Below are 107,382 nucleotides of genomic sequence, written 5' to 3' on the forward strand. Positions count from 1 at the left end.
AGATTGTGTTTATCTCAAACGCATTCTTTCAAAAATATGAATTCTGTTTGTCATTTGCATGTGAGGTTCATTTTCTACACAGACAAAGCTATGTGTTTTGTGAATCCACAATTTTATTAACACTAAATTAAGGATAAATATATTCAAAATCGTTAATAATGTTTTAACGTTCACAAGCAAACTTTGCAACCAAATTGAATGGTGCTTCGTCTCGCCAGGTCATCAGTTGATCAATTTGACAAAATAACTTTGAATGTATCTCCCCGTCGGGGAATCGAACTCCGGTCTTCCGCGTGACAGGCGGGGATACTTACCACTATACTAACGAGGACTACGTGATGTCATGCAAGAGCTGGTAGAATAACACGGAAAGGTTGTGTTTATCTCAAACGCATTCTTTTAAAAATATGAATTCTGTTTGTCATTTGCATGTGAGGTTCATTTTTTACACAGACAAAGCTATGTGTTTTGTGAATCCACAATTTTATTAACACTAAAAGGATAAATATATTCAAAATCGTTAATAAAGTTTTAACGTTTTACAAGCAAACTTTGCAACAAAGTTGAATGGTGCTTCGTCACGCCAGGTTATCAATTGATCAATTTGACAAAACAACTTTGAATGTATCTCCCCGTCGGGGAATCGAACCCCGGTCTCCAGCGTGACAGGCGGAGATACTTACCACTATACTAACGAGGACTACGTGATTTCATGCAGGAGCTAGTGTAATAACACGGAAAGGTTGTGTTTATCTCAAACGCATTCTTTTAAAAATATGAATTCTGTTCGTCTTTTGGATGTGAGGTTCATTTTCAAGGTAAAATTTGATACAGCTTAGACTTGATAAAAGCATGGATTTTTTTACTTGTTGTTGCGCAAATACAGTCGAATTATTCGCCAGGTTATCAATTAATCAACTTGACAAAATGACTTTTGAATGTATCTCCCCGTCGGGGAATCGAACCCGGTCTCCCGCGTGACAGGCGGGGATACTTACCACTATACTCACGAGGACTACGTGATGTCATGAACAGAGCTAGTGGAATAACACGTAAAGGTTGTGTTTATCTCAAACGCATTCTTTCTAAAATATGAATTCTGTTTGTTTTTTGGATGTGAGGTTCATTTTCTACACAAACAAAACAATGTGTTTTGTGAATCCACAATTTTATTAACTCTAAATTAAGGATAAATATATTCAAATTCGTTAATAAAGTTTTAACGTTCACAAGCAAACTTTGCAACCAAATTGAATGGTGCTTCGTCTCGCCAGATTATAAATTAATCAATTTGACCGTCGGGGAATCGAACCCCGGTCTCCCGCGTGACAGGCGGGGATACTTACCACTATACTAACGATAGGCCTACCATATTTTCATCGCCTAAAAAGAGGACACGTTTCGCCAGCAAGTAAATTTTACGCTTGAAGAATTTTCTGCAGGTTTTTAGATCATTACAGTATAGCCCTACGCAGCAAAAGTTATCAAAAAAAAAACACGAAAACAGATTGACTTAACGTTTAACTTATTTTTTCTTATTTCTAGTGCTTCCTTAAGACAACAAATGGTTTTATATTTTTAAGAGTAAGCTAAGCAAAAAATGAAAAAAGACCTAATTTTTAGACAATGTCAGTCAGACAGTAATGATCGCAAAAATCTGCAAAATGTGACAAATCAGGCACGACCTCCAGATCAAGCCTTAAGTTTTCTTCAACTAGGAATGGTAACTGGTCAGCCTTAACGAAGTGCTAAATTATTTGCAAGAAATGTGACTAAAACTGTAGGCTGCACATTACCGTTACGATGCTAAAAACGGCGTGACCTAAAAAGCTGTTCGTTTCCTTGCAAAGCTGTAGGCCTATCCATGCCACGATTTCTTTTGCTGTAGGTTAGGTGTTAGCCTATACACATTGCACTTTTAGACATTCGTTTCGATTTGTTCAAGTACGGTAGCCTACCAAACTGAGTTGGTACGGTAATCAACAACGTCTACCAGCGTTGTACGCACGGGCGCCGATCCCTATAGGACAGTGGGGACATGTCCCCACCATCTTTTTACATGTCCCCACCATCTTTTTACATGTCCCCATCATCTTTTTACATTATTTTTGTAACGTAAAAGGGAAAATATTACCCGAATGTCACAATTTTACCAGTCAAACGTTTAAAATATATTGAAAGGAGGGGACAACATTTTTGTTTTATGCGAGGAAGCCCCAACCGTAGTAGAAATGTTTTATTAGGTAGAGAAACCCTGGTGTAACTCGTAAATTGTATTTAATTTGGTTACGCCAGGGCCACACAGTGCAGAGTTTTAGAATTACTTTGAAAGAGTCGTACAAGCATGTAGTGCAGTAAGTGTAGCTTGTATTACTTTTGTATAAGAAAAAATCTATTTTTTCAGTTATTATTACATTGAGGTTAAGAGCTGCTGAAATGTCTTTACCGGTTTGGCAAAAAATTGTATATAGGAAAATCAGCAGTTGGAAGGCTGGCAGGCACCTTTTTTTCAATTGAAAAAACTCTTACCCTACCCAATTTTTAAAAGACTTGTCACGTTCCAAATCGTCTTCAGTATGGACATGGCCATGGTCAACCTCCTAAACTTCAAAATCGATCGGTCAGAGTATTTTGTAGTCATTGACAGCTCGCAGCAAAATCTTACTGACTATTTCAAGTCGACCGATCTTGAGCACTACAAAATTCTACAAGAATCACTCTTTAGTGGAAAGCTACAATCACATTTGGTAGACGATTATCTTCAGTTCTTTGACACAGAGTCCCTTGCACAAGATTTTCGAATGATATTCAAGAAGATACCATCCGCTGTTCGGCAAATGTTTCCGCAAGTGAAACTTTTGCTCATATCACCAGCCCGCTCGTGTTCAGCTGAACGCTCATTTTCAACTTTGCGACGTATCAAAACTTTGTTACGATCTACCATGACACAGAAACGGCCAAATCATGCAATGGTCTGCTATGTGCACAATAAAGTTTTGAATTCGATCAACCTTCATTACAAGCCAAGGATCAACCAAGGACTTCGTTTTTAATTCGCCGGAGATTCGTTGCCGAGTTGCAGTGTTTGGACTTCTGCTGTCCAATGCTGACACTGACAATTAAAATACATCGCATTAGACTTGTAGCCTATCTACTGTAGGCCTATTTGTTTGTTTGTTGAACAGACCCCAATCTTTCAGCTCGCTTCGCTCGTCTGCCCTTTCTTTCCTAGTAAATGTCCCCACCAATCTTAGAGAGCGATCGGCGCCCATGGTTGTACGGTATCAATATAAAACGTATGCAGGTAAAAGATTATTTTTTGTGAAAGTGTGAGCATGGCCTTTGAAATGTCATTTAATATGTTACAGTGAACCAGGCAATGAATGTTCAACAACAGTTCCATAAAATAATTATTTAAACTACCATTCAACGTTTTATAGGCAGAGAAAACTTTTTCTCGAACCGTAGAAAATGTAATTATCAGATCACCGCTTCAATGCGTGATGGAAATCTACAGATAAATCTGCATCAGGCATTGCAGAGTGCAAAAAACAGTGTTGCAGAACGCGTTTTCGAATATTAAATTCTCATCAGTGCAACTACGTTTATGAACGCAATAACAACGGTTAAATTTAAACTCAATACAAAACATTACAAACATTATAAGGACATATTCTCAGTGTTCAATTGAATATTAATAAATCCAGAGACATCAGAAAATCACTTCCCGCATGCAATTCCAGACCGACATTACTCGCTTAAGGTTTTTTTTTTTGTTAAAACAAACTTAATGTTCAAAGCAAAAAAGCCATCACAATGAACATCTACCGAAGTATACTAATTTACAGTACTTTAGATAAGCACTGAAAATTAATAGACGGTACTGTTATTAATATCAATTCAATATGATTTCAGTGATTATAATACAATGTAATACAGTAGCGTATCCAATTAATTAGCGACGACCTTCTAAAGTACACGTTAATTCGAACAGAAATAACAATTTATCAAAAGTCTCAGTCATTTTAGAAGATTTCACCACCGGTTACAGGACCATCGTTGCTTGTTTTCTTGACAGAGTCAACTCTGATTGATCATATACGCCTTGGAGAGTAGCTAGTTGAGAAAATTCAGATAATATGAAACCAAGGAATTTTCAGAAATAATTATTTAAACTACCATTCAACGTTTTATAGGCAGAGAAAACTTTTTCTCGAACCGTAGAAAATGTAATTATCAGATCACCGCTTCAATGCGTGATGGAAATCTACAGATAAATCTGCATCAGGCATTGCAGAGTGCAAAAAACAGTGTTGCAGAACGCGTTTTCGAATATTAAATTCTCATCAGTGCAACTACGTTTATGAACGCAATAACAACGGTTAAATTTAAACTCAATACAAAACATTACAAACATTATAAGGACATATTCTCAGTGTTCAATTGAATATTAATAAATCCAGAGACATCAGAAAATCACTTCCCGCATGCAATTCCAGACCGACATTACTCGCTTAAGGTTTTTTTTTGTTAAAACAAACTTAATGTTCAAAGCAAAAAAGCCATCACAATGAACATCTACCGAAGTATACTAATTTACAGTACTTTAGATAAGCACTGAAAATTAATAGACGGTACTGTTATTAATATCAATTCAATATGATTTCAGTGATTATAATACAATGTAATACAGTAGCGTATCCAATTAATTAGCGACGACCTTCTAAAGTACACGTTAATTCGAACAGAAATAACAATTTATCAAAAGTCTCAGTCATTTTAGAAGATTTCACCACCGGTTACAGGACCATCGTTGCTTGTTTTCTTGACAGAGTCAACTCTGATTGATCATATACGCCTTGGAGAGTAGCTAGTTGAGAAAATTCAGATAATATGAAACCAAGGAATTTTCAGAAATAATTATTTAAACTACCATTCAACGTTTTATAGGCAGAGAAAACTTTTTCTCGAACCGTAGAAAATGTAATTATCAGATCACCGCTTCAATGCGTGATGGAAATCTACAGATAAATCTGCATCAGGCATTGCAGAGTGCAAAAAACAGTGTTGCAGAACGCGTTTTCGAATATTAAATTCTCATCAGTGCAACTACGTTTATGAACGCAATAACAACGGTTAAATTTAAACTCAATACAAAACATTACAAACATTATAAGGACATATTCTCAGAATTTATAAATCAGCATGTTATAGGCTACATTGGTAATAGAAAATGTTTAGAAAACTAATAGCCTACAAGCCGTCATTGAAACGTCATCAAGCAATATAATCCCGTTGAAAATATAAGCAAGAAAACCCAAATTGTCAAAAAAGAGGACATTTGAGCATTTTTTAGTGTCCTCGGAGGACAATTCATTCTTCTTGAAAAAAGAGGACAAATCCTCTTAAAAGAGGACATATGGTAGCCCTAACTAACGAGGACTACGTGATGTCATGCAAGAGCTGGTACAATAAAACGGAAATGTTGTGTTTATCTCAAACGCATTCTTGCAAAAATATGAATTCTGTTTGTCATTTGCATGTGAGGTTCATTTTCTACACAAACAAAGCTATGTGTTTTGTGAATCCACAATTTAATTAACACTAAATTAAGGATAAATATATTCAAAATTGTTAATAATGTTTTAACGTTTCACAAGCAAACTTTGCAACCAAATTGAATGGTGCTTCGTCTCGCCAGGTTATCAATTGATTAATTGATCAATTTGACAAAATAACTTTGAATGTATCTCCCCTTCGGGGAATCGAACCCCGGTCTCCCGCGTGACAGGCGGGGATACTTACCACTATAATAACGAGGACTACGTGATGTCATGCAAGAGCTGGTAGAATAAAACGGAAAGGTTGTGTTTATCTCAAACGCATTCTTTTAAAAATATGAATTCTGTTTGTCATTTGCATGTGAGGTTTATTTTCTACACAGACAAAACAATGTGTTTTGTGAATCCACAATTTTATTAACACTAAATTAAGGATAAATATATTCAAAATCGTTAATAATGTTTTAACGTTTTACAAGCAAACTTTGCAACCAAATTGAATGGTGCTTCGTCACGCCAGGTTATCAATTGATCAATTTGACAAAACAAGTTTGAATGTATCTCCCCGTCGGGGAATCGTACCCCATTCTCCCGCGTGACAGGCGGGGATACTTACCACTATACTAACGAGGACTACGTGATGTCATGCAGGAGCTAGTGGAATAACACGGAAAGGTTGTGTTTATTTCAAACGCATTCTTTTAAAAATTTGAATTATGTTTGCATTTGCATGTGAGGTTCATTTTTTACACAGACAAAACTATGTGTCTTGTTAATCCACAATTTTATTAACACTAAATTAAGGATAAATATAAACAAATTCGTTAATAAAGTTCACAAGCAAACTTTGCAACCAATCAATTCTCAATTGCAATTTAAGATCAATTTTGATACAGCTCAGACTTGATAAAAGCATGGATTTTTTTACTTGTCTTTCTGTGGTCGTTTCGCAAATACAGTTGAATTATTGACATAAGTGCGTTTGGTGTGTGGTATTATCGTGAACAGATGTTGAAACGTGCCCACTGAATCGAAACAATGGTCCTTCGTCTCGCCAGGTTATAAATTAATCAACTTGCCAAAATGAATTTTGAATGTATCTCCCCGTCGGGGAATCGAACCCCATTCTCCCGCGTGAAAGGCGGGGATACTTACCACTATACTAACGAGGACTAAGTGATGTCATGCAGGAGCTAGTGTAATAACACGGAAAGGTTGGGTTTATTTCAAACGCATTCTTTCAGAAATATGAATTCTGTTCGTCTTTTGGATGTGAGGTTCATTTTCAAGGTAAAATTTGATACAGCTTAGACTTGATAAAAGCATGGATTTTTTTACTTGTTTTTCAGTGGTTGTTTCGCAAATACAGTCGAATTATTCGCCAGGTTATCAATTAATCAATTTGACAAAATGACTTTTGAATGTATCTCCCCGTCGGGGAATCGAACCCGGTCTCCTGCGTGACAGGCGGAGATACTTACCACTATACTCACGAGGACTACGTGATGTCATGAACAGAGCTAGTGGAATAACACGGAAAGGCTGTGTTTATCTCAAACGCATTCTTTTGTAAATAAGAATTCTGTTTGTTTTTTGGATGTGAGGTTCATTTTCTACACAAACAAAACAATGTGTTTTGTGAATCCACAATTTTATTAACTCTAAATTAAGGATAAATATATTCAAATTCGTTAATAAAGTTTTAACGTTCACAAGCAAACTTTGCAACCAAATTGAATGGTGCTTCGTCTCGCCAGGTTATAAATTAATCAATTTGACAAACTAATTTTGAATGTATCTCCTCGTCGGGGAATCGAACCCTGGTCTCCGCGTGACAGGCGGGGATACTTACCACTATACTAACGAGGACTACGTGATGTCATGTAGGAGCTAGTGGAATAACACGGAAAGGTTGTGTTTATTTCAAACGCATTCTTTTAAAAATATGTATTATGTTTGTCATTTGCATGTGAGGTTCATTTTTTACACAGACAAAACTATGTGTTTTGTTAATCCACAATTTTATTAACACTAAATTAAGGATAAATATAATCAAATTCGTTAATAAAGTTCACAAGCAAACTTTGCAATCAATCAATTCTCAATTGCAATTTAAGGTCAATTTTGATACAGCTCAGACTTGATAAAAGCATGGATTTTTTTACTTGTCTTTCTGTGGTCGTTTCGCAAATACAGTTGAATTATTGACATAAGTGCGTTTGGTGTGTGGTATTATCGTGAACAGATGTTGAAACGTGCCCACTGAATCGAAACAATGGTCCTTCGTCACGCCAGGTTATAAATTAATCAACTTGCCAAAATGAATTTTGAATGTATCTCCCCGTCGGGGAATCGAACCCCATTCTCCCGCATGACAGGCGGAGATACTTACCACTATACTAACGAGGACTACGTGATGTGATGTTACACGGAAAGGTTGTGTTTATCTCAAACGCATTCTTTCAGAAATATGAATTCTGTTCGTCTTTTGGATGTGAGGTTCATTTTCAAGGTAAAATTTGATACAGCTTAAACTTGATAAAAGCATGGATTTTATTACTTGTTTTTCAGTGGTTGTTGCGCAAATACAGTCGAATTATTCGCCAGGTTATCAATTAATCAACTTACCAAAATGACTTTTGAATATATCTCCCCGTCGGGGAATCGAACCCGGTCTCCCGCGTGACAAGCGGAGATACTTACCACTGTACTCACGAGGACTACGTGATGTCATGAACAGAGCTAGTGGAATAACACGGAATGGTTGTGTTTATCTAAAACGCATTCTTTTAAAAATATGAATTCTGTTTTTTTTTGGATGTGAGGTTGATTTTTTACACAAACAAAACAATGTGTTTTGTGAATCCACAATTTTATTAACTCTAAATTAAGGATAAATATATTCAAATTCGTTAATAAAGTTTTAACGTTCACAAGCAAATTTTGCAACCAAATTGAATGGTGCTTCGTCACGCCAGGTTATAAATTAATCAATTTGACAAAATAACTTTGAATGTATCTCCCCGTCGGGGAATCGAACCCCGGTCTCCCGCGTGACAGGTGGGGATACTTACCACTATACTAACGAGGACTACGTGATGTCATGCAAGAGCTGGTAGAATAAAACGGAAATGTTGTGTTTATCTCAAACGCATTCTTTCAAAAATATGAATTCTGTTTGTCATTTGCATGTGAGGTTCATTTTCTTCACAGACAAAGCTATGTGTTTTGTGAATCAACAATTTTATTAACACTAAATTAAGGATAAATATATTCAAAATCGTTAATAATGTTTTAACGTTTTACAAGCAAACTTTGCAACCAAGTTGAATGGTGCTTCGTCACGCCAGGTTATCAATTGATCAATTTGACAAAATAACTTTGAATGTATCTCCCCGTCTGGGAATCGAACCCCGGTCTCCCGCGTGACAGGCGGGGATACTTACCACTATACTAACGAGGACTAGGTGATGTCATGCAAGAGCTGGTAGAATAAAACGGAAATGTTGTGTTTATCTCAAACGCATTTATTTAAAAATATGAATTCTGTTTGTCATTTGCATGTGAGGTTCATTTTTTACACAGACAAAGCTATGTGTTTTGTGAATCCACAATTTTATTAACACTAAAAGGATAAATATATTCAAAATCGTTAATAATGTTTTAACGTTTTACAAGCAAACTTTGCAACCAAGTTGAATGGTACTTCGTCACGCCAGGTTATCAATTGATCAATTTGACAAAACAACTTTGAATGTATCTCTCCGTCGGGGAATCGAACCCCGGTCTCCCGCGTGACAGGCGGAGATACTTACCACTATACTAACGAGGACTACGTGATTTCTTGCATGAGCTAGTGTAATAACACGGAAAGGTTGTGTTTATCTCAAACGCATTCTTTTAGAAATATGAATTCTGTTCGTCTTTTGGATGTGAGGTTCATTTTCAAGGTAAAATTTGATACAGCTTAGACTTGATAAAAGCATGGATTTTTTTACTTGTTGTTTTGCAAATACAGTCGAATTATTCGCCAGGTTATCAATTAATCAACTTGACAAAATGACTTTTGAATGTATCTCCCCGTCGGGGAATCGAACCCGGTCTCCCGCGTGACAGGCGGAGATACTTACCACTATACTCACGAGGACTACGTGATGTCATGAACAGAGCTAGTGGAATAACACGGAAAGGTTGTGTTTATCTCAAACGCATTCTTTCTAAAATATGAATTCTGTTTGTTTTTTGGATGTGAAGTTCATTTTCTACACAAACAAAACAATGTGTTTTGTGAATCCACAATTTTATTAACACTAAATTAAGGATAAATATATTCAAATTCGTTAATAAAGTTTTAAAGTTCACAAGCAAACTTTGCAACCAAATTGAATGGTGCTTCGTTTCGCCAGGTTATCAATTGATCAATTTGACAAAATAACTTTGAATGTATCTCCCCGTCGGGGAATCAAACCCCGGTCTCCCGTGTGACAAGTGGGGATACTTACCACTATACTAACGAGGACTACGTGATGTCATGCAAGAGCTAGTGGAATAACACGGAAAGGTTGTGTTTATCTCAAACGCATTCTTTCAAAAATATGAATTCTGTTTGTCATTTGCATGTGAGGTTCATTTTCTACACAGACAAAACTATGTGTTTTGTGAATCCACAATTTTATTAACACTAAATTAAGGATAAATATAATCAAATTCGTTAATAAAGTTCACAAGCAAACTTTGCAACCAATCAATTCTCAATTGCAATTTAAGGTCAATTTTGATACAGCTCAGACTTGATAAAAGCATGGATTTTTTTACTTGTCTTTCTGTGGTCGTTTCGCAAATACAATTGAATCATTGACATAAGTGCGTTTGGTGTGTGGTATTATCGTGAACAGATGTTGAAACGTGCCCACTGAATCGAAACAATGGTCCTTCGTATCGCCAGGTTATAAATTAATCAACTTGCCAAAATGAATTTTGAATGTATCTCCCGGTCGGGGAATCGAACCACGGTCTCCCGCGTGACAGGCGGGGAATCGACAGGTCTCCCGCGTGACAGGCGGGGATACTTACCACTATACTAACGAGGACTACGTGATGTCTTGCAGGAGCTGGTGTAGTAACACGGAAAGGTTGTGTTTATCTCACACGCATTCTTTTAGAAATATGATTTCTGTTTGTCTTTTGGATGTGAGGTTCATTTTCAAGGTAACATTTGATACAGCTTAGACTTGATAAAAGCATGGTTTTTTTTACTTGTTTTTCAGTGGTTGTTTCGCAAATACACTCGAATTATTCGCCAAGTTATCAATTAATCAACTTGATAAAATGACTTTTGAATGTATCTTCCCGTCGGGGAATCGAACCCGGTCTCCCGCGTGACAGGCGGAGATACTTACCACTATACTCACGAGGACTACGTGATGTCATGAACAGAGCTAGTGGAATAACACGGAAAGGTTGTGTTTATCTCAAACGCATTCTTTCTAAAATATGAATTCTGTTTGTTTTTTGCATGTGAGGTTGATTTTCTACACAAACAAAACAATGTGTTTTGTGAATCCACAATTTTATTAACTCTAAATTAAGGATAAATATATTCAAATTCGTTAATAAAGTTTTAACGTTCACAAGCAATTTTTGCAACCAAATTGAATGGTGCTTCGTCTTGCCAGGTTATAAATTAATCAATTTGACAAAATAACTTTGAATGTATCTCCCCGTCGGGGAATCGAACCCCGGTCTCCCGCGTGACAGGCTGGGATACTTACCACTATACTAACGAGGACTACGTGATGTCATGCAAGAGCTGGTAGAATAAAACGGAAAGGTTGTGTTTATCTCAAACGCATTCTTTTAAAAATATGAATTCTGTTTGTCATTTGCATGTGAGGTTCATTTTTTACACAGACAAAGCTATGTGTTTTGTGAATCCACAATTTTATTAACACTAAAAGGATAAATATATTCAAAATCGTTAATAATGTTTTAACGTTTTACAAGCAAACTTTGCAACCAAGTTGAATGGTACTTCGTCACCCCAGGTTATCAATTGATCAATTTGACAAAACAACTTTGAATGTATCTCTCCGTCGGGGAATCGAACCCCGGTCTCCCGCGTGACAGGCGGAGATACTTACCACTACACTAACGAGGACTACGTGATTTCTTGCATGAGCTAGTGTAATAACACGGAAAGGTTGTGTTTATCTCAAACGCATTCTTTTAGAAATATGAATTCTGTTCGTCTTTTGGATGTGAGGTTCATTTTCAAGGTAAAATTTGATACAGCTTAGACTTGATAAAAGCATGGATTTTTTTACTTGTTGTTTTGCAAATACAGTCGAATTATTCGCCAGGTTATCAATTAATCAACTTGACAAAATGACTTTTGAATGTATCTCCCCGTCGGGGAATCGAACCCGGTCTCCCGCGTGACAGGCGGAGATACTTACCACTATACTCACGAGGACTACGTGATGTCATGAACAGAGCTAGTGGAATAACACGGAAAAGTTGTGTTTATCTCAAACGCATTCTTTCTAAAATATGAATTCTGTTTGTTTTTTGGATGTGAAGTTCATTTTCTACACAAACAAAACAATGTGTTTTGTGAATCCACAATTTTATTAACTCTAAATTAAGGATAAATATATTCAAATTCGATAATAATGTTTTAAAGTTCACAAGCAAACTTTGCAACCAAATTGAATGGTGCTTCGTCTCGCCAGGTTATCAATTGATCAATTTGACAAAATAACTTTGAATGTATCTCCCCGTCGGGGAATCAAACCCCGGTCTCCCGCGTGACAAGCGGGGATACTTACCACTATACTAACGAGGACTACGTGATGTCATGCAAGAGCTAGTGGAATAACACGGAATGGTTGTGTTTATCTCAAACGCATTCTTTCAAAAATATGAATTCTGTTTGTCATTTGCATGTGAGGTTCATTTTCTACACAGACAAAACTATGTGTTTTGTGAATCCACAATTTTATTAACACTAAATTAAGGATAAATATAATCAGAGATGGGCATGATCTTGATCTTGAAGATCACAAGTGATCTTGAAGATCACAAGTGATCTTGAAGATCAAGATCGTGATCTTGATCTTGATCTTCAAGATCACTTTTTTTTTGGTGATCTTGATCTTGATCTAAGATCACTTTTTTTTGTGTGATCTTGATCTTGAAGAACAATAAGATCAAGATCACTTTAAAATTGAAGTTTACTTAGTAGATAGAGGCAATTTTTTAGACTCGTACTGCACAAAGTAGTTAGTGGTAACTACTAACATTAAGCCACTGTTAATATGATATGTGTCCAACAAAAGACGATTTAAAGTCTCCATCTAATCTGGTCAGTGTTGCCATTTCAAAATTGAAAAAGTTTTCTGTGTTGGTCAGAATAAAGAAGTCAACTTCCGTGTACTTTATGTTGACGTATAATAAAAAATGATTTAATTTTGTTCACAATTTCCATGTGTGAATTAAAAGAAATATTTGCTTTCTTTGACCCAATTTTAGATGCTTCAAAAGTCTAGAATGGCGGTGTTAAAAAATCTGGACTCTAGCCGACTTTGGTCATGCAAAGTGGTTTATTGCAGCAAATCAACCAGACCAAGACTTGTTTAGGGTCTGAGTATGGAGCGGTTTGTCTGATCGCAAACCTCTGAACTTTTTTGATAGCAGACAACAGTATCAAGACTATCAAGGTTGCAAGATGGATAAATGGTGCAATAAACATTGACATATTACAGTGAAAGCTAAAACTACTTAGTAAGCCTGACACGTATTAAAACTCCCACATGAACCAGACAAAAATTTGGTAAAAATTTATGCAGTTTAAAGTTTATTTATTTTCATTTATTATAAATAAAAAGTATACAAACAATTTCAAATTTTGCGACTTTTTCAGTAACTTACTACTGTAATATTAACCTCGGCCTTGGGTGTGACGTTGCGATTCTACGCAAACTGCGTCAACAATTGATAGGCCTGATAGCAACAGTCACTAACTTATTACAATTCTTAGGCCAGCGATCGAGTAGTTAAAAGTAAAAGTTAGCAATACCAACTATATACCTTTACCCAGGCCAGGTTGCTTATAGTGATTATTTTTTACTACATCATTTATCAAAAACTTCATTTTTTTCAAGTACACAAAAAGTGATCTTGAAAGTGATCTTGATCTTCAAGATCACGATCTTGATCTTGATCTTCAAGATCACGATCTTGATCTTGATCTTCAAGATCACATAGTTTGGTGATCTTGATCTTGATCTTCAAGATCACCTATTCTTGGTGATCTTGATCTTGATCTTCAAGATCACCAATACTGGTGATCTTGCCCATCTCTGAATATAATCAAATTCGTTAATAAAGTTCACAAGCAAACTTTGCAACCAATCAATTCTCAATTGCAATTTAAGGTCAATTTTGATACAGCTCAGACTTGATAAAAGCATGGATTTTTTTACTTGTCTTTCTGTGGTCGTTTCGCAAATACAATTGAATCATTGACATAAGTGCGTTTGGTGTGTGGTATTATCGTGAACAGATGTTGAAACGTGCCCACTGAATCGAAACAATGGTCCTTCGTATCGCCAGGTTATAAATTAATCAACTTGCCAAAATGAATTTTGAATGTATCTCCCCGTCGGGGAATCGAACCACGGTTTCCCGCGTGACAGGCGGGGATACTTACCACTATACTAACGAGGACTACGTGATGTCTTGCAGGAGCTGGTGTAGTAACACGGAAAGGTTGTGTTTATCTCTCACGCATTCTTTTAGAAATATGATTTCTGTTTGTCTTTTGGATGTGAGGTTCATTTTCAAGGTAACATTTGATACAGCTTAGACTTGATAAAAGCATGTTTTTTTTACTTGTTTTTCAGTGGTTGTTTCGCAAATACAGTCGAATTATTCGCCAAGTTATCAATTAATCAACTTGACAAAATGACTTTTGAATGTATCTTCCCGTCGGGGAATCGAACCCGATCTCCCGCGTGACAGGCGGAGATACTTACCACTATACTCACGAGGACTACGTGATGTCATGAACAGAGCTAGTGGAATAACACGGAAAGGTTGTGTTTATCTCAAACGCATTCTTTCTAAAATATGAATTCTGTATGTTTTTTGGATGTGTGGTTCATTTTATACACAAACAAAACAATGTGTTTTGTGAATCCACAATTTTATTAACTCTAAATTAAGGATAAATATATTCAAATTCGTTAATAAAGTTTTAACTTTCACAAGCAAACTTTGCAACCAAATTGAATGGTGCTTCGTCTTGACAGGTTATGAATTAATCAATTTGACAAAATAACTTTGAATGTATCACCCCGTCGGGAAATCGAACCCCGGTACCTGCGTGACAGGCGGGGATACTTACCACTATAGGCTACTAACGAGGACTACGTGATGTCATGCAAGAGCTTTTAGAATAAAATGGAAAGGTTGTGTTTATCTCAAACGCATTCTTTCAAAAGTATGAATTCTGTTTGTCATTTGCATGTGAGGTTCACTTTCTACACAGACAAAACTATGTGTTTTGTGAATCCACAATTTTATTAACTATAAATTAAGGATAAATATATTCAAATTCCTTAATATAAAGTTCTAAAGTTCACAAGCAATCTTTGCAACCAATCAATTCTCAATTGCAATTTAAGGTCAATTTTGATACAGCTCAGACTTGATAAAAGCATGGATTTTTTTACTTGTCTTTCTGTGGTCGTTTCGCAAATACAGTTGAATTATTGACATAAGTGCTTTGAGTGTGTGGTATTATCGTGAACAGATGTTGAAACGTGCCCACTGAATCGAAGCAATGGTGCTTCGTCTCGCCAGGTTATAAATTAATCAACTTGCCAAAATGACTTTTGAATGTATCTCCCCGTCGGGGAATCGAACCCCGGTATCCCGCGTGACAGGCGGGGATACTTACCACCATATTAACGAGGACTACGTGATGTCATGCAAGAGCTGGTAGACTAACACGGAAAGGTTGTGTTTATCTCAAACGCATTCTTTCAAATATATGAATTCTGTTTGTCATTTGCATGTGAGGTTCATTTTCTACACAGACAAAGCTATGTGTTTTGTGAATCCACAATTTTATTAACTCTAAATTAAGGATAAATATATTCAAAATCGTTAATAATGTTTTAACGTTTCACAAGCAAACTTTGCAACCAAATTGAATGGTGCTTCGTCTCGCCAGGTTATCAAGTGATCAATTTGACAAAATAACTTTGAATGTATCTCCCCTTCGGGTAATCGTACCCCATTCTCCCGCGTGACAGGCGGGGATACTTACCACTATACTAACGAGGACTACGTGATGTCATGCAAGAGCTGGTGGCATAACACGGAAAGGTTGTGTTAATCTCAAACGCATTCTTTTAAAAATATGTATTATATTTGTCATTTGCATGTGAGGTTCATTTTCTACACAGACAAAACTATGTGTTTTGTTAATCCACAATTTTATTAACACTAAATTAAGGATAAATATAATCAAATTCGTTAATAAAGTTCACAAGCAAACTTTGCAACCAATCAATTCTCAATTGCAAGTTAAGATCAATTTTGATACAGCTCAGACTTGATAAAAGCATAAAATTTTTTACTTGTCTTTCTGTGGTCGTTTCGCAAATAGGCCTACAGTTGAATTATTGACATAAGTGCGTTTGGTGTGTGGTATTATCGTGAACAGATGTTGAAACGTGCCCACTGAATCGAAACAATGGTCCTTCATCTGGCCAGGTTATAAACTAATCAACTTAACAAATTGACTTTTAAATGTATCTCCCCGTCGGGGAATCGAACCCCGGTCTCGCGTGACATGCGGGGATACTTACCACTATACTAACGAGGACTACGTGATGTCATGCAGGAGCTAGTGTAATAACACGGAAAGGTTGTGTTTATCTCAAACGCATTCTTTCAGAAATATGAATTCTGTTCGTCTTTTGGATGTGAGGTTCATTTTCAAGGTAAAATTTGATACAGCTTAAACTTTATAAAAGCATGGATTTTTTTACTTGTTTTTCAGTGGTTGTTTCGCAAATACAGTCGATTTATTCGCCAGGTTATCAATTAATCAACTTGCCAAAATGACTTTTGAATGTATCTCCCCGTCGGGGAATCGAACCCCATTCTCCCGCGTGGCAGGCGGAGATACTTACCACCATACTCACGAAGACTACGTGATGTCATGAACAGAGCTAGTGGAATAACACGGAAAGGTTGTGTTTATCTCAAACGCATTCTTTCAAAAATATGAATTCTGTTTGTCATTTGCATGTGAGGTTCATTTTCTACACAAACAAAACTATGTGTTTTTTGAATCCACAATTTTATTAACACTAAATTAAGGATAAATATATTCAAATTCGTTAATAAAGTTTTAACGTTCACAAGCAAACTTTGCAATCAATCAATTTTCGATTGCCAGTTAAGGTCAATTTTGTTACAGCTCAGACTTGATAAAAGCATGGATTTTTTTACTTGCCTTTCTGTGGTCGTTTCGCAAATAAAGTTGAATTATTGACATAAGTGCGTTTGGTGTGTGGTATTATCGTGAACAGATGTTGAAACGTGCCCACTAAATCGAAACAATGGTCCTTCGTCTCGCCAGGTTATAAATTAATCAACTTGAAAAAATGACTTTTGAATGTATCTCCCCGTCGGGCAATCGAACCCGGTCTCCCGCGTGATAGGCGGGGATACTTACCACTATACTAACGAGGACTACGTGATGTCATGCAGGAGCTAGTGGAATAACACGGAAAGGTTGTGTTTATCTCAAACACATTCTTTCAAAAATATGTATTATCACTGGGGAACAATTTTGAAAATTTTTTTTGTTGTCTTTGATTTTACACTTGATTTAATCTAATTCCGGTGTGCTGATTTCAAAAATGCCGCCAGTTTTCATCTATCACGTTAAGATTTTGCTCTACATCATACACCCAAAATATGCAACTTTGCACGACTTTAGCCGTATTGCTTTTCCATACGTAGTAGGAATGCACAAGCTAATCATATAGTAAGTTATATACAAGAAGGGTCAGCTTAATTATTTAGCAAAACAGGCACAGGCATCGATTTAGGTCGATGCTATTTCCCCACTTTTGGTAGGAGGATGCAATTATCCAACGATGCAGTCATCATTTTTGAAGTTAGGATCTTTCCATTTTCAATCATGTTTGTACTAGCACTACATGTTTGTTTGTTAGAATACTATCTTGTCTGCGACTGTGTCTGTTGTTTTTCGTCCTCAGTGTCTAAATAACCCGGATTCATTTTGTTATATTTGCAGTAGTTTTACTATTCCTAGCCAAAGAAAATACTTCAGTGCATTTGTCAAACAAGCCTACTTTGCACATTTTGAAATAAAACTTGGTGATCAAGATAAGTCTTAGGCACCCCACAAGGTATGCAAGCAGTGTATCGAGAGTTTGGGGATATGCTAATGTAGAACAAGGGAGCACGTGACAAATTGCAATTCGGCATACCCATGGTTTGGCGAGAGCCTAAACATCATTACACAGACTGTTACTTTTGCTTGGTGCAAACTTCAGGGTATAAAAAGAAAAACAAACGTAAAATTGAGTACCCAAGTCTTCCAGCAGCTATAGCCTACGTCCAGTGCCTCATTCAGCTGAAATCCCAGTTCCAGTTATCGTTCAAACACCTACGCTCGAAGAGTTGGATCATGATGAATGTCTTAGTGATGGCAGGCCTAATGATGAAGATGTTGCAATTGAAGATGATTCAGAACGTGTAGTATTCCATTGTAGCGGACGCTGCTTTCAGCATATCCACCCATACACAGCCATCAATGGGATGGCAACATTCCTGGTCGAAGTCGGCAAGGAATGATAGGACACGAGGTCGATTACGCTGCTATATTGCTTGCTAACTCCAACTCAGAAGATCAATGCTTGCTCACAACGTAATTGTTTATAGTTTTAATCTTCGATCCAGCAACACAGAAAGTAAAGGAAAACACCAGAATCATTAAATCTCCACCACCAACAACTGGATACGAAAAGTTGTCGCTGCTACATTATTAACAATAAACTGATCCAAACGTCATCCTGGCAGTGCCAAAAAACATAGAAACAGTAGCAACAACGTAACTGATATATTGCTTTAGAATTACCAAGACTGATTTCTTGATACTGGTTTTAAGTTCTGATTTTAGATATTGCATTCAACTGATTTTCATATTGAAAGAACCGACTTTTCATATTGAACAAACACTCAACAAACTGATTCCATATTAAACCAACTCTGATTTTCATATCGCAAAACTGAACAAACTCTGATAACTCTGGTAACTCTGATTTAGAATCATGAGCTGAACTTCTTTAAGAAGGTTCTAGTGTGGGATTGCGAGTTTTACATACGATCACACAACGCAACACGACTGCAAATCTACATAACGATGAACCAAGGTAGGAATTCGGCATAGTGAAGTTGATTGCTGAAGTTGAATTCCCGATTACTGGATTGAATTCCCGAGACGTGCGGTTATGCGCTCAAGGCGGAGCCTTCTGGACAAATCTAGTGACGTGTACGTGTGACGTCAGAGACGACAGAGCTCTCTAGCGCTACACCATCAACATGAGTTGAATGATTTGGCACGAGATTTGGAACTAGGAAAAAAAGCTTCGGAACTCTTAGCATCCAGACTAAATGAGAAGAATTTACTTGGGAAAGGAGCGAAGGTATCACTTTCGATCGAAAGAAAGTGCGTTTTTACCGTACTTTCGAAGTGATAGTAGCTTTGTGACCGAGACGTGACCTTAAACCTGGTGATCCTAATATTCTAAATGAGCCACTTGTTGACAGAGAGAAAATTATTTTCCCACCTCTGCATATAAAGCTCGGCCTGACGAAGCAATTCGTTAAAGCGTGGTCAACCGAAAGTAGCTGTTTCAATTACCTTGTTTTGGCTTTTCCTGGCCTGTCAAGTGTCAATACAAAAAATTAAGGCTGGTGTATTTGATTGTCCACAAATTCGCAACTCATCAAAGATGAACGTTTCAGTGGTTCAATGTCAGAATTGGAAAAAAATGCGTGGTTATCATTTAAAAACTTTGTCAAGGGATTTCTTGGGATTACACGGGCAGAGAATTATATCGAAATTATTCAGAAGCTATTCGAAAGCTACTAAGAACTCGGCTGCAACATGAGCATCAAGATGCATTTTTTGCATAGTCGTCTTGCTAATTTCCCGGAAAACCTTGGTGCGGTCAGCGATGAGCAAGGAGAAAGATTCCACCAAGATTTGAAGGTGATGGTGGAAAGATATCAGGGAAGATTGGATTTAGATATGCTGGCTGACTATTGCTGGAGTAATAAGCGAGACTGCTCATAGCTTGAACATTCCAGGAAAAGCTACAAATGTAAATTTTTGCACTAAAACTCGCACTTTATTTGTCCTGCAGAAGCAATATTCGTTTTAAGGAACAGAATATAGCTGTATGAATGTTTATTTGAAAACCATGGAGTTACTTTCGGTTGCTTGTAGTTCTTAAAACGTTTTATACAATAAACGCAGATGTCTTAAATGTTGTCCTTTTCTGGGTTACGAGACAAAGTGGTGGGTGCCTAGCTCAAAAACTTGACGTGATAGAGATAAACTGATATAATTTATGGATTCAGCGCTCAAAAGTTAGTTAAAAACAATTGTAAGATCGAAGTCAACAAAAATTGTGTTCCCTTGTGTTATGTTTGTCATTTGGATGTGAGGTTTATTTTCTACACAGACAAAACTATGTGTTTCGTGAATACACAATTTTATTAACACTAAATTAAGGATAAATATTGGGATGGACGACAAGTGGCTTCTCGTGCCCCATCCTGTGAGTAACATCTGCATCCAAGCAGATGCCAAACGAAACTTGTCAATAAAGAGCCTCCACCCGGACGGCACAGCTGCAAGGGGCAATGGACAAGTTCAGACGCTCCACCATTCTGCAGCTCAACATAGAAGGCTACACAACAAGCAAGATCAAAGTTGTGGAGCAGATTGCCCATACCAACCGGGCACTCGTCATCCTCCTCCAATAGAGACCCACTGCACCTCTGCAGATAGGCTAGCTATTCCCAACTACACGCTAGCCGGGTCTACCTTAAGCAGGAAGCACGGCTTTGCCACGTTGGTGCATGAGAGCCTGAAGTGGACCTTTGTCGACCAATCTTCAACTGATGCTGAGATTGAGTGGGTGTGCATTTGCATCTCAGACTACAACATCGTCAACATCTACAAGCCCCCACACTCGCGAATGTTGCCACCATCCCTTCCAACGTTCCCCTCCCCCAGTCTCTACACTGGCGATTTCAACTGCCAGCACATCGACTGGGGCTACAGCAACACAAGCAGCGACGGAGAATTGCTGGCTGACTGGGCCTCTACTAGGGACAGTAGATTACAGGCATGCGTAACTACATCCGCTTTTCGCTTATCCGCAACACTAGAAGGGTTACGTTTTTTTGTAATTTACAAAATAATGTACTTTTTATGGGTTATATAAGAAGAGTGAAGTGGGTTTTACGGTGATTTAAGGTTTTTAGTTGAAAGCAAGCCAGCAGCAAAGCGTAAAAAAATGTCAAATTGGCAATTGACCATTCTAATGTTGGCGGAACAACGGAGTTGCGCGTCCCGTAATCTACTGTCCCTAGCCTTTACAAACCATCTTGTCCTCCTATTCAATTCAAAGGAACCAGCCAGTTTCCACTCCGGTCGCTGGGGAACAGAGACAAACCCTGACTTGGCCTTCGCGAGTGTCGACAGCTCTCTTCCAGACAGACGTGTGCTTGAGAAGTTCCCGCGGTCCCAACACCGGCCATCCCTCATCATCGCCCCAAAAATTGTGGCTCCTGTCCCGAGTTCACCGGTGAAGCAATGGAACTTCAAAAAAGTCGATTGGAATCAATACAGCCTCGTGACCAATGAGTCTGCTGCAAAGTTACCATCGACTGAAACATGCAACGCAGACGAGGCATACCAGGACTTCTGCAATGCCATAATAACTGCGGCAAAGGCCACAATACCACGGGCCATCAAACCAGCTCCACACCATGCTGGGACTCTGAGTGTGAAGCTCTCTATCGCTCCTACCTAGGCGCCACAAGTGGTGCTGCTTCTGCAGCACCGCCGCCACCAAACTGCTTGAGCGGCTGGACACAAAGAAGCTTGAGCGATGGAACGAAGCTGTCCAAACCATCGACTTCTCACACTCAAGCCGCAAAGCATGGAGCATCATCAACAACCTCACTGGGCGCTCAGCAAACTCCCCTCGTCAGTGCCCCGTTTCTGCTAATGCCATCGCTTCCCAGCTAGTGCAGAACGAGGTCTACAGGACAAAAGACCGCAAGGCATCCCGCCTTGTTGCCAAGGAAGTATCTGCCCTGTGGCGTGTGGAAGCAACGCGGGAAGAGACAATCTCTGGATACTTCACTACGAAGGAAATCGCCACCGCCCTCCGCCTAGTGAAACCACACAAATCTCCAGGGCCGGATAAGATCTGCCCTGAGCTTGTGCTCCATGCTGGCCATGCCTCAAAGTCTTGGTTACGTAGATTCCTCTCTTTCTGCTTGCACCACCTCACAATCCCAAAAATCTGGAGAAGAGCTTTAGTAGTTGCGATCCCTAAGCCTCACAAGCCACCAGAGGACCCAAGGAGTTATCGTGCGATATCCCTTCTCTATGTTTCTTTCAAGATCCTCGAAAGACTGATCTATGCCCGCGTCAACCCAATCATCGACACGCTGCTTCCAAAAGAGCAAGCTGGGTTTCGGCGCGGAAAATCCACCATAGATCAGGTCACACTCTTAACCCAAGACATCGAGGATTGTTTTGAGGCAAAAAAGAAGGCCGGCGCTGTCTTTCTAGATCTCACAGCTGCCTGTGACACCGTATGGCATCACAGCCTTACTTGCAAGCTGCTTCGCCTGCTTTCTGACCGACATATGGTTCATATGATTGTGGAATTCGTCAGGAATCGAAGCTTCACCCTCACCACCGGTAGCACACGGAGAAGCAGACTGAGACGCCTAAAAAACGGCGTCCCACAGGGATCGGTCCTGGCTCCACTTCTTTTCAACATCTACACCCGCGGCCTGCCAACTGTGGTCTCCGCAAAATACGCTTATGCGGACGACCTGGCGGTTCTCCACTCCACAAAATCGTGGGAAAATCTAGAAGACATTTTGAGCCAGGACATGAAAACTCTCTCAGCCTATCTCCAGAACTGGCGACTGAAACTCAGCGAAACCAAAACTGGCGCAGCAACTTTCCACCTCCACAATCGGGAAGCTGATCGTGAGCTACACGTCCAGAACAGCGGAAGATCTCTGTGCTTCTGCCCTGAGCCAAGATATCTTGGGGTGACACTAGACAGATCGCTCACATACCGCCACCATTTGGTGTCACTGCGCAAGAAGCTCACATCCCGCGCTGCGCTGCTCAGGCGCCTGACAGGTTCTAGCTGGGGGGCGAGGGATGATACTTTGCGTATAGCAGCCTTGGCCCTTGTCTATTCTTCAGCGGAGTACTGTGCACCTGTCTGGTGCCGCAGTGCTCATTGCTATATCATCGACACTGCCATAAACAGCACCCTGGGCACAGTGACCGGATGCCTGCGTCCCACACCATTGGACAATCTCCTCATTCTCGCTGGCATCCAACCTGCTGAGCTTCGTCGCGAAAAAGCCACTCTGTCCCTTGGTCGACGGGCACTGGAGCCTAACCACCTTCTCCACAACAAGATCTCTGCCTTCCCAAGCGAGCACCCCCATCGACTGAAATCAAGACACCCATTCGTGCCAGCCGCCCAACTTCTAATCAACGAAGCTGATGTACAAGACATCTCTGCGGCTACTTGGGCGGACCATAAATGGAGTTTTGAATGGAAGTCAAGCGCCACCAGACTCTATTCGTTCATCCCTGTCGCCGACAAGCGCCTCATCGGCCTGACACTATCAAGACAGGCATGGGTGCGCCTCAACCGTCTCCGTACGAGCGTCGGGATTTTCCGCTCAACCATGCACCAATGGGGAATGGCTTCTTCCTCCTCTTGGGAATGTGATGCCGAGGAACAGACCGCATACCACATCATCAATGACTGTTCCATCTTCAAGCCACCTAACGGAGTGGAAGGTCTGCTTGTCATGGATGATGAAACCAAAGACTGGCTGCTCTCTAGTAGCCTTCCCGTGTAGTCCGAGAACATCGTGAATCTGGGGTGGTAAATGGATAGACCCTCGGCCCCAGATGCTCACACGACGATGACGAAGGATAAATACATTCAAATTCGTTAATAAAGTTTTAACCTTCACAAGCAAACTTTGCAACCAATCAATTTTCAATTGCAAATTAAGGTCAATTGTGATACAGCTCAGACTTGATAAAAGCATGGATTTTTTTACTTGTCATTGGGGGCACCTTGTTAGTGCAAGGGGCACCTTGTTAGTGGGGGCACCTTGACGTAGATAACCGCATGGTTTTTTCGGTGCCTCCATGGTGTAGTTTCCATATAAAAAAAAGCTATTTTTTATATCTCCTGATGTGTATATTGAAAATGAATGTGGAGCTATGCCGAAAATAAGCTTGATTGATTGATTGATTGTCTTTCTGTGGTCGTTTCGCAAATATAATCGAATTATTGAAATAAATGCGTTTGGTGTGTGGTATTATCGTGAACAGATGTTGAAACGTGCCCACTGAATCGAAGCAATGGTGCTTCGTCTCGCCAGGTTATAAACTAATCAACTTGCCAAAATGAATTTTGAATGTATCTCCTGTCGGGGAATCGAACCCCGGTCTCCCGCGTGACAGGCAGAAATACTTACCACTATACTAACGAGGACTACGTGAAGTCATGCAAGCGGTGGTGGAATAGCACTGAGAGATTGTGTTTATCTCAAACACATTATTCCAAAAATATGAATTCTGTTGGTCTCAATAAATGCTTTTTGGTGTGCAAAAATCATGAACAGATGTTAAAATATAGTTTCCGGAGAGAGTTAGCTTTTTTTGCACCAAAGACAGACAAGACATAACAATACCAAAGGGATGATCATTACAACAATATATTTTACATATTTACAAATATTTTAACAGTCAAACGTTTTCGGCTTAACTTAAGCCCTCATCATGAATCTGAAAATTTTTATAAAATTGCTTTAAATTATGTAAAATATATTGTTGTATTGACCAAATACAATATAGCACTTTTTTAAAGAGCAAGAACATTCCAATTAGCTTAAAACGAAAAATCATGGACACAGTAATACTGTCAACATTAACATACGGAGCAGAAACATGGTCACTCACAAAACAACAAACAAGAAAACTGGCAGCAGCGCAAAGGAACATGGAAAGAATAATATTAAACATAAATAGAAAAGACAAGATTAGAAATGAAGTCATCAGAAACAAAACTTGCATCAAAGATGTCATAGAAACAGCAACAAACCTAAAGTGGCAATGAGCGGCACATGCAGCAAGAATGACAGACAACAGATAGGCCAAGATAACCACAGAATGGACACCAAGATATGCAAGAAAAACTAGAGGGAGACCAAAAAGAAGATGGCGAGATGACATAGAAGAAAAGATTGTCACCACCTGGATGAGAACAGCTAATGAAAGAATGGTGTGGAAACACAATATGTGAAGGCCATCTGCCAGCAGTGCCATGACCGGCTGATGATAATGATGATGATATTGTTGTAATGCTCAACCCAGTGGGATTGCTGGGTCTTGCCTGTCTTAGTTGTTAAAAGTTTTCCACCACATTGGAGAAGTGATGCGTCATGGCTGCCAATTAATTGATGACCTTGCCAAAATGACTTTTGAATTCATCTCCCCGTCGAGGAATCGAACCCCGGTCTCCGCGTGACAGGCGGGGATACTTACCACTATACTAACGAGGACTACGTGATGTCATGCAGGAGCTAGTGGGATAACACGGAAAGGTTGTGTTTATATCAAACGCATTCTTTCAAAAGTATGAATTCTGTTTGTCTGAAACTTTGGTGTATGGAAATCATGAACAGGTTTTAAAATAATCAAAAAATAAAGAGCCCAAAATGTAGATACTAAACTCATGTTCAGCAAACAAACGTTTCGAAAACTATACTGTCTTCATCTTCAGTGTTATAAATGTAAGCAATCCTTGATGCCGCATAGATTTAAATTGAATTGCGGCTGACGTCACAAAGACTCATCAACAAGCTATTATGAAAGTAAATCCGGGCATCAATTAATTAAATTAATTAAATTAAGGCATCAGGGATTGCTTACATTTATAACACTGAAGATGAAGACAGTATAGTTTTCGAAACGTTTGTTTGCTGAACATGAGTTTAGTATCTACATTTTGCTCTCTTTATTTTTTGATTAGATTAACCAGGCGTTCCAACCATTTTGCTCCTAGGTTTTAAAATGTTTCCACTAAATTTGATAAGTTATGAATCTTGGCTGCCAATCAATTAATGAACTTGCCAAAATGACTATCGAATGCATCTCCCCGTCGGGGAATCGAACCTCGTTCTCCCGCGATTACTTCCATTACCACTATACTATAACGAGGACTACGTGATGTCGTGCTGGATGTAGTGAAATAACAGAACAGGTACATTTTCTACACAAACAAAACTATGTGTTTTGTGAATCCACAATTTTATTATCACTTAATTAAGGATAAATATATTCAAATTCGTTATTAAAGTTTTAACGTTCACAAGCAAAGTTTGCAACCAATTAATATCCATTTGCATGTTAAATGCAGGTCATTTTTAATACAGATTAAACTTGGAAAAATTATGAATTTTCATATTGTCTTCCTTACTTTTTCTTACTCAATGATGCGTCTTGCCAGGTTATAAACTCATAAATTTGCCAAAAATACTGTCGATTGCATAAACTCTCCGTCGTGGAATCGAACCCCGGTTTCCCGCGTGATATGCAATTGTTTCTAGACGGGCATATGTCACGCATGATCATGGAATGTGCCCTATGTTTCGTCCTCACCCGCAAAAACTTTCAAAACTATGTTGATTGTTTGTTTCCACTGCTCTGTATCAATCTCATTTTGGAGTTTTTTCATTTGTCCAGAGTTCAGGTGAGTTGCCACTTGCCAGTGTTTCAAGTGATATATTTCGACGTAGATAAAACGTCGAAATAAAAGAAGACTATCACCTGACACATCTTGTGATGATTTAGCTTAGGGGAAGTGCTGACACACTGTGAACAACATCCCGAGTAATTGTTTGTTTTATTCCATTGAAGTTATGCTCACCTGTAGGCTATGTTGCCGCATTGTTCGTTTTGCGTTGACACTTTGCCTTTACCAACACGCATGACTGCGTCCCACAACTCTTGACAGCAGCTTGTCTTCTTCTTGAGCATACATCCAACCTAACCTGACTTTGATGACAAAAAGTCCATTCAATGTCTTAGTTTACGAGCCCCGGAACCGAACCATCTCGTCCACTCTGGCCCACGTTTTAAGCTAGCACCCGGAATAGTGATAGAGTTCGAATAAAATAAGACTCCAATCCTTCTCTAGCTTTGACACCTCCATCAATGCACAAATGTGCAATGACATGTTAATCCTCTTGCCAGTGAGGCACCACGGTTTGCGTATTTATAAAAGTTACTTCAGCGCGGCATCATTAGACACAATTAACCAATCACAGGCTGCCAATCACACTTTTTTCAAGTAGATTTATTCCACAGACCATCAAAAAAACTTTAATCTACCATCCTCCGACCACGAAACGGAATAACAAGTCTGCATATCTTGGATGATGATTTCAAAATCTGGCTGCCCTGATGCAGCGTCGTATTGTAGCTACCAAAAGTTACCGATTATGGAGAGGTGAAGGGATCAATCTTCTTCTCAAGCTGGTCAAGAGAGAATAACTAATGTAAGAAAAAGATTGATTCTGATGGTATAACATGGGATGTTTAGTTGAAAGTAGGGAGGCTATTTTCTATCAAACTTTGCTCCCTCCAAACTGTAAAACTAATCAAATTAAATTGACCATTTATTTGCATAAAGTAGCTTACATCAACAGACTGGTTAGGAAAATAGATTTGTGTGCTTTTCCACAAAGCCGTTTTTATCATCAGTTAAAGACATGCGAAAGATAAAAGTTGTAAGAGCATATGTGAATGCAACAAAACGTGCAGGCTTTGTTAACGACTTCCTTTAAAGCGATTGATCCAAGCTTTGTCAATTGTTATCTATGTACAGAGTGTTAGCATTGTTTCCGTATGTTCAGGAAACTTACTTTCAGAGTCCCTCATCTCAGATGAACAGCCGACAGTGCCGCTCACATACTTTCAAGAATAGCGTTGCCTTGAATAACTGAAAGTGGTGTTTTAGATGAACATAATACTTGTGGTAGCCTAAATAGTGATAATTTGATGATTTATTAACTTAATTTATTTTTTGTTCAGTTTTGTCTTTTCAATGCTTTTGTAAACCTGGATGGAATTCTATAATTAGCCAAACGTGTTTTGGAAAATGAAACTAATTTGAAGCCTGCTTGCTAATATGGGTCTATTCCGTTGATTTTTTTCATGAAAAAATAATAATAATTCAAGTGTATTTTTGTTTTCGGTTTGATAAACCATTTTTTATTTAATCAATTAAAAAAAGAAATAAAAGAAATATAACAGTTGCAGTTATGTTGAGAAAAATTAATTGTCAGGACAGAGAAAACACATTGTTAAGAAATTAGACAATACTCAATAGAAACTTTTCTAGTTTAATTTTCTAAAGTTGGAGAAAAGAGATATTCTGATGAACTGCTGTAATCTTTTTTGATATTTTTAAATAGTTTTTGTGGCAATGAGGCTTAGCTCCACTAAAATTTCAATTGTTGTTACAGGCACGGGCATTAAGAGGGACAGGTTGAAATTTCCGATTGTTGTTGAAGTGCTTTCTGTAAGTTACTTCATCTACTATAATATGCTCCTGAATGAAGATTTTCTTGAAATGCATTGCTCTAGCGCCCACGCCGATAGTAGTGAATCTTCTGCTTCCTCACAGTCGAGCGTTTTTCAACACAGCCATCGGGGTGGACACTTACTTTCTGATTCCTGACTTAACTTTAACTCTGTTGTAAAGACAATGTAAAGCATACATCACAACATGACCAACATTTACTGACATTGACCAACATAATATTTGTGCAAACTATGGAATGTGTAATCCAGAGCACTGTAGCAACCATTTTCCCACTACCGACCAGTTAAAGCTACGCATTATTTTTCGGTCCAACCTCCAATTAAACGCATGTGTTTGCATGTACAATTTGCACATATAGGTTACAACTCACTCAATTATCGCAACGCTGGTTCTGTGAAGACCCTGAGGTTGTTTTATAGCAATAAGCCGCTCACAATTTGGGATTATGATAGTCAATGACACTCGCAGTGAGTTTATATAGCCCAGCCTATTTTGTAATTTTGTCTTGATTGTTGTTTTTAAAGAAAACTTTATAAACTTCTTGTTTGTTTAGTTTGAATATTTCTAGCAGCAAACGTTTACAATTAAAGAAAACTTAAATTGATATTTTAGCACTAGCACGGTTGATGATTTTTTTTTAATTGTTGGAGCAAGTGGTTTTGTACAGCCTAATACAACAAATTCCTCATGGACCAGCCCGGGCCGCGGCCCGGTGGTTTCCGACCCCTCGAAAGGTTCTACCCCTGCACAGAGTTGAACCATCATTATTAGATCTACTGAGTTGGGAGTTGGATGTTCATGTATGAAGCAACATAGCGACAACCATTAGGCTGCTGCGTAGTCGCATTGCAGAGTGATAAGAGCTCTAGTTCGACGTTTGAAAGGCCGAAGGTTTGACACCGCTCAAGAGCATGTGGTTGTGTATTTGGCAGGGACACTTCATGGCCTGCCTGAAGGTGGACACAAAAATTGTCTTCCTTGGTTTTTAGATCACTTAATCTAAACCTTCAACTACTAGGTGTAAGTCGGGGATAAGAAACACATACGTGACAACCCAACTGAAAAGTCGATTCTTTTATATCAATTCAACATCAGCAGATCTTGACATAGTAACTTATTTTTATTTCCTACTTTTCTGCTTTACTCCAAAATTGAAACTAGCTAACCACCATGACTTCATCATCCTTAAGTTTTTTCAAATTGACCTTCACTGACAAGGTTTCTCTCAGTCGGTTTTCGTTGTGTTTGCACGCATTGCACGCATTGTGTTAGCACGCATTGCACGCAACCACAACATTGATCCAACTAACTTTGCATTGATCACACCAATTTAATGATTGCTTGTACATTTTGCCGTTTAAAAGCTAAGGTTTCAAATTATCTGACATGACACAAAGCGACGAATCAGATGAGAAACCTCTTCTGGAAAAAACTGAAAGAGTTGAATATGGAAGTAGTACCCTAACTAGGTAAGTAGATACAAGCTTTATTTTATTTATCCGCGATAAGTTTTGTATTTGTGCATCACTTTAAAACACAATTTTGGTAGAGAGGTGACTTTCTTTAACCATAGGCAGATAACAACAAGCAACCACACGGCATTTAACATTATACAATTAGAGTGAACATAAAACTATAAACTACGAACGTTTTCGGCCATACTCAAGTTAGTCCTTCTCAAGTAACTTACTTGGTTTTATCTGTCCACTTTAAAACACTGAAACAATATGTATTTTAAGTAGGCCCTGCAAAGTAAAATCTAGTGTAGCATATTATATTGAAATATACTGAAAGAAAAAAAGACCATGAATCGGTGAATCTGATCTGAAGTCGCAAGAAAATATCGAAACGGTAACCAAGTCGTTCATGTCCAAGTGAATGTTCCTTTTCTTAATCTGCCCTCACTGCTTTTACAGCTCAAATGAACCGACAACATTGAATGAAAAAACACCGCCAAGCATATCTTTGTTTACTCTGGTATGTTAATTTGTGATTAGATTAATTAAGTTTTGTGCTCCGCATTTAGTCTGGGACACAAGGTAATTAAAGTATCAGAAGCAATTCTTTCTGTCTAATTTAACCAAACTGACTTTATACAATAAGGAGCAGGCTACTAACAATTTTTAATGGGTGGTTAAAACTCTCTTGCAACATGTTGGTAAGTTTGTTTAAATTGAATTTTATGTTTGCATAGGATAAAACTAAATAAAGCTTGAACACTGTAAAACGTACATCGACTTTGTACTTTAGAATTAAAACAAGTAACCTACTTTTATTTAGCCAGTTGGTTATTTGCAGATAATGGTTAATAACCAAGGTTTTTATTTTACGCAGTTTCGATATGCTGATTCGTGGGACCTGGTTTTGATTTTCTTCGGAACATTGGCTGCTATTGGGGATGGAATTCTCATTCCTCTTTTGGCCATCTTTTTCGGCCAGCTGGCAGGCTCCTTCACAATCTATGGGCGATATAAACAATGCAATTTAGATTATTACACTTGTTTCAACAACAACCTAACTACTTTCAACAAATCGTGAGTGAAGCAACGCAGAGTAGCCTACTGTAGAGTAGAATAAAAAGTTGACCAATTAGAATAGATAGGCTACAAATCAAAAGTGACAAGATAGGTCAATAAAGAGGTAGGCACTTTAACGTATTCTACTGCGCCAAAGCAGTAACACAATCATGCGTGACATAGTCATTCGCTTACGATTCTTACATACGATTTACATATTTACGAATCTTACATACGATTCTTCGCGAATCAGCTGATTGCAGTCATGTGACTTAGCACGTGACAATATGAGCGCCCTTCTCGAAAGTTTTTTGATACAAACTAAACTAAGTGAATGAATCGCCGTCATCAGCGTAGCCTAGTGGATTGGAGTTTGGCCAAGAGACATACTGTATTCATTTCGATTGCTTGGGTTCGATTCTCACCTCCTATCTTTCCTATCTTTGCTATTTTTTCTAAACTAATTGCAAAAAGAATTTTTGGCTGCAATCAAGTGGTTTCAAACATCAGTGATGTCATATGTCACGCAAGATTGCGTTATTGCTTTGGCGCAGTGGAATACGTTAAAGTGCCTACCCAATAAAGACGGTGTTTCGACCACTTTTCATGTAACCAAAGGCCAATTGCATAAAATAACCCAAAGTCGGCTACACAGCCAAGTGGTAAGAGCATTGGTTACACCGCTCAAGAGCATGTGGATGTGTCTTCGGCAGGACACTAAAAGACATGCCTGAAAGTGGACACGAAGAGTGGCTTTGTTTCCTTCTCTTTTGTTTAATCCAAATCTTCAACCATCAGGAGTAAGCTTGGATACGACCACTCAAAGTCATACTATTTGTTATAAAACCTTGCAGAAGGCCTATTGTCTGGTTGGAAAATCTTTATAATGTAATTTCTAAATCATATTTTTACTTGGATTAAAGTTGATATTATTGGTAATTGAGCTTGCGTTTCGTGACTTGCCATAGGCCAGTGGTTCTTAACCAGGGTTCGATCGAACCCCTGAAGTTCGACGAAGCTATTTCAGGGGTTCGGCGCGAACGTCCTCTGAAACATTAACACACGGCCTACTGGATGGTATATCTGCGAATATTTTTTGGAAAATATTGTCTAGCCGAAACTTGATAGCGGCTTACGTGTTGACAAATAAACATTGTGTGTTTGACGCATGATGTATAATGATCCCATCTGCTTAAGCCAGTAATTACTGAGCATTTGCAGACGTTGCAAAATTCATTTCAAAACTACTTTCCTGAACAAACGCAATATCCAGCATCAGCATGGATACATTAATCATTTGCTGATGATACTACAACAGCAGATATAAACAGTCCATACTTGGATGACATTACCGAGCTTCAAGAAAGCGAGGCCCAAAAAGGAACTTCAACACAACAAATCTTCAGACGTTTTGGTGCCAACAAATGGAAAGATCTTGTTATTACAAAAGTTGCTCTTGAAGTTCTCATGCCATTCGTAACCACTTATTAATGTGAGCATGCGTTTTCTACTCTGGTGGATGTTAAAGCAAAAAACGAAACCGGCTTGCATGCGAAAATGACATGAGAATTGTTGCTGTTTCCGAGACAAAGCCTCGAATCTCACTACTGGTCTCAGAAAAACAACAACAGAAGTCTCATTGATACAGTAATGTATTGTACTATTAAATGTGGCAGATTTTTGTTTTTGTGACTCAGCGAAAATTTGGGGTTCAACCAAAGCTTGCAGATTAGCGTAAGGATTCGGCAGGTTAGTAAAAGTTAAGAACCACTGTCATAGGCTATAAGAACATTATGTTGTGTGATATTTTACAATGGATTGCAGGGTTTGGAATTTCGTAATTCAACCTGAGCTAGATGATTTTGAATCCAATGGATACGAAGCGGTTAAATATATTTTTGCGGTTGCTGCCATAGGATTTGTCGTCGGTTTCATTCACACGTTTGCTTACACTCAGCTATCGCTCAAGTAGGTTAACTATACTTAGGTACTTATCTTTTTATTTAAGGTATTCTCATTGGCAGTTATAAGACATGCATCAAAACGTAAATCCATACAAAACATTTTTGAAGACCTTCTGTAGAGTTATTCATCAAACCATCAATATATCCTACTAGATGAGATACTAGAAGACAATACTTTGTGTCCGGTTGGCCTGAAATGTGTATCACAAAAGACACTCAAACATGTTCTGTGATGCAAATATGTGTCAGTAGCTTAAAAATTAAATAATATTCAAACTCATACAATTTTGGAAAGCACGGTGTTTAATGCTATAAATTTCTGCTGCATTCGACTACAGAGAAACAATAGTGAAATTGTATCGTTCTTCTGTTTACCTGTAAAAACTAGCTCTAGGGATTCCTTATTAAAACTGTAAAATAAGAACTTTGCGGATAGAAACAAACAAAGTACGTTTAATTTCATTTAAAACAGTAGGTCATTGTACTTCAACAAGATATTTATTTTGAAGGGTGCCATATTTGGGACCCCTCAACGTTTCATGTTTAGCCTACGTCACAGATGAAAGTACTGATAATCTCCATTTGAACTATCTTATGCCTTATTAACTTTAATAACTTTATACATTATGCTTCAGACAATCTCAAAGACTTCGAGTTGCACTGTTCAAGTCCATTCTACGCCAAGAAATTGCTTATCACGACGCTAAATCCGCGGGCTTGCTCAACACCAGGCTCGTAAGGTAAAATGCAATCATAAATCTTGGTACGATGTAATTACAAACATGGTCAAGCCGCATACCTCCACTTCTTCAAGTAGTCCAATCTCCATCTGAGAAACAACTGGGTCATGGCCTCACTAGACTTGCTTCATCAAAGCGCAGCCTCTTGCTCACAGATGTAGGACAACTGTTCACTGGTGAAAAAGAGATACTGGAGGAAGCGAACCAATCAAGTGCAAGCAGATAAACAAAATGTCAACATTCAAAACCAGCACCACAAATTTCAACAATCAGTAACAGTACGGTACGGTAGATAAATTAACAACCCTTGCAGAAAAACTACATCTCAATGCGGTCAGTATTCAGGAACACAGAATTTACCACCCTTGTAGCCTACTAGAATATTTTATAAAACTGTTGGCAAAGGCTGGCAGCTTGTTTTAACTTTTCCGATCAAGAATAGGAAAATAAACAATTGAAGGAATTGGGATAGGCTACTGCTAAGTCGGAGGCTCTCAAAATCTCAAGACCATATACATACAATGTAGCCTAACCAGTGGGATGGCATGACCATTTTTTTGGATAGTAATTTTTTCTGCAAACTTTACTGTAGTATACTTGCAATTCAAAAAGCGCTGGGTGCAGTTCAATCAAGTCACCTCCACTATTTTTTTCTTTTCTTTTACATACAAGTAGACTGTATGCAGTTTACCAAAAAGCGGACACCGAAACAAATGGTCACGCTACTGAATGTAATATATCCTTAAATTCAAGACTTTTTCAAGTGACATTCAATGGAAACCCAGCAAAGATTATTTAGCTCAACCAACATTAACAGAATTGTCACATTGTGAAGAAAAGGGCGTTCTTCCCGGCTGTCAGCACAAAGCTGAGCACTCACGAGTAGCCTACAGCGAGCAGTTGAAACACGTGTCTATCGCTGTTAATTCTTGCTACAATCGGCTGCCGAGAAACATTTGAATTGTCACAGCTCGACCAATGATTCTCCAAAAGAAAAACAAATTTCAGCCCATGATGTCACAACAGTTGGTGGCGATTTCAATGCAAAATCTTCTCCAGATAAAATAAATGGTTATGCTTAGTATTTGGAAATGAAAAAATAGTGCTATATAGACTGTAAATCTTAACACATCATTATCCCACATAATTCAGGCCATCGAATGTTTATTGCAACGTTTTTTTCCTGAATACGCTCGAATGACAATGACGTGGATGATAATGAAAATACTGTCAAATGATGTAGCCGCTACATAATTTTCATGCTACATTGTAGCGTGAAAATTTAAGCTACTATTGTTGTCGTTTCTATGAAACAGAAAGTTTTTGGTCAACCAAATGGAAGGACTTGGACCAAGTTTTCGTCAGGTCATCAATTTTGCGGAGGCCAGTTATTCCGTTGGGTGGAGAATACATGGGACAGCCAAAGATGATGTGATTGGCTGTTTTCTCCGTCGCACCACACTGACAGGCAGCAGAGGCTCTCATGCCCCAACGTACAAGCATTGAAACTACTTTAAGTTTAGTTCACGCACTTTAAAAGTTCAAAACTAGTTCAATTCTACACACAGCCTTGTAGCTCTAATCGTGATGTTTCTCAAAAAAGACTTGAGCTATTTTTGTTTGATTTGGTTTTGCTAATAACCTACTCGGTGTTTTGTGGGAAAAAGCAAAAATTAAAAGTTTAAAGCGTATAGACATCTCAAATTAATCCTGAATCGCAAACGTTAACTCTTCAACTGAAACTTAATTCTGAAACGGTTAAACGTCTAAGACGTGAAAGATTAATCAGAAACTGAATATCTATCTACCAAGGTTAAAGCCGGTCTGAGCTAATTATCCCAACCTAAACGTAAGCTACAGTGCTGCAAGTGGTAGGTGCACAGCGATGAAAAGCCACCCACAACCAAGCAGCTCATCAAGCAAAAACTAACCAAAAATGCTGTTGCTAGGTTTGAACCTTTCTCAGTCAAAAAATAAAGATTACCATAATAAATCAAAAATGAAAGTTTTGGTACAAATAGTTAAATAAACTTCTGTTTGCAGAAGCATAGTTTTATCGGAGTTAGTAAATTTAATAAATGAAGGATATTATTATTATTTTTATACTTATCATATACTAAATATGATAATCACAGAAGGTCAATAGTAAAACAAATCATCATCTTCTCATTAGTTTTTTGTTTGTCATGTTTTGTCATGTAGTTTATTGTTTGTCATGTAAACAAACGCCTTGTTTACACATGAATTTCACGGCTATTGCCAGTGAGTCCGAGAATACAGGAAACACCGCATAATTTTCGGAGTCCGATTGGTTTCTTTTAAGGTGTCTTGTATGGTAAGTCTGAGCCTCTATTCGATTTGGCACCCAAAAACGGCTCTGTTCACGGCTGGTTAACCCTAACCCATATCATACAATGTTTATACTTAATAATTTTTTCTTTATGTTTTAGTGATATACTTACAATTAAGGACGGAATTGGTACAAATCTATCCTTGGCCATTCAACAATTAGTTCGGGGAATTTCTGGGATGACAATAGCTTTGATCTACTCCTGGCAACTTGGCTTAATTGGACTCAGCCTAACACCATTGATCGTTTTGTCGCAAGTTTCTCTGATGAAAGTGAGACACCCAACTTTTTAATGAAATTGTGTAGCCTATAATACCTACCTTATATATATAGTATAAAAACTGGCTTGATGTATGATGTAATGACAATTATAGAATTTTATAGCAAAATACATTCTGTTGTATTTAACCAAGGTTATATTACAATTTATGAGTAAAATCTTTGTGTCAAAAACTACCATTATTATGCCTTGATGATGTTAAAGAAAACAGATCCCGACTTTAAATTGTTTAAGTTAAACTCATTGTCACAATCAATGTGCGAGGTCTCGCGACGGGCTGTTTGTATCTTGACTGAACGCGCTGTTTTAATTATGGAATTCTAGTTCGATGTGTTATTATCGGTTATGACCTGAAGTAACCTTTGATTGCGAATCTTTGTTATGTAACGTAGTTCTGGACCATTCTGTAAGATGCAAACCTCGAACATTCTGTTGTTTTCTCAATCACCAAATATCGTTTGTCATGATGTCACAAGGATGTTTACCAATGGATCTCTGATTGCGAAATCATTATTTTCTAGAATCATTTTCCCTACGTGACAATCTAGAAGCTTCTGTTGTTTACATTTAAATGCAACTTGATAGAACAATGGTTCTTTATGATGTAACCTTACATAACTTTCTCGAAGTTACTAGACCGAACAACCCTGTATAAATAGTGGTGTAATTTGCGTAATGATTATTATGATGAATTGAGTGGATTATTATGAATTGATTATGAGAGTTGTGTTATGAGTTGTGGTTTGGTAAAAGGTGCAGAAATTATTGTTGATTGAGATTTGAAGTAATTGAATACAAGTAGATGAGAATTGGTGCTGATATAAATTGTGTTCGAAATTAGAGTTATTTGAGAAGCCGTTCGTTAAAGTCCTTCAAGAAGTTAGATTATCATTTCACTAGTAGAACTATTCGGCATTTAATTGAGTGCTTTTCGGTTATACCCATTAAACTACGTCATTGAACCTTTCCAAGTCTTTTTCCTGGTAAAAGATAGAAAGAAATCGTGACATTCTGGGGGCTCGTCCGGGATATAACCGATAAACCGAAGAATACCGAAGGATTTATTGAAAGAATTAAATCTATAACAAGCTATCAAAATGGCGGATACTGTCAAACATGAGATGATCGAAAACTTAGGGAGCATGGCTGAACGAATGGGGCTGAGTGGCAATGAGAAGTCTCAGTTTGTGATGAAGGAGTATCACAAGATAATGGACCAAAAATCTCAGCAAGAAGCTGACGAAAGAGAAGAAAGAAGATCTGCTCGTGAAATAAGGAAAGCAGAACTTGAAGCTGAAGAGAAACGAGCACAACGTGAAGCAGAAGCTGAAGAGAAACGAGCACAACTTGAAGCTGAAGAAAAGCGGGCACAACGCGAAGCTGAAGCTGAAGAGAAACGGGCGCAGCGGGAAGCAGAAGCTGAAGAAAGAAGAACGCAATATGAATTGGAAAAGTTAAGACTTGATTTAGAAAAACAAAAACTGGACATTGGTGAGAGATCTAATTCTAGTAACGATAATGTTCGAGATGTTATTGTGGCGCAAGTTAGACGTCCAGATTTGCCATCATTTGTTGAGGAAAAGGATGAGTTGGATAGTTATTTGTTAAGATTTGAAAGATATGCTACAATAGCCAACTTGGAGAAGTCGACGTGGGCTACCCAGCTAAGCATGTTATTATCGGGACAAGCTCTTGATGTATATTCAAGACTTTCGCAAGAAAAAGAAGCCATGAACTATGACAGATTGAAGTTAGCTCTGTTAAAGCGATACAATTTCACCGAGCATGGATACCGTCAAAGATTCCGTGAGGCAAAGCCTGAACGACACGAAAGCCCAGGTCAATTTATTGAACGTTTAAGAAACCTTTTGTTAAAATGGTCCCGAACTTTCGGGGGCTGAACAATCGCTAGATGGATTGGCAAACCTTATAGTTAAGGAACAATTCACAGATTCAGGTTCCAAAGATCTTTCAGTTTATTTAATGGAGAGAAGTCCAAAGACTCTTCTAGAAGATATAGCCAGTGTGGCGGAACAGTATTTAGTTGCTCATGATGAGAATTTGTTGACTGAAGAGACGTTGTCATGCGATAATGACGAAGGACAAACAAATAATTTTGAAGGAGGTGCTGTTCCAAGAGAAGTACGTTGTTTTAACTGTAATGGCTTAGGTCATAAGGCTGTTAACTGCAGGAGTAAAACTAACAGAAATCATCAAGATGCAAGGAAGTGGTGCAATCGTTGCAATAGACAAGGACACGAAGCGAAGGAATGCAAGAACAAGTCGTTTTCTCTTTCCAATCAGTCTGGAAAGAATGGCAAAAACACAGAGGTTTATCGAGGCGGTTGTGCGTTAATGATTCGTGAACCCACGCTTGAGAATGAGAGACCGGATGAAGATAGTCAGTCGAAGAAAACGGGAAAGAAGACAAAAAAAGATTCTTACGAAGAAATAATACCTGAAGATTACCTACCAGTAATGAATGGAACAGTGGGAAACAAAAAGGTAAAAGTTTTACGTGATTCTGGTTCTACGGGTATAATGTTGAGGAGAGATTTAGTAAAAGACAGTCAGTTAACGGGAAAAACTGGCATTGTGATGTCGATAAATAACACTTCAATCCAAGGACCGTTAGCGAAGATATATATCGAAACTCCGTATTGTAGTGGGACTGTGAAAGCGTTATGTTTACAAAACCCTTTAGTTGATCTTATAATCGGAAATGTTACTGAGAGAGATTCTGAAGTTACTTGTTATTCTTGTGGCAAGAATGGTCACTTTGCTCGGGATTGTTCTGCAGATAATCAGAGACGATCTCACAATCGCGGATACTACGAACGCAAAGAACCGAGGAGAAGAGGCAGGCGACGACCATTTGGAGTTTGCTATAGATGCGGTAGACGCGGACACTTCGCCAGGGAATGCGTTGCTGACGGCGGACATTCGGAAAACAGACGTTGCCGTAACAACCATTGCTACCGATGTGGGAAGATTGCACACATAGCCAGGAGCTGCTCTTTTGACGAAAAGGCTTGCTACAACTGTCACAGAGAGGGTCATCTGGCCAAGGAATGTCCAGAGAGGAAGTGTTTCCGATGTGAGAAGATGGGTCATCTCGCTCGCCGGTGCACTGAAGACATTGAGGACGTTGGAAACTTTCACAGGAAACGTGATAATTATTATTTTGAAAAACGCTGTCGTTGGTAGATCATGCAACGATGGGCTAATGAGAATTGATTTATTGAGTAATTAATTGTTTTGTGGTGTGTTTTGTATTGATTGTGTTGTTATATTGTTTGCAACAATATTCTAAGGGGGGGGGGGGGCGTATGTCACAATCAATGTACGAGGTCTCGCGACGGGCTGTTTGTATCTTGACTGAACGCGCTGTTTTAATTATGGAATTCTATTGCGATGTGTTATTATCGGTTATGACCTGAAGTAACCTTTGATTGCGAATCTTTGTTATGTAACGTAGTTCTGGACCATTCTGTAAGATGCGAACCTCGAACATTCTGTTGTTTTCTCAATCACCAAATATCGTTTGTCATGATGTCACAAGGATGTTTACCAATGGATCTCTGATTGCGAAATCATTATTTTCTAGAATCATTTTCCCTACGTGACAATCTAGAAGCTTCTGTTGTTTACATTTAAATGCAACTTGATAGAACAATGGTTCTTTATGATGTAACCTTACATAACTTTCTCGAAGTTACTAGACCGAACAACCCTGTATAAATAGTGGTGTAATTTGCGTAATGATTATTATGATGAATTGAGTGGATTATTATGAATTGATTATGAGAGTTGTGTTATGAGTTGTGGTTTGGTAAAAGGTGCAGAAATTATTGTTGATTGAGATTTGAAGTAATTGAATACAAGTAGATGAGAATTGGTGCTGATATAAATTGTGTTCGAAATTAGAGTTATTTGAGAAGCCGTTCGTTAAAGTCCTTCAAGAAGTTAGATTATCATTTCACTAGTAGAACTATTCGGCATTTAATTGAGTGCTTTTCGGTTATACCCATTAAACTACGTCATTGAACCTTTCCAAGTCTTTTTCCTGGTAAAAGATAGAAAGAAATCGTGACATTCTGGGGGCTCGTCCGGGATATAACCGATAAACCGAAGAATACCGAAGGATTTATTGAAAGAATTAAATCTATAACAAGCTATCAAAATGGCGGATACTGTCAAACATGAGATGATCGAAAACTTAGGGAGCATGGCTGAACGAATGGGGCTGAGTGGCAATGAGAAGTCTCAGTTTGTGATGAAGGAGTATCACAAGATAATGGACCAAAAATCTCAGCAAGAAGCTGACGAAAGAGAAGAAAGAAGATCTGCTCGTGAAATAAGGAAAGCAGAACTTGAAGCTGAAGAGAAACGAGCACAACGTGAAGCAGAAGCTGAAGAGAAACGAGCACAACTTGAAGCTGAAGAAAAGCGGGCACAACGCGAAGCTGAAGCTGAAGAGAAACGGGCGCAGCGGGAAGCAGAAGCTGAAGAAAGAAGAACGCAATATGAATTGGAAAAGTTAAGACTTGATTTAGAAAAACAAAAACTGGACATTGGTGAGAGATCTAATTCTAGTAACGATAATGTTCGAGATGTTATTGTGGCGCAAGTTAGACGTCCAGATTTGCCATCATTTGTTGAGGAAAAGGATGAGTTGGATAGTTATTTGTTAAGATTTGAAAGATATGCTACAATAGCCAACTTGGAGAAGTCGACGTGGGCTACCCAGCTAAGCATGTTATTATCGGGACAAGCTCTTGATGTATATTCAAGACTTTCGCAAGAAAAAGAAGCCATGAACTATGACAGATTGAAGTTAGCTCTGTTAAAGCGATACAATTTCACCGAGCATGGATACCGTCAAAGATTCCGTGAGGCAAAGCCTGAACGACACGAAAGCCCAGGTCAATTTATTGAACGTTTAAGAAACCTTTTGTTAAAATGGTCCCGAACTTTCGGGGGCTGAACAATTGCTAGATGGATTGGCAAACCTTATAGTTAAGGAACAATTCACAGATTCAGGTTCCAAAGATCTTTCAGTTTATTTAATGGAGAGAAGTCCAAAGACTCTTCTAGAAGATATAGCCAGTGTGGCGGAACAGTATTTAGTTGCTCATGATGAGAATTTGTTGACTGAAGAGACGTTGTCATGCGATAATGACGAAGGACAAACAAATAATTTTGAAGGAGGTGCTGTTCCAAGAGAAGTACGTTGTTTTAACTGTAATGGCTTAGGTCATAAGGCTGTTAACTGCAGGAGTAAAACTAACAGAAATCATCAAGATGCAAGGAAGTGGTGCAATCGTTGCAATAGACAAGGACACGAAGCGAAGGAATGCAAGAACAAGTCGTTTTCTCTTTCCAATCAGTCTGGAAAGAATGGCAAAAACACAGAGGTTTATCGAGGCGGTTGTGCGTTAATGATTCGTGAACCCACGCTTGAGAATGAGAGACCGGATGAAGATAGTCAGTCGAAGAAAACGGGAAAGAAGACAAAAAAAGATTCTTACGAAGAAATAATACCTGAAGATTACCTACCAGTAATGAATGGAACAGTGGGAAACAAAAAGGTAAAAGTTTTACGTGATTCTGGTTCTACGGGTATAATGTTGAGGAGAGATTTAGTAAAAGACAGTCAGTTAACGGGAAAAACTGGCATTGTGATGTCGATAAATAACACTTCAATCCAAGGACCGTTAGCGAAGATATATATCGAAACTCCGTATTGTAGTGGGACTGTGAAAGCGTTATGTTTACAAAACCCTTTAGTTGATCTTATAATCGGAAATGTTACTGAGAGAGATTCTGAAGTTACTTGTTATTCTTGTGGCAAGAATGGTCACTTTGCTCGGGATTGTTCTGCAGATAATCAGAGACGATCTCACAATCGCGGATACTACGAACGCAAAGAACCGAGGAGAAGAGGCAGGCGACGACCATTTGGAGTTTGCTATAGATGCGGTAGACGCGGACACTTCGCCAGGGAATGCGTTGCTGACGGCGGACATTCGGAAAACAGACGTTGCCGTAACAACCATTGCTACCGATGTGGGAAGATTGCACACATAGCCAGGAGCTGCTCTTTTGACGAAAAGGCTTGCTACAACTGTCACAGAGAGGGTCATCTGGCCAAGGAATGTCCAGAGAGGAAGTGTTTCCGATGTGAGAAGATGGGTCATCTCGCTCGCCGGTGCACTGAAGACATTGAGGACGTTGGAAACTTTCACAGGAAACGTGATAATTATTATTTTGAAAAACGCTGTCGTTGGTAGATCATGCAACGATGGGCTAATGAGAATTGATTTATTGAGTAATTAATTGTTTTGTGGTGTGTTTTGTATTGATTGTGTTGTTATATTGTTTGCAACAATATTCTAAGGGGGGGGGGGGGGGGGCGTATGTCACAATCAATGTACGAGGTCTCGCGACGGGCTGTTTGTATCTTGACTGAACGCGCTGTTTTAATTATGGAATTCTATTGCGATGTGTTATTATCGGTTATGACCTGAAGTAACCTTTGATTGCGAATCTTTGTTATGTAACGTAGTTCTGGACCATTCTGTAAGATGCGAACCTCGAACATTCTGTTGTTTTCTCAATCACCAAATATCGTTTGTCATGATGTCACAAGGATGTTTACCAATGGATCTCTGATTGCGAAATCATTATTTTCTAGAATCATTTTCCCTACGTGACAATCTAGAAGCTTCTGTTGTTTACATTTAAATGCAACTTGATAGAACAATGGTTCTTTATGATGTAACCTTACATAACTTTCTCGAAGTTACTAGACCGAACAACCCTGTATAAATAGTGGTGTAATTTGCGTAATGATTATTATGATGAATTGAGTGGATTATTATGAATTGATTATGAGAGTTGTGTTATGAGTTGTGGGTTGGTAAAAGGTGCAGAAATTATTGTTGATTGAGATTTGAAGTAATTGAATACAAGTAGATGAGAATTGGTGCTGATATAAATTGTGTTCGAAATTAGAGTTATTTGAGAAGCCGTTCGTTAAAGTCCTTCAAGAAGTTAGATTATCATTTCACTAGTAGAACTATTCGGCATTTAATTGAGTGCTTTTCGGTTATACCCATTAAACTACGTCATTGAACCTTTCCAAGTCTTTTTCCTGGTAAAAGATAGAAAGAAATCGTGACACTCATGTTCACCAATATTTTACGTTTGCAAAGTGACTTGATTCACAGTACTTTCCCTTGTGAATTCCACCGGTTATCGTTACAGCTTTTGTAGACGGTTTGTATTCATGAGAGTACTACCCTATCAAGTTACTTTCATAGCACAAGTAACAGGGAAACGGGTTCCATTTTTATTGGTTCCCATCAGTCAGAACAAACCGAGTTTTAACATCACTACAAGCTTTCCGAATCGCTTGTTAGATCAAAGCAGGTTGTTGTTGTTGCAGGGTTCATAGTGTATAAGTTCTTGAAAGGTACCGTACATAGGCTAGTACTGTAGTACATAGGCCAACTGTAAAACTAGCTATAGAAATCATAAGGTTAGATCAGTGTGTGTACAGTACAATCATTGACAAACTAGTATAAAGTTTACTTAAACCCCAAAGGTTTTAAATATGACCAACTAAGGAAAATGACACGATGCCATTAAATTACTGTAGAATTACTTATTTCAGGTTTCCTCCGCCAGCGTAAAGAAAGAACAAAAAGCCTACGCTAAAGCAGGTTCAATTGCAGAAGAAGCCTTGTCATCAATAAAGACGGTAACTGCTTTTGGAGGTCAGGAGAAAGAGATACTAAGGTAAGACAGATGCGATGTAGCATTTGTTCACGTTATAGCAATAGCTGTTCTAAAGTAAACTTGTATACAGTATAAATATACTGTACACTACTTTAATATTCTCAATTCAATAAAATAGTTACTTTATCAATAAAAATATTCAAAGATTTTTTTACGTAATTCAAATACGCATAAGGCATGTTACTAAGGACATTAAAAGATCATATGCTTTGTACTCTCCTACATTTTTCAGATATTCAGAAAACTTGACGTCTGCCAAACCAGTTGAACTGAAACGAGGATTCTGGCAAGGACTTTTCCTGGGAATAATTTACAGTACAATGATGGCAGTATATAGCTTGGTGTTTTGGTACGGAACCAACTTGATCATAGACACAGACATACCAATCGCGAATGTCGCGACAACATTCACTGGAGTTACGTTATCTTCCTCAGCTGTCGGTCGAGTAAGTCTTTTATTTTGTTAAGCATTAACCTTCTAACTGTCGCACACATTTCTCTTTCAGTTCACCGCTTGTATGCTTTTCACTTATGTTTCAGCAGCTCCATTGCCCTCTCTGGGATTTGTAGTTACCATTTTTTTGACCTTACTTCGCTTTTTTTTTTCAATGATATGGCTTTTGTCGTGTGCAATTATGTCTAAAAATCCATGTCCTTTGCTTAGTTTACTGGACTTTAAATCTTTGTAGTAGGCTACCGACAGCCTAAGTAGGCTACTGCAAGTGTTTAAACTTTTAGAAGGAAAGACAAACATTTTCAGATCAAGACAGAAGAAGCGAAACTTCTATCCAATGAAAGAAAAAAATTGACCTTTTCCTCACTAGTCCAGTGAATGTTTTTTCACCGAATCAGTTTCATTTCTTATAATGTTCTTTTAGTATTAAACTTTGTTGAAAAGAGTGTAGTAGATTGACGAAAACTATCTCTAGAAAAACATTTCGATTTTTGTCTGCCATGTTAACGAAACGTGGTGGGCATAGTAGGGATCGTACGTTTTCTGGTTGAAACTTAGATTTTCATTACACAGGCAAGCAGTTTCTTCGATTTCACAATTGATGCAAAAGCTGCCGGCTCGAAAGTATTTCAGTCTATTGATCGAAAGCCAGACATTGATGTTTTCTCTGAAGATGGCGCCGATCCAAACCCAAAAAGTGGAGATATTGTGTTTGAAAACGTCAGCTTCAAATATCCAACACGTCCTGATGCAACGGTATGTAAATATGCATCTCTAAACCAGCGGTTCTCAACCGGGGGTCCGTGAAAGTTTTCGAATTTGAAGCATGATTGATAAATTACGACATTTAAAAATTTGTTGTGCTCCAGGCTATTAGTGTATTAGGCAGCAGTGGCCGAGTGGTTAGCGCGTTGGCTCGCAGTCGAGAGCCTGCATGTTCGACTCCAGCCAACCGCACTTGCTGTTGTTTCTCTGGGCAAGAAAATTTACGATAATTGCCTCTACCCAGTGATCGATTTCGAGTAATGGGTAGTAGGCCTACCAAATTTAAGTCATAAGTAGAGTAGACAACCGGAAACAGACATTGGCGTCGGCTGCAGCGTGGGTCAGGTGTACGTCGGAAGGCGTACACCGATGCATAGCGCTCAAGTCCGCTTTCCCGCAATGCAGGATAAAGATATGAAAACAAACAACAAACAAACAGTGATTTTCAAACTGTGCGTCGCGACACTCTAGTGCGTAGTTTGAAATTTTAAAAGGCGTCGCATCAAGGTTCGGTTTTTGTAACTAAATAACTTTTATCTAAGAGATAATCTTTTTATAAGACTATGTATGTTCTTGTTCAAATTAATACTTTTATTCATTTAAAATAGCAGATTAAACACTTAATTTAGAAATGCAGATGTTATTGAGCACTAAGCAGCGTAACTCACAAGTTTGCCATCACTGTGATGACAACGAAATATTGACTACAAATGAAAAAAGGGAAGAACTCGTTGTCAACCAAAAGATCACAAAAACTCTACTAATTTTCGAAAAAAAATTATAGAAAAACATTAATTCAGGATATACATTACCGATTGTTGATCCTGTCTCCCAACAACAACGTACAGCTCATGACATAACATAATCTGACACTGAGTTCTAACTTGTGCTGTCATGGATTCCTCCAGCCAATTTACGGAGAGACAAAATGGTGCACCAGCTTACACAGCGAACTCTATTGGATGGGAATCGTCTCTTGAATCAATTGGTTCCAAAGGAACAACTTAAGTTAGAGCCTCCACGTCTCAAATCTCGCAAACCTTTTTCTCGCCAGGCTACAAATCTCTGTGATTCTAAATTTGACCTTCAAAGAATCTGGAGTAAGCGTTGGGATAAGACGTCAAGGCCAGAGTAGTTGACAGTACATCTAAGCACCTCACTCCAATCAGGATCAAAGATAGCCTACCCCGCAAATATTGGGTAACGCTCAATCGTCTTCTTCCTGGAGTTGGACGTTTTAATTATAATATGTTCCAGTTGGGTCTTGTTGAATCGTCACCCTGTGTATGTGAATCAGCCTCCCAAACCACACAACCCATCATTCATCACTGCCCGATTTACGGACCTCAAAATGGAAATGCCAATCTTACAGCGCTTGATAGCAACACAGTCCAATGGTTACCGTGCCTGCTGAATGAAATAACGTGATTGCTAACACCTCATACGCAAGAAGATGAAATAACTTCGTCAATGTCATCAATCGTCAGAAGTGCTTTGGGAGTGATGCAAATCCTTCCAAGTGTGACACTTCGGAACATAAAACATTTCTTTCCATTAGGAGACGCGAAATACTAAAATGTCAGATAAATTTTGTTGTGGGTCCGCAACCACTTTGAGGCACCAAAAAGGGTCCGCCTAGACAAAAAGTTTGAAAACCAAACCACTTCAAAGAATAGTTACTTGAACTACAGATTTACTTGAAAACTTGTAGCCTACTTTTACCGAGTGGTCGTTTTTACTTTTGTAACTTTTTTGGGTTCAGACCTAAAATGTTTGGAAGACACGTGGGTTGGAAATCAGTTTTTAAAGTGATCATTTTGCCCCCTTTCTGGAGCAAGATGATCTCACCCTAAACCAGCCTTCAAAGGAAGGCAACGGTACGAGTCAAAATTCTTTCTGGTTCTTACACGTAAAGAAACCTTGGAAAGATTGATGACGTAGTTTATGGGGATGTCAAACGGTAAACAGTCAAAAAATGGTCGAATAGTTCTACTTGTGAGACAATAGATGAAAATTATTGAACTGGCTAATGGTGCACCACTTTCACCACATAAAGAAATCAAAGTCTGAACAGTAAACGTCTTCGCCAATTTCAAAATAAATATACACTACTTCTTGCAACAACTACTTTACAATTGGCAATAACTTCCACTTTTAGAATCTATTCAATATCGGGTAGATCTTTATAATCATTTTCAATATACTTTTCGTTACAACTTCTAATTCCCATAATACACATTTCTAATTATAATTGTAATCAAATTACGAAGCTATGTACAGCAGGCTTTCTTGGACTAGAAGCTTCCAAAGACTAAAGTAGTATTATTTCACAAGAACTTATTCTTCTGGTCAAATCATATGGAATAATTCATCTATTCTAGAACATGAATGCACCCTGCCACCCGAGCTACGCATATTGATTGTGACATGCGCCATCCTTTAGAATATGATTGAAAACAATAAAACAACACAATCAATACAAAACAATATCATCATCTCATAGGATACATAAACACGAAATCAAATTGTCAGCAAATAACTCATTAGTTTGGCATGTTCTATTTACGAAAGCATTTCTCAAAACAGCTGCCCACGCCACCTGCGATACTTTTCACAGTTCTCAATGTCTTCAGTGCAGTGGCGAGCTAGATGATCTTCTTACATAGGAAACACTTCCTCTCCGGACAGTCCTTGACCAGATGGCTTTCTCTGTGACAGTTGTAACAAGTCTCTTTTTCAAACTAGCAGTTCCTTGCTATATGTCAAATCTCCCCACATCAGTAGCAGTGGTTGTCACGGCAACGCTTGCTCTCCAAATGTCCATTGTCAGCAACGCATCCCCTTGCGAAGTGCCGGCGTCTGCAGCATCGATAGCAAGCTCTCGATGATCGTAGCTTGTATTTTTTTCTTTATTTTTCACATTCGTAGTGTACGCGGTCATAAGATCGTACCTGTTGCAAATCATCTGCAAAACAATCTCGAGCAAAGTGACTATTCTTGACCCAAGAATAACAAGTAACTTTGGAATTTGTTTCAGAAACATCACCAGTTATAAGATCAGCTAAAAATTTATTTAAAACACAACGCTTTTTACGTAACACAACATTGCGTAACAAAAGGTTACTATAGGTAAGTATTTGACGAAATACCACAACAGAATTACATTATAAAATAGTTCACTTCTTCAAAAACGTGAATGCAGCCTGTCGACTAAACTACATATAATTAATTGTGACATTACGTTTCATTGGCACAAAACGAAGTGACAAGCAATGGACACAAAGTCAAACAAACACACAACAGAACCAGAATAAGAATACTTAATTGGGAGTGGCTGTTTATATCAGCTGGCTTCTAGTTTTAAAAAAAACATAATTCGACTTCACACTAAAATGAATTTGTGTATTCACTGAACCATTTGTTAACGCAAGAAGTGCCCAAAGCGCCCAATGCCTTGTCTTCATTCTTCAACCATGCCACATAATTCCTCCTCCATGCCACAAAGTTGTGAAAAACCTTGAAGACACCTTGAGCCAGGACTTAAAAACCCACTCAGCTTATCTCCAGAAATGGCGACTGAAGCTCAGCGTAACCAAAACTGTGGCAGCAGCTTTCCATCTTCACAATCGGAAAGCTGATTGTGACCTGAATGTCCAAAAAAACATCTTTGTCCTTCTACCCCGAACCAAAATATCTTGGGGTGATACTAGACAATTCGCTCATATACCGCCACCATTTAGTGTCACTGCGCAAGAAACTGACATCACGAGCTGGGCTACTCAAGCGCCTGGCAGGCTCCAGGTGGGGAGTGAGATCCGATACTTTGTGTGTGACAACCATAGCTCTTGTCTACTCTTAACAGAGTACTGTGGCTCTTTTTAGTGATGCAATGCTCACTGCCACAATATCGACACTGCAATAAACAGCAACCTATGCACAATGACCGAATGTTGTCACACACCACTGAACAATCTCGCCATTCTTGCTGACATCCAACCTCCTGAGCTTGGTCGTGAAGAAGCCACTCTGTCTCTCGGTCGACGGCATTGGAGCCCAATCAACTTCTTCACTCCAAGGTCTCTGCTCCTTCAAACGAGCACCCGTCCACTAAAATCAAGACGCCCATTCTTGCCAGCCGCTCAACTTCCGATCAACGAAGCAGATGAACAAGGCATCTGTGCGCTAATTGGGCGGACCATAAATGGAATTCTGAATAGAAGTCAAGTACCACCAGACTCTATTCGTTCATCTTTAACGCCGACACACGCCCCATTGGCCTGACACTACAAAGACAGGAGTGTGCGCCTTAATCGTCACGCAGCCTGACTGTTTCCCTCAACCATGCGCCAATGGGAAATGGCCTGTTTCTTCTGTGAATGTGAGGGAGAGGAACAGACCGTAGACCACAAGTCATCAAAGCAACTCGCCTAAAGCAGTGGACGGTCTGCACGTCTTAGATAATGAAATCAAAGTCTGGCTACCTCTTAGAAGCCTTCCAGTGTGGTCCGGGAACATCATGAATTTGGGGTGGTAAAAAGATATACCCTCGGCCCAAGAGGCTCACAGGACGAAAAAGGAATTTTTTCAATGATTCCTCGCTTTCATAAAAGCGACACTGCTATTAACGGCGTCCTTCATGATGTGACAGGATATCCATGTTCCACACCATTCGACAACTACCTGATTCGATAGTGATGGAATTATTGATGGTGGAAGTATTCCTCCTAAGAGTCTATACTCTATGGCAGTGGTCTCCAAACTTTTTGTTGTCACGGACCCCTTTGAACAGATTATTAATTCTGCGAACCCCTACCGAAATTTTGCTTGAACTATTGACTATATACTTTGGTTGCATGCTTTCTATTACGTAATAGACAAGCCAATCCTGATTTGACTGCAATCGACATGAGTTGTGTTAGATGTAGTTTAAGGTCAATGTACACACAATGACACTGTAAGCAGCAGCATAGATTTATTTTAATGCATACCGGTACAGTTTATTCTCGCGGGCTTGAGCTTGACACATTTGCATTGAAAAAGAGAAATGAAAGTAAAAATATCGCCTTTTCGTTTTTTTTCTCAAAAATTCATCGAAGTAATCACGGACCCCCAAATGCTTTCTATCACGGACCCCCAAGGGGTCCGCGGACCCCAGGTTGGGAACTACTGTTCTATAGGATAGAAATTAGACATAATTCCTAAGGTGGACGGATTTCCATCTTGGTGAAAGGTGGAGTTATCCACATTCCTGGTAGAATTATTTGCATTACAAGAGCAAAAGGTAAAGTTGGTCCTATACTTGATTCCAAAAATCGGGGATGATACGATAAGGGTGTCATGGTATTAAAACGAAATCTTTGGCACTAAGGAAAGTGAGCTTGCCACTTCCTTTCTTTCGGCCGCTTTTGCCACTTCCTTCCTTTCAGCAACTATGCCCACCCAATTTATTACACTTTAGTTTGAGGTGAGCGGTGTTTTCAACAACCAGATTGAGCCGGGTGTCGAACCAGATTTTGTACTATTGGAAAGCCAACGCCTCATTCGCTGCGCCATTTCATAACCCTTCAAGAGTATTAATAATGTTATGATTTTATTTATTGTTGCTCCACAACAGCTAAGGTCTTTTAGCGACATAGCTTATTTTCAATTTTATATCGGTTTACGATGTCATCGCATATTATTACCAGACCTATTCTCACTGCATTATGCAAGAAAGAACACAATTGGTACCGTTTGTAAATTCTTCGGTTTGACCGGACCTGGAATCCATCTCAGATCTACCAGCATCAGAGCCGAAGGCGAAATCATTCTGGCACTGAGCTGGTCCCCTTACAAGAGTAGAAAGAGGAAAACAAGACCAGTCGTTAGGGTGGAAAATTGATTCTGTTCATCCTGATTAATTCTGATCCTGTTGAAATCTGGTCCTGTTGTACAGAATTAATTAACATATTTGCAAGGCACCATTATTATTCTTAAGCTTAGACTACTTTTTTATTTGATCTTAGAATTTATGTGTCGTGAGCGTGTCGTGTGTCGTGAGAAAATGTCGTAAACTTTCAGAGTCAATACAAATGAAAGTTTCAGAATTTGCATTTCATGTTTCCGAAATGATAAAAACTTGCTTTTCAGGCGTTGAACAAAACTTCGTTCACAGTGAAGAGTGGACAATCTGTAGCGATAATTGGGGAAAGTGGAGCTGGAAAAAGCACAATCATTCAACTTATTCAAAGATTTTATAACATTAGCGTAAGTTTGCTTACTACCTTCAGCACTAGTTCATTGTCTACCTAGCTATCAAATGTTACGATTTTCAGATAGTTGCAACGTCCATTCGTTGAAACAATGCTAAAACGATAACTTTTACTGCATAGCAATCGAAAGATTCTTTTTAATTATTTAGCAATATCTTCCAATTGAAAGTTACGTACAGACAATAGACATAGATGATAGCCTATATACTGGCCAACTATGTGTGGATAAAAGAAATGTGCACAAGTTTTGTTAATTGCGATGGTCAAATAGTTTGAATCAAAGAATACATGCGCCAATGTAGCTGCTTTGATTGCTAAGTTGGTGTTATTGTTTTGTAATAATAATACGTTTTATTTATTGTCGCTCTACAACTGCTAGGGTCGTTTAGCGAAAGGGCACATTTTTAATTTTGTGGCAGATTTACGATGTCACCACATTATTACCCGACTTATCTTCACTGCGTTGTGCAAGAATAAAAGCAATTGGTACTGGTTTTAGAGTCTTTGGTATGACCCGACCTGGAATCGATCTCAGGGGCACTAGCGCTAGAGCCGAAGGCAAAAACCCTCGGCCACTTAGCTAATTAACGTCAGAATAAAATAAATCTAAATGTGGTGAAGTACTTTTAGTAGAAGAAAAAGGAAATATAAATTTGGCTAATCAGAAGCATTCAAATTAACGAAGGAGCTTTATGGTATAAACAAATTCGTTTTGGCGGCATAAGAAATGATGGGGCCTAACGGAGTGCAAAAATTGACATAACAGTAAGGTAACACGATGGAAAAGTGTCTAAAGAAAATTGAAAATGCTGATAGCAACATTCAAAAAGTGTATTTTTACGTTTGAAAAGATTTGTATAGAACACTAGGAATCAAAGTTTCACAGCCAACTAGATGTAGCTCAAAATAAAACTGACATTAAACTAACAAAACTCATATGTTATGACTTAGGGTTGGGCCCTTTTACTACGAGGCCTACACTTCAATTTTTATGTGATATTTTGTAGCAAATTTTGAAAAAACAAAGTGTATTGTCAGGCTGGAATGATAACAGTTGGTGGCCAGGACATAAGGGAGTTGCATCTACGAAAATATCGGGATACAATTGGAGTTGTTTCTCAGGAGCCTGTGCTTTTCGCTACAACGATTGCAGAAAACATTCGTTGGGGACGCGATGAGATAACTGATGAAGAGATGATTGACGCAGCAAAGCAAGCAAACGCTTACAACTTTATCATGTCATTTCCAAAAGTAGGCTACTGTAGTGTACAAAAATTGTCTTTATTGTTATTTTAATTTACTGTATATGGGTGACGTAATAATCATATTTTTATCTTTATTCGGACCGACAGATTTGAGTTTGATGTTTCATCAAAAGTGTTTTCAAAATTTATTAAAAGTTTTCTTTGATGTTTACTTTTATGCCACACTCTGTATGTCAACAATGGGAAGAAACAAAGATTAAAAGGGTTCCAGGTTCTGGGGTGAATTCTTTCAGTGCTAATCATATTGTGATGTCACAAACACTTTCTTTGACTGAGGAAAGTAACTGGTCCCAAACCAGAATAAACGGAGAGTTTTGAAAGTAAGGAAAACCACCCAACCGTAAAAAAACTCATTCAAGCATCATGCTGATCCGGTAACAGTTAATTTAATATCGATTGGTTCTAGCGCATCTCAAAATCGCTATCGCTACTCATCTGCGTGAAGAAAGTTTGTCTACCTCAAGAAAAGTGGATATGGCTAAAAATGTTTTCTTAAATTGAAGAAAAAAAAGAAAAGCTGCTTGTAAGACTTATTTTTAGTCTGTCGTCATGTCTACTGCAAATCTCTAGTGCGAGTGCAATGCAAGAGTCAATCATTACAATCCGCTACAATTGCCCAACCTCAAAATATAAAGACCCACTGACGTCATAGCCACACTTCTCCTTCTTCGTCGTCGTGTGCCACACGGCGGTAGTCCAGAGCATCACCGCCACACTAAATTATAACAAGCCATTGAATGATTCCAAGAGCTATCGCTCCATCTCGTTCCTATGTATCCCTGTAAAATCCTCCAACGGTTCATGTACACCTGCGTGATCACACAGCATATGACACAATATGGCACTGCGGCCTTGTCTGCAAACTTCTTCGCCTTCTGACGGTCAGGAACATAACTATAATGATCATGAAGATTTTTACAAACGCAGCTTCACTCTCACCAACGGACGCGGACGAAAAAGCAAGTCACAATATCGTAAAAACGGCATACCTCAGGAATCCGTCTTGGCTCCGCTCCTTTGGGATGTTTGCATCCACAACCTTCCACCAACCATTTAACATGTATACCTACATCTACTGTGCAGTCTGGATATACAGTAGTGCATAATGCTTCAGAAAGGTCCCCACTAATTGGGATTTAACTCAGGATATGGCTTAAATTTTAGATTTCCCCTACAAGTGGATACTGAAGGCTCAGCAAAATTAAAAATGGTGTCGACTGCTTTCCATCTAAACCAGGGGTTCTTAAACTTTTTTTAACGCGACCCCTTAAAAAAATTGGTTTGCGTGGACCCCTTTTGTGGCCTAGTCCGAGAAACTTTTTTAATCAGCATGAATTGGACATCACGCAATAAAATTAAAATAAATTGGTAACAAAATTTATGATTTATTAAATTTAAAAAATTGCGAATGCAAATTGTTTTTCAATATCTTCGATTTAACTTCATTAATGTGAAGGATGCTGCTGTTTGTTTTCAACAAGAACATGAAACTGTGACTTCGTCTTTGATAGGGCAACACGCATGTCATCCTTTGCATCCAACCGGTTTCGACTCTTTGTTTGGATGAAAATCCTGACTCACATAAATAGGCTATGTAATCGCAAAAGGGATTATAGCAGCCATGGCTCTGTTTACCAAAAGAGGATATGCTTGCGTCAACGAACTCCAAAAATCTCCAATAACTTACTTTTCGTATTGAAGGACATTCTTAATGATTCCATTGCCCTTAGTTCAATGAACTCATCTTTTGCAAGGTCCTCATTACTGATAGATTCCAGTTCAACAAGGAAAGGGTAACGTATCCATGCTGTATTTTTAATATGCTCTGCGGCTAAGCAGTAACCTCTGAAAGGGTTTTGCAATGCTTCCAAATGTCTGCACATGTCTGTGTGCAGAGAAGATGGCAGAGCATTACAAACTGCAATTCCATTTTGAAGCATCAATTCTTCCAACGTTGAGAAATTAGAATAGTTGTTAGTCTCCAATCGTCTTTTTCACGGAGATAACTTGTCATGAAAAGCTTTAAGTTTTTCAGAAGCGTCCATAGTTGTAACGGCAGGGCCTTGAATAAAACGATTCATTCATGTGAGTAAAAACATCCGCCAAGTAAGCTAACCTTTGAATAAACTCTTTACTGTTAAAATGCTTTGAGAGTTCAATATTTTTGTCTCTTAGAAAAAAAGAAAAAGCGCTTCAAAACTTGTCCCCTTGACAGCCAACGAACTTCTGTATGATAGAGGAGAACTTCATGTTCCGCTCCCATTTCTTGGAACGAAGAAGCTTCAAGATCAAGCGGCGCTGGTTCGACTCTCGGGGTGTGCGCTTGAGCAACGCACGTTAGGGACTGTTCTCCATTCAGCGGCATCTAATGGATGGAATAGTTCCCCGGCAAAAAGACTTCAACAATCGGAAACTTCACTCTGTCAATCTCGGTAACCGGGCCTGCGTCAGTGATTCAAAGCCTCTACAAGTATGTGAAACTGCCAGGATTAAGCTCTGCAAGAAGCTTTCCCAGTCCGAGGATAAAAATTCAATCAATCAATCAATCAATCAATATTCGATGGTTCAAAGCACAAGCTCTGATAAAATTAACGATTTTCACAGACAAAATTACTTTCAAATTTGTTGGCAGAGTTTTCGATGCTAATGCATGGCGATGTAAAAAGCAATGAGTAACGATGACCTGAGGAAAATCATCAGCGTTATTTGAACTTAATCTCTTTTATTTTGAAAAAATTATTCCATTTTTGGAATTATAGGCTACACTAAGATTTCCATTGGGCCAGCATGGACTCCCTAAAACTAGTCCGCGGACCCCTTGGGGGTCCACGGACCCCAGTTTAAGAACCCCTGATCTAAACATAAGGGAAGCAAAGTGTGAGTTGAGCATCAACACCCATGGAAAAATCCTGCTGGTCTACCTCACATCTGTCTACCCAGGTGTTAGTTTAGGCAAGATTCTAACGCATCGGAATTACTTGGAATCAATTCACAAAAAAATAACTTTATGCTTTGACCTGATTCATCGACTGGCAGATAAAACTGGAGTGGAAAAACAATAATTTTGCGCACCGCAATGTTGACTCTCATCCACTCCAACACACTACTGCGCCCTTGTATAGTACCGCAATGCTCACACTCACCTGCTCGCACCCATCTATTAATGAAGACTTACGTATTGTTACGGGATAATTGAAACCAATACCCACTGAGTTTTTCTCAAACATCGTCTGTACTGAGCTTCGCCGCAGAGCTGCCTTACTCAGTTTAGCTAACTAATCAGTGGAGCTACGCAATCTACAGCTACCAACGCCTCATGCCAAGATACCTCTTTCTTACTGAAGCACAAAATCTGTGCTTCATCTGTATTACTAACAACTGGAAAGCGCCGTGGACACACAACACCTCCAGACTCCAATCATTTGTCCCTGACGCTTGACTTATGTCACTAGGAAAGGAGCTCTGTCGTCCTGCCTGGATATGACTGAACACCCTCCTCTTGACATTGAGAGTTTCGAATCGTTCATGCATAAATGGAACCTATCAGCATCTATGACATGCAACTGTGGTACAGAAGAGCAAACTGCGGACCACACACTCTACTGCTACTCGACTTGTACTCTAACAAGTGCACTTGGTTTGTCAATACTCGATGACTCTACTTTCAAGTGGCTTCAAAAAGAATGCCCGAATATTTGACCCCGATCAAACGTTTGCAACAAAAAAAAAACTCATATGATACGAAAGAAAAAGTTAAGAGGGAACGAGCCGTTTTTTGCAATCTTCTTCTTCATCGTGTGTCACACGGCCGTAGCCCAGAGCATCACGCAAGCTCTTGCTCTATCGTTGAACTCGGCCAAACCCTGTGCAGAGCACCTTGCTTTTAGGTCAGGGCATTCGAGTAGATGTTGCATCGTTTGCTCCTGTCCGCATTTGCAACTTGCAACTTTTTTTGCAATTGAATTTGTAGTTATAGCTTACTGTAAGAATTTTAGTAATTATTTGTCACTAACATTTGTTCACAGCTAAACACCAGATCTGAGGATGCTTTAAGTTTTCATGAGCACCGCAGTAATATATAAATGTATGTCATGTCGATTAGGCTTGGCTAAATCAAATATTACTGAAATAGACTTCTTCATTTCAGCTCAGTTGTAAATTTTTAGTTTTTCTCATTATTTTTAGGTCTATGCAATGCTAAAAACTGTTTTTATCGTTTTTTTGTTTTTTGTTGTTGTTGTAGCAATTTAACACACTGGTTGGTGAAGGTGGTGGGCAGTTAAGTGGAGGACAGAAACAGAGAATAGCAATTGCAAGGGCGATTGCTAGAAATCCAAAAATCTTGCTCCTGGATGAAGCTACATCAGCATTGGATAGAGAAAGCGAGTCTTTGGTTCAAGCAGCTTTAGAAAAGGCTGCATCAGGTAACCAATCACGTTGATGTTTTGCACGTAAAATGTTAGCCTACAAATTTCTAACCCAATGTCAAATTTCATGCTAAACCACCGTGTAACTTTATTACATACTGTAAGTAGAACGTTTTTTAATTACTTTTCAAAATTAAAGCATTGATTATATAAAAAATTGTGCGTTACGTTTATGATTACGTTACTGAAGTGCAAATACAAGTTACGTAAATACTACAACTACTGGGAGAAAAACAAGCACCTTCTCTTGGTCCCTCCCGTCAGTACCATATCTTCAAGACAGAAAAGAGGTATGCGAAGTGAAGCTTGTCCCACTCGAGCAAACCAAGTCCGGGTTCTGCGCAGGGTGGATAGGGAAACGCCTCAGGGCGAGGTAGCTCCTCTGTCGAAAAGTACCGACGACCCACCGTCCTGCAGCTGAACACCGAGGGAATTTCGGCCAGCAAGCTCAGCATCATCGGGTACCTGGCCACAAAACATCAGTCCCTCGTTATTCTCCTCCAGAAGACCCACTGCACATCAGTGGACAAGTTGATATTACGGTACCCAACTTCCCACTCGCAGGCGGAACCATCAGCAGGAAACACGGCCTCGCCAGATTTGTCCATGAGCAACTGAGCTGGACGCCAATAGACCAGTCCAATTCCCAATCGGACATATGCAATTATGCATAGATGGCTATGCATATAGACATATCAGGTTATCACATCATCAATATCTATAAGCCACTACCCTCACGCTTAACACCAACATCCATCCCAGTGTTTCCTCAATCCAGTCTGTATGTTGGTGACTTTAATTGTCACCACCTCCTTGACTGGGGCTACAATACCACCAACACCGACCGATAGCCTGGCCTCATGGTCAGCCAATAATAACCTCACCTTACTGCACGATCCCAAGGGTGCAGCAAGCTTCCTCTCCGGGCGCTGAAACACTGGCACAAACCCCGATCTGGCTTTTGTGAGTGATGACCCCGATAATTTCCAACTGAAAATACGTGTGCTAGAGAAGATCTCCAGGTCTCAACATCGACCCTCGCTCATCACAGCTCCAACGCTCACAATGCCTGTCCCGAGCAAGCCTGTTAAGCGATGGAACTTCAGAATAGTTAACTGAAAGTACTATAGCCTCCTCACCAACGAAGCCATGCAGTATCTCCTATCTCCACACACCAAAAACGTGGAAGAATCCTGCCAGGACTTTTGTGACGCAATGGCATCAGCGGCAAAATACTCCATCCCGCAAAAATATCAACAGTTCAGCCACAGCCCTGTTGGCAAGGCTGGATTCAGATAAGAAGGATCGCTGGACAGAAGCTGTTAAATCAATCGACTTCACACACTCCAGCCGCATAGCATGGATTACACTGAACAACCTAACTGGCAGAGTACGTGCCTCTTGTCAACAATGTCCCGTTTCAGAAAATTCCATCGCCTCACAACTTATGGAGAACGGGAAATACAAACCGAGAGATCGTGCATCAGACAGATCGGCCTTGCAAGAAATGACGGACCTCTGGTAGGTAACAATCTCAGACGGGGACAACATCTCGAGTGAGTTCACCCCGGAGGAACTTTCCGTCGCCCTTCAGCACATAAAGCCTGGTAAAGCCCCTGGACCTGACCACCTATGCCCGGAGTTGATACTCCATGCTGCTGCCTCCTTAAAGTCCTGGTTAAAAGACTTCCTTCCTTGCTGCTTGTGCCACCTGAAAATTCTCAGAGTCTGAATAAGAACCCTTGTGGTTACAGTTCTTCGTCGTCGAAGAAGCCCCCAGGGAACTCGAAGAGCTACCGGCCAATCTCACTGCTCTGCATCCCCTTTAAGATCTTTAAGAGGCTCATCTACGCCCGTGTCGAACCAATAATAGATCTGCAGGTCCACCGTGAACAAACTGGTTTCCCACACGAACGATCAACTGTAGATCAGGTCATACTTATGACCCAAGACATTGAGGATAGATTTTCGGCTAAGAAGAAGGCTACTCCGCGTTTGTTGATTTCACGGCTGCCTATGACACCGTATGGCATAGCAAAAGGTCAAGATAGTTGGAGACAATAGTTTGAAATTAAAAACATTTTGAGATCCTGGATAGTAGTGGAACGCACCTGAATTCGCCAGGGTCGGAGTTTGAGAGGATAAAGTTCTTTCTTTGAAATTATACAAAAGCGGTGGAAAACCAGCGTCTCGAAATGGGGTAAACGCTTTTCAGATAACCTATGAGTTGACTAAAGTATATTAGAAGCTTATACGCGGAGGAAAATTATTATGAAATGAAGCTGTAATTGAAGAAAAGTGAAAATGTTGCGATGGTCTATGGAATTCACAAAGCAGAACAGAGTTAGAAATGAAAATATCAGAAAACGAATGCAAGTTGGAGAGCTGAAACACAAGCTGAGAGAGACACGCTTTAAATGGTTGGGTCACGCCGTAAAGAGAGAGGAAGATTACGTCGGAAAAAGAATAAGACAATTCAAAGTTGATAAAAGAAGGTGAGGAAGGTCGAAAAGAAGTTAGACAGATTATGTGGCAGAAGATATGGTAATCATGGGAGTTGAGGAAGAAGCTGCTGACAGAGTGATTGGGAGGACTGCAATCTACACCAGTAACTCCACTTGAAGTGGGAATAAAACCAGAAGAAGAAGGTTAAGAGAAATGTTTTTATATTTAGCTTTAGCAATAAATCCGGCTGAATGCCGAAATACCGCTCCTTGTTTCAGAAATTTGTTGGTATCTTGCTTGTGACGCACACTGGCAGCGAAACAACAATAAATTTCCTGGTGACATTTGATTTTATATGTAAATAGATCAACATATTGTTATTTGAGTTGATTTGGTTGCTATTTTGTTGTTACTTTTGTCTCAAATTCATAGCTTATGCCAATATCTTGCATTATAATACGAAGGATAACTTTGTTTTGCCAAAGATTACAAATAGGTCTGTTCTATTCCCTACGATCTTTTGTTGCTGGACCACGAATATTTTTAAAAACATTTATCGGTCTCACGGCGTAGAAAGGTTGGGACCCATTGGTGTAAACTATCACCCAAAGTATTTACAGCAAAGATTCGGATATGTAGGAGAGATTTGGACAATTTTCAACGTCTTTGAAGGAAAAACAAAACTTTTTAAAGAAGAAAAACAAATTTTCCAAAAATAGGACGCATGGCAACATTGTTTAACAGGTTAAAGTATTTTGCTTAAGCAATTGATTGAGTTTCGCTTTTAGCAGCATGATCGTTGCTTACTTCACAAGGTAGATTTAAACGATCTGTCTTAGCCTGATGCTGCGAGTTTGCTGTGGCAATAGTAAGTTGCGCTAGCTTTCGGAACACAGTTCCCTAGTCATGTGCTATGATGAATCATCATAGCACATGACTAGGGAACTGTGTTCCGAAAGCTAGCGCAACTTACTATTGCCACAGCAAACTCGCAGCATCAGGCTAAGACAGATCGTTTAAATCTACCTTGTGAAGTATTTTGCTTAAATTTTACGGACAGGACGTACAACGATCATAATAGCTCATCGCTTGTCAACTATCAGAGGAGCTGACAACATAATTGCAATGCGAGGGGGACAAGTAGTGGAAGTAGGATCTCATGACGAGCTTATGAAAAACAAAGATGGTGTTTATTTTTCTCTCACTAACGCCCAAGCTAAAGTTGATCACATAGAAGAACACGAAACAGATTTGGTTGTTCCAAGGACAAGACATACCTCCGGTAAGGTGTTTCAATGTATTCTTTTGATATTTTTAACACGGAGATCGACAAACTCAACATCAGAGTAACTATATGTTCAAAATCACTCTAGATATCAGCCATAAAACATCAGAAAGGTATAGAACCAAATCAGAGTTGAACATAGACGACGAGGAAGTATTACCTGAATTCTCTTTTTTACGAGTATTGGCAATGAATAAGTCGGAATGGCCTTATATAGCAGGTAAGCAATGACTTTGATTATTATTATTTCTTTGCTAATGTTTAAAATAATTTGCAAAAATTAAATTTGTTTTAACCCCATCTGAATCAGTCTTTGTGTTGAATTTCAAGTAGTGGGGAAGACAGGGCAAAGCGGGACACTTTTTGTAAAAACGTAATTTTAGTAACAGTGATGATTGGATTTAGTTAATTTCTTTTTTAATCGAAAGCCTTAGTTGGTCAGCATATTTGGTTCGAAAATCAAGCGGAATCTTTTTACTGTTATAGTACAAATGAAAAAAGAATTTGTTTTAAAATGTCCCGCTTTGTCCCAGCTGTGGGACAAAGCGGGACATTTCATTATTGTAGGATTTGGGTATTTGGTACTGTTTAGCCGCTTCTCTCAAAGACAACTTCTTGCTTTTCACATCTTCTATTGCATTCTTAATATTGGTATCCTTCCATTTATCCATTTCAGTTTTTTTCTTATAGCGACGAACTATTGTCAGAATTAAATTGTGTAGGCCTACCGGTACAATATAAATGAATGCTGATAAATATTTTACAATCTTGAAGGCTAAAAGAGTCGTAAACAAAAATTCAATCAACAGAAGAACCACAGACACAATCTAGACTTCTAGAGTATCATGTTGCCCTAATGCACTGTTCCACTTTGCCCCTAATACAGCTGTCCCAGTTTGCACCAACGTATAGCCTTTAGAAAATAACATCTCTGATGAAACCTGTAAAGTTTTAGGTAAAAGTTGCTTTTGTTACCAACAAATGCAGTCTCAATGTCTAAGATAAAAACAAAGCTACTAACAAATTCGCTTATGCTAACGAATGTGGTAGCTACTTTTCCATCTCTTTCTTGCAACAAACCATGCCAAAACACATTTTACTTCCTCACAACACGCGTTGTGCTCTGCCAGTCGCCATTTTCCCACAGCAAATAGGCTACAGTTTATAATTTCCTAACTAGTGCTTCCGGTTAGAGGGAGCAAAACGTGAAACCCAAAGAGTACAAAACGTGAAAAATCGCGATGTTTCGCTTTGCCCCGCGTTCCGCTTTGCCCCGTCTTCCCCCTAACATTTTTTTTCTATCAAATTAATTGAAGTGAACTTAATAGGCCTACACTTGTATAACAATCTGGATTAGGCTTTATTAAAATAAAAGGCTACTATATCTGCAATGAAAAGAATACATAAATAACTCCTTCCTACAGTACACAACGTTGCAACAACAGAACTGAAAGAATGAATTGTTGAAGAATAATAATAATAATGTTATGGTTTTATTTATTGTCGCTCTACAACAGCTAAGGTCTTTTAGCGACAGGGCTCATTTTTAATTTGTAATTTGTATCAGGTTTACGATGTTATCACATTATTACCCGACTCATTTTCACTGCGCTATGCAGTATAGAACACAATCGGTACCGTTTTTAAAGTCTTCGGTTTGACCCGACCTGGAATCGATCTCAGATCTACCAGCACCAGAGCCGAAGGCGAAACCACTCGGCCACTGAGCTGGTAATTGTTGAAGAAAGCGTAGAACCAAAGCGTGTAGAAATCAAGGCAATAATTAACTGAGTAGAATGCTTGAGGATCAAAGCGCCGTGCTCAGCAACACACCACACAAATGCAACTCTCAATCACAATATTTTCTTCAGATCAATAGGTCGTCTTCAGGCACATCGCGATGCGCAAAACAAAGAAACAATCAATTGAAAAGTCAATCGTGGTATCTTATCTACACAATGCGCAGTTTTGAGTTTCATACTTTTTCGTCTTGATAACACATAACTTAGTCTAAACATCGACAATCAATTTGTTAGAAGAAATTTTTGAAGCTGTTACAGCATTGGTTGGTCGGCTTTGAATTTTTATCTTCGGACTGACAAAGGCTTGAAAGGTTATTTCTGATTGTTTCGCAAGCTTGTGGAGGCTTTTCACGCAGTGCCAGTTACCGAGATGGACTGAGTGAAGTTTCCAATTGTTGAAGTCTTGTTGCTGGAAAATTATTCTATCTATTAGATGCCGTTAAATGGAAAACATTCCTTAGAATGCGTTGCTCAAGCGCACACCCCGAGAGCCAAACCAGCACTGCGTGATCTTAGGTCGGTCGCTCACAAAGCTAATTCGGAGGACAGGTTGTAGCCAGCCCATTTGCGGAATGCAAGTGGAATTGTGACTTTGACCAATATTGCATTTGAAATATTAAGAACTAATATTACTTTCCAGGTGGCTGCGTACTTTCATGTATCACTGGTTCTATTTTGCCGTTAGCTGGTTTGCTGAGTGCTTTATTTCTTGGGGTTTTTGCTCTAGCCACTCCAGCCGAGCAGCTTCAACAAGCATTATTTCAAAGCTGTATATTAGCTGGAGCAGCACTTGTGTCATTATTAGGATATCTCCTTCAGGTGCAGTTAATTGTTTAATTATGTTTCTTAATTATTGTTTAATTATGTCAGTATTTTTTTTTATTTTCAAGTTATCAAAAAATTAATCCACAGTACTGAATAGCCAAGTCAAGTCTATTTGTTTGGTGCGAGTTAAAATAGTTTTTCATTGTTAAAATATTGCAATGTATTCACAAAGTATTTTGTCTTTACTATTCTAGTGCGTTGTATTTGCAAAATCAGGAGTTGAGCTGACGATAAGATTGCGAAAAAAAGTATTCAGAGCAGTCCTACGCCAAGACATGACTTACTTTGATGACCCAAGAAACAGCACTGGAGCTATCAGTGCAAGGCTGAGCAGAGACGCATCGCTTGTAAAGGGAGCAACGGGAACCAGACTTGGGCTAGCTTTGGCAAACGTCTCAACATTCGGTAACGATCATCAGCATTGCTTAAATTAAAAACATAAGCATTTTGTAACTTTGTGACATGAGCAATGTATTTAATTTTTAGGTTTTAACGTAATCCGAAAAATTTAGCCTATATTTGCTCAGAATTAAAACATTTTTTTTTAATAAAGAATTTAAGTTAAATCATAAATTATATCATGCACTAGATCTTCGACCGATTCTTGATGCGCATTGCATGGCCGCATATCCTGAAACTTCAATTATCTGTAACATTTTTGATTTTATTTAAACCTCTTTTCAACTTTGGTTTTGAATCTTTATCCTCGAACGGACAAAGCTTATACCGGTAGTAGGTTATTTTTAGCAGTTTTGCATTCTTGTAGAGTCTTTCAACCACTGACACAGGCCCGGTCACCAAGATTGACAGATTGAATTTTCCAATAGTTGTTCAAGTGTTGTTGCCGAGGAAATTATTACTGAATGGAGAGCAGAATGTCGCTGAATGGAGAGCAGTTGCTCAAGCGCACACCCGGATAGTTGAATCTACGCCGCTTGGCCTTGATCTTGAGTTGGGCGCTAAGACACTAAGATGACGGGGTGGACTTTGGCTAACTTTGGTTGATTTTGTGATAAGTAGCTTGTAAAAAACCTATTCTATCAGTTTTGTTTGCATTTCATACTTTGAAGAATTGGTGACAAAGTTATTTTTCATGTTTAGTTGTTGCTGTTGGAATTGCTCTAGGATACAGTTGGAAACTAACATTAGCAAACGTAGCTGTTGTACCATTTGAATTTTTGTTTCAAAAGATTTTTAAACACTATCTTCTGAAAGCGGAAAGAGACGCTAAAGAAAGTCATGAAAAAGCCGGTACGATTGTGAAAGTTTTAGTATTATAATATGATTATAATGTAAAAGTAAAGATAAAGATGCCATACTCAGTTACTGAGCTTAAGGGGATGAGAAGATAAGGTTCTCTTCACACAAAGTCTTCGGCACTAATGAGACTAGGGTGGCCAGTTCCTTTCTTTCGGCCGCCTTTCCTTCAGCAACTATGCCTACCCAATTAATTACACCAGTAGAGGTGAGCGGTATTTATCATCAACTAGCAAGGCGTTGAACCAGGTTTGTATTATTGGATATAGAAGATATTGGATACTTTCTCTTGAAAAGATCGAGAGAAAAATAAAACTTAACGCACTCTTGAACTCGACTGCCGAAAAGTACCCTTCGCTTGTCGGGTTACTGGTTATTTCGTAATTCCTTAAATCCATGCTATGAAGTGAAGAAAACTGTTGGCAAAAAGAAAATGTTTCTTTAACATAGGTGAAATAGCTTCCGAAGCTATTTATAACATTCGGACGATAGCTTCTTTGACAAAAGAGGAAAAGACATACCAACGATATGAGAAAGAATTGCACCGGAAGGATAAGTGAGTTGAATATTATATCTTTTGTAATTTGTTTTTAATGTAGAGTTAGTTGTTTTACTAATCTAAGATGACAAACAAACATGCAGGGCTGCGATTTTTGCCTTTTTCGGTGACAGTGCCGCTCGACACGCGCCGTCACTATTCAACAAACGCCGTGCATTACGAAAAAAAAAAACTGAGAGAGGACGTCAAATCAGGTCGAGAAACAATGGAGGGGAGCATCACGTGATGTAATCAGAAGAGTGCCGACTTACGTAAATTTTCTTGCGCGAGGTATTTCAAGGCATGGCCTAAAAGCGACGCTTCACGCGAGAAATTCCCAATGCGTCCGCGCATTTTGAACACTGCGGGAAAATTCTTTGATCGAAGTTCTAACGCCTGGCATCAAACATTTCGCCACACACGTTTCGTGCTATTCGACACAACGGATTTATTTTAAAGATAAAATAACCTAGGCTACTTTTAGTTGTCAACGTCTATGCCAGTTTGTATTTTGCCGTATGAGCCAATCAACAATATTGCTTTGTTAAAATGAATCTGTTGGATACTTGTTACGAAAGTTTTTCACATCTAGAAAACAGCCTAGTTTCCGACCAGATGTTCAGAAATACAAATGAAAAAAGCCGCTATTTTTATGGAAAGGAGTTTTCTTCCAGAAGAACATTTTGAAGACTGCGGAAAATGCTTTGATTGAAGTTCTAATGCCTGGCATAAAACATTTGGTAACTTGCGTTTATCGCTCCTAACTGTGTTTGCGTGCGGGTACGTGCATAATCATTTACGTAGACTACCAAGCGAGACTGCCAGACTGAAGAAATGCCAAAGGAAAAAAAATTCTCAACCGGTTACGCTAGTGGTATAGCCTAATGGCTTTTTTCTTTTGCGATCGTCAGTTTCGAGTTTACAACAGTTTTCTTTCTGGAGCAAAACAAACAATATATATATCCGGTACGTTTACAACTTAGCGCTTGATACTCTTTTGCAATCACTCAACCATCGTGCGATTAAAAACTTAATAAGTGACTCTGAATTAATATTTTACATATTTTGTAATATCTATATATCAATCAGAAGTATGTTTTATGTTGTTTTCAAAATATCTTAAATTCTCATTTTATAGCTTTAAATACTTGTCGTGTTCTGTTGCAATGCTTTGAAAAAATTAAAAGTAATGAAAAAATACGCATTGCACGATCCTTCATACACTAGATCAAACCGTGGACGTCACTATACTCGTCTATAATAACATCTTGACTGGAAACCAAACGCTAGACCTCATCTTGCATAGCAAACAGGATTAACCCTATATTAATACGAGCTGTTTTCGTACGCGGAAAGCACGTCACGGGCTATCTTAGCCGCGTGCTAATTTATCGCTAATAATGGGAGCTATGAAAATCACAGAGCCAAAACATTTTACAAAATAATATCCATTTGTATTGTGCAAACAGAAATTAAATTTTTACTCAACAAATTTATGAAACAAATTGTTTGAGATGTAAAACCTCAGAAAGTCGGTTTTTATTTTAATTTACTGAAAATAGCTTCAAAATTGAAAGTTTGGAATTATAACATAAAGTAATGCTAAACTAAACAAAAAATTACTTGTGTTCATAAATATAAGCCATTTTTAGGCGTTTTTACATTTCAAAGTAATTGCACTAACATTTATATTGCACTAACGTTAACATATATATAACTAGCATTGCACGAAAATGTCTAGCCACCTGAGACGAAATGTTTATTGTGAAGTGCAGGAAGGTAGAAAAATGACCAGTTTAGGTTTAGAAAATTCGCAAAGAATAAAAACTAAAATTCAAGAAGCTTCACATATCTAGAATATTTTTTTCTGTGAAATATTTCACTGCTAGAGTGGGGCGTCCTCATAAAGCCTCATGTTGCTACAGATAGGGTTAAAAACTAGACGTTTTTTTAATACATTTTCAGATTAAATTTTTGCACGGTCGCAACAACTTAGGCTATGGTAGTAATCATGCTGTTGAGAAAATCAGTCCAAAATGCATTATTATGAAAAGCATCATCAAGATTCAGGAAAATTTTCCTTTTTAAACCTGATGTTTTGTAACTATAACCTACTGTGCATTAATAAAACAGAGTTTTTTTTAAACTATTTACGATGCTGAATAAATAAAAAAAAAAACGCCAAAAATTTATGCCAAAATCAATGTAGCCTGCCAAATACATTGGAAAACGCTCAAATTTCTAAATTTGGCAATAAAACCCCCAATATGGCAATGCCGTTTTCCGTGAAAGTTAGGCCTAGTGTTTGGCTTCCATTCCAGATGCTATTAGGCTGTAGCGACGTCCACGATCAAACCATTGAGACCTATAAACACAGGCTTTGTCAAAGTGCAAACTGCAAACTTGACTGGAAGCTGAGTTGGGTTTGTGTACTCTCAAAGATATGCAGTCGTGGTCGTCGTCGTCGTCGTGTGAGCGTCTAGGGCCGAGGGTTTATCCTTTTACCACCCCAGATTTACGATGTTCTCGGACTACACTGGAAGGCTACTAGACAGCAGCCAGTCTTTGGTTTCATCATCCATGACACGCAGACCTTCCACTCCGTTAGGTGGCTTGAAGATGGAGCAGTCATTGATGGTGTGGTCTGCAGTCTGTTCCTCGGCACCACATTCACAGGAGGAGAAAGAGGCCATTCCCCATTGGTGCATGGTTGAGCTAAAAAAACCGACGCCCGTACGGAGACGGTTGAGGCGCACCCATGCCTGTCTTGGTAGTGTTAGACCGATGGGGCGTGTGTCGGCGTCGGGGATGAACGAATAGAGTCTGGTGGCGGTTGACTTCCATTCAGAACTCCATTTATGGTCCGCCCAAGCAGCCGCAGAGATGTCTTGTACATCAGCTTCGTTGATAAGAAGTTGAGCGGCTGGCGGGAGTGGGTGTCTTGATTTCAGACGATGGGGGTGCTCGTTTGGGACGGCAGAGATCTTGCGGTGGAGAAGGTGGTTAGGCTCCAGTGCCCGTCGACCGAGGGACATAGTGGCTTCTTCGCGACGAAGCTCAGCGGGTTGGATACCAGCGAGAATGGGGAGATTGTCCAATGGTGTGGGACGCAGGCATCCGGTCACTGTGCCCAGGGTGCTGTTTATAGCAGTGTCGATGTTATGGCAGTGAGCATTGCGGCACCAAACAGGTGTACAGTACTCTGCTGAAGAGTAGACAAGGCTAAGGCTGCTATACGCAAAGTGTCAGCCTTCGCCCCCTAGCTAGAGCCTGCCAGGCGCTTAAGTAGCGCAGCGCCCGATGTCAGTTTCTTGCGCAGTGACACCAAATGGTGGCGGTATGTGAGCGATCTGTCCAGTGTCACCCCAAGATATCTTGGTTCGGGGCAGAAGGACAGAGATTTTCCGTTGTTCTGGACGTGTGGCTCACGATCAGCTTCCCGATTATGGAGGTGGAAAGCTGCTGCCACAGTTTTGGTTTCGCTGAGTTTCAGTCGCCAGTTCTGGAGATAGGCTGAGAGAGTTTTCATGTCCTGGCTCAAGATGTCTTCTAGATTTTCCCACGACTTTGTGGAGTGGAGAATTTCCAGATCGTCCGCATAAGCGTATTTTGCGTAGAACGTAGTTGGCAGGTCGTGGGTGTAGATATTGAAAAGTGGAGGCAGGACCGATCCCTGTGGAACGCCGTTTTTCAGGCGTCTCAGTCTGCCTCGCCGTGAGCTACCGGTGGTGAGGGTAAAGCTTCGATTCCTGACGAGTTTCATAATCATATGAACCATATGTCGATCAGGAAGCAGGCGAAGCAGCTTGCAAGTAAGGCTGCGATGCCATACGGTATCATAGGCAGCTGTAAGATCTAGAAAGACAGCGCCGGCCTTTTTTGCCTCAAAGCAATCCTCGATGTCTTGGGTTAAGAGTGTGACCTGATCTACGGTGGATTTTCCGCGCCGAAACCCAGCTTGCTCTTTTGGAAGAAGCGGATCGATGATTGGGTTGACGCGTGCGTAGATCAGCCTTTCGAAGATCTTTAAAGGAACACACAGGAGGGATATCGGACGATAACTCCTTGGGTCCTCTGGTGGCTTGTGAGGCTTAGGGATCGCAACTACTAAAGCTCTTCTCCAAATTTTTGGGATTGTGAGGTGGTGCAAGCAGGAAGAGAGGAATCTACGTAACCAGTACTTTAGGGCATGGCCAGCATGGAGCACAAGCTCAGGGCAGATCTTATCCGGCCATGGGGACTTGTGTGGTTTCATTAGGCGGAGGGCGGTGGAAAATTCCTCTGGGATGAAGTCTCCAGAAATTGCTTCCTCTTGTGGTGTTTCCAGTCGCCACAGGGCAGATACTTTCTTGGCGACAAGGCGGGATGCCTTGCGGTCCTTTGTCTTGTAGACCCCGTTCTGCATTAGCTGAGAAGCGATGGCATTAGCAGAAACGGGGCACTGGCGAGAGGAGTTTGCTGAGCGCCCAGTGAGGTTGTTGATGATGCTCCATGCTTTGCGGCTTGAGTGTGAGAAGTCGATGGTTTGGACAGCTTCGTTCCATCGCTCAAGTAGTCTGGTAGCGGCGGTGTTAGAAGCAGCACCACTTGTGGCGCCTAGGTATGAGCGATAGAGAGCTTCACACTCAGAGTCCCAGCATGGTGTATTGCTGGTTCGATGGCCACGTGGTATTCTGGCCTTTGCCCCAGTTATTATGGCATTGCAGAAGTCCTGGTATGCCTCGTCTGCGTTGCATGTTTCAGGTGGTGGTAACATTGCAGTAGACTCATTGGTCAAGAGGCTGTATTGATTCCAATCGGCTTTTTTGAAGTTCCATTGCTTCACCGGTGAACTCGGGACAGGAGCCACAAGTTTTGGGGCGATGATGAGGGATGGCCGGTGTTGGGACCGCGGGAACTTCTCAAGCACACGTCTGTCTGGAAGAGAGCTGTCGACACTCGCAAAGGCCAAGTCAGGGTTTGTCCCTGTTCCCCAGCGGCCGGAGTGGAAACTGACTGGTTCCTTTGGATTGAATAGGAGGGCAAGATGGTTTGTAGAGGCCCAGTCAGCCAGCAATTCTCCGTCGCTGCTTGTGTTTCTGTAGCCCCAGTCTATGCGCTGACAGTTGAAATCGCCAGCGTAGAGACTGGGGGAGGGGAACGTTGGAAGGGATGGTGGCAACATTCGCGAGGGTGGGGGCTTGTAAATGTTGACGATGTTGTAGTCTGAGATGCAAATGCACACCCACTCAATCTCAGCATCAGTTGGAGATTGGTCGACAAAGGTCCACTTCAGGCTCTCATATACAAACGTGGAAATGCCGTGCTTCCTGCTTAAGATATGCAGTAGGCTACATTTATAGGAGCCTAATATTAGAAATTAACATTGCATCGTCCTTCAATCAATATGGTAAGTTCAAACGTTGACTAGGCCAGTGTATGCAGGTCGCTATAAATGAAACTTTTTCAACAACAATAATATAAATATCTTGAACACCTGATATACTAGAAAAAAATATATATAACTTTTGAAACCAGTGTTAAAAGTACATTTGCAGATACATAAAACCATTTCTGATTGACACTTGTCTTTGACCATTGTTAGGCTATTACTTGTCTACTTAAAATGCCATTTCCAAAGAACAGCCAACCTTTAGTTGCACTAAGCCAAATAGACTATAAACTGACATTCCCAAAAACGTAAAATATTTTAAAAACTGCGTCACTTGGGACATTTCTGATTTTGTAAGTACACCTCACTGACCCCACACAACAATTGGAATAAATATCTCGCACAAATGTTCAATGAAAACCTTTAACAATGGAAACTTCTTTATCGCCGGAATCAAATCTGTACAAACGATTCAATAATCTCTGAACGTCAGTTCAGTTCCGTTGTTTTTATTTCTGACCATCACAGCAAAAAACAATACACGTCAACATAGCAAAGTCAAGAAAAAGAACGTAAACACGAACATCAAATAGTTTATTTCAATGTTGTCTCCTGCTATTAACAAGTACGTACCTTTCCAAAAGTATCATGAGATGTAAGTTTTCGAATATCTAAACCGACCTTTAACCCTTTTTCCTGTGACGTTTTTTGGCCAGTTGACTTGCGGACGGGGGGGGGGGGGTCGGTTCGACACTAGCACTTTGATCTATCTTGCGTAGTTTTTGAGTTACACGAGCTCAAAGTGCTAGTGTCGAACCGACCCCCCCCGTACGCAAATAAAAAAAATATGACCAACCATCAAATTATTTGATTTTTCAAGTTGTGCTGTCGAACAAATTGCAAAAAAAATTCGATACTGTGTTGTCAAATAAATTATCTGCATCATGTGAAAATTTGATTGATCTATCTTGCGTAGTTTTTGAGTTACACGAGCTCAATCAAATTTTCACATGATGCAGATAATTTATTTGACAACACAGTATCGAATTTTTTTTGCAATTTGTTCGACAGCACAACTTGAAAAATCAAATAATTTGATGGTTGGTCATATTTTTTTTATTTGACTTGAGAAATCGCTTCTTAATTAACTTATAATTGAGTGTGACGAGTTAATTCCATTGTGTACGATTTTAATCTTTTACGCAGAGACGTCGTCCACGCTTCAATGAAATCGCAATTGGTGTCTGACTTGCGTTAGCTTGTTGTTTTGCCGGAGGCATTGTAAAAATGTTTTGCTTTGTTTCAACATTTGCAGAGAATGAGACAAAATCACTGCAAAAAAAAGTATTTCAAGTTAATTTTGAGCCACATGTTTATGGTCTACACTTTTTCAAACGTACTGTCATTACTTGATATTAGAACTAAATCAAGCATTTTTTTCACATTCACACTGTCGAATTTGGTTATGCTTGATCAAGAAACACTTTGTATTTCACAGCATATCTCAGGGAGCTTTTTATTCGTTTTTAACATTGTTTCAACGTCTAGAGACGTTGAATCGATGTAAAATGTGTCTGATTTGCTGTCTGGGTAGCGGTTGAATACAGAAAAGTAAGGTAGCCTAATGGTGTCACGTGGTATTTGGACAACAACCTATCCAAAGGTAGTGACGTGCTTCGATAGGAGCTCGTTCCATTTTAGGCATCGTGCACTCCAAAAACAAAGAGCGTCTAAAATTCCTGACTGATAAACTATGTCACGATGCATTACAAAAATGATACGTTTCAATACTTGCCAACAATGATCACTTTGAATGAAACAATTTTGCAAACAGTTGTAATAAAATGTAGTGGTAATAATCGTTTAGTCAAATCGTGTTGGTAGGCTATAGAAAAGGTCGTTTGCACATTGCCAAATGGAACTCCCGTTCTGCGTGACAAACTCAAAGTCGTGGCATAACGATACGAAAAATGGATACATTTAGCAAGATATCAAATCTTGCAAAAAAAGCTTTTTCAGGCTGAGTGCTATTGTCGTACAAAAACAAAAAATCTCTAACGTTTTGACTTTTTCTTTGGGCAAAATTGAAGGTTATTGATATTTTAAAAATGCACTTTTGTGTCTAAATGATTGAAATGTCTTCTTTTCATGTTGTTAACTAGATTTGCAAGATAACGTTTTCTACATTTTTTTCTAATTTGTTGGACATGCAATTTGTGTCAAGATATTTATTACGCATTAGAAGATTTCTTTTTTTTCAAATTTTGAAATAGCATTTTAGATGCAGTTTGCGGTTGATGGGGTTACTGCAAAAGCCATCTTTTGTAATTGACACACACCCAAAAACAAAAGGCGCATAAACTACTGCTGGCTGATAGACCACGTCACAATACATCATAATGATGTTTTCCGAACCAAAGACCCAGAAGACCAACTTTGTTGTATGTTAGTTTAGACGTCTGCAGACGTTGAACCAATGACAAAATGTGATTTGCTGATTTCAAACAAAGTGATTGCTGTTCCCAATGTGCAAACATTTTGATAAAAAGTAATCAAGTTTTGACCACAGCTTTCTGGTCCATTTAGGCTACTATGGTCAATCAACTCACGTTGCAAACAACTTATCGAGTCGGCATTCCTGGGTAAGCTCACACTGAAGGTGTTTTGTGTAAAGTCTTGCTTGTGAAAAAATCGAAGTAAAAACACAAAAATGAAGTATTATATTCTTGAATGAACCATAGTTTTAAAAAAAAAATAGTTTGAACAGGCTTGATCTGATAGAAACTATAATTGATAGCCTATCATCGCGAAGGATCAAATAGCTACGAAAATCACTTCGAGCAATTATTTGTGGTGATTTTCATTATGCAAACCAAGTTGAACCTCAATATACATATTTTTACGCCAAACAATAAAAATCGTTCTTTCTTTTTTTCTGATTAGTTTTATGAGACAAGGAAAACAATCCGTATAAAAAATAATTCAATTCAACATATTTCCCTTATTTTGTCAGATATGCAATATGCATTTTGTGTAACAATGCTTTAGAAAAATTGCTGAGTATGGTATAGCGTTTGAGATGCAGTCAGAGAATGCAGCTCTATGGTTGAAGGCGTTATTACAAAAGCCAATCTTTTGTAACGGAAATGTATTCGAAAACAAAAAGGCACAAAAGCGGCTGACTGATAGATTGCGTTACAATACATTACAAAAACGCGGCATTGATTTCAGATTCTTTCAACCCAACAAACAACTTTGCTCTAAATGACACAAACGTCCAAATTTATGGAGAGAAAGATATAGGCCTACACCGTTTTGTGAAATTAAGCTTTTGAAGATCATTATTTGAATGAAAAATTTGAATTTATTGAGTTGGTCCTAATGGTGTTTCTGCTGAGATATATCAAAACTTTTAAATCCTCGTAGAGAAAAAATGATTTTGTAATCTCTCAAGGAACTGCAAAATTACCATTTAGGTAAAGATTCAGTGCTGATACAATATGCACAATGTTTGTCAAAGCACAATAATTTAGCTGCGCGTGTTTTTCCACAAAAGCCAAGCAGTTTAGATAGTCTGTGTCAAGTTCTTTTCAGTATCCATCAATCTCTCGTTTTGATAAAACATTTTCACAACATCCATAAATATTCATGTGAATATAAGTGTACACTGTACAGGTACATGCAAAAGTTCATTGGCGGGTCAAGAACGCACTCCTTGCTTTCCGACAAGAAATCAAGAAACTTACCACATCAGTCTGTTTGTTTTATGAGATAAACAGAGTTTTGTCAAGAATTTTCCTACTGCTTCTTGTTATAAGTTAGAAACAAAATGTATTAGCCATAGAAAAACAACGTAAAATTACATTTCTTTCAGCATGGCTTATCGGATGCTCTCTGATAATTTCATAGAAACTCAGATGTAATTCAAAGTTTAATCAAAGCAACTCAAAACTCGAGTTTGCAAACAAAAGGCGGAATCATTACGGTTGAATGCTTTACAACAAAGCTAACTCATGAGATATCTGCGTCGCAGTTCCACGCACGGTGGCGCTCAGTAATCCTATTAGTCCGTATAATTTGAAAACAAAAGGGCTAGCTAGTAACTAGCTAAAATATCAAAGTATGTTATGAAGATCATGTCATATCTTTAAAACTATAGACAATAGCAACGTCATTTAAAGTGGAATAACTACTTGAATAATTTTTAGGAAAAGTCATGAAATTTCAAAGCTGTGGATCGCGTAGTTCTTTAATAATATTGCTTTGAAAAGTACCAAGTCCCCACCCACCCCCTCCACAGGAAATGGGGTTAACAAAACATGTTCATAAAAATTTACTAATATCAAAAGACGTCTAATTTACAATGGTTGGATTAAATTGTACAATTTCTCAAGTTCAAATTTCAAAACTAATTCTTTAACACCAAGTAACTTATTTGATAATAGTCAAAATACATACAATAATATAACGCATGTGCTGCTTTCGAAGTTTATGATTCCAATAATGACTGCGGTGAGGACATGCTGGAGATAAAAAACGGAATCTCTAGAGAGATTTCTTTCATTTTGCTCTATTTTGTTGCTATGAAAACGTTGCCAGTTCAAGGCAATTATTTGCTGCATTCGTTGGGCTTGACTCTTGTACGGTAACGAATGCATGAGCATCTGAAAAACAGAAATGATGTGAGTAGTAGGCTAGATACAAAACTAAATTGTTTCAACTTTATCGTGTTTTATCGCAGAACAGAATTTCGAAAAGTGGTCATTCGATCTTTCATATATGCTTTCCATAGATGTACCATGCTCATTGGGTACGCTGTAACGTATGCATTAGGCATACATTTGGTAAAAAAAGGAGCAGTGTATTTTCAAAGCGTGTTCATGTAAGTTTACACATTAAATTTAAAATAAGTGTCGTTAAATATATATGAATCAATGCATCATCTAATAGGCTATAGAAAACTTCAAATTCTATTGCGGAGTGTCTGAAGCTGAAACGGATAATTTTATCATCGTTACCGGTACCGATAAAAAGGTATTCTGATGAGTTATATTTCCATTGATTGGCTTTTGTTGGATGGCTGTGGTAATCTTGATTGTTGACTGATAAAGCTTCTTCGAGAGCTTGATCTTGACAGTTTCTCATACTTGTAGAAGCTTTGAACTACAGGTGGGTCACTGAATGGAGAGCATAGTTCTTTAATATGCAAGAGTCAAACCAGCGCTGCTTAATCTTGCCTTACTTCCATAAAGTCGTGTGCTTGGTTGGGTGGTTTAGTCCATTTTCATTCAAATTGCTAGATCAATGAGCTATCAATAGTTCAACACTATATAATTTCACTTTTTCGGTCTACCACTTTTACTTGTGTTGTAATGTAAGATATCAATTTTGAATGAAAGTTATGTTTAAACTTTTGAAACATGTTAAATGAAGTGTGTAAAGGATGCACAAAAACGTTAAAGCCAGTTGAACAATCTTTCAGCATTTTAGTGCAAGTTATGCTAACACAAACACCTGTATTATGTTGTCACTAAGGGCAAAGCAACCACGTTATTCGTTTTTGTTATTGTCAGCGTTGTATTCACTCTTATCAATGGAGCGACCGCCCTGATTCAAAATTCGGTTTTAATTCCCAATTACGAAGAAGCGAAGCAGTCAACTCGTCGGATGTTCGCCATTCTTAGCAAGATTCCACTCATTGATCCTTATAGCGACGAAGGCATTTCACCGGTTCGTTTTTTGCTATCACAAGGCTGAGGTTTTATAGTAAAAATTTTTTGTAAATGTTTTTTTTACAATAGGAGATGTTTTGAGCATACGCATCCTACTAGTATGTTAGTGATTAGTAACACAGTTGTTATTATGTAAAGTATGCTTCTCGTTGTGCCAATATTGTAGTTTGTGATGTTATAAATGTCACGGAAACATCAAAGTGTATAATAAAAATGTTTGTTTTAATAAGCTCCTCCAATGCCATGTATGAAGAAGATTGTCGTAAATATTGATTTAATATTTTGATTCGTTGCTATATGCAAACCGTTGTACTTTTTAGTTTCAATTCATCAAAACTTCTATTAGCTTTGTAGCTTTATTAAAGCAGCAAGAGAGGAAAGTTCAAAACTTCAAATAGGGACTTCCTAACCCATAGTTTTTGACACAAACAATATATTCTCCATTTCGAAATTGTGTAAGAAACTAAAAAGTTTCATCATCAAAATATTTTTCTCGTCAGAAGTTGTATGGAAGGGTGGAGCTCCTCAAAGGGTTTAATATTCACAATGTTTAACATTCGTCTTGCAGGACTCCTGCAAGGGTACGATATCATTTAAAGATGTAAAGTTCTCTTATCCAACTCGTCCGGATTTTCCTGTGTTGAAGAATGTTGATATTGTTGTCAAGCCAGGACAAACTTTGGCTTTGGTTGGTCAGTCAGGAAGTGGAAAATCAACAACTGTTGAATTGATTGAAAGGTTCTATGATCCACAAAATGGAATGATTGTACGTACAGCAGATATAATAGAGTGTATTTAAAGGGATAGTAATGGAAAAACCTGACTTGGGAATTTTCCACGTTCTTTGTGTTTAACATGCTGCCATAAAACGATTTTCAATAAAATTTTGCCCTATTGCGGTCTGATCAGCATTCCACGCCTGCTTTTGTCATAGCTTTCAAAACGAGAATGGGCGTAAGCAGCGAAGCGTGCGAATGTACAGTCTACCTCACTATAGTCTAGCAATCAGTTGATCGCGCAATAGTTGTCACTGCGGGCGATTTAACTGTAGGCTATGTATGTACATCAAAACAGCAGATTTCAACATCAAAACATCAGACAGTTTGCTGAAAACATCAGATCTGATGTTGAAACATCAGAAGTGGTAACGTGGTTTTTGTTATTGCTGTCGGTAGTGACGTATTCTCGAGCAGTGTTTGCACTTTTTGAAAAAAAAAAATAAATGAAACATTGAACTTTTGGCCTTGCCAGTGCCATTGAAAACATTATTTTTTTCAGTAATTCTTTTTGAAATGTATTCTTGAATGTTCAGTTTACGCATTTTAATGCTTAATTCCCGTTTGAAAATTTCATTTACTATGCCTTTAAAAGCTATAATGGCAGACAATGTTATTTTAGTTATGCCTACTGCATTCTAGGATACCTAGAAATATTGTGGGCATTTTGTAAAATCATTTGAGGCCAAATCGAATGAAATAGAAAACGCCATACTCGACTTTCACCCTTATTTGGGATCATCAGTGGTGCATATCCATGTTGTTTTTGGAACAGGAATCGAATACCGACTTGATGGAAATAGTTTCGTGAGATTCTAGCCAAACAATATCCATCAAGTCAGAAGTTCGATTTCCGCGCAAGACAGCATGAAAAATATGCACCACTGATGATTCCAAATAAGGGCGACACTCGAGTATGGCGTCTTCCATTTTCATTCGATTGCCCGAAATTGTTGAAACGAAATAATGAACTGATTTCTAACGTTTCGTTTGTCAGCATTTTTTTTTTGAGTGGTCATGCCTGTTCCAAGCTGAAGCATCCATGCATACTTCTTTCCATTTGTTGTGGTATTTGACTGTATTACAATTGTTGTGGTTGTTACGAGGGGATCATCTTGAAGTTATTGAGGAAAGTGACTAAGTGAGAACGTAGACTACGTGCTGTATAATTATTTTCAACAGACTTTGGATGACGTTGAAATAAAGGAATTAAACGTTGCATGGCTGCGTGAACAGATCGGATTAGTGTCTCAGGAGCCAGATTTGTTTGACCAAACTATTGAAGAAAATATTCGGTAATATTGAGTTTTTTTTGTTTTTGTAAATTAATATTTATTTTTTTTCAATTCTTTGTCCTCTAATAACGTTCTTTGTTATTTTTTTTATCTGTTGAATGAACAAACGCAAAACAACGCATAGTTTTTTTTACTAAAAGTAGTGACAGCATAGTTAGACAACAGAATCCGACTCTGAATTGAGATTATCTCTATTTGTTGAGTGACAAAATGGAAGATCTGAGAGAGAAATTTGAAAAGTGGAAGGAGTCGCTTCAAAGTAAAATTATGCGTGTCAACATCAAAAAGACAAAGGTTGTAATAAGTGGAACGCAAGGGAAAATCGCAATGAGCAAAATTGACCTATGCGGCGTATGCGGAAGAAGACTGATGGCAAATTCTGTTGTGTGTACGAAATGTAGGCAGTGGGTGCATGGAAGATGTGCAAAGATGAAGAGAGTGACATGGAGATCTGGAGATGGTTTTGAATGTGAAAGATGCAAGAAGACTGAAGAAGGAATAGTTGGTCCTGTTGGAAAGCTGAGTGACGAAGTTGAATCCGTGAATGCCTTTTGCTATATACGAAATAGATTGAATGCCAGTGGTGGTTGTGAAGCGGCAGTGACTGCAAGAGTAAGGTTTGGTTGGGTGAAACTCAGAGAGTGCCGAGAGTTGTTATGTGGTAGAATATTTCCGTTGAAAATGAGAGGAAGAATTTATAGTGGTTGTGTGAGATCTTCAATGCTGTACGGAACTGCTTTTTTTTCTGTCAATTATCGGTCATTGACCGATTTTTTACTCATCATCATCATCATCGGCCATGCCTGAATAAGGCGTCGGCTACCGTGAGTCTCCACAACGATCGATTGTCCATAATTTTTTACTAAATGTCTGAAAAAAATATAGTCAATTCGGTCAAAATGTTCGGAAAAACTTGTCTGTTCTAACTTTTCTCAGATAAAACACGACAACGTTTCTCAGCGAAACTTGATGTTGTAGCTATAGTCAGGATGTGCAAATTTTGGTTTGTAGCCTATCAGCTACTTGAAAGGAAATAATTTCATCAGAAAAAATGACCGAAATAAATAAAAAATGACCAAATTTTTTCAAGTCATTTCGGACAAATGACCGAAAAGTCTCAACGTAAAAAAAGACAGTACGGAAGTGAGACATGGTGCTTACAGGAAAACGAATTGGCGGTTTTAAGAAGAACTTAAAAGAGCGATAGTGAGAGCAATGTGTGGTGTGAAGCTGATGGACAAAAGGAATACCGATGAACTCATGAACTTACTTGGGTTGAATGAGAATGTTGATAAGTTGGTGAAAGCGAACGGAAGGAGGTGGGCATGTTTTGAGAAGGGGTGAAGATGATGTTTGGAAAGAGCGCTGGAGTTGCAAGTGGAGAGTCGTAGAAAACAAGGAAGATCCAAGAAAACGTGGAGAAGGCAAGTTGAGGAGGAAAGCAGCAAGGTGGGTTTGACAAGAGAGGACGCGTTAGACAGATCGATGTGGAGGCAGGGTGTGAAGGCGACTGCGGCACTTGGAGGTGAATCCGGCCACCCTCGGTCTCGTGGACATCACCGGATTAAAACTGGACTACTGCTACACTACTACTACTCTATACGTGTATTTGCTTGTTGTTGTTTGTATCTTTGGGAAAGTTCACAAAAATAAACACCAATCTGCAAAAAAGCTTTTGCAGTAACCTTTGGTGATAATGAACCATAATACTTCCAATAATGCAACAGCATCCAACATTTAGCTCTTTATTCTGTGAACGTCATTTCATATACGTCAATTTATGAACGTCACTCCATGAACGTCAATTCATCAACATCACTTTATTAACATCACTTCATATAGGCTACGTCAATTTACGAACGTCACTTTATTAACGTCACTCCATGAACGTCACTTTATGAACTTCACTTCATGAACGTCAATTCATTAACGTCACTCCATGAATGTCAAGTTATGAACAACACTTCATAAACGTGAATTTCTAAACTCCAATTCATGAACATCACTATATCTATGTCACTTCATGAACATCAATTCATCAACCTCACTTCACGAAACTCCTTCAAAAACGCCACTTCATGAACGTCAATGCATGAACATCACCCAACGAAATTCACTCTATGGAAGTCACAGATTATAAACGCATTGTTTAAAAGATTTAACCAAATTCCCACTTCCACTGTGGTTATCATCTGTATATACTTAGTTACGGAGAGGGAAGTAAGAAAGCGAGACGGTCAGACGTGTTGGAGGCTGCAAGAAATGCGAACATTGCTGACTTTGTCGCCACATTACCGGAAGTAAGTTCTCTCAAGAGACTAAACTTGTCGCACAAAAGATTTTTCATGTCCAAGGTTACAATATAAATATCTGTTTCACTAATCAATAAAATTTTCACGTGTTTAGTTAATTTGTTCAATCTCGTGCCAGATGTTACTACTTTGTTTTCTAAACAATTAATTTTTAAACTAAACTGAACTTTTCTAAATTAACAAACAAAGCATAAATCAGGCACATATAAAGCTTAAACCTAACTAAAGTGGCTAGACAAGGCACCAGACAACCATTTTGTCTGGTAACGGTACATATCTTTAACAGATCTGGTCAGATCCGTACCCGATTTGATGAAGGTACGTACCAGATAAGGTGGTTGTCTAATAAGGAAGGCCACCAGTAGTTGCTTTGTTTGATGCAATTTTTCATCGTCTATTTTTTATCCAGGGTTTTAACACAATTGTAGGGGGAAAAGGTGGAAAATTATCTGGTGGACAAAAACAACGAATTGCAATCGCAAGAGCTCTTCTAAGAAACCCAAAGATACTTCTTCTTGATGAAGCTACATCTGCTCTTGACACAGAAAGCGAAAAGGTGTTTGGTTTATATCAATTTTCAAACGTCAATGTTAGCATTACATCCTCAATAAATGCAGTCAATGTTCTGAATTGCATACAGAGGCTGTTGCTTTATCACAAACTTGTAGCAATAACCAACGAAATAATCTTTCCCAGGACTCCCACATCCTCTGAATTCACACCTGTGTAGCAGGAAGGTTTTCAACTTTAACACCACATGATAGATAACATGAATGCTACAGTCGAGGAACTGGCCTACGTTTTCATGAGGCTCCAACAAGAATTTTTTCTGGCGAAAGCTTGATAAAATGAGAACTTTATATTAAGGATTCCATTGCTGGATAACCAAGATTGGGATCATTTTCACCTCATTAGATGATAAACAAGTACAAAAACTAAGTTTATTTATTTGATTGTTTTCTTGGATCAGGAAAGATTTAAAAAATCCTTTTTGAATATACGTAGAAGAGTGGCAGAGAAATAAAATTTGCAAACACTTTGCTTTCATTCTGCTTTGTAATTCAGGTTGTCCAAAACGCGCTGGATGTCGCTAGACGAGGACGGACAAGCATAGTTATCGCTCACAATCTTTCCACAATCATAAACGCTGATCAGATCGCTGTCATTGATAATGGAACAGTTGTGGAGATCGGAACTCATGACGAACTTGTAGAGCTAAAAGGAGTTTATTTCAAGTACGATGTTAGCCTACTCTTGTTGTTTTTCAATTATGTAATCGTAGAGGCATAGCCTACTTTGGTTTTCCGATTGAATCCATTCACGCACGGTAAACAAACATCCAAGCAACTTTCCTACGTGCAAACTACACTAAAAAAATCTCACCAAGCTGAGTAGGTTTAATTAAATTGCTGGAGTTGAATAGAAATTCTAGCAATCAATTTAGGCCTACACGAAGCCTACATGTAGGCAGAGGCCATACCATTTAGCCTATTGGTATTTTGCACAAGGGATATCAAACGAAGGAAATGCGAAGGCTTTTATTACGTCTGACAATAGAAGGGCTTTTGTTTGTCGTAAATAATTAATCTCTGTTTATCGTAAAATGACAATTGGTACCGATGTTAGTTGAATAATTTTTGTTATGATAACCTGCATTGCGCTATTAGCATCAGGCCTGGATATTCACTGTATGCTCATTGCTCAATGCTCATGGTTACTTGTTAATTCAACTACCTCTATACTTGCTGCAAGGTAGCCTACCTGTAAAAAAGCACGATAATTTTCAAATCTCAATATTTTTCTAAATACTGCATAATTTCGAACGAAACTTGGAATACGGATACTTTGGGTCTATCTAAAGTTCTAAACAACATATCTGTGAAACAAGTTTCTAAGTAAAAAGAGTTGTAAAATATTAAAAAAATCTCAAGCGGGCCTTATTAGATGCATGTGACTGTGTTGTGAATAAGGCCCGGTTTGAGTTTGCACCAAAAGTGATAGAAAAGGTTTATTTTCACAATAAAAACATCACAAAACAACTTCTAATCAGCAACACAGGCACAGAACTAATAAGTAAATACACAGAGACAACTATTCCCTCCCACCCCCATGCTCCATTTTTTTCAAAGCGACATGGTGTTATTAGATGTGGTAGGTATAGGCTACTAAAATATTTTGATACTGAAATTATGATATTTCCATTGCAATAAAAAATTGGATTAATGTTGTAGAACTTTTTGGGTTACTCAAGTCTTTAACCCTCACTTTCTTAACCAGGGGTGCACAACGGTACATTTTTCCTACCCCATGTGTCTATGGGCCGTATTACCAACATTAGCCTAGTCGTGATCATCATTATCAGTCTTTCTTTAATCAGGAAAAAGTTCAAATTTATTGGTTTTACTGCATCAGAAATTCAGCATGCACATATCTTTCACATAAAATGCAAAAAAACGTAGGTCAAAGTGGTTTGTTAACTGCAAAGCAGTCTAAAATATGTGAAAATTAATAAAACCACTCAATTTTAGTTCTCCCAAATTTCAACTTTCTGCAACTCAAAAAGTTTTGAACTTTAGGCTGTGAAACTTTACCAGCCAGTCTCAATTCAATATAGCAGCAATCAGAGCTTCCACTTTTGTTTAAAATATTTGTAACAACGGAGATCCCGGGAGTGGGCCTTATTACTGACCGGGCCTTATTAGCTACAGATACCTTACATCTAGCCTATCCCAAAAGTTTTGTTTTTGTAACATTTGCTAACTTTTCTGTAGCTGACTGTACCAGCTGCACTACAAAAATTTTGGCAATTTCTAAAAGAATCGCATGTTTAACGCGCTACAAACTACTGCCCTGGTAGTATCGTGAATAAGGCAATCACTGCGAGCCGTCGTATCCCTTTTTTAGATGTCCCTGTTTTGCACTTAGCGACTTTGTTGTAACTTTCAACCTTGTGTTTCTAGCTTGGCGAAAGGAAGGAAGTTTGCACCCAGAGACAGTTCAGCAACCATTTGATACTTTTGTTCAAAAGCTCCAATGGCTTACGAAATGCTGTGAATTTTTGAAAAAGGTTACAGTAATCGATGATGCTTTTGTTTAATTTTTGAGTGGTGTTTTTGTTTTCATGTTTTCTCATGTTGTTTCATAAAATATCCCTTAACCAAAGTGACAATTATGCGTGAACAGATCTTCAAACACGTATGCACTCAGCCTTGTTGTAACCTCATAGGAGAACTGTAGACTTCCTAACAAAATAAAACTAAAAAACGGTAAGACGCTACTAGGCTACGTTGTAAGAAGCATAGAATTCACCAGTAGCTCAGTATAGAATAGATAACGGGGTTGTAAGGTTACCTCGAATACAACTTCTCTAAAAGGTGACACCATATAGGCTATCCAGGCTCGCTAAATAGCTTATGTTGGGCTAGCCTACTATTGGTATTAAGTAAGGAGCATGAACAGATTGTTTCTGGCAACAAATATGTCATGGCTCGTACAAACGCAAAGACATGTGGCAGCAGTGGCTGAGTGGTTATCGCGTTGGGCTCGCAGTCGAGAGCCTGCATGTTCGACTCCAGCCACCTGCACTTGCTGTTGTTTCTCTGGGCAAGAAAATTTACGATAATTGCCTCTACCCAGTGATCGATTTCGAATAATGGGTAGTACCAAATTTAAGTCATAAGTAGAGTAGACAACTGGAAACAGACATTGCCGTCGGCTGCAGCGTGGGTCAGGTGTACGTCGGAAGGCGTACACCGATGCATAGCGCTCAAGTGCGCTTTCCCGCAATGCAGGATAAAGATACACAAACAAACAAACAAATATGTTCAGAAAGGTTTATTTTGGTTGTCCGTTTTTTGGGGTCAATGGCAACTCTGGCTATAGTCGAAGGGGCACCATTCCGTTGTCGAAGGCATGCCTTTAAGTGTCTTGCTTGCCAAAGACACACAGCCACATAAAATATCACTTAACATGCTCTTGAGTGGTGTCAAACCGGCATTCTTTTGTCAGTTTGATCTTGTGAAGCTAAAAAGATGATTTCAATCTGCTATGGCTAGATCATCTTCAGTTAAGCTTATTCAAATAAAACCATATTCGTTCTATTTGAGTAAGGAACAGTGCAAGTTTATGACTTTTTGTTATCCAGCTTGCTGTGTTTATTTAGAAAATAAACACTGGGAAAGTAGGCTTATGAGTTTTTGATAAAAAACAAACAAAACAATGTTTTGTTTTCTGATTTCACCACTTTTATATTATGTTGGACTACATGAGTTGTGTAAAAAGGTAACTTAATTATTTATTGTGATGTTCGAATGAAGGTTTTATTAATAATTATGAAATTTTGCGATAATTTCTGTTTTTCAATCTCAATGTGGACCTAGTAGGCCCAAATGTCAATCAAAGTAAAACTTTTAACAGAATTGTTTTTTTTATAAATAACACTTTTTACTTTTATAATATTGTAGGCCTCTACTGCCCTTAAAAAGTATTTTACAGTAATTGACAAAGTCAAAATCATAGGGGATCTGATGCACCCTATTGGGCAGTATAAAAATATAGAGCTTTGGTAGAGAGTTTGTCTTGTTGAACCATAGGCATATGAAGCCAAGAAGCGTAAAATTTAACATATTCACGTATATTTTAACATTCACAGAAATCAAAAATTACATTGAAACAAATTAGGCCTACACATGGAAGCGTTTTCGACATCACATGATGTCCTTTCAGGAATACCTAACATAGGCTACATACACAGACAGTAAATAAAAGAAATACGTTTAGCCTACTATTTACAAATCAAATTGTAGATCTTCTCTGGTATTAATGTAGGCTATAGGCTGCGCTGCACTACTGATGAATTTGTTATTAGAAGCCTCCGTTTATTTTGCAATGCAGTTCGGTTGAGCTTGTTTCCCTGCTTTGATAAAGCAGATTATGCGAATTCTTTCTCCAAACTTTTCATAACTTAGAATTAATTACGTGGCCTTTTAAAAAAAGTAAGCCAACGATTTTGCTGAAGTAAAAGTAGTTTGGTGCTGGTGCCAGAACTCCAAATGAATTTACCGTCGGTATTATAGGTAGGCCTACTCTAAAAGTAATTCGACACAGTAATTCGGTATAGCCTACTGCCCAGTTTTGACTAGGCTACATAGACTACCTATAGGCTATAGCTTTAGTGAGAATGATATGTAACCTAGTCTACTGACACAGTCATAATAGGCCAATATGTGCAGCAAAAACTGTAGCCTATAGGCTAATGCCCTTGAAACTATTAATTTAGTTTAAGTCTGCAGGTTTTTATCTGCCAACATAAAATATCTGTAGCCTACGGTAACCTATTTACGTCATGTTTTTACTCATGCATGCGGTCACGTCTGACTGGAAAATCTGTTTGCAGCTGTCTTGCATTGTTTCTAGATCAAGCGTCCCTGGTTCTGATCTCGGGGTATGCGCTTGAGCAACTCATTTCAGGATAGCTTACCATTCAGCCACACCGCGTGGATGGAATAACACCCGACAACAACACTTCAACAACTATCTGAAACTCTATTCTGTTAATCTCGGTGACCGGGCTGCGAATATTTTTTCCCACGAACATTCTGTCTCATATGCTTATTTCTGTAAGTGTAGCCTAGCCATTAGTTTACCGGTTACCACGCGCGGTAACTGTTTATACCAATTCATTTTTTTTCGCGCAGCAATCAAAGTCAGCAGCCGATTTTCGCCCTCCAGGTCCAAATCAAAACATTGAATTTGAAAAAAAAAACAAGCCTGAAGACACACCTATAGTCAGTAGTCAAGTTTAAAAAGTTGGGAAAATGAATTGATTCTGGTCACTTTAAAAGTAAGATTTTCCGAATTGATTAAGAAGCTACAAAGCAAAAAGCCGCACTTTTGTGCACCGCAATAATTAATTTAAAGAAAAAAAATTGACTTCGATGGGCATCGAACCGTTATTTTTACGAACATTAGACACAAGATGAAACAACTGGACTAAGCATGCCAACGAAAAAAGGTTTACATTCACACGGTATTAATAGGCCTACAAAGTCTATGCGAAGTAAAGTAACCAACAGATAAATTTACCGCACGCCGTAACCAATAATAGGTACACTTACCAAAATATGCAAATGAGACAGAAAGTTCGTGGGAACAAATTTTACGACTGGGCCTGCGACCTGCGTCTGTATCAGTGGTTCAAAGCCTCTACATGTAGGCTATGTGAGACTATCAAGATTAATTAAGCTCTCAAAAATGCTTTCCCAGTTAGAGGATATAGATTAAATCAATCGAAAATTTAAATGCTATAGGCCTTGCAGGGGTTTAAGTTTGTAGCACTTTTTTTATAACCGTTTTTTTATAACCATATAAAACCGTTCAGGTCTACTGAATCTTAGCGTATTACGTCATAGAATTTTTCCTAAAAAATGAGCCAAGATTGCACCATCGTTCGTACGACTTGTATCACACCTGTTGAGAATTGCTTCATAATGTTTCACTATTACGTCACAGTAACTGCGTACGTGAGTTTGAGATCTTGCAATGTATTCTAGTAATTTTTAAAATTGTTGCTTGAAAGTTAGTCGCATATTTAACTGTTTGCTTAGTGCTTGCCAGCTGGACGAAAGTTCCGTCTTTATCTAAGTAGTTTGTATCGTAGTGACAAGTTTTCAGTGGTGTACGGTGTTACATCCCAATTTTGACAGCCAGGTGGCTAATTTTATAGAAATACAATTTTGATTAGACGTTTTCAAAAGAGTGTTTCTTTCGGTCATTACATACGGACGAACGGAACCGGGAATCTTATGTTACAATTTTCCCACGAAGAGATTATGGTTTACCGCTGTGACCATAAATAATAAAGACGAAGTTGTTGGTTGGTAGGCTGCAGAAGCACAATAATAAAGACGAATTGTTGTTGGTTGGTAGTCTACAGAAGCAAAAGATTAAAGCCGTTTTCTTCTCAGTTGGTGCAGAAGAACTTAAAGCACAAGAAAATTAAAGACTTTTCTTCTCAGTTGGTACTGAAGAACTTCAAGCTAAAAATTAAAGGCGTTTCTATGTTGGTTTTGAAGAAAAAACAACATTGACATTCATTGGCAAGAAAAAAGATTAAAGACAATCGATTTGTGCTTGAAGCTTCAAGTGGACGAATCCAAGCAAGTTTTGTGGAACTTTAGGACTTCATATATATATATACCTCTACAACTACGGTATTGTGCATTTAAATTCTTTTTGTATTTTTACGGTCTTTGCAGTTACGTTTTTTATAACTACTGTAATATTGTTGTGTGTTTTTGTAACTTAATTTTTTAATTGTTAAATTTAGCCCCAACATTTAATATGTCTACACTCGGTGGCGATAGGGACTCGGCCGCCGTCGACTCGACTGAGTTTAAGCCTGATGATGTTCTCTGCGATCGGGCAGGCCATTCTGGGTAGGGACCCAGTAACGATGAGGCTAAGTCAGTTCGAGAGGCCCGGCATCTTAGAAGGGATATTTTGACTCAAATTGGGGAACTTTCTGTAGCCCTAGGTTCTTTGAGTGATAAGCAGGAACTGTTAATATTTCGATCTAACTTATCTACTTTGGAAAAGGATTTACGGCATTTCCATGCTCTTTTGAGTAACATTTTTAACTCTGCAATCTTGGCAGAACTTCGTGATAGGGTAGATCTTGAATTTAACTCGTTAACACTTTGCTCCTCAAAGGGAGGCCAGATTTGGCCCCCCCCTCATATTTCCTTTAATTATTTGAAGCACAGTAACGCCATGCACTTGGTTTTTCTTGACTTTTCCTAAAATTGCCAGGCGGATCTGATGATATTAAATTTGATGCTAAAAGTTGTGTAGTTTTCTTGTAAATTCAAGATTTTGGTGAATTTTTGCTATTTCTAGCTAACTTCCAGCAAAGCGTGAAATGGATTACATTGCGATAACAAGCCATAAGCTCATAATTGCTTCGTGCATCGATATGCGCGAGCAGAGAGAAACATCCTCTTGCTTTCCTTTGTTTGGTTTGACCTCAATAATACAAAGCGCGTTATTTCTTATGCTACAAAGAAAAGCCAGTGATCGCAAAGCTGTTAATTAGAAACAATAATAGCAAGCTTTTTTGCGTTATCAGCACTACAAAGAAGAATAGCAATCCACGATCAAAATAGTAGGCTATGGAGGCCACAAACTAGTCAAAACAGTTGTTTCAAGCAGATAATATTCATTGACGAATAAAAAACGTTACAATAAGAAATCTTCTCTTGGATAAAGACACGAAAACCTGGTTTCGAAATAAACGTTCAATGGAAATGCTCTTATTGACAAAACTTGCAATTGAGGAAATGTATCACTGCAAATGCTTTTGGGAGAAGCCGGAGAAATAGCGTTTTTGCAAACAGTAATTGTGAGATACACTCAAAATTATGAGATAGGCTCCATTTACACGTAGCAGCTAACTCGATGGCGTCCCTTCACTGCTTTATGTCGCCTACTTGTTGTTATGTCCTGTATTTTTGTTTCACAGTGCACTGTGTTTTGTTCCAAAGAGCGCAAAATAAAGATGATAATGCCTCATCTACATTACAAAATATTTTGTAATGTAGGCCTACAAACAAAATGTACAATGTACACAATGTACATTACAAAATATTTTGTACTGTAGACGAGGCATAAATTTAGGCGTCACATAAGACAAACAACAAATCAGCTTTCTTCATCATTGATTCAACATCTGAATACGTTGCGCCAATGTATAAGAGGCCGGCTATTGTGAAGACCCGCCATTTATAAACGATCCGATTATACCAAAAGTGGGACAAACTAGTGGATCAAAGAATGAATAAATAATGCTGAGAAAACTAAATCTAAGTGACGAACAATACCGATGTCTTCATTTATCTTGGAAAAATGCTGCCTAAACTTATCAACAAAAAATACAGTAAATAACGGCAAGGATCCCGAAAGCAGAATTTGCTCGACTTTGGCATGAATTTAGTCAGACATCTACAGTAATAATTCCACACATACAATAACGGGCTCTCAACTGCTGTAAGATACATAATAATCAACCTGGTTCTGGGCGATTTGTGTAACAGTTTAGGGGAAGACACTACTTGAAATGATGCACCACACAAAAGATTTTCAATGAAGACTGAGTCTAAAAACCGATGTGGATAGTGCTGCACAATAACTTCAAGTTTAGGACAGAAGAGGCACAAAATATCACGATAAAAATAAAGACCTTGTGGGAAATTTTCGAGAATCATAACACGATGCAAATACCATAAACGCTTAGTTTGCATGCTGCTCTAAGCTGGCCGGCAACCACAAAGGTAGACAATAGCCTACAGGCAGTTTATAATTCGATAACAGCGCAATAAACATTATAAATACGTAAACCGACAATTTTCTTTTACAAACATTTTACGTCTAATAGTAAATTTTCCCCCAACAATTTTTTGTGAAGCACTTGCAAACCACGGTTTTGTAAAATAATTCATCATTATTATTTTTTACTTCTCGGATATTGTAAAACGTCATCAGCAAAATCACAAAAAAACATTTCATTACTTCAATGTAGTAGGCCTAAGAATTTTTTATAGAATTGTAGCCACGTTGTTTCAACAAAGAAGCCATTTTTTAGCAATGTAAAGTTATAGAAAATAATTTGCAATCATGCAAATGGCTGGAAAGAATCTAGGAAGTCTTCTCACAATCTGGCACAAAATGATTATGTTTATTGTATCTCAGTAAAATGTTTTACGACAAACTTTGAAGCTTCGTTATAATCATTTTTATCTTTGAAGTCAAACGTTATTTTTTTTTGGCCAGAAACATAATCACTGCCTTGCTGACGTTGTCGCTTTTACGCGTATTTTTAGTGCTTCAAACAATAAGGACCCAGTCAGCAATCCAGTCCTTTTACATTGATTCAACATTTGTAAACGTTAAATTTATGTAGATTTGCTGACTGTGGGTTATTTCACATTTCCTTTGTTTACGCATGTTCCTCAATTCGCTGTTGCATTATTTCGACGCTGGCTGACTAAAAATGTATTTTCAAATTGATTGACACAATCTTCAATAAAAAGTGAGCTTCGAACTTAGCTTTGTTGATGTAAATGCTGTATTTTTTGTGGATGTAATTTATGAGTCATGTTTATAAACACCCGTAAGCGAAATGACTTATGATGTGGCCTGCATGATATTTGTGATGCGACTTGACACAAATCCACAATTTCAAAAGCACCTAATTTGAACTTAGAAATTTCAGATTATTTCAACAACTTGTTCAATTGTCTTCTCTCTACTAAAAATATTCATACTACAAACTCAATTGTAGACCTAAAATACACAAACGAAGATGTAAACAGCTATTCAAGCAGGCTAAGGTGTTACTTATGAGAAATTTGGTTCCATAAAACTAGAAGCTAGCCATGAGTTTCGGAATGCATTAGTTTAGGATAAAAATGTAAGACAACAAACGCAGTTTTGTTTTTTTCAAATTCGTGTAACAATATTACTCTGACTGTAACTATTTTAGAATCAGTGAGTAGCTTACAATAAGATTTGCTCGCAAGTCGTAAATTCTAATCAATGCAATGATTCGGCACACCGCACACACACTTCGTGCGTTCGATCGAGCTCTTTGTTATTTAGAAGTTTGCATGAAATCGGATTAGCACGGTTAATTAAAGGCGGCAAGTTAAATCAAAATTGTCGTTTTTGGGTACCTTTGCAAAAATTGAAATATCAAGTTTAACATATAAAATTTTAAAATAATGACTTTTCAAACTTATAGACAAATGATTTGCTTTCACACCAGTGCAACTTCTGTTGAAATAGCATCAGCGGATAACTCGTAACAGCTGATTGAATTTGATCCAAAAACGGCCCCCCCTTGAGCAGTTAACTTCCAAAAAAACGTTGAAAAGCAAAGGGTTAAAAAATAACTTCGAACAAAAAGAAAGTGAGTTCTCAGATATGTTGGATGCTGACATACATCCTGAGGATAGCGCCTCAAATGTAAGCACTAAGATGTCTAGAAGTTCGTCTCGGATAGTGGCACAAATTAACCTGCAGCTAAGACGAGAGAAGCTCCAGATCCAAGCTGAGGCCGAAGCAAGAGCTGTTGAGGCCATCGCGAGAGCTGAGGCCATACGAGCTGAGGCTGTCGCGAGAGCTGAGGCCGACGCGAGAGCTGCTGAAGCCGTACGAGCGGAGGCTGCCGCGAGAGCTGAGGCCGAAGCGATAGCTGCTGAGGCCGTACGTGCAGAGGCCGCCGCGAGAGCTGAGGCCGAAGCGAGAGCTGCTGAGGCCGCCGCGAGAGCGGAAGCGAGAGCTGCAGAGTTCGCACTCAAAGACGCTCAGTTGAGGGCTGAACAACGTAAAGCGGTAGCTTTGGCTGAATATCGATCAGAGGCGGGCTCCCGACGTAGTTCTAAGGGCTTTTCTAGCCATTCCAGAAGTGAACATCAATCGCAGTTTAATTTACCTAACCTTTTCCAGACGCCTGTTCAATCCGTTAGTAGACCAGTACAATCCACATGTTTTCAAGCTGTTTCAGGAGGTTTCGGGGCCGCGGCTAAGGATCTTCCGAAGGATCTAAAGCCAAGGCCTGCGAATAAAAACCGAACTCCTCCCCCAGAGCGTACAGGTCACGGGGCCGCCATCAGAAGTAATGTTTTGCTCCCTTCACAGTTTTCTGCGCCACTAGGTTTTGATCGCCCAGCTACACGTAATTTGGGTGGTTGTGAGAGGCGTGTCGCGTCTACTGATTTTAACGTTTGTGAGGATCTTGATCGGGCTGTGCATGTAACTGAGCCCCTTCAGGCCCTTAAGGGATATAGCTTGTCTTCTCCCGATAAATCGAGTTCTCAACAACAAGATTGCTTTTTTGAATACCAAAATAGTAGGACGTTTTTCGATAAAGCGGCCTTGATTGGTTACGATGGTAATAATATGCCATTTGTCTTCTTTAAAAATCGTGTTACGGCCTTGATGGCAGCTTCGCCCTTTAAAGGGAACTCGTTTGACTTTGTTACAAGCAGCTTGTGTTAGGACAGCTGCGCAAACGATTGCTAATTTGGTTTCTGACACTCCTGGCTTGTCAGAGGAAGACAGGATAGAAATGTCGTTAGCTCGCTTGTCTCAACGTTTTGGAGTTCGTGGAGGTCTTTTTGCCGAACCAGAAATTAGGAAGTACCGCTATGGTAGCAAATTAACTTCGATGTCTTCTAGTGATTTAAAAGAGTTTAAAGATGAATTGTCGCAGTGTCTGCTTTACGCGCAAGCTTATGGTCAGCGTGATAAATTGGAAGGACGTTTTGTTTTGGATTTGACTAAGCGACTCTCGTTTGACGCTAAACAACGCTATCTTGAATTTTTAGGTGATCAGTATGTACCACTGATGAGCCTACTTTTCAGAGTTTGTTCGATTTTGTAGTACGGGAGGAAACGAGCAAGTCGACTGATTTTAGCATTATGCTAATGGGCGATTCTGGTGAGTCGCAGCATTTTAAAAAGTTTGGCAAAGGAAAATTGCCTTCATGTCCGGTTAGGCAGACGTCGGTAAAACCCCATGATAATGTGCTGTCAGGTAGTTCGCAGTACCCGACTGCTGTTGGCGCACCGTGCGGTGGTGAGGCCAGACGTAAGGACCTACCGGCATGTATTTATTGTAATCACGGGGTCAAGTCGAACATCATTTTTTGTCTAATTGTAAAGAATTTTTGCGCTTGACACCTAAAGATCGGAGAGATGTTAATGTGAAAGCTGGAAAATGCTTGAATTTTTTGCGCCAGCATATGGTTAGGGACTGTAATCATGCAAACAACTGTCGTCAATGTGGACCTAACAACGATAGGAGACACTTTTTTCTTCTGCATGATTTTTATATGACGTCACGTGATTCTCTGGATTCGGTCGGTAAGTGCCAGAGTTCCTGTGCGTAATGTTAAGATTGGAAATGTTAAAGCAGCTTTTAACCGCATTTCTGCTGCTCGTGTTTTGAATCCAATGACGGGCAAATTGAAGTTGGTGTATTGTCAGCATGATCCTGGTTCGCAGTTGACTTTTGTTTCGAGTGATTTGGTCTGCGAACTTGGCGTTAAACCGTATGACAAAGCGTCGTTTAAAATGGATACTCTGGCTGGTCAGAAACCTACTTGTGCTAACCTTGTTAAACTCAACATCCAGTCGTTAGAGACGGATGAACTGTTTTGTGATATAACTTCGGTAGTTAACCCAGCTTGAGCTGACGATATTAAAACTTTACCGCATAAGCACTAAGCAGGATTTAAGAGATTTTCGTCAATTTCATGACGTGAATATGTTTCATTTGAATGACTGTAGTACTGTAGATGTAGGGGAAGGTCGGGACCTGCGAGCCACTTTTTTCTTTTAGATGCATATCTTCTACGTTTCTCAATATTTTTCTCTAAAAATTGGTTTTACAACGCCTTGTAGTGCTACCTACTCTACAGCAAAAGCACAAGTTATTATTTCAGCGAATGTTTAATTTACGCGCAAAAACATAAACACGTGCCAAGCGGCTTATCGCACCCCACATGTGGGGAGCGATAAGCCACAATTGCGATAAGCCAAAAAATGTAGTATTTTAGCAAAGAAATCACTTCGCCATATCAAAAATAAAATTCTAAAGCATAGTTGTATTATTTATGTGTGAAATCAATCTTCAAGCCAGCTTCCAAGCTTTAAATTTTGAAATAAGCGATGGAGAATTTTCAAATGATTCCTTGGGATGAGTTGCCAGAATTTTCATGTGAAATAGCATAAATAATAGTTGCAAACGAAACAAAAGTCAGAATTGTGATGTATCCTAATGGAAAGGTGTGAAAACAAAAAAATCATGTCATATGACACTTTAACATCTACTATCACAGGCACTTGTCCTGGCTTGTAAGTCCCAACACAAGGTGACTCAAGGCTCCCTACCTGATCGTTCAGAAATGAACAGCTGAAAATAAACTAACATTGCTATCTAAAAAACTTTCGGCTTAATCTCATCATAAATACATCACCTACCACTACAAAAAAGTTCATGCACATTTCTTGCATAACAAATGAGTTATTTTAAAACACATTCAGCCAAAAAAATTTACTTTTTTAACCCAAAACCTATAAATCCTCTTTGCACCTTCATTTTTAGTACAATTTTGACCAAAGGATTGTGGAAAAGTTATCCAAGCATAAAAATATAATGACATTAAAAAATGCAAAAAGAGTACTTTATATTAAAAAAAACGGGGTGGATTATGGCTCCCACCATGATCATGGGTCTCGACCTTCCCCTACTGATTGGCAACGACAACGCTTATTTGATGTGGGCTAAAGAAGAGCGAGTTGGTGAGAATCGTAGTGAACCGCATGCTTTACTCACTCCTCTCGGTTGGTTGGCTTGTGGTGGTAAGTCACCCTTAGATGAAAGCGTTGTTAACGTATGCAGAGTACAGACGTCTTTAGAGTCGGATGTCATCTCTGGCTTTCAGCGTAAAATTGAGTCTCGTGATATGGAAATAGCAGACCTGAATAAAGTCATTCAGGATTTGACCTTGCAAAATGAAACCTGTGAATTGTCTCGCAATGACATTTTGGCTAGAGAATTTGTTGAACCGAATATTGAGTTGAAAGATGGTCGATTTGAGATACCTGCACCGTTCAAGGAAGATATTGATTTACCTAACAGTTTTGTGTTGGCGTCAGATAGAGCGGCTGCTTTAAGAAAGAAAGCTTTAAGAACCTGAACTTCGTGATTTCCTTACCAACACCATGAAAGATCTTAAAACCCTATTTCCTGTGGAGGGAGGTCGGTGGGAACTTGGTACTTTTCAAAGCAATATCATTAAAGAACTACGCAATCCACAGCTTTGAAATTTCTTGACTTTTCCTAAAAATTATTCAAGTATTTATTCCACTTTAAATGACGTTGCTATTGTCTATAGTTTTAAAGATATTACATGATCTTCATAACATACTCTGATATTTTAGCTAGCTACTAGCTAGCCCTTTTGTTTTCAAATTATACGGATTAATAGGATTACTGAGCTCCGCCGTGCGTGGTCTGCGACGCAGATATCTCATGAGTTGGCTTTGTTGTAAAGCATTCAACCGTAATGATTCCGCTTTTTGTTTGCAAACTCGAGTTTTGAGTTGCTTTGATTAATCTTTTAATTACATCTGAGTTTCTTTGAAATTATCAGAGAGCATCCGATAAGCTATGCTGAAAAAAATGTAATTTTACGTTGTTTTCTATGGCCAATACATTTTGTTTCTAACTTATAACAAGAAGCAGTAGGAAAATTCTTGACAAAACTCTGTTTATCTCATAAAACAAACAGACTGATGTGGTAAGTTTCTTGATTTCTTGTCGGAAAGCAAGGAGTGCGTTCTTGACCCGCCAATAAACTTTTGCATGTACCTGTACAGTGTACACTTATATTCACATGAATATTTATGGATGTTGTGAAAATGTTTTATCAAAACGAGAGATTGATGGATACTGAAAAGAACTTGACACAGACTATCTAAACTGCTTGGCTTTTGTGGATAACCACGCGCAGCTGAATTATTGTGCTTTGACAAACATTGTGCATATTGTATCAGCACTGAATCTTTACCTAAATGGTAATTTTGCAGTTGCTTGAGAGATTACAAAATTATTTTTTCTCTACGAGGATTTTTTGAAACTGAAAGCTATGAAAAGTTTTGATATATCTCAGCAGAAACACCATTAGGACCAACTCAATAAATTCAAACTTTTCATTCAAATGTTGGTCTTCAAAAGCTTATTTTCATAAAACGGTGTAGGCCTTTATCTTTTTCTCCATAAATTTGGACGTTTGTGTCATTTGGAGCAAAGTTGTTTGTTGGGTTGAAAGAATCTGAAATCAATGCCTCGTTGTTGTAATGTATTGTAACGTAATCTATCAGTCAGTCGCTTTTGTGACCTTTTGTTTTCGAATACATTTCCGTGACAAAAGATTGGCTTTTGTAATAACGCCTTCAACCATAAAGTTGCATTCTCTGACTGCATCTCAAACGCTATACCATACTCAGCAATTTTTCTAAAGCATTGTTACACAAAATGCATATTGCATATCTGACAAAATAAGGGAAATATGTTGAATTGAATTATTTTTTATACGGATCGTTTTCCTTGTTTCATAAAACTAATTAGAAAAAAAGAAAGAACGATTTTTATCGTTTGGTGTAAAAATATGTATATTGAGGTTCACCTTGGTTTGCATAATGAAAATCACCACAAATAATTGCTCGATGTGATTTTCGCAGCTTTTTGATCCTTCGCGATGATATCAATTATATTTTTTATCAGATGAAACCTGTTCAAACTATTTTTTTTAAAAACTATGGTTCATTCAAGAACCGAGTGGTTAGCGCGTTGGGCTCGCTGTCGAGAGCCTGCATGTTCGACTCCAACCACCTGCACTTGCTGTTGTTTCTCTGGGCAAGAAAATTTACGATAATTGCCTCTACCCAGTGATCGATTTCGAGTAATGGGTAGTACCAAATTTAAGTTATAAGTACAGTAGAGTGGACAACCGGCTGCAGCGTGGGTCAGGTGTACGTCGGAAGGCGTACACCGATGCATAGCGCTCAAGTCCGCTTTCCCGCAATGCAGGATAAAGATATGACAAACAAACAAATATAATACTTTATAAATATAACTTACTTTATTTTTATGTTTTTACTTCGATTTTTTCACAAGCAAGACTTTACACAAATTAACTTCAGTGTTAGCCTACCTAGGAATGTCGACTCGATAAGTTATTTGCAACGTGAGTCGATTGACCAGAGTAACCTAAATAGACCAGAAAGATGTGGCCAAAACTTGATTACTTTTTGTCAAAATGTTTGCACATTGGGAACAGCAATCACTTTGTTTCAAATTAGCAAATCACTTTTTGCTATTGGTTCAACGTCTGCAGACATCTAATCTCATTTTGGAGTTTTTTATTTGCCCAGAGATCAGGTGAGTTTCCACTTGCCAGTGTTTCAAGTGATATATTTCGACGTAAACAAAACGTCGAAATAAAAGAAGATTATCACCTTACACATCTTGTGATGGTTTAGCTTAAGGGAAGTGCTGCCACAGACCCCTGCCACAGACCATCAAAAACTTTAATCTACCATCCTCCGACCACGAAACAGATTAAACTGTCTGCATATCTTGGATGATGATTTCAAAATCTGGCTGCTCTGATGCAGCCACTTATTGTAGCTACAGAAAGTTACCAATCATGGAGAGGTGAATGGATCAATCTGCTTCTCAAGCTGGTCAAAAGAGAATAACTAATGTAAGAAAAAGATTGATTCTTATGGTATATTACATGGGATGTTTAGTTAAAAGTAGGGAGGCTATTTTCTATCAAACTTTGCTCCCTTCCAAACTGTAAAACTAATCAAAGTAAAGCGACCATTTATTTGTATAAAGTAGCTTACATCGACAGACTGGTTAGGAAAATAGATTTGTATGCTTTTCCACAAAGCCGTTTTTATCATCAGTTAAAGACATACGAAAGATAAAAGTTGTGAGAGCATATGTTGAATACAACATAACGTATAGGACTTGTTAACGACTTCCTTTAAAGCGATTGATTTTAGCTTTTCCAATCGTTATCTATATACTGAGTGTTAACATTGTTTCCGTATGTTCAGGAAACTTACTTTTAGAGTCCCTCATCTCAGATAAACAGCCGACAGTGGCGCTCACATACTTTCAAGAATAGCATTGTCTTGAATAATTAAAGTGGTGTTTTAGATGAACATGATACTTGTGGTAGCCTAAATAGTGATAATTTGATGATTAATTAGCTTTAGTATATTTTTTTTAAGTTTGTCTTTTCAGTCCTTTTGTAAACCTGATCGAATTCTGATTTGCCAAACGTGTTTTGGAAAATGGATCTAAAATTTAAGCCTGCTTGCTAAAATGGGTCTATTCCGTTGACTCTTTTCATGAAAAAATAATAATAATTCAAGTGTATTTTTGTTTTCGGTTTGATAAACTATTTTTATTTAATCAATTAGAAAAAGAAATATAATAAATATAACAGTTGCAGTTAGCCTATGTTGAAAAAAATAAATTGCCAGGACAGAGAAAACACACTGTTAAGAAATTAGACAATACTTAATAAAAACTTTTCTAGTTTAATTTTATTAAATTGGGCAAGTGAAATATTCTGATGAACTGCTGTAATCTCTTTTGATATTATTAAATAATTTTTATGGCAATGAGGCTCAGCTCCATGTAGACTTCCATTATTGTTATAAACGCAGACATTAAGAGTGACAATTTAAAGTTTCCGATTGTTGTTGAAGTGCTTTTATCTGCAAGTTACTCAATCCACTATGTTCTCTTGAAAGAAGAGCTGTTCTTGAAATGCATTGCTCTAGCGCCCATGCCGATAATTAGTAGATCTTGTTGCTTCCTCGCAGTCGAGCGTTTTTTCAACACAGCCGTCGGGGTGGACACTTACTTTTTGTTTCCTGACTTAACTTTAACTCTGTTGTAAAGACAATGTTGTAAAGCATACATCACAACATGACTAACATTTACTGACATTGACCAACATAATGTTTGTGCAAACTATGGATGGTGTAGTCTAATCGGTACCCGGTCAATTGGTCGAAAGACATTTGGTCGACAGTCATTTGGTCGACAGACATTTGGTCGACAGGACGTTTGGTCGACAGACAGTTGGTCGACAAGACATTTGGTCGACAGGACATTTGGTCGACAGACATTTGGTCGACAAGACATTTGGTCGACAGACATTTGGTCGACAGGACGTTTGGTCGACAAACATTTGGTTGACAGGACATTTGGTCGACAAGACATTTGGTCGACAGGACATTTGGTCAAAAGAACGATTCATTTTAGGGTTAACTAACCCTAACTCTAACCCAAATGTCCTGTCGACCAAATGTCTTGTCGACCAAATGTCTGTCGACCAAATGTCTTGTCGACCAAATGTCTGTCGACCAAATGTCTTGTCGACCAAATGTCCTGTCGACCAAATGTCCTGTCGACCAAATGTCTGTCGACCAATTGTCTGTCGACGAAACGTCCTGTCGACCAAATGTCTGTCGACCAATTGACTGTCGACCAAATGTCTTTCGACCAATCGACCGGCCACCGTCTAATCCAGGGGTCGGCAACCATTTTTACACTACTGACCAGTTAAAGCTACGCATTATTTTGCGGACCAACCTCCAAAAAAACGCATATGCTTGGTGCATGCACAATTTGCACATACAACTCACTCAATTATCGTAACGCTGGTTCTGTGAAAACGCTGGGGTTGTTTTAATCTAAACCTTCAACTACCGGGTATAAGCCAGGAGATACAAAGCACACACGTGACAACCCAACTGAAAAGTCGATACTTTTATACCAATTCAACATCAGCAGATCTTGACATAGTAACTTATTTTTATTTCCTACATTTCTGCTTTACTCCAAAACTGAAACTAGCTACCCGCCATGACTTCATAATCCTTAACTTATTCAAATGGAATCTTCACTGACAAGGTTTCTCTCAGTCGGTTTTCGTTGTGTTTGCACGCATTGCACGCATTGTGTTAGCACGCATTGCACGCAACCACAACATTGATTCAACTAATTTTGCATTGATCACACTAATTTAATGATTGCTTGTGCATTTTGCCGTTTAAAAGCTAAGGTTTCAAATTAACTGACATGACACAAAACGACGAATCAGATGAGAAACCTCTTCTGGAAAAAACTGAAAGAGTTGAATATGGAAGTAGTACCCTAACTAGGTAAGTAGATACAGGCTTTATTTTATTTATCCGCGATAAGTTTTGTATTTTGTGCATCACTTTAAAACACAATTTTGGTAGAGAGGTGACTTTCTTTAACCATAAACAGATAAAACCAAGCAACCACACGGCATTTAACATAATACAATTAGAGTAAACATAAAACTATAAACTACGAACGTTTTCGGCCATACTCAAGTTAGCCCTTCTTAAGTAACTTACTTGGTTTTATCTGTCCACTTTAAAACACTAAAACAATATGTATTTTAAGCAGGCACTGCAAAGTAAAATCCAGTGTAGCATATTATATTGAAATATACTGAAAGAAAAAAAGACCATGAATCGGTGAATCTGATCTGAAGTCGCAAGAAAATATCGAAACGGTAACCAAGTCGTTCATGTCCAAGTGAATGTTCCTTTTCCTAATCTGCCCTCACTGTATTTATAGCTCAAATGAACCGACAACATTGAATGAAAAAACACCGCCAAGCATATCTTTGTTTACTCTGGTATGTTAATTTGTGATTAGATTAATTTAGTTTTGTGCACCGCACTTAGTCTGGGCAAAAGATAATTAAAGTATTAGAAGCAATGCTTTCTGTATAGACTATTTAACCAAACTGACTTTATACAATAAGGAGCAGGCTACTAACAATTTTTAATGGGAAGTTAAAACTCTCTTGCAACATGTTGGTAAGTTTGTTTAAATTGAATTTAATGTTTGCATAGGATAAAACTAAACTAAACTTTTAACCGCTGCGTATTTCTTGATCCTTACAATTAGTTAGCTAGTTACCTTCAAGAAGTTGAAATTTATTGCATTTTATTAATATTTTCAGATTCCTGATGAGGGCTTAGGTTAAGCCGAAAACGTTTGAATGTTAAACTATTTTGTAAATATGTAAAATATATACTGTTGTAATGCTCAACCCTGTGGAATTGTTGTGTCTTGCCTGTCTTTGGTATAAAACTAAATAAAGCTTGCACACTGTAAAACGTACATCGACTTTGTACTTTAGAATCAAAACAAGTAGCCTACTTTTATTTTGCCAGTTGGCCATTTGCAGTAGGGTGGGCCAAAATTGAGCATTTTTCAAATTTATCTTTCAATCGCTTCAATAAATTGGTAAAAGTTGCCATTTTCTATATGGTTAACGATGGCAAAAAATTTTTTTTGAATGAAGAAGTTTTTAGGGTCCCGCAAACGCCCCAAAGTGCTCCAATTTTGTTAAGTTTTGCAAAAAAACGACTTAAAACGCCAATTATACCATCTAAATTATCGCCAATTGTTCTTATACTTGACAGATATATGGAGCAACTTGATACACAACATGTAAAAAAAATTGACTAACATGACTCAAATACTTAGTGAGATATTCATGTTTAAAGTTTTGAAAATTTCAACCACATGGTGGCGCTATAATTTTATATTTCCTTTAATAACTGGTGACATACTAAAGCTACCGACATATACAAGGTATCAATGAAAAGGTAATTAGCACGGCTAAGCGATTGTGAATTGAACGTGGTCATGATAATGTTTGATGACGTCATCATGACATAATATATTGGAAATTGAGTTTATATTTTGCCTTTATCGAATTACAGTATATATCATTTGCCTTTTACAGTATATCGAATTCTTAAAGTTCAACTTTTAATTAGTGATATTTTCTTCCCAGTTTAAAGTAACATTTTCTTTAGGATGCAGGTAATCGGAAGTACGTGGTTTGTAATTATACACTTATACAGACAGTAATTGATACTAATGCACAACACTATAAGTCAAGAAATCAGCCAAAGTTTTTTTGGTTACTTGTTCAGATGCAGTAGCTGCAGATCGTTGGAATTTTCGAACTGCATCAATCACTTTATATGTTGCTTGTAGCTGCTTTTCATTTTTTGGCTTTGTAGGACCATGAAGAGATGTTGCTATGCCAAGTGCTCTTTCGGCACAATCATTTACCACTGACAGATTCTTGACTACAGATACGGTATATTGATAGCCTGGTGATTCAGGCCATTTAAACGCTGACAGTTTTAGCAACTCTTCAAGGAAATGTAGAAGATCAAAAAGTCTATATGTGTCGGCCCCAACAAAATCTTTCAATTGCTTATTGGAGAATGAAGAGCATTGTGGCATCTCCTGATTTTTTTGAAGAGGTTTTCCTTTGTATTTCAACAAAGCTGAGCGCATTGCTTCTTTGGTTGAGTTATCCACTGATGTATCGAAAAGAGCAAGACCTACCAGCCGTTCACTCAAGTACCAAGTGTGATCTTGAATCTTATCTAGAGCAGGTTGGACAATCTTTAAAAACTCATAGGGCAATATTCCTTTAGCACTGCAGATTTCCTCTAGTGCTTTGATGAAAGCCAAGTCATTTGAGGGAGCTTTGGAAGCAAACATGCATGTTAGCCACGCTTTGGCATAATAAACGCTGTAGAATGTTGTCAAACTCCGGAGTCTTTGTCATGGGCAAAATATGGCTTAAGCATTGCTAACTTCATAACGTAGAGAACTTTAGACATCCATCTTGCATGGTGGTAGACAAACGGTGTCCGCAGCTTAAATGGCATATATTTTCGTGGAAGAATACCACCAAGATACACGTAGCAAAGTTGGGCCATTTCTAAATAATCATGCCTTAACACTGTGTCATTTTCCAACCAACTTTTCAAAAATTGTTTAGCTTCTTCAATGTGGCGGAATAAAGTGCGTGAAAGTTTCTTCTTATCCAAGAGTTCGAGATTTTGTGTATCTGTATTAATATCATTCCAAGCAGAACACAGCTTCTTAAAAAGTGGTTCATAAGGTGCTGTGGTCTTCTTCTTATCTCCAGTTGTAAACAATTTTCCGAGGACGGATTTACTTGCTGCACCACAAAGCAATTCGTAAACATGATGCCGGCAGGCTAATTCCAACAGTGCATGGGATAAGGAAGTTTCCAAGCGTTTCACAATGCCAAATTTTACACCAGTATTAACTGCGGTAGTGCCAAATACGCATGCGATTATTTTGTTTAGTTCTATGCCCTTTTCTATTAGCAGATTAAGAATTTGGGAGTGCTCTTCAGCTGCAGATCCATTTTTCGCAGGTATTCTTCAGAGTAATATCTCGTCTCCTTCAGAAGTGGTTGGTAGCACGGCCACTCGCTCCTCCTTGTCAGCACAGTGAGTGAGAGCTTTGAATATTTTCCCGTCCCAGTGAAGTGTGAAAAAATCAGTAGCTGCAGCAAGTTCATTAGCTAAGAGATTTCTTTCTGCTTCAGTAGAAAATTTCATCCACTTTTGGCGTAGCCTACAGTATTTACAGAGAGAATTTTATTATTAAGACTATTTTCTGCCGTCGCGGCACTTACCATTTCAAACACTTGCCTGTTCGACAAAGAATATTTGCCTGCCAGGCTGCAAACTTGGGGTGTAAGAACTTGCTTTTTCTTGGTTTCCGTTGTCTTGCTTGTTTTTGCCGACAAATCCCCCACATAGATTTCATCCAGGTCTTCTCCACTTTTTTCTGAAGAAGTAGGCTACTGAATTGCAACATATCTTGCGGAAGTGGTGTATCTAAAGCATCTTTAAGTTTACGTTTTTTACCTTGATCTTGTCTCGTTTTCTTTCTTTTCATTTTTATTTGCTCTTGAATATTTAAAGAACCCAAAGTGGCTTTTCGATTTTTACCCCGGATTGCTTCAAGATAATGCCAGTCCTCCATTTTCTTAGGGTTGGTAGACGTTCTCAAATCGTCTTCTACGTTTTTCTTAACAACCCATAGCGTATCTTGCAGATCATCTAAAAATTTCTTTCTGTTTCTCTTTCTTTTTCTTTTCTGTGTTTGCATTTTTTCAAATTTTCATACCGGTCTGTCAACTTCTTGACCATGTAAGTTATAGCATCTGTGGTTTTAAGACCGATTCCTGTTTTCTTCCACCATTGTTTAATATCTTCGACAACTAGAATTATTGCTTCTCGTTTCGGGGAAGTACCTTTAGATTCTTCTTGCTTATAATTGTGTGATAACCATGGAACTGAAGCAAGACTTCTTTCTCACATGGAGGATACTTTTCAATAAATCCAAGTCTATGAACACCAGCGTTGAGATTTAGCAAAGGTGATTCGTCAATTAGCCATAGTTTTTTTGAATAGCCTACATTTTATTTGATTAATTGCAGAAAGACAATTTTAAATAGTATGACGTCATAGTGACGTCATCAAATATTAGTTTGGCCAAGTTTAATACATGATCGCTTAGCCTTGCTAATTACCTTTCCATTGATACCTTGAATGTGTCGCTAGCTTCAGTGTGTCGCCAGTTACTAAAGTAAGTGTAAAACTACAGCGCCACCATGTGGTTGAAATTTTCAATATTCCAACATCTTCTCCACATGAATATCTCACAAGGTATTTGAGCCATGTTCATCAATTTTTTTTAATATGCTGCGCATCCAGTTGCTTCATACGCGTATCAAATATGAGGAAGATTGGTGGTAATTTAGAAGGTCTTATTGGCGTTTTATGTCGTTTTTTTGCGAAATTTGACAAAACTGGGGCACTTTGAGGCGTTTGCGGGACCCTTAAAAGTTTTTCAATCAAAAAAATTTTTTTACCATCGCTAATCATATAGAAAATGGCAACTTTTTCCAATTTATTGGAACGAAATTCCAAAGTCGTTTTTTTTGGCCCACCCTAATTTGCAGCTAATGGTGAATAACCAAGGTTTGTATTTTACGCAGTTTCGATATGCTGATTTGTGGGACCGGGTTTTGATTTTCTTCGGAACATTGGCTGCTATTGGGGATGGAATTCTCATTCCTCTTTTGGCCATCTTTTTCGGCCAGCTGGCAGGCTCCTTCACAATCTATGGACGATATAAACAATGCAATTTAGATTATTACACTTGTTTCAACAACAACCTAACCACTTTCAACAGATCGTGAGTGAAGCAACACAGAGTACTGTACAGTAGAATAAAAAGCTGACCAGTTAAACAGGCTACAAATCAAAAGTGACAAGATAGGTCAATAAAGACGTAGGCACTTTTAATGCGCCAAAGCAGTGGTACAATCATGCTTGACATACACTACGATTCTTCGCGAATCAGCTGATTGCAGTCATGTAACTCAACACGTGACATTATGAGCGCCCTTCTCGAAAGTTTTTTGATACAAACTAAACTAAGTAAACGAATCGCCGTCATCACTCATCAGCGTAGCCTAGTGGATTGAAGTTTGGGCAAGAGACATACTGTAGTCATTTCGATTGCTTGGGTTCGATTCCCACCTCTTATCTTTACTATTTTTTCTAAAAAAAGTGCAAATACAATCTTTGGCTGCAATCAAGTAGTTTCAAACATCAGTGATGTCATATGTCACGCATGATTGCGTTATTGCTTTAGCGCAGTGGAATAAGTTAAAGTGCCTACCCAATAAAGACGGTGTTTCGACCATTTTTCATGTACGGTAACCAAAGGCCAATTGCATAAAATAACCAAAAGTCAGCTACACAGCCGAGTGGTAAGATCATTGGTTCGACACCTCAAGAGCATGCGGATGTGGCAGGACACTTAAAAGACATGCCTGAAAGTAGACACGAAGATTGGCTTCGTTTCCTTCTATTTCGCTTAATTCAAATCTTCAACCATCAGGAGTAACCACTCAAAGTCATATTATTTGTTATAAAACCTTGCAGAAGGCCTATTGTCTGCTGGTTGGAAAATGTTTATAGGCTAATGTAATTTCTTAACCATATTTTCAACTAAACCATATAAGCTAGCGCGAACGTCCTCTGAAACATTAACACACGGCCTACTGGATGATAGATCAGCGAATATTTTTGGAAAATATTGTCCAGCCGAAACTTGATAGCGGCTTACGTGATGATAAATAAACGTTGTGTGTTTGACGCATGATGCAATAATGCCATCTGCTTTAAGCCAGTAATTACTGAGCATTTGCAGAAGTTGCAAAATTAATTTCAAAACTACTTTCCTGAACAAACGCAATATCCAGCATGGATACGTCAACCATTTGCATATGATACTACAGCAGCAGAAATAAACAATCAATACTTGGATAACATCATCGAGCTTCAAGAAAGCGAAGTGCAAAAAAGAAACTGCAACACAACAAATCTTCAAACGTTTTGGTGCCAACAAATGGAAAGATCCTCTTATTACAAAAGTTCTCATACCATTCGTAACCACTTATTAATGTGAGCATGCGTTTTCTACTCTGGTGGATGTTAAAGCAAAAAACGAAACCGGCTTGCATGCGAAAATGACATGAGAATTGTTGCTGTTTCCGAGACAAAGCCTCGAATCTCACTACTGGTCTCAGAAAAATAACAACAGAAGTCTCATTGATACAATAATGTATTACTATTAAATGTGGCAGATTTTTGTTTTTGTGACTCAGCGAAAATTTGAGGTTCAACCAAAGCTTGCAGATTAGCGTAAGGATTCGGCAGGTTAGTAAAAGTTAAGAACCACTGTCATAGGCTATAAGAACATTATGTTGTGTGATATTTTACAATGGATTGC

At 38.5% G+C, this 107,382-nt stretch overlaps 2 protein-coding genes across 2 annotated transcripts; both read left to right on the top strand.

Annotated features, from left to right (window-relative positions):
• The first annotated feature begins 29,949 nt into the window (after positions 1-29,949).
• On the top strand, positions 29,950-34,025 carry LOC145780688 (ATP-dependent translocase ABCB1-like). The gene is made up of 6 exons (XM_082592308.1): positions 29,950-30,048; positions 30,496-30,556; positions 30,914-31,113; positions 32,920-33,063; positions 33,695-33,799; positions 33,851-34,025. Exons 1-6 carry the CDS (start codon positions 29,966-29,968, stop codon positions 34,023-34,025), a joined length of 768 nt encoding a protein of 255 aa, XP_082448434.1. The 5' UTR covers positions 29,950-29,965.
• On the top strand, positions 33,716-84,219 carry LOC145780825 (phosphatidylcholine translocator ABCB4-like). The gene is made up of 22 exons (XM_082592468.1): positions 33,716-33,799; positions 36,250-36,421; positions 44,108-44,232; positions 44,465-44,678; positions 45,260-45,442; positions 51,581-51,697; positions 52,741-52,953; positions 57,211-57,391; positions 60,900-61,121; positions 61,213-61,344; positions 63,567-63,745; positions 63,946-64,156; positions 64,853-65,002; positions 65,459-65,564; positions 75,659-75,799; positions 76,491-76,647; positions 77,218-77,415; positions 78,608-78,720; positions 80,927-81,020; positions 81,442-81,588; positions 82,098-82,267; positions 83,993-84,219. The coding sequence occupies exons 2-22, from the start codon at positions 36,329-36,331 to the stop codon at positions 84,042-84,044; spliced, it is 3,198 nt and encodes a 1,065-aa protein (XP_082448594.1). The 5' UTR covers positions 33,716-33,799; positions 36,250-36,328; the 3' UTR covers positions 84,045-84,219.
• The last annotated feature ends 23,163 nt before the right edge of the window (positions 84,220-107,382 follow it).

The sequence above is a fragment of the Aplidium turbinatum genome, chromosome 12 (assembly GCF_918807975.1).
Source record: "Aplidium turbinatum chromosome 12, kaAplTurb1.1, whole genome shotgun sequence".
Lineage (NCBI taxonomy): Eukaryota > Metazoa > Chordata > Ascidiacea > Aplousobranchia > Polyclinidae > Aplidium > Aplidium turbinatum.

Excerpts from the sequence above, each read along its gene's own strand:
- LOC145780688 (XM_082592308.1), top strand. The coding sequence starts at position 29,966 with ATGACACAAAGCGACGAATCAGATGAGAAACCTCTTCTGGAAAAAACT. Across the intron at positions 31,114-32,919 it reads CTAACTACTTTCAACAAATC|GGTTTGGAATTTCGTAATTC; the intron begins GTGAGTGAAGCA and ends AATGGATTGCAG. Across the intron at positions 33,064-33,694 it reads TACACTCAGCTATCGCTCAA|ACAATCTCAAAGACTTCGAG; the intron begins GTAGGTTAACTA and ends ATTATGCTTCAG.
- LOC145780825 (XM_082592468.1), top strand. The coding sequence starts at position 36,329 with ATGACAATAGCTTTGATCTACTCCTGGCAACTTGGCTTAATTGGACTC. Across the intron at positions 44,679-45,259 it reads CTTCCTCAGCTGTCGGTCGA|GCAAGCAGTTTCTTCGATTT; the intron begins GTAAGTCTTTTA and ends TTCATTACACAG. Across the intron at positions 65,003-65,458 it reads AGAAAGTCATGAAAAAGCCG|GTGAAATAGCTTCCGAAGCT; the intron begins GTACGATTGTGA and ends TCTTTAACATAG.